We start from the raw sequence: 144,179 nt of genomic DNA, 5'->3' as shown, positions 1-144,179 counted from the left end.
GTGGAAGCTGCTTGGCCACACAGATTGAATTTATTACAATTGGGACTTTCCAATAACGTATCTTCATTGTCCTTTTAAGAATTAGGGAAACTGGCAAGTGTATACTGATTAAACGCGTAAAAAAAAAACAAAAGAACTGCTGATGCCGCAAATCAGAAACAGAACCAGAAGTTGTTGGAAAAGCTCAGCAAGTCTGGGAGCATCTATGAAGAGAAGTCAGAGTTAACGTTTCAGGCCCAGTGACCCTTCCTCAGAACGATTCTCTTGAGGCCTGCTGAGCTTTTCCAGCAATTTCCGGTTTTGTTTTGTGAATCAAACTTGTAAACTGTTCTGTATAAAAATTATTTTTAAAGTAATTTTCATTCATTTGACTCAGATTGCTCACCCACAGTGTATTAGACACACATTAACATTTTATATTTTTGTGACAAACTCATCAATAGCTGTATTACTAAAACCTTACCAAATTACAACACTTAAAAACATCAAGGGGTATTTTTATAGTAGACATTGTTACAATTTACATTGAATTTTATGAGTCATATATTTTAGAATCACGGTTTTCAATTTCGGAATTTAATTATTTTGAAAGAAGAAGGAATGAAAACATCAGGTTGAAGACACTGGCTGACAAACCTCGGGTAATTGTAAATTGGAAAGTGTCCCTTGATTACTTAACAAGGACATAATGTGAAGGTTTGAGGCTTCAACAACGGGTAATCTTTCTGAGTTGCTTCATGGAGATAAATATCTGCAGTTATCTCAATAAGGTGATCAAATTGTCCATATTATCTCTTAGAATAGAAGGAGGTGATGAAACAAAACAGAAATTGCTGGAAAAGCTCAGCAGGCCTGGCAGCATCAGTGAAGGATAAAACTGAGTTAACGTTTCGGGTCCCAGTGACTCTTCCTCAGAACTGGGGGAGATTTTGAAAGTTGAAGATAATTAGTTAAACTTCTGTCTAGAACTTGCCAGATGTGAAAAATAGAGGACAGGAGCAGGATTAGGCTACTCGACCCATCGAGCCTGTTTTGCCATTCAATGTGATCATTGCAGTTTATCGAGCTTAATACTCTCATACTGCACTCCTCTCATACCCCTTGATACCCATAAGATTTATTTCTACCTCCTTCCAGAAAAATAATGTTTTGGCCTCAACCACTTTATGTGGCTCTGAATTCCACAAGCTCAACACTTTCTGGGTGGAGAAATTTCTCTTCAGTTCAAAACAGTTTCCCTGTTATCCTTAAAATATGACCCCTGGTTCTGGACTCCCCCGCCATCTTTCCTGATTCTAACCTTACAGTCCTGTTAGAGCTTTACATGTTTCTGTGAGATCCATTATCATTCCTTCAATCTCCAGTGAATACACTCTTATCCGACTCAATCACTCCTCAAACATCAGTTCTGATATCCTAGGAATTAGTTTGATAAACCTTTGCTGCACTCCCTCAATCGGAATAACATCCTTCCTCAGGTAAGGAGATGAAAACTACACACAATACTCCAAGTTTGGTTTTGTCTATGTCCTATTTAATTGCAAGAAGGCAGACTTATTCCTGTGCACAAATCTTCTGGCTATGAAGGCCAATATACTGTTTACTTCCTTGAATGCCTGCTACATTTACTTTCAGTGACTGATGCATCAGGACACCCAGGTCTCATTAAACATTTCTCACATTAAACATTTACAGCAGTTCAAGTAATAATCTGTCTTCCTGTTTTGGCTGCCAAAACTGGATAACTTCAAATTTAGCTACATTATACTGCATCTGCCATGCAATTGTCCACTCACTCAGTCTGTCCTAATTATACTGTAGCATTTCCATATTCTCTTCACAGTTCACCCTTCCACTCACCTTGTGTTAACTGTAAATTTTGAGACACTGCATTTAGTTCCCTCATCTAAATTGTTAAAAAAAAATTGTGAATAGTCAGAGTCATAGAATTGATCCCCAGGGTACTCAACTAATCACTGACTACCAATCAAAAGGCAGATTGCAATTGAATAAGCCAAGTATGAGGTACCTTTTTGATTTAGGTCAAAGCCATTGGTGTTTGGAAGCACCTATGGTCAGATGATTGAAAGCAGTTGATGCTTTAAGGCACCTGGAATCAGCAGAAGTGGGATAGCAGAAGCCAAGGATATTTTCCAAGATGAAGAATACAATGAGGTCCATGCTTGGCCTGGGTGGTCCACAATAATGAGGTATTGAAGGAGACTTGGAAGATCCACCTGGACAGATTCTAATGGAGGGATCCCAAGAAATCATATGTCTCTGAGTGCTGCTGGAAGCCTAAGAAAAGTGAATTCCAGAAAACTGTGGCAAGTTTGTCTTAGGAGAAACTAATAAACACTCAGGAACCTGTAAATATAAAGGGTTTCTTGCTGGAAATAAAAGTGGAATGGAAGTGTTCAGTTGAAAATTTTGACTTAAACTATAAAGCAATTACTAAATTTAGTGTTGTTAGAAGTATTTGATTTATTTAACTTTTTTACAGTACAAATTTATGCTTAAAATTTGGAAAATCATGGCCTGTTTCTTTCAGTTAGTAAATGGAAGTTCAAACTCATTTTAGAAAGATATTGTTCTCTACCGTAATTTTAACACCTGTTCTAAAGTCTATGCAAAAGTGCTGAGTCATAGAATTATCTTCTTAAATTTTGTGATGATGAACATGACTGGTGGCAGAAGCCTGAAAGCACATTTGTACTTCAGCATGTTGCACAATTCTGGGAAAACTTTTCATTATTGCCATTTATTTTTAAAGTAAAAAAAAATCCTGTTGTACTCAATGTGTAAAAAGGTGATGATTTCAAGCATTAAATCCCATGATATCAGTAAGACAAAAAAACCCAGCAAAGACAAAAGAACAATACAGCACAGAAAACAGGCCCTTCAGCCCTCCGAGCCTGTGCTGACACATTTTTCCCTTTCATACAAGAACTGTCGTCACTTCTAGGCTCTGTATCCCGCTATTCCTTTCCCATTCAGGTATTCGCCCAGGTGTTTCTTAAATGCTGCTATTGCGTCTGCTTCAACCACCTCTTGTTATCAGCATATGCCAGACCCTCACCCTCCTTCATGTGAAAAACTTGCCTCTCACATCTCTTTTAAACATTTCCCCGTGCACCATGAACCCATGTCACCTCATAATTGACCCCTCCACCTGGGAAAAAATGCATACTTTCCACTCTACCATGCCATTCACAATCTTATAAACTTCTATCAGGTCACCCCTCAACCTCCTGTGTTCTAATGAAAACAAACCCAGTCTATCCAAACTTTCTTTGTAGCTAAAATCCCCCACACCAGACAGCATCCTGGTAAATGTTTCATGTACCCTCTGCAAAGCATCCACATTCTGGTAGTGTGGTGACCAGAGCTGTATGCAATATTGCAAGTGTGGCCTAAGCAAAGTCCTATCAAGCTGCAGCATAACTTGTCTATCCTTGTATTCAAAATTCTTCCAATGTTGGTAAGCATGCCATAGGCCTTTTTCACTATCTTGTCTAACAGCGGTGCCACCTTCAGTGATCTATAGATTTTCACACCCAGATCCCTCTGTATATCAATACTCCTCAGGGGGTTGCCATTCATTGTAGAATTTCCGACCATAATTGATCTTCCAAAATGCATCACCTCACATTTGTCCGGATAAAACTCCATATGCCAGTTTTCTGTCCAGGCCTTCAGTTGGCCTATATCCTGCTGTATAATGTGACAATCCTCCTCATTATCTGCAACTTACAAATTAGTCAAGGTACATTGTCATCCAAATCATTTATGTAGACCAGAGGGAATTAAAGGAAAGTTACATTGAATGGAAAACTCTTTCTTGAATCAGTAATGAATTATACAACCCTAGAGGATTGAAAAAAAACACACTTTCGTGGTCCTTAATTGACCTTTTAAGGGCTTCAATTGGCCTAAGGATGGACAGAAATTCCCACCTTCTCCATTGCTGGTACATAGTAAGATAGTAACTAGTACAAGCTTCCATGCCTTGTGATTACATTATTTCCCCCCCACAGTCCTCAACATAATCCTTCAGGCCCCATAAAATACCAGACTGAATGTCTATCATCAATGCAAGTCTTTGAAGAGGTATCATGGACAAAAATAATACATTGTTGGCAGCACTAATTTGTTCTTGAGTGTATTATTAGTTACTTTGAAAGACTGCTAGCTCAGTTGGCTAAGCAGCTAGCAAACAATTCAAAATGATGTGAACAACACCAGTTTTGAGCCCTGTTCCAGCTGAAGTAGACATGGAAACTGAGTCCTGACCTTGCCCAGAGTGAAAACTAGGGAATTTCTGTGATTTGATGGTCACTGAATGATTAAGATGATGCCAGAAGCAAAAGCCATAAAAATATAACAAAAATCTTGTACCATGGGGAGACACTGAAGAGGATAACACTATTTTCTTTGGAGCTTCAGAGGCTGACGGGTGACCTTAGAAAACTTTATAAAATCATGAGGGCCATGGATAGGGTGAATAGCCAAGGTCTTTCCTCCAGTACATTGGTGGCTGATTTTCTCTAGGCTATCTCTCAATATCCTGTGGGAGAATTGATAGGAGGATCACCACGGATGTGAATATGGCATCAAGTCGCCAAATAAGAAATAAGCAGTGCTTCTGTGTTAATGGTATTTCAACAGTGTTTGTAAAACCTTCTGGGCTTTTTCCTCACATCCAGATTCCATGCATGTATCCTACTGATTTAGGCCAAAACAAAATTACATCCTTATCTCTATCCACCATCCCGTCCTCCACAACCTTAGGAATATGACAATTGCCAATATCCTCAAGAAGAGTTTCCATGCTGAATGATTCGAAGAATGGTTAGTCATGCTGTGGAAACTTTTGAGGAATTTCCGTCTTGTCCATAACAGGGAAAATCCTGGCCTGTATTCTCCTCAATAAGCTATTTTGTGTGGCTAAGAAAGTTCTCCCCAAGTACAATACTGATTTCGACCTTCTGTAGAAACTCTGGCATGGGTTTTGTTCTTGGAAAAATCCAAGAAAAATGTGGAGAACAACATGAGGCACTCTTTGTTTCATTCGTTGATCTGGCCAAAACATTTGGCTCAGTAAATTCTGAGGCTCAATGGATTGTGCTACAACAATTTTGATGTCCAAGAAACTTCCGCACGATCATGTGACTGCGGCATGATGATATGACTGCAAATGTCTTGAGTAGGAGATAGGAAACAGATGTAATTAAAATCCACACTGGTGACAAGCATTGTTGTGTAATAGCTCTTGTATTATATACAATCCACCTGACAAGAAGCAGTTTACCTCATTGAAGATTAACAGGCCTCTGGTGTCAATATCAAATAGCATTTAGATGGAAAGGTCTAGCCTCAGTCTATTCCATGCCAAAAGTAAACACACAATAATGGATCTGCATTATCTGTAGTTTGCAGATGAACACATTGTTGTGGCCTGCTCTGTCCCAGATTTCCAAGACATTCTTAATCTCTTTAATTTTGCAAACAGGAAATTTGGCCTATCCTTTAATGTCGTCAAACCAAACCCATGTATTAACCCACACCTAGCTGTCCAAGCTGTATAATCCTCCTGTCAAATGTGATCAAGGAGACTCTGTGGAAAATGTTGATCATTTCTTTTAACTTGGTAACCACCTCTGACACAAAGCAAACACTGATGAGTGAGAGATAATGGGAACTGCAGATGCTGGAGATTCCAAGATAATAAAATGTGAGGCTGGATGAACACAGCAGGCCAAGCAGCATCTCAGGAGCACAAAAGCTGACGTTTCGGGCCTAGACCCTTCATCAGAGAGGGGGATGGGGGGAGGGAACTGGAATAAATAGGGAGAGAGGGGGAGGCGGACCGAAGATGGAGAGTAAAGAAGATAGGTGGAGAAGGTGTGGGTGGGGAGGTAGGGAGGGGATAGGTCAGTCCAGGGAAGACGGACAGGTCAAGCAGGTGGGATGAGGTTAGTAGGTAGCTGGGGGTGCGGCTTGGGGTGGGAGGAAGGGATGGGTGAGAGGAAGAACCGGTTAGGGAGGCAGAGACAGGTTGGACTGGTTTTGGGATGCAGTGGGTGGGGGGGAAGAGCTGGGCTGGTTGTGTGGTGCAGTGGGGGGAGGGGATGAACTGGGCTGGTTTAGGGATGCAGTGGGGGAAGATCTCCCCTTCCCCCACTGCATCCCTAAACCAGCCCAGTTCATCCCCTCCCCCCACTGCACCACACAACCAGCCCAGCTCTTCCCCCCCACCCACTGCATCCCAAAACCAGTCCAACCTGTCTCTGCCTCCCTAACCGGTTCTTCCTCTCACCCATCCCTTCCTCCCACCCCAAGCCGCACCCCCAGCTACCTACTAACCTCATCCCACCTGCTTGACCTGTCCGTCTTCCCTGGACTGACCTATCCCCTCCCTACCTCCCCACCCACACCTTCTCCACCTATCTTCTTTACTCTCCATCTTCGGTCCGCCTCCCCCTCTCTCCCTATTTATTCCAGTTCCCTCCCCCCATCCCCCTCTCTGATGAAGGGTCTAGGCCCGAAACGTCAGCTTTTGTGCTCCTGAGATGCTGCTTGGCCTGCTGTGTTCATCCAGCCTCACATTTTATTATCACTGATGAGTGAGAACTGAGTTTGTATTAGTGTATTCCAATCTTTCAGAAGCAAAAATTCAGCCTAATTCTTAACAAACAGTGAAAGACAGCAGTGACATCGAGTTATGAGATCTCAATAATAAAAATAATGAAAATTGAAAAAGGTTCAAGTGAAATAAGTGATGCAACTATTGCCTTCCTGCTCCTCTGATGCTGCTTGGCCTGCTGTGTTCATCCAGCTCGACACCTTGTTTTCTTACATTCTGTTTATTTGGATTTGAACCAAACTCCATGATCTGTAAGGAAATACAAACAATGATTTGAAATTAGGTTGCACATAGGAAACAAAGCTGACATTTTTACGGTGGTGACATTTGACCATGAGAACAGACTCTTCCCAGAGAGGAATATATTTAAGGAAAACAAGGAGAAAATCTTTGACTTGGTACAACTAATGTCCAACATCTGAAGTGATTGTATTTTCAACTCACATACTGTATTGTAACACAGGGAGGCAATGGGATGAATGTCTTCTTCAGCAGGAGCACAAAATATATAATTCTTAATAGCCAGTTCATTTCATACTGTAGTTTGATTTTTAGTTCTATTCAAATCAATGTATTATGGTGTAAAATGGGCTGTGGGCCAGCATTATGAATTTTGTGCTTCTGGCACGGTGGCTGAATGGTTAGCACTGCTGTCTCCCATCCCCAGGGACTACAGTTTGATTCCACCCTTGGGGTACTGTCTGAGTGGTGCCTGTAAATTCTCCCCGTGTCTATCTGGGTTTCTTCTGAAGGCTCTTGTTTCCTCCCACAGTCCAAAGATGTGCAGTTTTGATAGAATGGCCATGCTAAATTGCCCGTAATGTGTAGGATAGCGGATTCGCCATGGGAAATGTGCGATTATGTAGATAGGGTTGGGAGGTGGGTCTGGGTGAGCTTTTCTTTGGAGGGTCGGTGCTGGCATGGTGGGCTGAACGGCCTTTCTCCACACGGGAGGGATTCAAAGACATAAACAAATTTCACCTTGACTGTTTTCAGAATATTTCAATATTAGAGGGAGTCAAATGCAAATGGGGTTTATTTAACTTTTTTTCTTTTTGTCTGAAACAGAACAACTGCTGCTATCATTATATTTCTGCATTTTTAGCTTTTCTTTCTTAATGTGTCATTAATCTTTGCTTCAGCTTTGCAAAGAAGATACATTATGCACTGTTATTTAAATCTACTCTGGAATAGTCATGTTTTGAGCTCTTGTTGGACATGTTCTGAAAAGTTTTATCATATACTGCTGCCTTCAACTGCTCTTTGCCAATATTGCCTGTCATATGATGGTTCACCATCTTTCTGCACCAAATTAAGCAGGAACAGACTTTTCATTAGATAAAACTCTTCCCCGCTTGGATAATCTCTGACTGTCACTCAGTCTTTTTGTTCAAATCTCTTTTAATGTTCATAAATAATAAACAAAAGTGCTCAATAGAATAGAAAAAAAGTCTTAATTTTTAAAGTAATTTTGTTCCTTGGTTGCTTGGAGGATATCCTGGAGGTTAATCTTTAATCCCTGGAAGATTGGCGCACTGACTTCTGTGCTGTGTGTAAATTGAGCAAACAAAAACAGAGATGGGGTGCAAATATGAAAATTAACTCTCATTTACTCCTCACAAAGAATTCCATCAAGGGTCATTAACTGGCAAGCAAAGTCATTACACCATCTCGATAGTGATCAATCAAAAATGCCCCTGATCAACAAAAAAACAACCAGCTCTATAGGTACAGGGCACTGTACATTCATTACAAATGCTTTCATGTTGGAGACAACATAGTTTGGAGGTAGAGGAACACAGCAGGCCAGGCAGCATCAGAGGAGCAGGAAAGGTAACTTTTCATGTTGGGACACTTTTCTGAAGAAGGATCCCGACCCAAAATATGACCTTTCCTGCTCCTCTGACGCTGCCTGGTCTGCTGTGTTCCTCCAGCTCCACACTGTGTTATCTCTGACTCCAGCAGCAGCAGTTCTTACTATCTCTTTCATGTCAGAAATGTCTTGAGAACTACATGTCTCCCACTGATTGCCAACGGGTTATTAGGAAATCATGCTTTAGCAAAACATTTTTCTTGGATTTATTTAACCAGAGAGAACGTTTATAATGAATTAAATTGAATTGAACTGAATTAGCTTTATTGTCACGTACTCAGATGAGTGCAGTGAAAAGTTTAAAAGTCATCACTTAAAGCAACATCTTGGGTACAAAGTTACCTAGGTACAGTTTATTCAGTTACAGTGTAACAATGTCATCAACACATGACAGCATCTTAGGTAGAAACCTTCATTACAGAATAGAGAAATGAAGAAAATAAAGTTACATTACAGCTACTTGTAAAACTTACTTGAGCTCTGTTCATGAGATGATAGAAACTGCCACTGCTGGAGAATCTGAGATAACAAGGTGTAGAGCTGGTTGAACACAGCAGGCCAAGCAGCATCAGAGGAACAGGAAGGCTGCCGTTTCAGGCCTAGACCCTTCTTCAGAAATGGTGGAGGGAAAGGAGGTTCTGAAATAAATAGGGAGAGAGGGGGAGGCGGATAGAAGATGGATAGAGGAGAAGGTAGGTGGAGAGGAGACAGACAGGTCAAAGAGGCAGGGATGGAGCCAATAAAGGTGAACGTAGGTGGGGAGTTAGGGAGGTCCTTGAAAAATGAGGGCTGCAATTTCCCCTCCACGGTGGTCAAAAATCCCCTCGACCGTGTCTCTCGCATTTCCTGCAACTCATCCCTCACACCTCCTACCTGCAATAACAACCAAAACAGAATCTCCCTCATCCTCACATACCACCCTACCAACCTCCAATTCCAATGCATCATCCTCCAACATTTCCGCCATCTGCAATCCGACCCCACTACCAAAGACATTTTTCCCTCCCCACCCTTATGTGCTTTCTGGAGGGACCACTCTCTCCATGACTCCCTTGTCCGCTCCACATTCCCCTCTAGCCCCACCACCCCTGGCACTTTTCCCTGCAACTGGAGCAAGTGCTCCAACTGCCCCTACACCTCCCCCCTTACCCCCATCCCAGGCCCTAAGAAGACCTTCCACATCAAACAGATGTTCACCTGCACATCTGCTAATGTGGTATACTGTATCTACTGTTCCCACTGTGGCCTCCTCTACATCGGGGAAACCAAGTGAAGGCTTGGGGATCACTTTGCGGAACACCTATGCTTGGTTCACAACAAACAATAACACCTCCCATTTGCGAACCATTTCATTTCCCCCTCCCACTGCTCGGACAGCGTGTCCATCCTGGGCCTCCTGCATTGCCACAATGATGCCACCCAAAAGCTGCAGGAACAGCATCTCGTGTTTCGCTTGGGAACCCTGCAGCCCAAGAGTATCAATGTAGACTTCACCAGCTTCAAAATCTCCCCTCCCCGAACCGCATCCCAAAACCAGCCAGCTCGTCCCCGCCTCCCTAACATTCCTCCCACCTCAAGCCCGACCCCCCTCTCCTACCCACTAACCTCATCCAGCCTCCTTGACCTGTTTGTCCTCCCTGGACTTACCTATCCCCTCCCTACCTCCTCACCTACACTCACCGTCACTAGCTCTAACCCCGCCTCTTTGACAGGTCTGTCTCTTCCCCACCTATCTTCTCCTCTATCCACCTTCTATCCGCCTCCCCCTCTCTCCCTATTTATTTCAGAATTTCCTTCCCCTCCCCCATTTTTGACAAAGGGCCTTGACCCAAAACATCAGCTGTCCTGCTCCTCTGATGCTGCTTGGCCTGCTGTGTTCATCCAGCTCTACACCTTGTTACCTGAGCTCTGTTCATGACGAGTTTAACAAGCATTTTGATTGACATTGCACAAGGTAGAGAACAGACAAACATTGAATTCCAGTTGTGTTTGAGTGAGGCTGACTGTTAAATTGACTGTTATTGGTCAAATTTTCAGTTATCTACAAAGGTCAACTACTGAGCGCGTCTGTGTTGATGTATACAAGGCATCAGCTTCTTTTCAATACATGACATGCTGCCGTGCTGATAATATATCAATATGATCATCTCAACTCCTGCTCATCTTCTCTTCATGAGGCCTATTAAAAAATGCCAGCTTCACAGCAACTCCTGAGCATCCTGTGCCTGTCCTTCATTGTAATCTTATAACATAAAGTGGAGGAGATTAGCAGACATGTTATTATTAGTGTCAATTTTCTGAATTGTAGATCGATACATAAAATTGAGTCTGGAATAGTAGATATGTATCCAGATGAAAATGATCGTAGAATATAGTAACACTTGTCAATAATTCTCACAACTTTCTGGAAACACACCTCAAAATGCATCCCACTCAAAGTTCCAATAGATGAAATGGCTCTGGGGAAATTGAAAGTAACAACTGTTTCTGAACCATTTTATAAAATACATCTATTGTTGCTTTAAACTAAAAACAATGCTATAGTGGATGGTGGCGGCTGCAACAGAAACACGAGAAAGGGCATTTTCTTCAACCAGATATCCCAAATAGTGTGATCTTCACCCCACTTTGTAATTGTAATCCTTTAAACTAGTGTGTGAACAGATGTAACAAAAGCAGACATAAAACTGTGCAGATCTAAACTGCCAATAATGAAATTGCTGATTTTTTTCAGGAAGTGTTACTTTGAGATAGTATAAAATTTCTTCACTCTCATCTTTCTTTATAGCCATATAAAAATTGATCCTTTTGGTGGTAAGTTTAAGTAAAGAAGTTACTAACTGCTGATTCAGAGATCGTGGCGAGAAGACATCTAATTGGCCCTTGTGGACCAAAGATAAATCAGGTTATGTCAAACCTTATGTAATTCCAACAAAATGGGTTTCTCAAGTGTAGCCTTAAGTTTTACCTCCTTTACTGAGGGTGATGAATTCTGCTGAAAACTTGGACTTAAAGCAAAATTTCTGGTAGTGCCCTGTTTTACACTTTGACCCATGACATTAAGGCCTAAGTATTCTAATGTGCAAATAGTTATTTCTACAATGCAGACTGGAGCTGCATGTTGGAACCATGCAGAGATCTCACTCTGGCCCTCTGTGAGAAATTGCTTAGAAAATTGCATATTCCCTTAAAATATAAGAAAAAATTTGGAGGATTTCATCTCTCAAACTTAATAGTTACTCAGGAAAGGTTAGACAGCTAAAATTTTGCTCTGATTCTTGGGTAATTATTAAATCGAAGCCCCAACTCATCTCTGGCCCAGACTCCAAAACTACTTTCGAACCCAAATTTTGGCATTCCCAATCCCAGCTGCCCCATGCCCATGCAAACCAACACGACCATCCCACCCAAACCACTGCGCCATCCTCTGGATCTAACATCATGCCACAGCCAGACTAGTTGCCAGCTTCATTGTACAATCTGACTGTGCTCTCAACCAACCGGACCTCTTCTGTCCAATGCCCCACCCCATCAGAACAAACCGGGGCCCCACCAGATCAAGATTCGATCTGGCAGCCGCCTGCACTGAACTAAGACACTCTTCAGCTGACCTAAACCAACTCGACGTAACCCCTTCCCTTCCAGACCCAACAGATTCCCAACTCACCCTTCACAAACCCAGTCTATTCACTGCTGGCACAGGTTCCCTGGCTACAGTTGTGAATATCTTGCAGTCAATCAATCAGGGCCTCACTGCTCACATAGCAACCAAACCACTGAAGGTTGTTGCCAAGCAATGATAAAGATGAAGGCACATGTGCATCTACACGGTTCTAAAGCATAGCTTTCTTACAAATTTCATATTTGAAACACTCTCCAGAGACAGATATTTACTTCTATCAGTGGCATAATAAAAGGTTGTAACAGCTAGCCTTGAAACGTCAGTTTCTCTGTGGTGCCGAGGAAGTCAACGCAAGTCAGTGTTTGGGTAAAATGGAGTTCAGTGCACTTCCTTAATTAATGCAATGCTTTTGTAATCATCACCTCAACTACAAGGGCTTTTATTTGCCAGATTGATTTATTTTTGGACTGAAATCCCAACTAATCACATGGCACAATCCTCTGTGGGTGAAAACCTGAAAGTCAGGGACGCCAATTCCCTTTTGGCTTCTTTCCTGGAGATTGTATGTTTGCTTCTCCTGCGAAGACAAGGAGATTGTCATACGTGGTGCAGTCCTGTTTGGCCAATGTCATCGGCTCCAATGAGTGACCAGCTGGATGTTTCGGCAGTGACAGAACTTCAGTAGCACCTTTGTCTCTGAGCTATTCTGTGAGGGCATTCCTTGCCCTGGACACACACACACTCCCCTTATCGAGGGCAGCGTACAACCTGAGTCACTTCAACTGTTATGCTGCTGGAGGCTGAATACTCAGAACAAGGTTGTTGTTCCTTTTCCAACAGTAAATTCAGGATCTCTGTCTTACCCTACAGCTGCTTGCAACTACATTCCTGGGTGCAGGAGAATGTGTATCTGGCTATCGGTGAAGGAGCAGTCAGAGTGGCAGTGGAGCTGCGGGATTCCTGGTTGTGGGGAGAGTGTGGGCTCAGCATGGGACCCAACATCCGCAGCCCATCAGTAGGGTGAGCCCAAATGAAGAGCTGCACTTGAAGAGTGATGACTCCAGTGTTGGTGGGTCCAACTCAAGCAGTGGAAAGTTGATAGTGCAGGTGTCATTCGTCAGCTGGCTCAGGACTCCTGGTGGAGGCAGCAGAGTGAAGATTCTTTCAGTTTTCCCTTTATTTTTGTAGCCTTCAACTGGTGCAGGATTGTGGCAATGTTTGGAGATTTTCACAGTATTGCTCATTATGGAGTGCAAGGAGCAATAAATTTACTATCTCTGTAGCAATAAATCATCAGTCATTTAGCTGTGCTCCTTCTGCCACGTTGCACAAAAGTTCCAGCTTCCACCTCCATGACTCAATGGCTCTGCTCCATGCAACCCCTACCACACCCAATGTACCCTCAGGTTTTGCACCAGAGATAGCAGAAGCAACCCTGCCTGATGTTCCTGCCTTACCCTGGATTTCAGCCCCGTAGCAAATCACAGGGGTCCTCTTTAATCTCATCTCTACTCTCGCGCCTGTGACACATAATTGAATGTAAAAAAATTCCAAATCATTGAAGATGTCAAGAACTTTACAAAGTATTACCGGCATTTTATGTTGACTTACGAAAGGGAAAAGAAAGAACTTGGTTGTAAAATGATTGCAAAAATCTAGGGCTGCACGGTGGCTCAGTGGTTAGCACTGCAGCCTCACAGCACCAGGGAGCCAGGGCCGATTCCAGCCTCGGGCAACTGTCTGTGCAGAGTTTGCACATTCTCCCCATGTCTGCGTGGGTTTCTTCCAGGTACTCCGGTTTCCTCCCTCAGTCCAAAGATGTGCAGGTTAGGTGGATTAGCCATGCTAAATTGCCTGTCGTGTTCAGGGGTGTGCGGGTTATAGGGGGATGGGTTTGGGTCTGGGTGGGATGCTCCAAGGGGTGGTGTGGACTTGTTGGGCCAAAGGACCTGTTTCCACACTGTAGGGAATCCAATCTAAAAATGTGCTCATTTCACATTTTGTCTTCCATAGGATTTCAGTCAACAACTTGTAAACAAGGCAATGTTCAACCAATGTTCAATCAATCCAGATTAAGACTGCATTGTCAGTTCTGGTAATTAAAATTACCCTCACGATCACCATTCTGATTGATTTGGACTTTGAAAATATGGATTCCATAATTGTTCTTGCAGGGTCATAAAACCAATGCAATAGATGATAAAAGAACAAGGCATTAAAGAATTTAGATCATTTGCTTCCTCAAGATGGCTAAATCACACAAGGCACGCCTTCCCATTCCTTTGGAAATGGAACACAAATACATGACATGTGTAAACTTGGCTCAGTGATAGTTCCTCTTAACTGAGCTGGGAAAATCAAAGATGCATGTAAAGATTTGTGCACATAATGCAGGCTGTCACTTTAGAGGAGCACTGAATTCAGGATTAAAATCAATTCACCCACTAACATCCAGAAACCTGCAATGCATGATGTAATGGAAAAATAGAGCTGTATTGTACAGCAGGGACCAATAAGATATGATGTTTTTTCAAAGTAATGTGCATTAACTCTAACTTCAAAAGAGCACCATCTATTGTATGGCTGTGATCTTTCCCCATTTATCTTTCAATGAGATTGCTCAATTAATATTGCATTTTGGACTGTTGCATGTCAGAAACCAAATTCAGACAGTTCAAAGGTGGAGTTTTTTTTGAGTCATTTAAAAGAGGATAAAATGATTGCCTGGCCTTCAAATCTAGATCTCTAAGGGGAAAGGGTAATGGATTGATCCATCAAACCATCCAACTCTTGTCACACAAATAAGGAGAGATCAAAGATGGTTTGACATTGGTCAAACAGATTTACAAATGTAGAAAATGCAGAAAATCATGCTTAGATTTTAATTTGTTCCTTCCTTTGTGAATAAAATTATTAATTCATTCAATTTGGTGGTACCTTAAAAGCACCTGTATCTTTGACACTTGTTAATGTGTTTTACAATACTTCTCTGAGTTGCTGTCAATCAGGCTGCCTCATTCACACAGTCTGTCTCGAGAAAATAATCACATTATATGAAGATAACAACCACAGCTTGCAGGAAACCTGTACTTCTGTCTTTGCTGATCAGACATCTGGTCCTCCAACCAGTTTACCAAGCTGTAAACTACTTTCATACCACTCCTGCCTTGTGAATATTAGGCAGCCAATTTATTATGACAGTAACTAGGTTAAACGTGGAAAACTTCATGCACCTAGGGATACGCGAGGTAGGCAAAGTGCATACGTATTCCTGTTTTCTGTAGCATGTTATTTTTCTTTCCCTGGAATAGGCCACAAGCATGAAGCCAGAGACTGTTGCTTGGGAGGTACATTCCGTAGTAAACATAACTGATTAGGGGTTTCTCCCATGCTTACCACCAGCAAAGACATGTTGGAAAGAATTTCAGATAAATTAAGCTGTTTAGTTGCATCATGACTGCACCTTCTCTGACCATCACCTCCCTGTAGGGGGTCTCAAACGTACAGCTTCTGGGTCAGAGAGGGGGACTGTACCCACTGTATAACTAGACTTCTTTTCAGCAGCTAATGACCATGGCAATAAAATGGTGAAATAAATTGCTGTAAAACTGGCATATTGAAGAATGCATGAGTGGGCAGGCCTTGTTCAGTTCCCTAACTAGAAGACACACTCTCATTGATTTGGAAATCACTCACATATACATACTTACTTACTTTCTAATCTCTTCCTCCCTCTCTCCCCAACAAAGCTACAATTAGAAATAAATATGGATTCTGGTAAATAAAGAGACTTATAAACCAAAATTAGCAGGATCAGTCCAGATCTGATTATTACCTTGAACCATAGCTTGGCATTGTACAGATACACTCACAGAAGTGAAGCAGTCGGCTAACACCACCTCCTGAACACCACCCCCAGGCCTCCTACCTTCCCTCGACCTCTTCATCTCTAACTGCCGTCGAGACATCAACTGCCTCAACCTCTCCATCCCTCTCACCCACTCCAACCTCTCCCCCGCAGGATGGGCAGCCCTCCGCTCCCTCCGCTCCAACCCCAACCTCACCATCAAACCCGCAGACAAAGGTGGCGCAGTGGTAGTATGGCGCACTGACCTCTACATCGCCGAGGCCAAACACCAACTCTCCGACACCACCTCCTACCGCCCCCTCGATCATGACCCCACACCCGAGCACCAAATCATCATCTCCAACACCATTCATGACCTCATCACCTCAGGGGACCTCCCACCCACAGTCTCCAACCTCATCGTTCCCCAACCCCGCACGGCCTGTTTCTATCTCCTTCCCAAAATCCACAAACCTGCCTGCCCTGGTCGACCCATTGTCTCAGCCTGTTCCTGCCCCACCGAACTCATCTCCACCTACCTGGACTCCATTTTCTCCTCTTTGGTCCAGGAACTCCCTACCTACGTCCGTGACACCACCCATGCCCTCCACCTCCTCCAGGACTTCCAATTCCCTGGCCCCCAACACCTCATCTTCACCATGGACGTCCAGTCCCTATACACCTGCATTCCGCATGCAGATGGCCTCAAGGCCCTCCGCTTCTTCCTGTCCCGCAGGCCCGACCAGTCCCCCTCCACCGGCACCCTCATCCGCCTAGCCGAACTCGTCCTCACCCTCAGCAACTTCTCTTTCGATTCCTCCCACTTCCTACAGACTAAGGGGGTGGCCATGGGCACCCGCATGGGCCCCAGCTATGCCTGCCTCTTTGTAGGTTACGTGGAACAGTCCCTCTTCCGCACCCACACAGGCCAAAAACCCCACCTCTTCCTCCAGTACATTGATGACTGTATCGGCGCCGCCTCCTGCTCCCCAGAGGAGCTCGAACAGTTCATCCACTTCACCAACACCTTCCACCCCAACCTTCAGTTCACCTGGGCCATCTCCAGCACATCCCTCACCTTCCTGGATCTCTCAGTCTCCATCTCAGGCAACCAGCTTGTAACTGATGTCCACTTCAAGCCCACCGACTCCCAACGCTACGTAGAATACACCTCCTCCCACCCACCCTCCTGCAAAAATTCCATCCCCTATTCCCAATTCCTCCGTCTCCGCCGCATCTGCTCCCACGATGAGGCATTCCACTCCCGCACATCCCAGATGTCCAAGTTCTTCAAGGACCGCAACTTCCCCCCACAGTGGTCGAGAACGCCCTTGACCGCGTCTCCTGCATTTCCCGCAACGCATCCCTCGCACCCTGCCCCCGCCACAACCGCCCAAAGAGGATCCCCCTCGTTCTCACACACCACACCACCCCACCAACCTCCGGATACAACGCATCATCCTCCGACACTTCTGCCATCTACAATCCGACCCCACCACCCAAGACATTTTTCCATCCCCACCCTTGTCTGCTTTCCGGAGAGGCCACTCTCTCCGTGACTCCCTTGTTCGCTCCACACTGCCCTCCAACCCCACCACACCCGGCACCTTCCCCTGCAACCGCAGGAAGTGCTACACTTGCCCCCACACGTCCTCCCTCACCCCTATCCCAGGCCCCAAGATGACTTTCCATATCAAGCAGAGGTTCACCTGCACATCTGCCAATGTGGTATACTGCATCCACTGTACCCAGTGTGGCTTCCTCTACATTGGGGAAACCAAGCAGAGTCTTGGGGACCGCTTTGCAGAACACCTCCGCTCGGTTTGCAATAAACAACTGCACCTCCCAGTTGCAAACCATTTCCACTCCCCCCTCCCATTCTTTAGATGACATGTCCATCATGGGCCTCCTGCAGTGCCACAATGATGCCACCCGAAGGTTGCAGGAACAGCAACTCATATTCCGCTTGGGAGCCCTGCAGCCCAATGGTATCAATGTGGACTTCACCAGCTTCAAAATCTCCCCTTCCCCCACTGCATCCCAAAACCAGCCCAGTTCGTCCCCTCCACCCACTGTATCCCAAAACCAGTCCAACGTGTCTCTGCCTCCCTAACCTGTTCTTCCTCTCACCCATCCCTTCTTCCCACCCCAAGCCGCACCTCCATCTCCTACCTACTAACCTCATCCCACCTCCTTGATCTGTCCGTCTTCCCTGGACTGACCTATCCCCTCACTACCTCCCCACCTATACTCTCCTCTCTACCTATCTTCTTTTCTCTCCATCTTTGGTCCGCCTCCCCCTCTCTCCCTATTTATTCCAGAACCCTCACCCCATCCCCCTTTCTGATGAAGGGACTAGGCCCGAAACGTCAGCTTTTGTGCTCCTGAGATGCTGCTGGGCCTGCTGTGTTCATCCAGCCTCGCATTTCGTTAGCTAACACCATTCACTTGCCCTTTCCCCACAGTCCAGCACTTATCTTATATTCTTCACATATTCTATCCCCTTTTCAAAGCAATGTTTGAATCTGCCCCTGTACCACGCTTGGCAATTTAATAGGACAAAAATAAGTTCACTTCATTATCAGGTCATTATTTTGAACACCTTTATCAAATCTCTTTTTAATTTTTTTTTCCTTAAGATAAACAGATGCAGCTTCTCAAATCCATGCAACCAATTCACGTAAACACTTACCACATCCATAAGACCAGAAAGAATAGGATCAGGTGTAGGCTGTTTGGCCCCTCAAGCCTGCTCCTCCATTCAGTCGGATCATGGGTGATCGGATTGTCCTGCTTCTACTTCCCTGCCTTTCCTCTATTACCCTTGATTCCCCAACTGATCAGGAGTCTAGCTCAGCATCAAGCATACAAAAGGACGCTGCACCCACACCTGTCTGTGGCAAGGACTTCCAAAGACCCATGGCCCACTGAGAGAAGAAATTCCTCCTCATCACAGTCTTAAATTAGTGCCCCTTTATTCTGAGACTATGCTCTCTGGTCCTAAGTCCTCCATGAGGGGAAAAATCCTCTCAGCATTTAATCTGTCAAAGACTCTTAAGAATCTTGTGTGTTACAACGAGATCACGTCTCATTCTTCTAAACTCCAGCGAGTAGAGTCCCAGCCTGCTTAGTCTTTGCTCATAAGGCAAATTCTCCATCGCAGGGATCATCCTAGTGAACCTTCTTGAAACTGCCTCCAGTGAAAATCTATATTTTGTTAAAGTAGGAGATTAGAACTGTTCAAATATTCCAAATGTGGTCCCACCAGCACCTTGTACAGTAGCAGTAAGACTCCCCTACTCTTATACTCCAATCTGCTGCATTTGTGTACGAGCTTTCTGTGTTTCATGCTCCTTTGTGTGCCTTTCTGCAGCTTTTCTTCATTTAAATAATATTATGTTCTTTTGTTCTCCCTTCCAAAAGGAACAGTTTCACATTTTCCCACATTATACTCCATTTGCCAATTTATTTTGCCAATTTACTTACTCTTTAGATATCTTGACCTAAACTATCTTGTATCCCTTTCACAACTTGCCTTTCACTTACTTTAGTGCCATTTGCAAATTGAGCCACAGCACATTCACATTTTTACTCGGAGCCTTTAATATATATTTTAAACAGGAGCAGTGCCAGCACTGATCCCTGTGGAAGGTTACAGGTTGTCAACCTGAAAAATAACTCATTATCCCCACTTGCTGTTTCATGCCCATTAACGAATTCTCTATCCACACCAATTTACTACCTCCAACATCATTCCTAATTTTCCAGTTGAGACTAAACCAGCATTAAAAAGGCTAATTTTAACTATTTATTTTTCAACTCTATGCTTCTACTTACAAAGTTCAGGATCCTAAATGCCTTTTTGATCTCTATATGAACTTGCCCTGTCACCTTCATCACTTTGAGCAGTATATATCCAGATATGTCTGTTGTACACCATTCAGAACGCCATCATCACAATGTACCAAACAGGTTTTGCGTTACTCAAGAATAGTTGCATGGTCACCATTAGGTTGGATATAAATTTCTGATTTTCTTTTAAGTGAACTAAAATTTCATCACTGCCGTGGTAGATTCAAACCCGTGTCCTCAGATCATTAGGCTGGGGTTCTGGAGTATTAGCCCAGTGATATTACTGCGATGACACTGCCTCCCCTGCCTTGCCAACTTTCTTATTGCTGAGATTAAATGGATATGTTTGCTATCTCTGGGTTCATATTTGCACCTTTTTGAGTTCTAACATTTGTGTCTGTCATCTGAGGCTCATCACCTCATATCGAAGAGGGATTGAAGATTATGGCCAATGCATTTGCAATATCCCCTTTACTTCCCTTTCTGTGCTTGGATTCAGTGCAGCCAATATAAGTTCCTTGACTTGAGAACAATTTCAAGTCTTAAAATAACAACACTAGCAACATTTTATATTTGTACAATATTCCCCTAATATCGTGAAATACCTCTAAATATTGCAAAGGACTTGCACAAAACAGTTAAGGGAGAAAATAAAGGATTTAGAGGAGTAAATAAAGGATTGGGAGAAATAAAAACATAAGTGACAACAGAAGGATGTTAGAGTACACATTTTGGAATGAGATTCATACACCAGAGGCACAATGAACAAATGAGGAGCCATCAATATTGGAGCACACAGAGTAAGGAAAGACAAGAGAAGAAGTATCAAACAAACAAAACCGGCGCTTAAGGCTGTGCAGCTGAAAAGTAGAATAATATTTAAAGATCACCTTCTGAACAATTATATACTCTTGAACAATTTCACATATCTTGCTAGATTCGATCATGTTGTGCTGTGATTGTTAATGCTGTATAATCTCATTAGGGTAAGGATTTATCAGCACAAGCAGTATTGCAGGGCTCTCGACCCACTCTGGTCAATAGGTCAATAACCATCAAGGCTCTATGTGCCTATATCGGGAGGATTTGTTGTTCTTCAGGGATTCCATCTCTTTGAGAATAAAACTGTCAGCCACAGATGGGTCCATAACATTCAGACGGGAAATGGTACTTTGTTGTTTGGGGTATAAATTATTCAAGATTGTCCATTACAAGAAATGTCTTTCACAGAAGCAGTCAGAGCTTATAGTGTAAGTAATGATTGTCTTCTGGGGAATAGGCCTTCAACTGAAGAAAACAGCATCATTTGGAACCTCTTTCATGTTTGAAAGAAATGCATGGCTTGAATTAGTTTGTCATGTAGAGCTTAGGTTGTTTATCATGAAAGCTGACAATGTTAGCTCTGATTTGGCTTATCTGTTTTGATGAACAGGCGCAGAAGTTAGTCTGAGCCTTTTCTTGAGTCAAGATTTGATGATGCAAATATCCAAAATTTGAGAACCAAGGATTGATCAAAGTTGGTCTTCAGGCTTCATTAGTATACTCAGTATATGCCTTCATAGGCAGTTAACTGAAGCAAAGGCTACAATATCCGCAGGCTATCTTTGTACATTTATGTTACAAATTTGACTATGTTGGTTAGAACACACACATCCTAGCAGAGGTAGGACACCAAGATCAGGTCATGTACCATGGTACCCATCAAACCAGAGATCTAGCAAGTATTGGATTTGCTGTTAGTTGAAATTTGTACATCTGCTATGGCTGTCTCTGCTGCTGCTTCCTCTTTCCAGAGACATCAGACATATTCATCCTCACTAAACTAGATCAAACTTGTAATTATGATCTTTAATTAATGCAATACACGTCATGCCAATTTTATAAATAATCTTGTTGACCAGCTAAATAATCCCTCGGCAAGCATAGTCTTCTGCCAGATCAAGCCAATCAATAAGTAGCTACATCACTTTAGATATCTCCGATCCTGGATGATGATGGCAATGGTGCATCACAAAATGGTACAGCACAGACGTTTTGTTAGACAACGGGATGAGAAACCTATCAATGTTTAGTTGGAATCAGCTATGGTTGGAGGACTATACATGAGTTTCAAAGCACTGAAACAGTCACTATTGGAAACATGAAATTTGCCATTTTATGACCCTTGTCTTCTTGAGAAGACAACTACCCTGTAGTTAGTGCCTCGTAAAAAAAATCATGGAGCATGCAATCTAGAAAAGAAAAGGTAAACAAATTGCATTTGCTTCAAAAATCATCTCTGCAATGCTATCCAACTCCTTCAACATTGAATGAGAAATATTCGCTTTCATGTTTGGGAGTCATGTGTTTTAATACATATTTAATTGATCACAGATTTGTGGTAGAGACTGACTGCAAACTACTGGCTAATTTGGTGAAAACCATTGACTAATACGGTCATGATTGCAGAGTTTCTTGATAAAGTTCCACAGTTAGTCAGTGTGGCCTGTGAAATATTCTATGCAGATATCTTGGCCAGTTTGTCACCCATGAAACACACTTGCCCAGGTATTCTTACTGCATGAGACAGGCAAAGGGCTGCAGTTCCAGCTTAGTTTTGCCACCATTGAGCAATTGAGCAGGTTGCTGGATCCAATTCACTGAGCTCCGCTGACAGGGCACTTCTGGGTCTTCTTTGTACAAAGTTGCATGGAGCCTTTGCCGGTAGAGAGAATGGACACAAAGTATCCCTTTGCATCTCTCCTTTCTGAGCACTTCGGGAATGTTCTCTGACTTCACACAACGGGGGTCACAGCACCTAGTGACATTAGGCCAGGCCATCCAAGGTGTACTCATTCCGTTTTCAAGACCTGATTGCTCAACAGTGTCAAGAAGTCTGACCAATGCTGGGGAATACACAAACATAATGTGTCTACCTATCGTTCTGGCTGAGTATGCCACTTAATGAGTTTCAGGTCATAGTGACTGTCCCATTGTTAAGGTCAACCACCTCTGTTCAATAAGCAATAAAAGTCCAGGCTGAGCCTTGTTTGCTTTTGACCTGTGGTAACCTTGGCCTCTTTATACTCAATCAATCCTTCCTTGCAGAAATCATTTAGGCATTTTTATGTTGGTTATGTCATTGGCCACTTAGCCGCACAAGTGAGATGAGGCACAAGTCAGGAAACGCAATGGTTGAATATACTTTAGCAGTTCACCCAATGTAGCGAGGAAAGAAGACATATACTTAAATCTGCAAATTGACTTCATTGGCATAGAGTTTGAAGATGTTCTCTAAATTGACCCAATACGTTTCATACAAGATAAATGTAGAGTTATGAGTCAAAACAGTAAAAGGTATCATGCCACATAAACGATGGAAAAATATTGATAAAGAGTGGCCTGATTCAATTCAGCTGGTCCTCAAACATGTGAGACTATGTTGAGCTTTAAGGGATGAGCTTGGTGTCTTCCAAGGATTCATTTTGAAAGAAAAGCAGACCAGAAGACGATAATCTTTACAACCTAATATTCTTCAACAATTTCATCTCTCATATACAGACATAGGTCAGATAGAAGCCTGAAAAGAGAGTCAGCATGTTGACAGGAAACCAGCACTAACCTTAAAACTCTTGTTAAGAGCTAGATGCACCTCAAGTGCACATGTCAAATCAACAAAATTAATTATCGATCCCATATAATGTCCTTGTGCAACCTTGATCCAAAACCACATACATTTTTTTATCTATGCCTTTGGAAATCACTGCATTGTCATCATTGACCATTTGCCAAATATCCTATCATTCATAAATTGTAATGCATACTCAAAACTCCATTTTTAGTTTCTTTCGGTTCCTCAGAGAGATCATAGGGACAATGGTCCACAAGTTCCAGGACATATGAGAAATGGCTATTAATCATACTGCACTTTTTCCACATTATTTCACATCAATAGTCTAGGTTTATACATGAAACAAAAAGTCAAAACTATAATCTTCAAATGTAGCAAACCAAACAAGTTTACATTTGAGCACAACAGCTCTGAGGGCAAGCATTTGATCATATGGCAGAGGCATGCTTAGCAGATCAATGAGTACCAGTTTACCCTTGTGCCCATGGTTCCCTTTTTGAAACTTGATAGCAGCTTGTAGAAGAACAAGGAACAGTACAGCACAGGAACAGGCCCTTCGGTCTACTGAGCCTGCTCTGACACATGACATCTTTCTAAACTGCAAGAGAAGGTGACCAATCTAACAAAACGAAGAACAGCAGATCCTGAAAATCTGCAAAAAAAAAACAGAAATCATTGGAGAAATTCAGCAGATCCGGCAGCATCTTTGGAGAGAAAGTACATTAAAGTTTTGAGTCCAGCAATCCTTCTTAAGAACTGGCAGTTCCAAAGAACTGGCTAAGTTTCTCCAGAGATTGTGACCAAGATGCAAGATTAAAAATATGGGTTAGTACCACCAAAATTACAAATGAAACAACAAGTTTGTGAGTAAGATGCCACAACAGGTAAATGGGTAATCAGCTCTTGTGACAACAATGTGCACAGAACCAAGACCCTATGAGGTCCTTACACAGAAAGGGTTGCAAAACTGGATACACAAAGCATAAAAACTGTAAGAATTGCAGATGCTGTAAACCAGGAACAAAAACAAAGTTGCTGGGAAAGCTCAGCAGGTCTGGCAGCGTCTGTGAAGGAAAATACAGAGTTAACGTTTCGAGTCTGGTGACCCTTCCTCAGTAAATGGTGTTCTGAATGGTGATTCCTCTTAAAGACAAGGTACACATACATTCCTCCTGTTTTCAAAAAACAATGGTTAAAGACTGCAGTAAGAAATGAGAACTTGAGTGTTTATAATGTACAAATAATTTGCTGATACATCCAGATTTCATGCTGGTGAATTTTTCTGCAGATACCATTGACTTCCCACAGCCATCAGTGATGCTAATTGTCATTCTTGTCTGTACTTGAGGCTTTGTATGTGCAACAACAGGACACAGGGGTGTTGAAAATATGTCTCGGTTCTGCCTTGTCATTGACTTCCAGTCTAAGGCTCATTTTGACAAATTTAGACAGATTCCTACTTTCAGTTTCCTGTCCAAAATCCATTCTAGTATTTACCACTAATCCCATGAGCATTGATTTTGCTCACAAACTAATTCAGGACTTTATCAAAAGCTTTCGGAACATCAAAATATACCACTTCTAATAGATCACCCTCACCTATTCTATTAGTGATTTGCTCAGTAGGTTTGTCAAATGTCATTTCCTTTCATAAATACGTGATGATTTTGAAAATGTCAATGGGATGACACAAAATGTCCTGTAATCTCATCACATTACTTCAAATTCATTCTAGCATTTACCCGACTGCTGATTTTTTCTTTCACTTGTGGGACTTGGGTGTCACTGGCTCATCAGTATTTATTTTTTATCCTTAGTTACCATTGAAAACGTGGTAGTGATCTGACATCTTTAAGCTCTACAATCCATGGGCTGTTGGTAAACCCACAATATTCTTAGGGGGTGAATGCCAGGATTCTGGGCCAGCTGCAGTGAAGGAACAGTGATGTATTTCCAGTTCAAGAGGATGAATAGCTTGGAGGCCAACTTGTAGGAAGTGGTGTGCCTAAGAGGTGGCACAGTGGCTCAGTGGTTAGCACTGCTGCATCACGGCACTGGGGAGCCAGATTCAATTCCAGCCTCGAGCAACTATCTGTGAGGAGTTTGCACATTCTCCCCATGTCTGCGTGGATTTCCTCTGGATGCTCTGGTTTCCTACCAGAGTCTAAAGATGTGCAGGTTAAGTGTACTGGCCATGCTGAATTGCCCATAGTGTTCAGCGATGTGCAGGCTAGGTGGATTAACCAGAGAAATGCAGGGTTACAGGGATAGGTATTGGGCCCAGGCTGCTGTTTGGGTGGGGGGGGGGGGGGGGGGTCAGTGTAAACTCAGTGGGCTAAATAGCCTGTTTCCACACTGTAGGCATTCTATGTATCTGTTAGACTGACCAGGCTTTACTTTTCACTGCCATGAGCTCTGGATGAATCAGGATTGGATATATAATCTGTATTTATATTGAGACTCAACTTCTTTCTCAAGTTTTCTCCCTCCCTCCCACCTTCAATTGTAAACAGTATGGATAAATTTGTCACCATCCCATCTGCTGGGATTGTTTCAGAAAACTGCACGATGTCAACTCATACAGGCATTATTTCAAGGCAACTTCCTTTAGTACCTTGTGTGTTGAAGATCAGACCCTAGGGATACACCAGCTTTAAGAACCACTAATTTCTTCAGCCTATTTGTTTACTGAGATTAATTTCTCTCAAATCCTCCTTCCCAATAAGTTTTTGCTTACTAAGCATTTCTGAGAAGTTATTTACGTCTTCGTCTATGCAGACTAAAATAATGATTTAATTGTACCGACTCTGACTCATTCTCCACTAACAATTCCTACTTCAGACTGCAAGAGGCTTATATTTATCTGCACATTTTTTCCCCTTTTTTATGTAAATTATGTATACTTAATAAATTGTGAAGTGTTTCATTGCTTTAAATTAACTAACTCACAGAAATAATCTCTAATGATTGATTGATTACTGAACTATAATCATTGGCAGGACATTTTCTATGTAATCTATAACAGCAGACTAAAATTTGCTGTACTTTTCAGTTTCTAATTGTGTGTTCATGAAGCACCTATTGCCTTGTGAAATTGAAGCTCGGTACATCGCAGCTTCTATAAGAACATGAGAACCAGGAGCAGGTACAGGACAGCTGGCCCTTCAATCCTGTTCCGGCATTCAATGAGATCATGGCTGATGTCTTCATGGCCTCAGCTCCACTTACCCACCCTCTCACCATAACCCTTAATTCCTTTACTTTTCAAAACATTATCTATCTTAGCTTTAAAAGCATTCAGTAAGAAGCTTCAATTACTTCACTGGTCAGGGAATTTCACAGATTCACAACCCATTGGGATTTGGAATTTGGGGAGTTGGGAGATGAATTACTGTCATCAGGATGCCTGGCCTCTGACTTGCTCTTGTAACTACATTAGTTACATGGCTGATGCAGTTCTGATCAATGGTAACTCCCAGGATCTTGAGAGTCGGAATCAGCAATAGGAATGCCATTGAATGTCAAAGTACATTGATGACATTCTCTTCGGTTGGAGATGATAGTTTTCACAAACTATTTTGGGCAAATGTTGCTTCCCATTTTTAAGTCCAACCTGGATGTTGTCTTGTTCTTGCTGCATTTACTCATAGGCTGCTTCAACATCTGAGGCATAGTGAATCGTGGTGACCATTGTGCAATCATCAGTGAACATCCCCACTTCTGATCTTATGGTGATGGGAAATTACTGATGAAGTAGCCAAAGATGGTTGGGCCGAGGACACTACTCTTTGGAACACCTGTGGAGATGTCCTGGATGTGAAACAACTGATCTCCAACACTCACAATCATCTTCCTACATGCCAGGAATGACTCCAACCAGTGGAGAGCTTTCCCCTAATTCTCATTGATTCGAGTTTTACTTGGGCTCCTTGATGCCACATTCGGTTGAATGTGGCCTTATCGTCAAGGGTTGTCATTCTCGCATCACACCTCTGAATTCAGCCCTTTTATTCTTGTTTGGACTAAAGCAGTAATGAGGCCAATAGCTGAGTGGCCCTAGCAGAATCCAAACTGGGTGTCGCTGAGCAGGTTTTTGTTGAGGAAATGTTGATGATATTCACCAATATTGTTGCTGATCGAGGGTAGGCAGATGGGGCAGCAGTGGGAAGCTTGGATTTGTCTTGTTCTTTTTTGTTTACAGGGCATACCTATGCAATTTTCCTTTTTATCAGGTAGGTGCGAATATTATAACTGTACTGAAACATCTTGGCTGGACATACAGTAAGTTCTGAAGTATGCAACCTCTCAGAATAAGTGCTGGGATATTGTTCAGGCTCAAAGCCTTTGCCGTATCTATTGTTTTCAGCCAATTCTTGATATCATGCAGAGTGAATCAAATTGGCTAAAGACATGTGTCTTTAATGTTGTGGACTTCAGGAAGAGGCTTAGATGGAACATTTACTCAATATTCTGGCTGAACCTGACTGCAAATGTTTCAGCCTTATCTTTTCTGCTGTTCTGCCGGGCTCCCACATCACTGGTGATGGGGATATTTATGGAACCTCCTCCTTCAGTAAGTTAATTATCCAACACCATTCACGACCATATGTGGCAGGACTGCAGAGATCAGATCTGATCTGTTGAATGTGGAATCACTTAGCTCTGTCCATCACTTGCTGCCTGTGCTGTTTTCCATGCACGTAGTTCTATTTTGTTGTTTCACCAGATTGATACCTCATTTTCAGGAATGGCTGGTGCTGCTCCTGGCATTGAACCAAGTTTGATTTCCTGGATTTTACATGATATGCCAAGATATAAGGTGGCACGTTTGTGTTTAAATGCAGTTGTGCTCTTGCTGATGGCTCACAGTGCCACAGGGATGCCCAGTGGTGGTATCCTAGATCCTTTTGAAGTCTATCCTATTCAGCATGGGAAGTGGTGCCAAACTAGACTTGGGGATGGATATCGAAGAACCATCCATATATTCTGAGCTCTTTCCACCCCACTGTGCCTCCCCAAGTTGTGTTCCCTTTGGAGAAGTACTGATTCATCAGCCAAGATTCAGTGGAGTTTCTTTATCCTTTTTGAGCTGAAGCCATGTGACTTCATTGCATCTAGAGTCAATGTTACAGATCCCTGGGGCAACTCTGTCCCCACTGAACATGACTGAGTGGGACAAGACATACCGAGGGATTGTTTAGTGTGGAATATTGTTTGGAAGATAGGATTCAGTGCTTATGTGTATGTCAGGTTGTTGCAGTGTGAGTATGTGCTAATTTTAGCACTAACTCCTAGATGTTAGGAAGGAAGACTTTGTAGGGTCATCCTTGCTGTATTTGCTGCTGTTGCTTCTGGCGGCAAGGTCAATGCCATGTGGTTTGTTTCATTCCCTGAGAATTTTCTGCCAGACTCAGTGTCACCATTTACTTTCCAAAATAGTTCCTTCCGTGTTTCTGTCATTTGCTGAGATGGATCTCTGAATCATAGAATCCCGACAGTATGGAAGCAGTCTATCAGCCCATCAAGTCCACACTCAGTCCATCGAGACCTTCCCATCCAAACTCACAACCCCCACTATACCCCTGCAACCCTGTATTTCCCATGGCTAATCACACAAGGCTGCACATTCCCAGACACCATGGGCAACTTAGCATGGCCAATCCACGTAACCTGCACATCTTTAGACTGTGGGAGGGAAATGGAGCACCCAGAGGAAACCCACGCAGGCACAGGGAGAATGTGCAAACACCACACAGTCAGTCACTTGAGGTAGGAATCAAACCCAGGTTCTTTGAAATATCCCATCAGATTTTACAATCTGCATTGTCGTTGACACCATATGCTCAGTCTTTTCCTTCATACATGTGACTTAGGTATCCATTAATAATATTGGGTCAGACACCTCTCCTTCAAAGAAGCTTACTAACACCCACAACGTCAAATACTGACATGGAGTAGCTTTCACTTACTCATTGCTTAATCATTGTAATTGTCCCAAATTATCACATTGCACACTGCCTCAACAGAGAATGCATTGTCATTCTGCCTCACCCTCAGGAAGGCCTACTTACATCTTTATTACCAACATTGCTATTAACTGAAATCAATCACCCATCAATATTTCGAGGCATACCTACACTGATTGGGTCATAGCGAGTTGCCACATTATGTTGCTGTCCAATCATCTTCCAATCTTCAAGTGGCTATCCAGAGTGGTTGACATTATCAAGCATGAGTGTCAATCCAGAGATAATGGGAACTGCAGATGCTGGAGAATTCCAAGATAATAAAATGTGAGGCTGGATGAACACAGCAGGCCAAGCAGCATCTCAGGAGCACAAAAGCTGACGTTTCGGGCCTAGGCCCTTCATCAGAGAGGCTCTCTGATGAAGGGTCTAGGCCCGAAACGTCAGCTTTTGTGCTCCTGAGATGCTGCTTGGCCTGCTGTGTTCATCCAGCCTCAAATTTTATTACCATGAGTGTCAATCCATTTTAGTTTTACAAGCATGTTTCACTTTGCACTATCAAGGAATGCTATAACATCAAAGGATTGTCTCCTCGGGTTGTGCACTGGGTTTTATTTTCTAAATGGTACCCAAGCTCTTATATGGAATCATCCTGTCCCTGGGTTTTTCACACAGTGAGGAAACAGTTGATTCATGAACATTGCTTTGAGAATGAGCACAGCAAATTAAAACTCCAAACAAAAACCCAAAGGCACATAACAAAATGGAACCAGTATGCAGGTGGGCTTATGTACTACTAAACATGTGGAGGCTCTCAGCCTTTGGCTGTATCTATCACTACTGAATGTAACTCACTTTTGTTTCCAAAGTCTTTCTGCAAGGGAACTACAAACAAAGAGAGAGAGCACAGTTCACCAATGTGCAGATTCCTCTGTCCAACAACAGGCTTTGTTTTAAGACTTAACACTAAGTTGATCCAGTCAATTATCTCGATGATGGAAGTCCAAGATCTTCATAGGAGTGCAACCATTAGTCAACTTAGTTGACGATGATCTGCTCTCTCCTTATCCCAATCATAATCTTGTCACACGCTCAAAAAAGACATTAGACAATTATATGTTATTGCCCTCTGGTGGCTGGGAGACCCGTTGCAAATGCACATGGCAATATTTTTATTCTTGAGTGTACTGCTTATTTTTGAATTGGATTAAAACTCAACATTCACCTGAACACCATTGATATTGTGATGCAGTTTATGGAGGTAAGTAGACACTGTTGTTATATATATCTGTGTGGAATTGTAATTGAATACAATTAACTCAGAGGTGAGTGTGCGTTTACTGAGAGACAGCTTATTTACCTCAAATAACATATATTTATCCTGCATTAGCATGCAACTGTAAACTATGAGCTAATTCCTTAGCAGTGTAGCAGCTCCGATACCTTGTTAGAAGCCCTACAATGTGGAAGTAGGACATTCGGCCCATCTAGTCCATACCGATCCTCTGAAGAGTATCCCTTCCAAAGCCACTCCATCCCTGTAACCCTGCATTTCCTATGGCTATTCCACCTCGCCTGCACATCCCTGGACACTCTGGGAAATTTAGCATGGCACACCCATTTAACCTGCACAACTTTGGACTGTAGGAGGAGCACCCGGAGGAAACCGACGCAGGCACGGGGAGAATGTGTAAACTTCACACAGGCAGTTACCTGAGGATGAAATGGAAAGTAGTCCTGGGCCCTGTGAAGCAGCAGTGCTAACCACCGAGCCTATTTGCTGCCCTACCTGCTGTACTTTAGTGAAATGACACCAACTGTGTATGTGATGTACATTTTATTTTAAAGGGCAGTCTGATGTTTACACATATACTTCATTGTTAACCCAGTGCAAAACATTGTTATTCTACCTTCACTGATAACTTACAAGAACACTTGAAAATAAATGATCACTACTTCGTCAGTTTTTTTTATTTTATAAAGGTAAGTTGGGTTTCATATTCAGAAGCACTGCCTGATTCCTCTCAGCTAAGTGAAAATCAAAGCCATCTTGTGTTGGCGATTTACCGAGTTTGTCTGAAAGATATTCAGGTATTGATGCCTGAATGAGTGATAGCTTCTCCAGTGTGTGCTACGCAGCCAGCCATGAAGGCAACTAAATACAATCACTGCCCCGAGGGAAGTCCAGAGGCACCCCTGTGCAGAGGCAGTGAGCAGCAGATGGGACCCTGATGGCTGATTTAATTAAAATATTTTAATAGATCTAAAAATATAGGGGGTGAATTGCTGAACAACAAGGCTATTCTGAGGCCGTCAGAAGTCTGTTAAGTGTTACAGGACACTGGGGACTTCTGGTAATGAAACAAAGGAGAAAAAAGTAATATGACTTTGAGAGAAAAAAATAGTGGCACTTCTTTGTAATAAGTCTTTTTTGTTTCGAAAGACATAGGATAGATAGGAGCACATTCCAACTTGGCTTAATTAGGTTGCTTTAGGTATTACGGTAGACCTTACAATTGCAATTGTAATTTAAGTTAATGTGTATGATTCTCAATAGTATACAGATGAGATCTAGAAGTTGAAAGAGTAAAATTCACCTGAATAACTCATCATTTGCTTGCAATGGTTTGTGTTGTTAAGAGAGCATAATGGCAATGTATTTATATATTTTTAAAAGCACTGCTTAACTTCACTCCCTAGGGTATGGATTCCTTTATGCATTTTGCTAGCTAATCTTTTGCTATAATTCTTTGATTTCATTTTTCTTCTTAAAAATAAGCATTTTAAGCAAATTCAGCAAATTGAACACATTAAGAGATTCTGAGCACGCAAGTTCAAAAATCACGAAAAATCTTTGAGAGCAAGTTGGGCTCTGTAATTATTGTACAACTAGATATTACTCTTAATAATAGAATAGGAAGTAATGGCACAGACACCAATTCTCTGATAACTCAAATCTCCAGTACCTACTTTTACTCCATCTGTTTTACCTCTTCTCCAGCTGAATGTATCAGAATTCCTCTGGGCTTAGTGCTGTGTGTAAGAGACATATACAATGTCAATGTGACATTGGGATCATTCAGGTATTGCAACCGGGATGATCTTGCTGCATAAATTGCATTAATTTTAAGAACATTTTTGAAATACAAGTATCGTAATTTACTGTTTTCATAATAAATAATTACAATTTGCACATTGGCAGAATCCATAAAATATTAATTTCAAATTGGCCAGGTTCAGAAATGATCCATTAATTAAACAACTGAATGCCTTTCACAACTTTCCAAGCATAAGGCATCTTCTATGACACAAGAATAGTGCAATAGGGTTTGACATGAAAGATGAAATAGCTCACGGAGGAAAATACTGTTATTTATAGAACATGTGCTGTTTACTGTGAATTATTTTTGAAATATAACCTTGCTTATTTTAATTTATGCAAAGCCCCTCAGGTTGTTAGGCAGGGTTTTCATATTTGTAATTTAACACAAGTAAGAATGCAGCAAACAAGATATTTTTGATGTTATCTCACTTTCCATAAACCTAGTTCATTCAAATTAACTTTATTACTTATAGATTGCTATATTTTGTATAAAGGGAGTTTGTTTTTTCTGTTATTTCAAAGCAAATTTCGAAGGGACCAATGAATCTTACTAAGGAGATGACTTCTTTTTCTAAATTAGATTTTGTGAGTCTTAGTGTTATAAAATGAACCAAGGACAGAACCAGGTAATAAAAATATCAGAGGTCTTCATTCTGTAGTGATTGGAACAAGGACCATAGGGATCTCATTGAATATGAGATCCCTGATTGGAGTTGTTAACCTGGGCCAATCAGGAAGCCTTGGCTGCCAGATATAAACTGGGGTCTCAGACAATCTCTTTATTCTGGGATCAGGCTCTGAGCTAGTAGCTAGAGAATCCACATCTGGTACATGTGTACATTAAGGGCCATTTGATGATTGAATACCAGCCTCTGCAGAGTTATTTCACATACCTTCAGTGATTCTAGAAACTTAGGCACAAAACAATAGTTTACAAATATGGTTTAATGGCTATGCCATACAGGGTTAATGCTGCTGATCAGAGAACCCACAGATTCGGTCTCCAGCTTGTATTGGATAGCTGATTTCAATCAGGAAATGCAGTGGGTCTCAGAACATTGGGTCTGGTAGGTGGAAATGATCCAGCATTTCATTCCTCACTATTGTCCATGTGACCATATACCAACACATACAGTATTCTCATGGTACAGTGATAATGTGCCCAATAGTTGACCAGGAGGTTTTTAGTTCTGTTTCAGATGTGCAAGATAACATTTCTGTACAGGCTGATCATAAAATATCTACAAACACACACACATGCACCCAGAGATGACATTACAAACTTTTCGCTGCGCTCATTCGAGTGCTAATCTGTTCTATTCTATGAGGTAGCAAGAACTGTCGACGCTGGAGCCAGAGATAACACACTGTGGAGCTGGAGCAACATAGCAGGCCCGGCAGCATCAGACGAGCAGGAAAGCTGACATTTTGGGTCAGGACCCTTCTTCAGAAATTCAGAAATTTCTGAAGAAGGGTCCTGACCTGAAACATCAGCATTCCTGCTCCTCTAATGCTGCCTAGCCTGCTGTGTTCCTCCAGCTCCACACATTGTTATCTGTATTCTATTCCAGTCCAGTCAAGGTTTTTAAGAGAAGAAGAGTCTATAATACAGAATGGCAATAAAAGAACAATATTTAAAAATCTTGGCCAGCATGGTAAACTAATATAGACCCTAGAACACTACAGCACAGGAGCAGAAACTTCAGTCCACAATTTCTGTACCAATCATGGCGCCATTAAAAAGCCATCCTATCTGCCTACTGAAGGATCATTTCTCTCCTTTCTCTGTCTGATTGTGTGCAAGTCAGAACACTTCTTAAATGGTGCATCGTATCTAATTCTACCACCCTCTCTAGCAGCATGTTCCAGATTCCTACCACTCCTTTTGTAAAGAAGAAACTTGTCTGACACACAACCTTTAAACTTTCCTCCTCTCACTTAAAACCTATGCCCTTAGTACTTGACATTTTAACCCTGGGAACAAGACTCTGACTATTCGACTTATGTGTGCCCCTTATAATTTTATTTAGCTCTATCAGGTAGAAGGAATCTATCTCCTCTAAATTATGAATTGAAACTTTCATTGCTCACAATATGCATTAAAGCCCACTGCTATTCAAAAATTCCCACCCTTGTCCCCAGAGCACTAATATTTTGCTTGCCCCCAAATGACTAGAGCTGTCATATCATGTCCAGCCCACCTGTAACAAACTTTCTTCTCAAAAGGGGGCAGCTCACGCCTCAGTAACGTGAAAGCACAATGCACTAGACCCAGCCTATTCCCAGACAGAGAAAACGCTCGAAATTCCTGGGTTTGCATTATAATAACATTTGTGTCTCTGCTGTGGGCAAAGGTCATCACATATTAATTTGTCAAATTCTATAGCTTCATAATTTGAGTAAGATTGGTAGGCTTGCTCTTTACAAAGACAGCTTGTAGTAACTGCCAAACGTATGATGCACAAGCCAAGAACTAGTCTTTATAAAGTGCTTTAAATTCCCGAATATTGGACTTCAAAACATAAAATAGCATTGTCGCCTGTGTAATACACTAATGCGACTTAAAAGATTACAGCATAATTCTATACTTCTTTACATAACTCGAGAATGATGCATCTGTTTCTTTCAATTTATCCCTAGAAGATGAATCTCTGCAATTATCAAACAGCACAAATAAAGTGGCCTGGACGTGTAACCCTCTGCAAAAATAATTTCATGCCACATTGTCAAATGCTTGATCTCCCTTCCACAAGAACAACCGCAGTTCTGTCGCTGCAGCAGCTATGCCCTGTGGCTCTGCTGTTTTAATTGCTTTTAATTAAAGCCTGGAATGGGATGCAGCTATTAATCAGTATGTGAAACCGCTCATGGGGAAGATAGAACAAATACCGACATTAGACAGATAGCACTGACATCACTGGTACCATATTTGCATTGCTGACAAGAGAACCACTCAAGTGAGGTAATTAGATCACAGTCTTGAGGCCACCAAGGTACTGTGAACAACGAAAACACTTTATGAACTAACTTTACAATGGCATAATCAACCCGACAGTGAGGAAGCTGGCTGCATCCAGCGCTGAATACACGATATGATGTACGTTACAAGGATGAAGAAGGGTTATCCACCAATGTTTTTCATGTAACACACTCAGTAAGATTCAGATAGGTGGTGTTCACATTATATAAATTGAGCTTGCAGTTATTAAAGTAAAGTTTAGCCTTATTTTTGGCTGGAAGAAAACAGTCAGTAGAGCTGCAAAATGGACTTTCTACTGTATTCCCAATGAAGTAAAGCCAGAATAATTGAAATAGCAAGGAATTTCCTAATCTTTGTTGCAAAACCAGTTTTGCAAAGACTATAAACAAGAGTTTGAATTTATCAAATAAAAACCGGAAGAACTGTGGATGCTATGAATCAGGAATAAAAACAAAGTTGCTGGAAAAGCTCAGCAGGTCTGTCAGCATTTGTGAAGAAAAAACAGAGTTAATGTTCTGGGTCCAGTGACCCTTCCTCAGACCTGACGGTGGCTGGGAAAACATCAGTTTATATGCAGATAAAAAGTGGCGCTGGGGGCATGGGGTAAACAATAGGATAGAATCTAAAGAGAGAGGAATCAACTCTTGGTCTATCCAAATGCTCTTCTCTCTCTTCAGCGTCTTCAGATAGCTCAAACCCTCCAACCCTGGCAACATCCTTGTAAATCTTCTCTGAACCCTTTCAAGTTTTGCAACATCCTCCATGTAGGAGGGAGAACAAAATTGCACACAGCATTCCAAAAGTGGCCTAATTAATGTCCAGCACAATTGCAACATGACGTCCCAATTCCTATACTCAACGCGGTGACCAATAAAGGCAAACACACCAAATGCCTTCTTCACTGTCCTGAATGCTTGTGTCTCCACATTCGAATAACTATGAACCTGCACTCCAAGGTCTCTTCGTTCAGCAACACACCCGAGGACCTTACCATTAAGTGTATCAGTCCTGTCCTGATTCACCCTACTAAAATGCAGCACCTCACATTTATCTAGATTAAACCCCATCTGCCACTCCCTGGCCCACCGGCTCATCTGATCAAGGTCCCATTAGACACTGAGATAACCTTTTTCGCTGTCCACAATGCCACCAGTTTTGGTGTCAGCTGCATACCTGCCATATTCACATTCATATCATTTATATAAACAACAACAAGCAGTGGACCCAGCACTGATCCCTGTGCCACACTGCGAGCCATGGTCCTCCAGCCTGAATAGCAATACTCCTCCACCTTCCTCTGTCTCCTACCTTTGGACAAATTTTGTATCCAGATGGCTAGTTTTCCCTGTATTCCATGTGATCTAACTTTGTTCACCAATCCATCACACGGAACCTTGTCGAATTCCCAAATGAAGACAACGCAGACAACATCTTCCGCTCTGCCTTCATCAATCTTCTTCAGCGAAGAGGCTGACTAACATTCAAGCCTGCTGTGCTATGTCTCACAGTCAGTATGCCAACATTCCTTTCAGAGATGGAGCATTCCTTTAACAGGCATGCTGATGATATAATCACTGCCGCATAGCATGAGATGCAAAGGTATAAATGTCTCAGGCTCCATCTTAACTGGGGTCATTTGAACAAAGACCAGCTAATGGCAGCATACAACTGTTTGCAACTAAATAGCTGAATGTTAGCCTAGTCCAACACTGGCGCCTCCACATCATAGAATAACCTAACTATTGGAAAACTTAACCAAATAATAAATACAGTAGCTATTACTAATTAACTGTTTGAATATAGTAAAATTACATAAACACATCCCCTTGCAACTGGAAAATTCATACACAGATTCACACATGCAGTTCTCCATTTCAAGAGGAAAAAGCATCAAGAGAAGATTCAGAGAGTGTAGCAACCAGGAGTCATTCATTGAAGCTTCAAACTCTTTTGAGACCCCAGTAGTTTCTGATGATGCTGAAAAATAAGCAAAGCCAAGAAATCTGCATCTATGAGAACTGGCCACACCCACTCAGGCTGTTAAAAAAAAATCCCAAGGCCTCACAAGGTTTTGTACCTCTGTCTTACAAACTCTCTTAAAAATAAATGCCAAAATCACCTTTTAATGTGACGGCATCATCACATAAGAAAGAAGTTGGTGACGTTATTGTTTCTCTTCCTTCCCTTATTTAATGTCATTAATATACTACATTGAAGTTGTAAAACCTAATTTCTTGTGGAGCTACGAAGACAGGTTTACCAGAAGTAAAATGTGGATTTTGTACAATATCCAAATATAGGTTGAATGTTATTCAGAGACACTTACTGCAAACTATTTTCCTCTAAAGAATTAAACTTTGAATGCATCAAAATGCAGAAAATCAAATCTCAATTGGATTTGCTTTGGTTGAAATTAGTAATGTAAACCAGAAAACCAGCCATTCATTTGTTAACATTCCAAAATGAATATTTTTCATTTTAATTATACCATTGAGCTAATTTTTTTTAATCTAAAGAAAGCATTGAGACCCGTCATCGTGACACATTGAGAACAAATGTCTTCAGATATCACATCAACCTACTTCTTGTTTTATGATTTCAAAAAAGCCAAAATACTGTCTGTCATGTAATTTAAACACATTAAGGTAATTATTCAAATTCAGGTGCTTCCTTTGAGCCGGAAATCATGTATCTAGGTTGCAATTCAATCATTTGCTTATTCTAGGATGATCAATACTCCTATGGAATACTGAGCAAGTGCTGAAATGTTGGCTGAAATAACTTTACAGAGGCCAGTATCCCATCACTGAGTCACCCTTTGTTTATATATGCATAGTATGTGACCCTAAACCAGCCAGCTCAGAGCTGGGTAGAGAGACAGAACCCATGACACTCCTGTTTAATCTGTCAGCCAGGTTAGCGGCCCCAATCAGGGAACTCATATTCAATGAGGTCTACTCTTGGCTGACCTTGTTCTAATTATTACATTGGTGGTAAATCTTTTTGTTTGAATTTATATATAACGCCTCCATTTGCTAGCTCTGATGGTTGCTAAAAGTCCCATGATGCCATTTGGAGATAAAGCAGGAGACTCATTTTCAGACTCCTGGCCAAAATTTATCCCTTAACCAACATATCTAAACTAGAAAATCTAGTTATTTGTTTCAATGTTATTTGAAGGACATTATCATGCGCAGATTGGGTGCCATGTTTTCTGAATTACAACAAGTATGCTTCAAAAGTCATACTTTGGTTGTCAAGGCCTGTAGGACAACTTGACTGCATTAAAATTGCTGTACAAGTACAATCCATAGTTTTTTCGTGTAATAAACACTGAGGTAATATTTCATTCGTAAAGAGGAAGGCTCTTAATGATGTTCAAACTGCCCTCAATCCTACCTGGAAAACAAAAACTTCCTAATTCTGTGTAAACCATGACATGAAATGAGTTTTGAAACAAAAACAAATCTGTATCTAATCTAAAGTACACAAACAGCTAAAACATGTCTAAATTAAACTGCCATCAAAATATTAGTTATGCTTGTACTATGCCGAGCAATGCATTTTCTTGCCAAATACCTCCTTTTCATATCTTGTTATATTTGATACAGATTATAGTTTTCTCCACCATTGCCAAAAGATTTGTAAATGCAAACTGGAAGAAACATTCTGCCTGGTAGTGTTATAGGTCATTTTGTGTCACAGTGAAAGATCGATTTAATCCTTGGGGCAATATCCTTCTTTGTAAAACGGTATGTGGCCAATGACAGACTACTGTTTTAACCTGTAATAATTAGTGGCGCTTGAAATTGTCTGAGAGCTAAAGCCACATCATGTGTATACCATTCAGTTTGAATTTTGAGACCCGAAGGCTTGAAGACAGAAGTTTAAACAACAGCCTCAGTTTTAACATTCGTAACTTTCTTTCGGTTGAAGGAAGCTGGATGGGGCAGGGGTGGAGAAATTAAAAAGGGGGAGATATTGCACCTCTTCTGACCTCGCCAAGGAGAGGTGAGTTTGTAATTTTTGTATAGATTTCCTCGTTTACAAAGCCTGCAAGATTACTCCCCCATGCATCACAAAATAATAGCACTCCTCCCTTACTTTGTGTATCCCTCTGCCTCTTCGAATAATGTTCAGGCAATCTGCTATCCACACCTTCTACTTACCCACCCTCCCCAGCTTGCCTCCGTGTCCTCTACAGTATCTTTCGGTTGCCAGGAGTTTGAAACAATCACCCTTTTACACACAAATTGGTGGAACTACTCTTTGAATGTGTTTTGCATGTTATACTGTATGTAACAGAGGACTGATACAATCAACACAAGCGTGGGATGCTGAGGGGTCATCTTATAAAAGTTTATTAAATCATGAGGGGCATGGCTAGGGTGCACAGCCAAGATCTTTTCCCTGGGGTAGGCAAGTCTAAAACCAGTGGGCATAGGTTTAAGATGAAAGGGGAAAGATTTACAAAGGACCTGGGGGCAACTTTTCCATGCAGAGGGTGGTGTGAAGTAGTGGAGGCTGTTACAATTATAATATTTAAAAAGGTGATTGTAATGAGGTGGAACTTGATGACTATGAGATCCTTGGGTTGGGGTTGTTAACCTGAGCCAACCAGGAAAGCCTTAACTGACCAATATAATCGGGTTATACCTTACAAGCGAGGTGGGCACTACCGGGTGTGGAGTGCTTTACCTTCCCCTCCAGTTCTGTTTTGATGCGATCCCTACCCTCCCTCTCAATTTTTCTTTCATGCAAGCTTTGCCCCGAGGCGCTCTGTTCGATACTGATTCTTTGGTCAGCCGGGTGTTTTTCCTGGTGGTGATATGTTAATCAAGTTATCTGCACACTTGGTGTTTTTTTACTGCGTCTCACATCCGCACACACATTCAACAAGGGTGTCGGGGAAAATGAACACTACTGATGGATGACGGTAGTATAGGTGTTTTTAAAAATGTAAAAATAAAAAAAGAAGGAATAAGAGAATTTAAAAAATCTAAAAATATTAACAGGGGATTTAGGATCTCCTCAGTTCAGGGGACTGACTCCGAGCTGGCTGGTCAGAGTCAGCATACTGCGCACAAGTAAATAAAGAGTGAGTTGATGATAGGATGCCAGCCTCTGTGCAGTTATTTCACAAAGGCTTTGACATGTGTTAATGAATGAAAGAGTTTAGAGGGATATGGACCAAATGCTGGCAAATGGGACTAGATTAATTTAGGATATCTGATCAGCAAGGATGAGTTGGATTGAAGGGCCTGTTTCCATGTTGCACATCTCTACGACTCTATAACTTACCTGTTGTGTAGTCGTGGGTGACATAGACTGCTGGATATACATACATGGAATGGCATAATTTAAATACTTGACAGATAATCGATGAATGTAACACCTTTCCAACTTTCAGCTCACCGCTGGGAACCTGTGACTTGCCATCTGTAAAATACTGTTCCTACAGGCCAGCCGGATAGAGCATCCAGACAATGTCTGGGGGAGACAACGGTCCAGTGGTATCATCGCGAGGCTCTTAACTCAGAAACTCAGCCAATCTTCCGAGGACCCAGGATCAACTCCTCCAAACCAGGGGGTGGAACTTGGATTCAGCAAAGAGTCTGAAATTAAGCATCCAATGATGACCTTGAAACCATTTCCAATTGTTGGAAAAACCCATCTGGTTCACGAATGCCCTTTAAGGAAGGAAACTGCCATCCTTATCTGAGATAACAAAGTGTGGAGCTGGATGAACACAGCAGGCCAAGCAGCATCTCAGGAGCACAAAGGCTGACGTTTTGAGCCTAGACCCTTCATCAGAGAGGGTCTAGGCCCGAAACGTAAGCTTTTGTGCTCCTGAGATGCTGCTTGGCCTGCTGTGTCCATCCAGCTCCACACTTTGTTATCTTGGATTCTCCAGCATCTGCAGTTCCCATTATCACTGCCATCCTTATCTGGTCTGGACTACGTGTGAATCCAGACCCACAGCGAAGTGGTTGACTCTGAACTGCCCTTTGGGTGATAAATGCTGGCTTTAGCCAGACACACCCATATCCCATGACTGAATAAAAACAAAATTAAATTATGATAACGAAGCCGATAATTTGGCTATTTTATCATTCCTGAATAAACGCTATCTCTGAGCCCTGCTCTGCCTGATCAATTATATTTTAGAACATAGAACATAGAACAGTACAGCACAGAACAGGCCCTTCAGCCCACAATGTTGTGCCGACCATTGATCCTCATGTATGCACCCTCAAATTTCTGTGACCATATACATGTCCAGCAGTCTCTTAAATGACCCCAATGACCTTGCTTCCACAACTGCTGCTGGCAACGTATTCCATGCTCTCACAATTCTCTGCGTAAAGAACCTGCCTCTGACATCCCCTCTATACTTTCCACCAACCAGCTTAAAAACTATGACCCCTTGTGTTAGCCATTTCTGCCCTGGGAAATAGTCTCTGGCTATCAACTCTATCTATGCCTCTCATTATCTTGTATACCTCAATTAGGTCCCCTCTCCTCCTCCTTTTCTCCAATGAAAAGAGACCGAGCTCAGTCAACCTCTCTTCATAAGATAAGCCCTCCAGTCCAGGCAGCATCCTGGTAAACCTCCTCTGAACCCTCTCCAAAGCATCCACATCTTTCCTATAATAGGGTGCCCAGAACTGGACGCAGTATTCCAAGTGCGGTCTAACCAAAGTTTTACAGAGCTGCAACAAGATCTCACGACTCTTAAACTCAATCCCCCTGTTAATGAAAGCCAAAACACCATATGCTTTCTTAACAACCCTGTCCACTTGGGTGGCCATTTTAAGGGATCTATGTATCTGCACACCAAGATCCCTCTGTTCCTCCACGCTGCCAAGAATCCTATCCTTAATCCTGTACTCAGCTTTGAAATACCTTTTGTGTGGGGTTGGGTATCCTTGAGCATGAAGTCTTATTTATTGAGCCCAGTGACAGAGACAAGACCCCTCTCTGTCAAACTAGGTGAGTATGCTACTTATTTTTGTTTATTTTGACTACGGAGAAAGAATTTGACTTCCAAGAATGACAAAACACTGTTCCAGTAAAACCTTCTCCTGTAATGTTCTATTTCTGGCAATCACCAAACCATAAATAATTCACCCTTGGTGATATAGAAAATATTAAAATTAGAATCGAGTGCAAAAAAATCCCCTCAATGACATTCTTTTTGAGCAAGGAAAGTCACTTTGCAGATTCAGGCATCAATATTGAGCACACCTTCAAATAATTTCAGTTGCCAGTAGAATAAGTGTTACCTATAAAGGATTTTACTGTGTGTTCAATTTTAACATTAAATTTGTGTTGATTTGTTTGATAATATAAATCATTGCGCGTTTGCCCGATCATGGGTACATTTGTTTCACTACATTAGTGTGGGTTTCCTCTGGGTGCTCTGGTTTCCTCCCACCGGCCAAAGATGTGCAGGTTAGGTGGATTGGCCATGTTGAATTGTGCAGGGGTTTGCAGGCTAGGTGAACAAGCAGTGGGAAATGCAGAGTTACAGGGATAGTGGTGGGTCTGGCTGGGATGCTCTTGGCAAGGTCGGTTTGGGATCAAGGGGCTGAATGGCCTGCTTCCACATGGTAAGGATGCTATGATTAGTAATCATATCAACAATCTTGTTACACTTTTAATTTCTGCTATTTTTGTGTGTATAGGTGCCTAGATTGAAACATATTTACAGTTGACGTACTTCAAACGATATTAAAACAAAAATGAATGATTAGTCAGATATCTCCTTTTCATCTGCAAATACTCAATGCCCTTGGAAAGTTAAATTTCAGGTGAATGAGGGACTGAAAAAGTATTGCAACTTTGACTGCAAAAAAGAAATGCTGAACTGAACAGCATTTGAACCTTAAGGAGCTAATCTTTTTCCTCTGCAGCTTTGAAGGCTCCTTGGAATATTAAAAGATTGGTCTCCCATTTTCAAAGCCTTCTGAAAAGAAAAATGAAAGACTTGCATTGATGTAGCAAATTTTATGACCTCAGGGAGTCTCAAAGCACTTTATAACCACTTAAGTAGTTTAGGAGAGTATAGTCACTGTTTTACTGTATAGATATATGGTCCAAAAACAGCACTGGGATAATGAAATTGGGTTTGATCAGGAGCAGTTATTTCTATCTGGCCATATGGTCCTTCTAGTACTTCCTAACAGTTTCAGAAATGTTTTTGATTCCAATCTCAGTGGAAAAGACACAGCCCTGTCCATTGTAGACACAGGTGCATGTAACGTTAGCTGTTGCACACAGAGCAGAAAGCTGGTTACAGGTATTGATTCAAATTCAGTGCTGCCAGTTCGAAACATGAAGTACCTGGAGAAACCCTTGCTCAGCTGAATTCCATATGGTATAAAGAATGCAAATCTCACCCTTAACAAGAGCTACTCAAAAGGATAGTGAACCAGCTAGATTAGTTGTGGATCAACTCAGCAGGTCTGGCAGCAGTTGAGGAGAGTCAATGTTTCAGGCCCAGTGACCCCTCTTAGCTTCTGAAATACTGGCCTCTGTTTTCTTTCTACAGAGGCTCTCAGACCTGCTGAGTGTTTTTCCTCTAAGAGCTTCTGCATTTGTTTTGAATTTCCAACATCTGCTATTCCTTGTTTTTTGTTTTTTTTTACTTAGTGGATCAATTCATCTGGTTAATGATGCGTTTTGGAGCTTTAATAGATTTGTTTCAAGTTTCAGTGTCTGTAAAGATGCTGGAGTCATTTTCTTTTTGGTGATTTAAAGAGTTGCGCTTGGTTGTCCTGGTCAGCCTTCCTCATGATATTTTGCATGTTCAGCTGAATGAAGGGGAATAATAAAACTTAGAGCAGGAAAATCTGTTGGACAGGAGGATGAATGGGAAAGGTGATGTTAGCAGTTTACCATATCTACCAAACGTCATCAGGACCTAACTTTCTTAACTCAGTTTCATTAATACTTAACATTTGACATGTCTTTCCTTTGGTGGCAACTAGCCCATGTTCAACTTCAACAAGACTCGAACAATTTCCAGACTTGGGCTGACAAGTGGCAAGTAATATTCACACTGCACAAATAGCAGAGATGATCAACTCCAATAAGAAACAATCTAACCACAGCTCCTTGGCATTCAATAGTGTTACCACCACTGAATCCCTCGCTATCAACACCATTGGGATTGCCATTGACCAGAAACTCAGCTGGAATCATCATTGAAACACATTTAGCTTCAAGGGTAGGTCAGAGTCTAGGAATACTGTGGCGAGTAACTCACCTCCTGACTGCCAAAGCCTGTCCATCATCGACAAGCCTGAAATCAGGAGTGTGATGGTGTACCCATTACTAGCCTGGATGGTGTGCTTCCATCGACACTCAAGAAGCTTGACACCATCCAAAATAAAGCAGCCTGATTGATTAACATCATATCCACAAACATCCATTCCCTCTACCACAACGCTCAGTAGCAACAGTGCATACTACCTACAAGATGCACTGCAGAAATTCACCAAAGATCCTCAGACAGCACCTTCCAAACCCACGATCTCTTCCAAGATAATCAAAGGTGAGGCTGGATGAACACAGCAGGCCAAGCAGCATCTCAGGAGCACAAAAGCTGACGTTTTGGGCCTAGACCCTTCATCAGAGAGCCTCTCTGATGAAGGGTCTAGGCCTGAAACGTCAGCTTTTGTGCTCCTGAGATGCTGCTTGGCCTGCTGTGTTCATCCAGCCTCACATTTGATTATCTTGGAATTCTCCAGCATCTGCAGTTCCCATTATCTCCCCACGATCTCTTCCGTTTTGAAGGACAAGGGCAGTTGATCCATGGGAGCACCACCACCCGCAAGTTCCCCTCCAATCTAGCTACTTGTGATCTGAACTTGGAATAGATCATGATTCCTTCAGTGTTGCTGGTTCAAACTCTTGGAATCCCTAAGGGCAATATGGGTCAATCCATAGCACATGAATGCAGTGGTTCAAGAAGGCAGCTCACTACCACTGTCTCAATGGCGATTAGGAACAAGTGATCAGAGATAGCAAGAACTGCAGATGCTGGAGTCAGAGACAATATAGTGTGGAGCTGGAGGGATACAGCAGGCCAGGCAGCATCAGAGGGGCAGGAGAGTCAATGTTTTGGGCCTGGAACCTTCACCAGGATTGATGAAGCGTCTAGGCCCTAAACGTCAACTGTCCTGCTCCTCTGATGCTGCCTGACCTGCTTTTTCCCTCCAGCTCCATACTGAATTGACTAGAATTGAGCAATAAATGCTGGCCAGCCGGTGATGTCCATATGCCACAAATGAACAAAAGAAAGAAAGATGTTGTGACTGAAATCTTTTAATTTTACAGTCATAAAACCTCCAAATAGGGTAAGATCTCAATTTTCTGTTGCTGCCAAGAATACCCTAGGGTTATCCTCTTGAGCCCAAATAGGCTCCTGCTGTGATATTTCAAAGAGAACTTGAGTTAAAATATTTCTGAGGAAGAGTCACTGAACCTGAAACATTATCTCTGATTTTTTCTTCACAGATACTTCCACACCTGTTGAGCTTTTCCAGCAACTTCTGCTTTTGTTTCGAAAATATTTCTATATTCAAATAAAACAATGGAAGCTAGAGTTCTGAAACAAACAGAAAGTACTGGAGAAGCCCATCAGGTCTGACAGAGTATGTGTAGAGGAAAACAGAGTTAACGTTTTGAGTCCAGTGACCTTTCACCAGAACTGAAAACAGGTGTGGCAATTTTTATTTATACTGATGAGGAGGTGTGGGGGGTGGAAGGGAAATAGATGGAGCTGGTGCTCGGAGGAGGAGAGAATAAAAGGGAGAAGTAGGTAAAAAGATTGATGATAAGCCAGGAGAGAAACGAATGCTGAATGAGAACTAACAGGAAGTATATATAGTTGAAAGTGGGCTGGCTGAGCACTAGGGAGCAATCCATAGAGAAGAGGATCAGGAGATGTGGGTGTGGGTATTCTCTGCTTATAGTGCTTTGTCTTCTACACTGAGGAGATAAACGCAGACTGGGTGACCGCTTTTTGGAGCACCTTGGCTCAGCTCATAAAAGTTATCCGACATTTCAACTTGCCGACTGTTTTGACACACTATCATGTCCCCAGGCCAGCATTTTTTTGTATTCATTCACAGGATGAGGGCATCGCTGGCTCAGCAGCATTTATTGCCCACCCCTAATTTCCCAGAGGGCAGTTAAGAGTTGACCACATTGCGTGGGGCTGGAGTCGCATGTAGACCGGACCAGGTAAGGATGGCAGTTTCTTTCCCTAAAGGACATCAGTGAACCAGATGGTTTTTTCCTGACAATTGACAGTATATTCACAGTCATTGTTAGGTTCTTAATTTCATATATTTATTGAATTCAAATTCCACCACCTGCCATGGTGGGATTTGAACCTATGTCCTCAGAACTTTGTCAGGGTCTCTGAATTAACAGCAATAAAACCATGAGGCCATGGTGTCCCCATCTCCGCCTCAGGCCTGCTCCAGTGCTCAACATGAGCTGGAGGAACAACATCTCATCTTTATTTAGATATCTCTCAGCCCTCAGGACTTAACATTGAATTTAAAGATTTCTGAGCAGGAACACCTCCCACAATTTTCATTAACCACCCCCACACCTCCAGATCCTGTTCTGCACAGTTTCCAGCACAACCAACCCATTTTTCATGATTCATATTTCTTCTTAACATCAACTCAGTATTGAGATTCACAGTCATAGAGCTGTGCAGCATGGAAACAGGCCTTTTGGACTAACACTTCCATGCTGACTAGATATGCTAAATTAATCTAGCCCCATTTGACAACATTTGACCCATATCCGTCTAAACTCTTCCTATTCATACTCACAATCAGATGCCTCTTAAATGTTTTAATTGTACCAGTTTACACTACTTCTATTGGGAGCTTATTCCACACACACACACACCAGTCACTGCATGAAAAGGTTGCCCTTTTGGTCCCTTTTAAATCTTTCTGCTCTCATCTTCAACCAACGCCCTCTAAGTTTTGCACTCACCTACCCTAGGGAAAAGATCTTGACTATTCAATAGACTTCTATAAGGTTAACCGTTAATCTCTGATGCTGTAGGAAAATAGCTCCAGTCTTTTCAACATCTCCAGATAGCTCAAACACTCCAACGCTGGTAACATGCTTGTAAACCTTTTCTGAGTCCCTTCAAGTTTAACAGCACCGTTCCTACAGCAGGGAGACCAGAATTGAATTCAGTATTCCAAAAGTGGCCTGATCAATGACCTGTACAGCCATAACATGACCTCCCTACTCTTGTACTCAGTGCACTGACTAGTAAAGGCAAGCATACCAAATGCCTTCTTCACTCTCTTTTGTCTCTCTCCAAGTTTATCATTAGCAAATGCTTTGGTCTATATCTCCTTTTTCTCACTCTGCCTTTCTCTTTGGGCACTGTCTCCATCCATTAGATTCACTCCTGCCACCCAACTCTGACTCCACCTCAATCTTTAGCCCAAATGCCACCACTTCCCAACTGCTTTTAGCTCTGAGGAAGGCTCGCTGGATTTGAAATGTTAGCCTTGTTTTTCCCTCCATAGATGCTGCTGCACATAATGAGTTTATCCAGAAGTTTCTGTTTTTGTTACATTTCTACATTTATTTAGCTATGGAGATAATGATTAGTAATATGTATTTTGTAACCTGACCATCATGCTATAGTAGTGTACATGTAAGTGACATTAGCAAGCCCAGCACTTGTGGCCTTCCAATGCTTTGACCCAATGACAATAAAAGGAGGGATGATATCGTTCCAAGTGAAAATTGCAAATGGAACCTGCAGGTGGTGGTGTAACTTCCAAAGGTTTTAATGTTTAATGAAAGAACTGAGACAATGTCCCGAAGAATTCAGGCTGACCCTTTTAATAAAAAATAATCATACTGGCACAAAGTAGCCTCTGATGGCCACCCACAGCCCCATCTTGGTGAAGTAGGCCGTACCACATCCTTGCACCTTCAAAGCCTGGAATAAAGATTCCACCGTTCAGTGAGTTTCTGCTAAGGCAGGCACACTATGCCAGGACATGTCCAGACTCCCATTACCTAACTTGGGAGGGTAAATCAGGATCCATGCCTCCATCATGGTCATTAGACCAAACCCAATAACCTCTAACTGTGCTCATCATGTAATGAATTTGTTCTGGATGCTTCATCCTTTCACATCCGTTTTGCCACAGAAACTTCAGATAACAAATATTAGTTGCCCCAATAACCAGAAAGAAGCAAGCTCAGCTGGAAATGACCAACATAGAAGTTTGCTGCATGTGTCACTTTTTTTCCCCCCTTTCCTCTGGTATTTACAAGCTCAAATCTTGTCCAATACTTTTGACTATCCATGTTCTGCAGGCAGACAGACTTTTAAAGAAATCAATCTGGCAGCTGTTCTCCACAGAAGACTAGATAAATTGTTTCCCTATGTCCTTAAACTACCTGAATGCCAAAATCAGGAGGACCGTAAATCCTAACTTCAATGCACTCAAATCATCAACCTGTGAGAATCGTAGCACTTTAATTTTATTTTGGACTTTAAAACGATAGCTTAACCAACCTTTCCACATTGTCATCGGTTTTTTATATGTGTAACTTTAGTGTAGGTGCAAACATTTGAACATTTTTATCATTTTACTTCATCTGGATTGAGAACATTAAATGCAATCCACTTTAAAAAATGTTGAAGGAAAGCTATCAGTAAGTGTCTTTTTCAGTCACAACACGGAGACAGTTATCCTTCTAAGTGTATCCACTTAAGAAAAGAAAACTGTTCTGATCAAAATTGGAGTGGTAAAAGAGGGAAGCAATTCCACCTCTCTTCACAGAATCATAAAAGAGTGCTCAAATCAAGTGAAATATACTCCTACTGTTCTGTGTGCAGAATGTAATTGTATTAACATGTACTGGAATCGTGTGGTTCACGTTAAGACATTTAGGAATGAAGTTAAGTGGCCTAAATGCGTGAAAGAGTGCTCATGCTAAGCCATACAGGACTGAAACATGTTAGCAACAGCACAGATATGAATAAATTGGATTAGAGTCAGCAGGCAGCAGGACTAAGTAGGTTTGCACAAGTACATGCACAAGGTTGAAATAAAATCAGCCAGAAGAATAGTCAGATTGCAACAAAACATTCTGACTCTCTCTCCACAGATGCTGCCAGTCCTGCTAAGTTTCTCCAGTACAGTCATGGAGTCACAGAAATGCACAACATGAAAACAGATCCATTGGCTCAACTTGTCCATGTCGACCAGATATCCCAAATTAATGTGGCCCCGTTTGTCAGCATTTAGCCCGTGGTTTCTGCTTTTATTCCAGATCTCGAGCACCCACATACTTTGCTTTGATTTCATACAAGTGTGAAGTGGGTTAACATTCGTGCACACAGGAATAAACCGTAATGGTGCAAATGCATAGGAAAATGAAATGTTTTATTGCTGACATACACAGGAATGAGGGGTGGTAGTGCTGCTACATAGAGATGCAAGGGGGGAAGGTCTTGGTACTATTATTTCAACAATCATGTACAGATTTGTTCGCATTTCTACATTTATAATGAGGAGTTTTTGTGCAAGTGGATGTAAAATGATATAATTACTGTTAACACATGGGGCTAATTGTACATTAATACTACTGTCGTTTTGTTTGCTTAATTCATGAAATGTGAGAATCACTGGCAATTATAGTCCCTTCCTGTGATAATGGGAACTGCAGATGCTGGAGAAGTTTTTTTTTTAAGATCTGTTTTACGATTACCTGGAGGGGTAACTTTACCAGCAGTCATGAAAATATTTATGTCCTTACTGTCTAAAGTCCTGGTCCAAGCATCCTCTCTGATGAAGGGTCTAGGCCTGAAACGTCAGCTTTTGTGCTCCTGAGATGCTGCTGGGCCTGCTGTGTTCATCCAGCCTCACATTTTGTTATCATAGTCCCTTCCTGATTGGTTTTGAAAAGATGCTAGGTGGACAACCTTCTTTCAATGATGCAGTCTGTGAATTTTAAGTGCAATCCCCAGCTATTCAAGATGGCAGCCTTGGCACAGTTGGCCTGCCTGCTCAAGGCCGGCCACATTCTTCTTTTCTCTCTCTCTTTCTCTCTCCTTTTTTGTTTCTTTTTTTTATTCATCATCCTTACATCGTGGTGCCAGCAGTGACTGGAGTGACGACTCTCGGCTTCATGGGCCCAATGTGTGGACTCCTGGAACTTGCAGTGAGGCATCGGCTACAGCAATGGCTGACCAGGGACTCCTGGCTGTGGTAGGCCTGTGTGGGAACATTGCAACAGAGACCTTGCACAAGCCATGTTTGGTACCCTGACAGATGAGGATGAACTCTATTTAAGTGCTTTCTTTTTTGCCTTCAGTACTTCAAAATGGCACTGGATTGTGATGACACAACACTTTTTACCATATCTCTCTGGATATATGTTACAATAAATCATTCATTCATTCTTACATTCATTCATTCATTTATTCATTGCTGCTAGAGAGGAAGTTCCAAAAACAAATTCTATTAGTAATATCCTTTGGGAAAATGTTGAATATCACTACAAGTATATAAAAAAAATGTTTTAGCATGTGTAGGAACAAACAAATATGTATTGATATATTCAAGAATCAGATGAAAGAATGAAATATATTAATCTTGCTACTTAAAATTCATTTGATTGTTTCAATAATTGTACAATAAATTACTGAGTGATCGGAAAACAGTACTTTTCGAAAAACTTAGAGTTTATAATTCTTAACTATAATAAATGCTGAGGTGTAAAGTTTTTTTTAGATCTGTTTTACGATTACCTGGAGGGGTAACGTTACCAGCAGTCATGAAAATATTTATGTCCTTACTGTCTGAAGTCCTGGTCCAAGCATTAGGTTTCTGGCAAACTAGTTATTATTTAGCAGCACATAATTGGAAGCAAAAATCTTGCAGAAATGTACATTGAAGTGTTTTTCACTGTGAAATTTCCAGACTAATTAACCAAAAGACAGTAAAGTGCCCTGAGCATTGCTTGAAGCTGGTTAATGAATATAAGTTGTATCATATATACAAGGTGTTGATGAAGTTGGAAATAGACTTCAGCGTCACTTACTGACCAGAATATGTGACAAAATGTTAACAATGGCAATTTGAAATGTTAAGTGTTTGAAACAGTACAAAAGCTACATATTAGGAAGATCATAGAACTTATCCATCCGTCCAGATGTAGTTAGCACTCTGGTTATGTGACTGGATGAGAAATGGAGTGGTTTATGATGGTTTGTTGAATAATCTGAACACAATATATTTTAAGAAAAGGTTCTGGAAATGACAAAGTGGTACCAATACAATAAATAAGCTATCGCTGGCACTCAAGGCTGTATAGCAGGCCATCCCTAAGGAAGGACAGACTGAACTGGCAGTGTGCAGGGTAGGTCCAAAGGCTAAAACAGTACCAAACATAATAGTGAAAAGAAGTTTTAAACAGCTATTTGAGTTGTGAAATGTTCCTCTCACCAAGCCGCTTTTACAACCTATAAGTCTAATGTTTTTTCATGCGAGGAAATAATGATGGGTGACACATTACTTAATATCAGTCATTGTAGAGTGAACACTTCCTTGTGATTGAAGATAATAACAATGGAAATGAATGATACGCCTTATAATTTGTTTTGGTTGTTGCATTGAAATATTGTTGCTGGCAAAAAGGACATTTTTTCATCGAACTTCAATTGCTTGTAATTGACAGGCAGGGAAAAGGAAGCAATCAGCAAACCTATGATTTATTCTTTCAATTGACTGCCCAGAATTTGAAATTATATTAAGTTTAGCCTTAAGATATATTTTTGTCCAAGACTTTTCAGTGTATGTTCTGGGAGTAAGGGGTGTGGGAAAGCAATAAGATTAATCTTGAAATTCACCCATAAATAAAGGCATGATTTGCAGGAATATTAGGACTGACACCAGAATATTGAAACAGCTGAGATGCATTTCAGTGACAACAGCCAGACTGCACAAACAAAGAATAAATTTGACTGATAGCATTTGTTGGTTTACATTGCTTCCCATTCAAGTTAGCTGTAGAATTAAGCCACATTACGTCAGTCATTGACATTGTCCAAAAAAAAATTCTATGCCCATGCATAAGATAAAGAAATAATAAGTTATGCAAGGCAAAATAAGGAAGGACACCAGGATGAAGTATCAAAAAGGTACTGAGAGGATTGGGACAGTCAAACAACAACAGAAAGAAAAAAAATCACTTCAGAAATGGAAAGGATCAGAAGTTGTGAGGCAGATTAATGTGGGTCTAGCTTCCATGTGTGTAAATGCAGGGATGTGTTAAATAAGAGAATGACCTGTAGTCACAACATGAGATATTAATGCTGTTACAATGATGCAGGGCTAACTCAAATAATAGGAGAAATATGGATTCAATATTACTAACCTCTTTGGGGAGGATTAAAAGGGAAAAAAAGTAAGAAGCGAGTGCCAGTATTGATCACAGAAATTCTACATTGAGTTGGTAAGTTTGACTGGTATTTTATTTACCAGAATTTAAAGTTAAAGAGTACTAACAAAAAAGGATGCTGGACTGTGGGACGGTTGCATCACATTTGTAAAGGTAAGCTCAGCCCTATCAAAGAATGGAATAAAGATTTTTGAAATGGCAGATTTGAGGTAAACAGATTGTGGAACTATTTTCTATTTAAAATAAATACTTATTCTCAACTTTGCACTAGAATAAACATCTTTGGGTTGAGAAAGTGGATATTTTCAGCCTAAAACCTGAGAAACCTTAAATAATACCTATGTCCACCAACCACATTTAAGTCAACCTTCCAAATGGACCACAAAAGTCAGGAACCTCACCAGATTTTACACAACACTACCAAGGAAAGTATAGATTATTGTTAAAAAAAAACTATTTTCCAAAGTTTTGGTTAATTAGGACAGGTTTGGTTGTTTGCACGGTTGCTTGCATGTAAATAAATAAATTCATTCACAACATGTTGACTATAGGAGACAACTTGTCAGGAATTTTAACCCTCAATGATTGGTGGGTCAGGAACATACATTTTCTTTTCAATGTCATACCTGACTCCAACCTGCCTCCAGGTCACCTGTTTTTAATTTTAATTAAAGTGGGTCAGGTGATGAGGGAGTTACAGATCTGTTGTACTATTGTACAGATTTCAGAAAGACACTATTTCTTTAAGGCAGCTAGATTTCGTCACAACTTCTGATACTCAAGTATAAAACGTCAGCAATTTATTATAGATAGGGTGGGGGCAGTGAGGTTGTTTCCGCTATCAGGTGCAACTCGGCCTAGGGGCGTAGCCTCAAAATAAGGACAAACAGATGTAAGACTGAGGTCAGGAAGAACTTCTTCACCCAAAGGGCTGTGAATCTGAGGAATTCCCTGCCCAGTGAAGCAGTTGAAGCTACCTCGCTGAATGTTTTTAAGGCAAGGCGAGATAAATTTTTGAACAATAAAAGAATTAAGGGTTACGGTGAGTGGGTGGGTAAGTGGAGCTGAGTCTCAAAAAGATCAACCATGATCTTATTAAATAGCGGGGCAGGCTCAAGGGGCCAGATGGCCGACACCTGCTCCAAGTTCTTATGTTCTTACGTTATGCTCTGTACAGCTGGTGAGCTAACAAGTAGAGAGTCAACTGGTTTGTCAGTCTGTACATGTCAACTATGTATATGATATACGAATAACCTAAGTGAACATATAACACAGAAGGTGCACATAAGTCTGAAAGATCATGTTAATATACATAGTTAGTTGTTAATAAACTTCAAGATAGTTGATTTAGTTAAGAGCCTGGCTCTTTTAGGTATATGTAATATGGATGAAAGTATGGAAATGTACAAATGCACAGGATGAGACCAGTCACTGAAATGACTCACCCCACCGTGACTGTTTAATCTTATTTGCCCCCAATCTTCAAAGCTGACATCTCACCCATGCTTTCTTCTCACAACCCACTCCATGTTGTCAATTTGATTGATTGTCAATGAAACTTGTTTGAAATCATTCTGAAGGATGCCTGTGAAACTCATACCTTTAAATAAATTTTGAGTCTCATGAAATGAAATACAATCGGATGGCCCCAAGACAGATTTACAAGGAAGTCAATAGATTTCATATTATGTGGGCAGCATGAGCAACAGATAGGTCTTCCCAAGCATGGTCTGTCGCTGAGATCTTCAATTACCACTGTCTAAAATTCAGCTAAGATGAAGAAAAATCGAGCAAGGACAATTTGGACAAAATCAACACAATGTATGAAATCAATAACAGCAAGGGATGAAAACTGATCCTTGTAAGTGCAAGAAACTACAGTCAAAGAATTGAAAACACCTTGAAACCACTGAAGACATTTTTCATGAAACAAGAAAATATAGAGAGAATATCAGGAAACAGAGACTAGAATAAAAACAAAGCAGGAGGGAAAGCTTTTGAAATGTATACCAATTCACACGAGAATTTAATTGCATTGCAACATTGTAAGGAATGGACACCATTTATACCAATCCTGGGAAAGGTTATGGTTGAGTTCACTTTAACTACCTATTCATTCCACGTAACAGCAAGCTACTTAACACAATGACTTGATTTTGTTTGACAAGCCAAATCCTGAATTACAGAAGAACATAAGAACTAGGAGCAGGAGGAGGCCATCCCGCCCCTCAAGCCTGCCCCGCCATTTAATAAGATCATGGCTGATCTTTTTGAGACTTAATTCCACCTACCCACCCAGTCACCATAACCCTTATTTCCTTTACTGTTCAAAAATTTATCTAGCCTTGCCTTAAACACATTCAGTGACGTAGCTTCAACAGCTTCATGGGGCAGGGAATTACACAGATTCACCACCCTTTGGGTGAAGAAGTTCTTCCTGACCTCAGTCCGACATCTGCTTCACTTTATTTTGAGGTGATGCCCTCGAGTCCTAGTTTCACCTGCTAGCGGAAACAACCTCCCTGCCTCCACCCTATCTATTCCCTTCATAATCTTATATGTTTCTGTAAGATCTCCCCTCATTCTTCTGAATTCCAATGAGTATAAGCCCAGTCTACTCAGTCTCTCCTCACAATCCAACCCTTTCAACTCTGGAATCAACTGAGTGAATCTCCTCTGCACCCCCTCCAGTGCTAGTATATCTCTTCTCAAGTAAGGAGACCAAAACTGCACACAGTACTCCAGGTGTGGCCTTACCAGGACCCTATACAGCTGCCGCACAACCTCTCTGTTTTTAAACTCCATCCCTCTAGCATTGGCAGATAAAATTCCATTTACCATTTTAATTGCCTGCTGCACCTGCAATCCTGCTTTTAGTGATTCATGCACAAGGACACCCAAGTCCCTCTATACAGCAGTGTGCTGCAATTTTTTTTACCATTTAAAACATAGTCCATTTTGCTGTTATTTCTACCAAAATGGATGACCTCACACTTATCAACAGTGTACTCCATCTGTCAGACCTTTGCCCACTCACTTAGGACTATCTATATCCCTCTGCGGACTTTCAGTGTCTTCTGCACACTCTGCTCTACCACTCACCTTAATGTCATCTGCAAATTTTGACACACCACACTTAGTCCCCAACTCCAAATCATCTATGTAAATGGTAAACAATTGTGGTCCAAACACTGATCCCCGAGGCACACCACTAGCCACTGGTCGCCAACTAGTAAAACACCCATTTACCCCTACTCTTTGCTTTCTACTGGTCAACCAATCCTCTATCCATGCCAATACATTACCTGTAATACTGAGCAACTTTATCTTATCTTACCTTTGGTGTGGCACCTTGTCAAATGCCTTCTGGAAATCCAGATACACCACATCCACAGGTTCCCCATCGCCCGCCATGTAAATAATATCCTCAAAGAATTCCAGCAAATTAGTTAAACACGACCTACCCTTCATGAACCCATGCTGGGTGATCCCAGTGGGGCAATTTACATCCAGATATCCTGCTATTTCTTCCTTAATGATAGATTCAAGCATTTTACCCACTACTGAAGTTAAGCTAACTGGCCTATAGTTAGTGATAATGGGAACTGCAGATGCTGGAGAATCCAAGATAACAAAGTGTGGAGCTGGATGAACACAGCAGGCCAAGCAGCATCTCAGGAGCACAATAGCATATGGCCTATAGTTAGGGATAATGGGAACTGCAGATGCTGGAGATTCCAAGATAATAAAATGTGAGGCTGGATGAACACAGCAGGCCAAGCAGCATCTCAGGAGCACAAAAGCTGACGTTTCGGGCCTAGACCCTTCATCAGAGAGGGGGATGGGGGGAGGGAACTGGAATAAATAGGGAGAGAGGGGGAGGCGGACCGAAGATGGAGAGTAAAGAAGATAGGTGGAGAGGGTGTAGGTGGGGAGGTAGGGAGGGGATAGGTCAGTCCAGGGAAGACGGACAGGTCAAGGAGGTGGGATGAGGTTAGTAGGTAGCTGGGGGTGCGGCTTGGGGTGGGAGGAAGGGATGGGTGAGAGGAAGAACCGGTTAGGGAGGCAGAGACAGGTTGGACTGGTTTTGGGATGCAGTGGGTAGAGGGGAAGAGCTGGGCTGGTTGTGTGGTGCAGTGGGGGGAGGGGATGAACTGGGCTGGTTGAGGGATGCAGTGGGGGAAGGGGAGATTTTGAAACTGGTGAAGTCCACATTGATACCATATGGCTGCAGGGTTCCCAGGCGGAATATGAGTTGCTGTTCCTGCAACCTTCGGGTGGCATCATTGTGGCAGTGCAGGAGGCCCATGATGGACATGTCATCAAGAGAATGGGAGGGGGAGTGGAAATGGTTTGCGACTGGGAGGTGCAGTTGTTTGTTGCGAACTGAGCGGAGGTGTTCTGCAAAGCGGTCCCCAAGCCTCCGCTTGGTTTCCCCAATGTAGAGAAAGCCGCACCGGGTACAGTGGATGCAGTATACCACATTGGCAGATGTGCAGGTGAACCTCTGCTTAATGTGGAATGTCATCTTGGGGCCTGGGATGGGGGTGAGGGAGGAGGTGTGGGGACAAGTGTAGCATTTCCTGCGGTTGCAGGGGAAGGTGCCGGGTGTGGTGGGGTTGGAGGGCAGTGTGGAGCGAACAAGGGAGTCACGGAGAGAGTGGTCTCTCCGGAAAGCAGACAGGGGTGGGGATGGAAAAATGTCTTGGGTGGTGGGGTCGGATTGTAAATGGCGGAAGTGTCGGAGGATAATGCGTTGTATCCGGAGGTTGGTAGGGTGGTGTGTGAGAACGAGAGGCCTATAGTTACCCGCTTTTTGTCTACTTCCTTTTTTAAACTGTGGTGTCGCATTGGCCATTTTCCAATCTGCGGGAACTACCCCAGAGTCCAGTGAATTTTGGGGAATAATTACTAGTGCATTTGCTATTTCCCCCAACACCTCTTTTAGTACCTTCCTCAGCACCCGCCTATGGAACCAGATCATCCCCAATGGACTACAGTCTACATTCAAGCCTTCCCAATTTGGCCCCAACCGTGACCACCTCCCAAAACCAGTCCAACCTGTCTCTGCCTCCCTAACCTGTTCTTCCTCTCACCCATCCCTTCCTTCCACCTCAAGCCGCACCTCCATTTCCTACCTAATTACCTCATCCCACCTCCTTTACCTGTCTGTCTTCCTTGGACTGACCTATCCCCTCCCTACCTCCCCACCTATACTCTCCTCTCCACCTATCTTCTTTTCTCGCCATCTTCGGTCCGCCTCCCCCTCTCTCCCTATTTCTTCCAGAACGCTCACCGCATCCCCCTCCCTGATGAAGGGTCTAGGCCCAAAACATCAGCTTTTGTGCTCCTGAGATGCTGTTGGACCTGCTGTGTTCATCCAGCTTCACACTTTATTACCTCTTTTAGTACCCTGGGATGCATTTCATCAGGGCCTGGGTCTACCTTTAGCCCCATTAGCTTGCCTAGCCCTGCCTCCTTAGCGATAATGATAGTTTCTAGGTGCTCACCTGCTAGTCAAAATGTGTTAAACTGATATATTTTCTTCTCTGTGTTCTTTTGTGGTTAGCTTTGACTCATTGGTAACATTCTGGTTGTCGGTTGAAAGCAGCTCAACAAAATCTCTGGGAGTAATGCATTGTAAGGAGATAAAAGTGGATTTGCCAATGCCCACTATCAAGATTAGCATACATGACACATACGTGCAAGTCCAATGCAAAGGGTGCTTAGTACTATTGCAACAAATGTTTGACTGCTTGCACACTTGACATGTTGTTGTAATATGCAGAACAGGCAAACCATTGCATCAACCAGTAATCTGCAGTACTGATTAGAGCCAGTTCGACATACAGAGGCACTTTTCTTCTCATACTCATTGATTTAAATGCCCTTTTCTACCAATAGTATTGAAAGGAATTGCAACTACTGACAAGTTAGTTACTTTTTTTAAAAAAGTCTGCCTGTTGCTTCAATTCTGCACGTTTTGGGTTATTTCCCATACTTATTTAATCTTCCAGTGGTCCACAGGGACTGCTTTGGCTGGTGCAACAATTTTTTTTTGGTGGCTTTAAGACTTGTACCCGTATCAGTTGCTTCCAGACATGGCTAGAATGAATTCCTCTTGGCATTGAGCATGAGCAATGAACAGAGGTCATTTAGATCACATTAAGCAACCAGAAGAGAAAGAGCAACGTGAAGCTATCCTGCACTGAGTTTTCAGGGAGCAGAACTGCAAGAGAATAGATTGCAGGAGTGTTTCAATGTTGAATACTACCTTTACATATTGGCACCCGTAAACTTGATAGCAATCTTATGCCTACCCGAAGCTATAACTGAAGCTAAGTCATCACTCATCAATTGCTGCACAAATATGTGGCAGAACTTAGGTTTCCATTCTGTGTTTAAAACAATAGTCTCCACTTTCAGCACAAAGCCCTGAACATCAATGTTGCTGGGTGCCCTCTGGTTCCCTGTCATTGGAAGCATGCTTTACAAATGCATCTGGCTTTCGGGTATGTATTGTCCCAGCTTTCTCCTGCAACCTGGCTCATCAAATACCCCCATCTGTGTGCTCTGTAGCAGACTTATTGATGCTAATGATGTGGGGGCCCCTCCAACAGAATCAGAAGTGATTGGCATTGTTGTCTGGTGTGGCAAAACACAGCCAAACATTATTATGAAGTAGTCAGACAGTTAACAAAAGAGCGGGACCTAGAGTGATGCAGCATAACAGTTGGGGCAGGGTAGGAAGATACCTACTCCCACACAGATGTGGGGACAGGTGCTGAAACTCTTTTATAAATGGTGACAAGACAAAATAAGGAGTGAATGAAATTCCTGGATCACTTTGGGAGCCATAATCCATCCAAGTTCATGGCTTTTGAAGAAACTTTACCATCTCTTTCCAATCCTCAAAGAGTTTTGTTCATATCTGTTGTCCCTGATGACCATTTGAGCACTATCCCATGCCAGAAGAATCATCAAGCCCATTCTATGAGCAACATACCAACATCAGGAGGTTGAGGGGTGATCTTCCAACTGTAGGGCAGCACAGTGGTTCAATGGTTAGCGCTGCTGCCTCACAGCGCCGGGGGCCCCGGGCTCTGTTCCTCCCTCGGGTGACTGTCTGTATGAAGTTTGCACATTCTCCCTGTGTTTGCATGGGTTTTCTCTGGGTGCACTGGTTTCCTCCCATAGTCAAAAGATGTGTAGGTTAGGTAGATTGGCCAAGCTAAATAGCCCAGGGATGTGCATACTAGTTGGATTAGCCATGGGAAATGCAGGGTTACAGGGATAAGTTAAAGGGGAGGGCCTAGCTGAGATGCTGTTTGGAGGGTCAGTGTGGATTCTGCACTGTAGGGATTCCATGATTGCGGATGGAAATAAAATCATGAGGAGCTTTGATGAGGTGAATAGCAAAGATCTTTTCCCGAGGGTATGGGAGCTCAAAACTAGACACCACATTTTTAAGGTGGGAAGAGAAACATTTATAAGAGATCTGAGGGGCATCTGCTTCACACAGAGGGTTGATCATGTGTGGAATGAATGGAAGAAGTGGTAGGTGCAGGTATAGTTCCAAAATTTGAAAGGCATTTGGACAGGTACATGAATAAGAAAGGTTTAGAGGAATATGGGCCAAATGCAGGCAAAGGTGGAGAGGATTAGTCTGGGAACTCGGTTGACATGGGTTAATTGGGCCAAAGGGTCTGCTTCTGTGCTGTATGACTCTATGTCTCTATCAAATGGTTACAGGTGAACAGAAGAAGGAGCTACCACATGACAGAATAAGCTTGGCTCCACACTTCAGTGATACTTTTCTCTCGGTTTACTTCAGGCTGCATCAACTTTCACAAAGTGCTGTTCCCTACAGATGTCATGGAAGGAAACAGTTATCTCAACAATGAAGCAGCAGAGGTTCTCGGTGTGAGGCTGGAAAACCACAGCAGGTCAGACAGAATCATCGGAGCAGGAAATCAATGTTGCAGGCCAAAACCCTTTGCGAAGCACCTGTGCTCTGCATGCATCAGCCAACCCAACTTCCCGCTTGTTATCCATTTCAACTCCCCCTTCCACTACCCTGGTGACATGTCCATCCTCAACCTCCTCCACTGTCAGAGTGAGGCCAAACATAAACTGAAGGAACAACACCTGATATTTCATCTTAGAAGCTTACAGCCCAATGACCTTAAAATTGACTTCACCGGCTTCAAAATCCCTCTGGCTCCAGCCTCATCCTATATCCAACCCTCCCCCCTCCTGGCCTGCCCTGCCCTAACCTGTCCATTTTCCTACTCACCTATCCGCTCCATGCTTCCAACAGACCAATCACAATAATGCCCTACCTGTATTTCCCTATCACCATCTCTCCTATCCTTCCCCCCAGCCCCATCCCCCGTTCTATTTATTTCTGAGCTCCTCTCACCCTCCCCAGACCTGACAGAGAGTTTAGGCCTAAAACGTTGACTTTCCTGCTCCTTGGATGCTGACTGACCTACTGTGCTTTTCTAACTTCATACCTATGGACTCTGGCTTCCAGCATCTGCAGCCCTTAATGTCTCCTAGCCACAGAGGCTAACAGGAGCTCAACAGCAGAAATGGGCGCAGTTTAACAAGATGGTCACTGATCTCTTCCACATCATCAAATAAATGTAACTGAATGCTGTGAAAACTCTGTCTCTCATTTGGCCACATACAACATGTAGAGGGATTGGTCAGATGGGTGAATGCCTCTGACAGTGGGTGCCTCATGATGAATGGCTGTAAGTGAGCGACAGCCATCTTGCCTTTCATTGCCAATATCCTCCATAACCCTTGCAGATGTGACATTCAGAGGTCCCCACCGTACACCTAACCACCTCACCAATAACTCAGTCATTCCCTCATTTATTCACCCATTTACACAGTCATCCATTCATCTCCTTGTCCACCTCACTTACTACTCATCCTATTATCCTTGACAATCTTTATCCACCATTTGCACACTCGCAAGCCCTTCGATAAAAATTGATCAGATCTTTACCTGAATATGACAGATGCTCTTGTAAATGCAGTGTATCCAGTTTTTATTCCTCTACCTGCACTCGACTGTTTTCTCCATGGGACGGTCTTCCCTGTGGGCCCCTGTTTTGAACTGTCATTGCTGCTGAAGTGATTGGATGTTCTGGCTATAAAATCAGAACAGGGTCGTGTCACAGAAACCTGTGCACAGATTTGGCACTGATTGGAAGATCTGCAGACCATGAATATGCATGGGAGCTCATTACATTTCTCACTGCATTCAAGCCCTTGGCATTTATTCCCACACAGAGCTCTGCAGCTATCTGGTTACATTGCCTTTTCATTATGTTTCTGGAGGGCCATCATGAAATTGGCACACTGCCTGCATTCCACTTAACAGGCACCAGTTAATCAGACAATGCAATCCCCAATCCCATTTTCAGGGGCTAACTAATTTAATCCTCACCATTTTTCAATTGAGATGTTAACTGAGCCCCTTTCTGCACCTGAATGTTAATATCTTATCACATTGTTTGAATAAAATTTCTTCTGAGATCAATTCCACTGAAAGAAATTAGTTGGCTACTTTGCTGTTTTTCATAAATAGCATCTTAAAATGGCTGCTACGTCTGCTTACAACACAGTGACGCTACTTGACTAATTGCAAAGAAAGCTTTCACATACTAGTGAAATCCAATCCAAGTTTGGGATCATAGAGCTTAAGAGCAGGGAGGTCATTGTGGAACTCTATAAAATGCTGGTTAGGCCATGGCCAGAGTATTGTGTGTAGTTCTGAAATCCACATTGTAAAAGGGATGTGATAGCACTGGAGAAGGTGCAGAGATTTACCAGGATGTTGCCTGAGTTGGGGAGTTTCATTTATGAAGAGAAATTGGACAGACTGGTTGTTTTCCTTCAAGCAGGGGAGATTGAGACAGGACATGATTGAGATGTAAAGAATTGTGAGGGGCAGAGACAGGATAGACAGGAAGAAGATTTTCCTCTTGGTGGAGGGATCAATGATCATGGGGCATGGATTTTAGGTGACGATCAGGAGGTTTAGAGGGGACATGAGAGAAAAGAAATCCTTTCCACCCAGAAGGTGGTAGGAATCTGGAACTGACTGCCTGTAAGGATGGTAGAGGCAGAAATCCTCATAACATTTAAGAAGAATTTAAGTGTACACTTGTAATACCAAAGCAAATAAGGCAATGGGCCAAGTGTGGGCAAATGGAATAGTATAGTTAAGTGACTGATTTCAACTAGTGCAGATGCGATGAGCCAGAAGTATTTTTCTCTGGCAAAGATCCATGTGACTCAATGATACTATAGTTCGATCCACTTGTAAAGTTGAAAAAGGAAACAGCTAAAAGAATAATATTCACTTAATATCTGCTAAGATAGAACGTGACAGAGCTAGAAGATGAAAGAGGTTTTCACTCTGGTGGCATGTATAAACAAATAGAACTCTATGAGCTGATAAGACACATACTAGTCTATAGTGCAATTAGAGTACAACTCAAATACTGCCTGCCACCCAGCAACAGTTCATCAATTAGCTGAGATATAAACGGTGATCTGTCTGTACACATTGTTATATATGGCTACAGTTTTACTTTAAACAGTTCATTCCATTCACAGCTTTAATTGTGAGCTTTACTCATTTGCCTCAATGTTGATGTTTTATTTTCACTGACAAATTTTAATTGACTGAGCTCATTGTTAAAAATATTGGCCCAGATATACTGATGGCCAGACATAAATTATTCCAGCACTGATGGGGAACTGAAGAACTCCCATTGAAGCATACTCCAAGGAAATTTTCCACTGCAGAGTTCCCCTATTCCTGGAATCCTTTAAAAGTCTCGATTTAAATCAGAGACTCCAGATGATTCCAATGAAATTAGGTAAAGTAGTTACTCAGGAAAAGTTAGACTATTAATTACATTGTCTAATTCCTGATAAGCTATTCAATTGACCACATGCCAAATGCAGACAGCCAAAGCTGCACCTTCCCAGGCAAGTTAGACCTGATAAAGCCATACCCAACACCGTCCCTTTTAACCAGCTGATTATAACTCCAAGATAACAAAGTGTGGAGCTGGATGAACATAGCAGGCCAAGCAGCATCTTAGGAGCACAAAAGCTGACGTTTCGGGCCTAGACCCTTCATCAGAAAAGGGCGAATGGGGAGAGGTTCTGAAATAAATAGGGAGAGAATGGGAGGCGGACCGAAGATGGACAGAGGAGAAGATAGGTGGAGAGGAGAGTATGGGTGGGGAGGTAGGGAGGGGATAGGTCACAGGGACAGGTTAGGGAGGCGGGAACGAGCTGGGCGTTTTGGGATGCAGTGAGGGAAGGGGAGATTTTGAAGCTTGTGAAGTCCACATTGATACCATTGGGCTGCAGGGCTCCCAAGCGGAATATGAGTTGCTGTTCCTGCAACCTTCGGGTGGCATCACTGTGGCACTGCAGGAGGCCCATGATGGACATGTCATCTAAAGAATGGGAGGGGGAGTTAAAATGGTTCGCGACTGGAAGGTGCAGTTGTTTACTGCGAACCGAGTGGAATGTGATTCCATCCCCATTTCCCATACTCCATCTGGAGTCAACACGGCCACCCATCCTCCCTCCTCCACATTGCCACTCTCCTGACCTAACAAATCCATTACTTTACCCATCCAGAATGGATGTGCCACCTCGCCCATACTGTTGCATTTAAGCCAACCCCTCCCCACTGTCACCACTGCCAGGCACAAACCTGCAACAAATCCATGTACCCTCCCCTCACCCCTCCCCACCCACACACCCTGCTGGACTCACTTTCTTACACTAATTACAGCATCATTAACTTTGCCACTCTTCCCGCACACTCTACTCCATTCCTGCTTGGCAATTAAACACCTGGCACCCTAACCCCTATCTACATGGCAATCTACATACCTGGTGCCCTGCGCCTATCCATCTGGTCACCTACCCTGGCATCCTAATCCTCCCTAGTTAGCTATTTACTCACCTGGCACCCTGATGCCATCCATAGGAACCCTACCCTCCCCACCTACAGACAGCTTATCCAACTGGAACCTTACTTTTCTGGCATTGTTGGCATCCTACTGGACACCTTACTGACCTGGAACTCCAGCCCCGCTCAGCTGGCATTCTATCCTCGTACTCGGACCCTTAAATTTCAAAATACAGTAGCTGATTGCTGTGTAAAATGGAATGTAATTTTCATTCCTCTGGCATTTCTGCAGTATGAATGAACTGTCAGAATGGATTTACAGCTCTGCATTTCTGAAGAAGCTTTGCTTGAATTTCCTCACATTGCTGTGGGAGCTCCCTTCTTTCTTAACAAGAAGGACCAGTGCGGCGATCTGGCATGAGGTTGCAACTCTTTGGAATATCCAGCCCATTATGATCCAGAAATGTTGTTAGAAGGGAATGCAGGTTCTCGAGAAGCTCAGGATAATCACAATAGCCGTTCCCCATGTTGCCATTCTATGGAATGGAGAATATAGAAGCTTAAGACTAGGAAGATTTTCTTAAAATTGCCCAGCTTTTTAAAAAAACATGAAAGTGTGCCCACTGAAAACCTGTTGTGAAAATGAATACAGACACAACATTTATTAGAAGAAAATTGATTCGACTATACTCATTGTTCCACTGAATATTCGTCACTTTGTCTTCTGAAGTTTCAGTTAGCAATGCCAGGTTCTCTTCCTCATAACAACCTCGCTGTTGATATCAGGATTTATTTGAATATCTTCCAACCAACTCGTTCTCTCTCATGACTCTCAATCATTCCTTCAGTCTACAATCTGAATCCTTTGAAATCCCAGCTTGGTGTCCGTAGATCACTTATCTTTGATTTATCTCGGGTTGTCTTTTAATCTTCCAATGTTGATGGTGTCATACACTGAAACTTAACTCACATGGTATAAAGAAACATCACTGGGAAACAGACACCTGGAACCGCGGCAACTGGACACCATTACTCTAATTAGCTTTCAGATGATTAAAGCACATACAGATTACCTAAGTGTTGTTTCAGCTGCAAAGTTGGTTTTCTTCAGGACAAACAATAATAACTTTCCTAATGGCTGTGTGGAAAGAAATAAGACATTGAATGAAAAGTATTATCTCCATTTTTTCATTTCTTCAGACGATCATCTTTGCTGAAATATTGAATTCTTTAGCATGTTGTCAGGAAAGGTGACGTGAATAGACAATAAATGCTTGTGTAGCATTCAACCATATAGCACATCAAATTCATTAGTAATTCTGTTCTCATGCTGTACATTTGTACACGAGTGAGAGATGTGGAAGAGATGTCAAGCAAAGCATCTGAATGATCCTTTTAGCTCCCCTCTCTCTTGGTAACAATAAAATCAGTTGATCCTCATTGTGGTGCCAGAGATGTACACTTCATCCCTGCCCAGAAGATGTAAGTTGAAACTTTTTGAGTTTGTTTAGCCCGGTATCGCATTATAAGGCACAGTTAGGCACTAAATTATTGTGGAGCAATTAAATATTCTTTTTATTTTTCGGTTATCTTGCGAGTAAGTTTTATGTAATTTGTTGTGCATTTTCTCTGGTGGCCTCCTGAAGAACCCAGTACAGTAAGAGTCTGATGGCTGTGTGTTTTTAGAATAATTTTAAATAAATCATTTTTGATTATTCATGGGTGGCCTCTTCACATTGTCTCTGCCAGCTGCTGTACTGCAAATAAAAGCAAAAATTACCTTCTTTTGTAAGTCATGAAAATTGAATTTATTCTCTTCCACATTCTCCAGCATTCCTAGCTGTCCTATATAAATTTGTGATGCTTTCTGAAGTAACATGGGAGCAACACTGGGGGAGTGGGGGATTCTGATGGTTCAGTGGTTAGCACTATTGCCTCACAATGTCAAGGACCCAGGCTTGATTCCAGCCTCAGGCAAATGTTTGTGTGAAGTTTGGACATTCACGCCATGTCTGTGTGGGTGTCCACTGCGTATTCTGCTTTCCATATTAAATTGCATTTCATGTCCAGGGAAGGGCATGTGAAATGCAGGATTACAGGGGTAGGGTTGGGGGTAAGTTCTGGGAAGATGCTGTTTGAAGATGAGATGAGTCCTTCTAGATTGGTGGCAGGATCAGATTAAAGGTTCTCCCTGGCCTGTTTCAATATTTACAGCATTTTGTGTCACTTGTCATGCTTTTGACAAATGGTGCAGCAGATTTCTCACCAGGTAGCAATTCTTTATTCACATAAAGCTCACTTCCTCTGAGGTACTTGGATGCTCATAACATCTTTGGCTTCTGTTACCTTCCCACCTTCACACTTCCTCAGCCGTGCCTTAGTCAAAAAACAGTTCTAATTCCATGCAGTTTAGCATTGACCTATGGGCAGGAAACTTGCCATCATTGTCCGCAGGCCTCAGTCAGGTCAAGGGAGATAGCCTTCAGTTAGGGTGTCATGGCACAGCAGGTCAAGGGCAGCCTCTGTCACCAACTCAGGGACTTGGAACAGTCAGTCAGTCACTCACAGCTGTTAGGGTCAGGATGCCTTCCACAAAATGATGAAGAAAGTGTCTGTCAGTCACCACTTATCCTGAGTCTTTCTGACCCACTGGGAGCTCTCTGCCATTTCTCCTGGGATGACAGAGAGCTAAAAGTTGGTGGCACCGCTGTTAGTTTCAGGTGCAGCTGGAGAGATGCCCTGAGAAAATGAGTAGGTATCACAGAGGACATGACAGTCTCCAACAATAGCTGCACCCAAATCCCCAGGACCCAAACCACCACCACCCTCCAGCTATTGGACTCAATCTCTCCCAGACTCCCCATAAATACCTAACACCACCCCCTTACATCCTACATTTCCTGACTCAACACCTCAGATCATCACCCCACCCCACACCCGCCCTCTGTTCAGATCCTGCCAAACCCAACAATCCACATTTTAAAATATAGTCAAGTATTTCTGTTGTCTTGCAAATAAATCAATTTTTACAATATTTTTAACATGATTCCTCAAAGACAGATTGATATGAAGCATCTTCATTACTTAATGACTATTTTAAGGATTATAAACTTGGAAGGTTCTCAACTGTCTTGGCCATATTGAGTTTTTAAAAAAATGTCCAAAGTGGAGACATCTTTGCATTCCTGAGTTGGATAAGTAAAGTTAGCCAGAATCACAATTCGTAATCAGAATCTAGTGACTCTTGTGATTTGGACTTACCTTGCCATGTGACCGTTTAGATGCAGCAATGAACTGAAGCCAGAGAATGGTGACTGGTACAAAAAGAATGACAGAATGAGATAGGGAGGTACAGGGTTGATTGCTGGATAGAGAAGGAAAAGTCATGGTGAAGGTAAGGGTCAAAAGGAGAATTTTTGGGGAGGTGAAAGGGGACAAATTAATGAAAAAAATTTTGAAAAGTCACTTGATAATACCGAACTGGAGTATTGCTGAACTTTTTTTTCTTGAACACATCAGAGCAATTCACAATACTAATTCAGAGGGAAACCAGCATTCATATAGTAAAAAAAGGAGAGAGCTGCTTGATTGGTAAATAACGTCTGATTGGTAGATGCTTTGCCTTGAGGAAAGCAACAGTTAATGATGAGTGCCAGTTAACTGCCAGACTTTGTTTAGATTCCAAAATTGGAAGATTGACTCCAAACTGTCAGAGCAGCCCCGAAGGGATGAACTTGCAAATGACTGCCACCTATTTTGCTGAGTTGCAGATTTTCTTTTGGCTTGATGATAACATTCTGTTAGTGTAGCAATCTCCATTCACATTGTTACTGCACAGCAGCAGCTTGGAGCAGCTAGCTTCACCTGTTACTCAAATGTTTGAGATAGTGGGAACTGCAGATGCTGGAGAATCCAAGATAATAAAATGTGAGGCTGGATGAACACAGCAGGCCAAACAGCATCTCAGATGCTGCTTGGCCAGCTGTGTTCATCCAGCCTCACATTTTATTAACTCAAATGTTTGAGATGTGTTTCCCTTCCAGGTTAATTTAAGGTACACTGAACACTTTCAGGCCCAAGAATGACCACCTGGGAGCTTTTTGTGAGTTTGCACAGCATACAGTGAGAAATGATCTGATCAGAGAGCCATTATCCTGCAGATGACTTTGATCCAACAGTGCATAAGGTGGTAAAGAATGAATATAGCATGCTTACCTTCATCAGTCAGGGCATTGAGTATAAAATTTGACAAGTCATGTTGCATGTTGTATAAGTCATGCTGTATAAGATTTTGGACAGGCCACAATTGGAGTATTGTGTACAGTTTTGGTTGCCTCTCAGTAGGAAGGATGTGATGGCTTTGGAGAGGGTGCAGAACAGGTTTACCAGGATGTTACCTGGATTGGAGTGTATGAGGTAGAAGGAGAGGTTGGGTAAATTAGATTGTTTTCTCCAGAGCCTCGAAGACTGAGGGGCGACCGGACGGAAGCATGTAAAATTATGTGAGACATGGACAGGGTTGATTGTCAGGATCTTTTAGCCAGGCTAAAAATGTCAAATATTCAGGGACATAGGTTTAAGGTGAAAGGGAGAAGTTCAAAGGAGATATGTGAGGGGGAACTGTTTTACACGGAATGGGTACCGAGAACGCATTGTCAGGGGAGGTGGTAAAGCACATACATTCGCAAAATTTTAGATGCATTTAGACAGAGACATGAACAGGCAGAGAATAAAGGGACATAGACCATGTGCAGACATTTGAGATTTGATCAGAATAGCATCATGGCCAGCACAGACATAATGGGCTGAAAGGTCTCTTCTAATGTTCTATTGTTCAATGTTCAATTTCAGCATCAAGCTTGCATGGTAAACAATTGACCACGATACTTTCTTTGATAAGGCCAATCTTATAGTGTATAGAACTGTAATAATCCCCATATGACTACCAACCAGTGAGAATAGGTAAAACTTTTCCAGCTATTCATTATCCCTACCTTATCATTTTGTGAACATTACAGAAAGGAAACATAACTTCAGTGGCAGGGTGCACCTTTTGAGCTCAATCCTTTCAGAAAAGTAATGGCAGTGTATCTGCCAGGCCTCTAACACACCTGATGGCTGCTTTTTCAGTCTTTTAATTCCATGGCCATCCAGAAATCAGAAGTTAATTTTGGAATATCTGTTCACTAGTGTTACATGAGACATCATAGTCTTACATAGATATGCCTGAACCAACTTTTAAGTCTGTAGATGTGCCTATTTAATCAAAAACTTCTTTTTTTTCCTTTAAAGAGCAAGAATTTTAGCTGACAAAGACTTCAAAAAAGTCTTTTAGGAATTCCACCCTGGGTGGGTGCACTGTTAATGAAGCATCACTTGAGATGAACATGTTTGATCAGTTCAGACTCCCTAAATGGTTTTATCTAATTTTTTTGCCGAAGGCTTAGAATACTACAATCTTCACACAATGGGCTAGTCAAAACAAAATGGTTAGAAAGGAGACTTACTTCCTTGGCATTTAATATTCTCTGGAAATTTAAACCCTATCACAGCAAACAATAGAAGAAATAATAGCAGGTATCTGAGATGTAGACATCAATTTCTGTGCATTTTATCTTTCATTCTGATTCAAAACTCCCTCTGGGATTTTTGCCTGGGTTGCATCTCAAATCATTTTAGATGAATCATGGATCCCTTCTGAATGTTACTCATTTGCAGTTCAAAGATGATGAGCTGCACATCAATCGTGGCCGAGGATGTTAATTCTTGCAATCTAGTATCGCTGTCTTTGCATACCTTACTGCCACACAAAATTCATTCAGGATATGAGTAGCTATAGTCACAGCCTTGTTCTAAATCAAATATGTCGCAAGGAAGAAAGTAAAGTAATATGGGTGGTTACAAGAAAAAGATACATAATAGCAGCTATTCATGATAATAAGCAGTCTTTGGAAAACAATACCAACAGGCAATACTAAAAAGGACTTTGAATAGCTTTGAGAATGATATTGAAATATTGGTCAGTGCAAGTAAACTATTTGATTAATAATTTGATTGTAAGTAGAAACAAATACAAAATCTACATAAAATATGTTAACGTTCTTATTAAACAATATATGCAAAATAATAAATTGTGTAACGGGCTCTAGTTTGAAACGATTGTAATATGTCAGTGGCACATGTTGTTATAATTTTGTGGCTTTGTAATTTGGTGGAGAATGGACTTGTTCTCCACTTTGTACTCAATTCTACTCCTTTAGCATGACGTGGAAAAGAGGCCAGTTATGACAAGAGGTCAAGAAACAGTCCAACAAACTTTGCAATGCTCCTGCAAAGGTCAATGTCAGGAGCCAAGTCCTGAGAAGCTGAATACAGTTCCTCAAAAATGCAATGATATTTGCACATAGTCTAGTTCAACAAACGTAGCTTCAAATACAATATCCCTCCAGTGACACCACTAGCTTACAGCAATCTCTATCAAGATTGGCTATAATAGCCCAGGTTGGGGGTGTACACAGTATCTTTTCTAGATCACTCCAACACTGGTCTCAAGAAATTTTAACTTAAACCGTTTGGTGATATGGCCAATTATAAAAGTTTCAGAATGTGTCAAGTTCAGATCAATCAGCCAGGTTTCTTTTAAAAGCAAAAACGAACAACTGGTTCATGCCCAAAAACAAACTTATTCAAACAAAGATGCAGAGATTACTGACAAGCAATTTGGACTATGTATCTGATATATAACGCACATCTGAGGAAAAACAAAACAATGAAATGAAACTCTCTGCAGAGGTTTAACTGTGAAGTATAGTTGCTAAATAATAGTTAAACTCATGGAAAAGGATGTCACCGATTATCCCTAATAGTGTACTGATTCATAAGTTATTCTGAGATGCTGGCACTGTGGTGTTCTTCATACTCAGTAATACTGAAGGATGTAATTGTAAAAAAAAATTACTCTCTTCAACACATATCAAGTTGCAGTGAATATAACAAGAGGAGGATGTACCAGGCAAGGAGTAACTATCACATATTTTAAAAAGTGTAACTGACTTGAAGAACCAACAAGAATAAACTTACTTATTTTCTTGTGTGATTATAAATCAGACCTACATATAAACATGAGCAATAAAACATAATATGCCAAACAAAACTCTTGCTTTATAACCATTAGGCTAGCACAATTTTGCCAACTGCAAAACGTTTGTGAGCCATTGTGATGTCAGTCAATCCAATAATTAATCCAAACCTTTTAAAGGTTTTGTAAAAGAGGAGGCTGAGATAATTAAAACAGAGGAATGATTGTCCCACATTGAAACAACATAAAATGTTTTACTTCCTTATTGCTAGACACCTCAACTTCGGTGATAACTCCAACAGACATGGAAAATGTGTTGTTCAGAGAGCCTCAAATCAGTCTTTATGCATTATACTGGAATGGGGCACAATGCATGATAATTTAACGTAATTTACGTTGAGAGGCAACTACATCCTCAGGAATTGGTAAAGAGCAGTACTCTCTCAATGAAATGAGATCCATGAGATTACTTACATTAGAAGTTAACAAGGAGTCCTAAAACACAACATTACTATTCATAGTGTGGAGCTGGAGGAACACAGCAAGCCAGGCAGCATCAGAGGAGCAGGAAAGTTGAGGTTTCGAGTCTGGACCCTTCTATTTTCTGAGGAAGGGTCCCAACTTGAAACGTCAGCTTTCCTGCTCCTCTGATGCTGCCTGGCCTGCTGTGTTCCTCCAGCTCCATGCTGTGCTGTCTCTAACTCCAGCATTGGCAGCTCTTACTATCTTGTAATTACGCACAGATTTATCAGAGGAAGGCCTGGAAACATCGAAATAGGCTAATGAACTCTCAGGTGACAAAAAACAAAACAAAAACACATTTGTATTACGAATTTCTTCTGCAATTTTCCCCGAATCCAACATTGCAATAATTTTTTTTTCCCAATTTCCAACTAATAAAGATGAAGGATGTTAGTGCTGCGGGAACGTTCTCATCACTTTGCAAGCACTCAGTTTCAGCACAAAGCACTCCTTGACATAAAGAGACCAGTTTTCTCTCAAAATAATGATTACTTTTGTTGCTTGGTATAATTAATGCTCAATTGGAACAGCAGATTCTGCTCTGGAGTAGTTGCATGTTTAAATGTTAATGTCTAGAAGTTGCTGTCCAGTTTGCACCCTTGTATGATTATCTTTGTAAAAATGGTACCCTACTATCTGCTTTATCATTCAAATTCATTGAATGCTATGAAGTTGCTTCACTTGTGAATAGAATTCATTAGAAAAAGTTCAGTGCTTGTTGTTTACTGTCGGGAGGGGCACACGTTAAGGTGAGGTTCATGAAATAAAAAAATGAAAAAGTTACAACCATATCCGTGTGTGTCAGCTTCAGACGTCTTGGCGTTCTGTGCAGAGCTTACATCACTATCAGCCTTCACAAAAAAAAACAATCCCATGAGAGTGTGCATCTGCTGCATTTACAGTTAGTCAGAAACCACAGAAAATACAAAAATGTGATGGGTAACCTGTAACTTGGAATCCTTGTCTTCATTCGTGGCACAGGATTTCGGCTTGTGTGATAAGTGTTACCAGATTTGACTGTGGGATAACAGTTTTTGTTCAGCTGACAGCTGGTAAATAGGTATTCCAACTGTGACATGGGAATGGTATAACCAATGCTTAGAAAGTAATGTAGCATGGTACATTGACAAGTCCTGCCACGGTGTGCTAAATTGCTATTTACTCTTGTTAGTCTCTTGTTAATCACACAAGATCTATTCTTCAGGAAGCATGAGATGTAAATTAACATTCACGTGGAGAACACAAATGAAAAATTGCCCCAGTCACTGGTTGCAAAATGTCCCAAAACCATTTTCAATCAATTACTTTGGATTGAGTGACTATATTAGGCGAATGTATCATTATTTTTTACATTGCAAGATCCCATGGACACCAACTGAATGAATGATTGGACGCTTTGCAAAAGAACATTGATGAGCACCTTGATGTAATATTGTATAGATAGTCTTTTACTTCAGTGATTATCAATATTTTGTTGTCGTTTGCACATGCGGCAGTTATGGGAGTTATACCTGGAGTTCTGCCTAATATACATCTCTCAATTAACAGCACAAAAATAGTTTCCCTGCTCGTTATTACATTGTTTTTGTGGAAATTTGCTGTGGACAGATTAGCAACCTCAATATCTGCATTAAAACAATGGCTGCACTTGAAAATTATTGCTTTGTCTTTAAAATACTCTGGAACATCCTGTGGTCATGAAAAGTGCTCTATAGACACATCAGTGATAGGCAAGTTGTTGGAGTGGATCCTGAGGGACAGGGTTTACATGGATTTAGAAAGGCAAGGGCTGATTGGGGATAGTCAACATGGCTTTGTGCATGGGAAATAGTGTCTCACTAACTTGATTGAAATTTTTGAAGAAGTTATGAAGGGGATTGTTGAAAGCAGAACCACGGACATGGCCTCTGTGGTTTTCAGTCAGGAGTTTGACGAGGTTCCACGTGGTAGACTGGTTAGCAAGGTTAGATCACATGGAGTGTAAGCATGATGTGGAGGTGCTGGTGTTGGACAGGGTTGGACAAGGTCAAAAATCACACAGCACCAGGTTATAGTCCAACAGGTGTATTTGAACACACTAGCTTTCAAAGTGTTTCTCCTTCCTTAGGTGTAGGAGTATAAGGAAAACTGGCCATTTGGATACAGAACTGGTTTGAATGTAGGAAAGAGAGGGTGATGGTGGAAGGTTGCTTTTCAGACTGAAGACCTGCACCCCTGTAGTGTGCCACAGGATTGGTGTTGGGTCCCATTGCTTTTTGTCATTTATATAAATGCTTTGGATGCGAATGTAGGATGTATGGTTAGTAAGTTTGCAGATGACACCAAAATTGATGGTGTAGTTAACCAATAAGTAGGTTGCCTCAGAGTACAATGAGACCTCGATCTGATGGGCCAATGGGCCAGGGAGTGGCAGATGAAGGTTAATTTAAATAAATGTGAGTTGCTACACTTTGGAAAGGTAAATCAGGGCAAGACTTATACACTTAATGATAAGGTTTGTTAATGTTGTTGAACAAACAGACCTTGGAGTGCAAGTTCATAGTTCCTCAAAAGTAGAGTTGCAGGTAGACAGGATAGTGAAGAAAGTATTTAGTATGTTTGTCTTTATCGGTCATTGCATTGAGTAGAGGAGTTAAGAAGTCATGTTGGGGCTTTGAGGGACATTGGTTAGGACACCTTTGGAATACTACATTCATTTCTGGTCTCCCTGCTAGAGGAAGGGTGTTCTGAATCTTGAAACAATTCAGAAATGATTGACAAGGATTTTGCCAGGGTTGGAGAGTTTGAGCTATAGGCAGAGGCTGAATAGGCTGGGTCTATGTTCCCTGGAGTATTGGAGGCTGAGATTGACCTTTTGGAAGTTTATAAAATCATGTGAGTCATGAATAGCCAAGGTCTTTTCCACAGGGTGGTCGGGTCCAAAACTAGAGGGCATAGGTTTCAGGTAAGAGGGGAGGTATTTAAAAGGACCTAAGGGGCAACTTTTTTCACACAGAGTGTGTTGTGTACATGGAATGAGCTGCCAGAGGAAGTGGTGGAGGCTGGTACAATTACAGCATTCAAAAGGCATCTGGATGGTTATATGAGTAGGAATGGTGTAGAGGGATATGGGCCAAATGCTGGCAAATGGGTTTAGATTATTTAGGATATCTGGTCGGCATGGACGAGTTGGACCGAAGGACTTGTTTCCATGCTGGACAACTTTATGACTCTCAGTGTATTTCCTTTCATCATGAGCATTTAAGGAGTGAATTTCTCTGGATTTCAGTGTACTGAATAGTTCACAGGTAGTGCTGCAGGGGGAATATGCACAGTCAGTGGCTTCTTAAATTATAAAAATGTTCGTGATATCAATGAAGCCTCATGTTTGGTTCAATTACTTCTCCCTAGGAGGAAAGAGTGAAAGGTAGTCAGATCTCATGGTTTGACATGGTCATTTAGTTAAAGCACATGCAATTTGTTTGGGCACATAACATTAATGTAGCATAGTGCTGCACAGCAACATATACACCCCTTTGACTGATGACTGCTGACAACTGTGACAATAAGCAAAACACAATGGTTATGATCCTGAATGGTGCTGTAAAGAGTATAAAAGGCATGGCAGAGATACTGTGAGAATCTAAGTAGACAGAAAGTGAGTGACTGCTAAGAGAGCAAGCGAGGAGCCCTAATATGCAAGCTGGCCCAATCCAGTGAGTGATTGTCCATGTTCGCAAAGTGTCCTAGTGACATGGATACAATGAGAGGTGATGTTGCATCCCTGTGCACAATATTGAAGTAGACAGCTGCATCCTAATAGTCAGGGATGTGCCATGATGACCAGGTGAGGTTGTGTCCTCCACAGAGTTAGAGCACAAGATATATGTGGAGTTGTTGTTCTTTTCAGGCCAGAGACTGAGCAGTTGCTACTAGTGTCTGCAGAATACAAGAGAGAGAATGATTTGTCAGATAAAAGTGGAAGTTTGGGCATGTTAGGAATACCTTCAAAGCAATGATAATGCAAGAGCAGCACAGAGCTCAGCAATGAACCTTACAGGGTTGCTGGGCACAGCATCAACACATGAGTGATCTATTCCCACTAAGGCAAAGATCTGCTCCCGTTAAAGAGGGAAGAAATTGATGTTGGTGTCTGTATCACTTGTCTTGACTCTCTGTGCCCTTTTTGTAGAACCATTTCACCTGGAATGAAGTAGTTTTATGTAAAGGCAGTTTATAAGCATTGTGTTGAGGCTAATGCATTAATATCCATTAGATGCTATGTCCGAATCAAGAATCTTTAATGCAGCTTCTGGTCTCCATGTGTGAAAAGTTGCTTGAGTTTGGTTTATTCCACTTGTTTTGTTCTTTGTAGGTCTGTAGTCATTTGTAGGCTAAATAAGATGAGGATGGCCGATTTCATTCCCTAAAGGACATTAATCAATCAGGTGGGCTTTTACTTACTGCATTTGGCAGTGATGTTCAGACCACCTTTCAGCTTACTTTTCAAAATTATTTCAGATTTTTAAAATTGAATTCACATTTCACTATTTGGGCACTATGGTGGCTTAGTGCTTAGCACTGCTGTCTCACCGCGCCAGGAACACAGTTTTGAAGATAATCGTGGGTAACTGTCTGTGTGGAATTTGCACGTATTCCCCCCATCTGCGCTGGTTTCCTCCGGGTACTCCGTTTTCCTCCCACAGCCCAAAGATGTGCAACTTACGTAGACTGATCATGTGAAATTCCCCAATAATGTCTCAGGGATGTGCAGGATAGATGAGTTAGCCATGGTAATGTAGGTTTACAGAGAAGGAGGATGAGCTGGTTCTGGGTGGGAAGCTCTTCAGAGGATCAACGCTGATTTGACAGGCTGATCGGCCTCTTTCCACACTACAGGGAATCTTTGATCTTCCCTGGTGGGGTTTGAAACCCATTTCCCCCGAACATTAGCCTGGCATTTAGGATCACTAGGCAAGTGACTGTTAGTAGGAACTGTATTTGGTAACAAAAAATGCATTTTGTCAGTAACACAATGAATACATTCCAGGCTTTCATTTCCTTTAAACAAATTGTACAAAGGAAGAATTAGGATCCTCAAATTAAATTAAAATAGGAAAGTATTCAGAGATAACAAGATGCAGAGCTGGATGAACACAGCAGGCCAAGCAGCATCAGAGGGGCAGGAAGGCTGACGTTTCAGGCCACGACCCTTCTTCAGAAATGGGGGATGGGAAGGAGGTTCTGAAATAAATAGGGAGAGAAGGGGGAGGCGGATAGAAGATGGATATAGGAGAAGATAGGTGGAGAGGAGATAACAAGGTGTAGAGCTGGATGAACATAGCAGGCCAAACAGCATCAGAGGAGCAGGAAGGCTGACATTTTGGGCCTGGGCCCTTCTTCAGGAAATCTGGAGAGAAGACAGACAGGTCAAAGAAGCGGGGATGGAGCCAGTAAGGGTGAGTGTAGGTGGTGAGTTAGGTAGGAGATAGGTCAGTCCAGGGAGGATTGACAGGACAAGGAGGCGGGATGAGGTTGGTAGGTTAGAGATGGGAGGTGCGGTTGTTTAATGTGAACCGAGAGTAGGTGTTCTGCAAAGCGGTCCCCAAGCCTCCACGCCCAGTCACGAATCATTTCAACTCCCACTCCCATTCCACAGGCGACATGTCCATCCTGATCCTCCTGCAGTGCCACAATGATGCCACCCAAAGGTTGCAGGAACAGCAACTCATATTCTGCTTGGGAACCCTGCAGCCCAATGATATCAATACGGATTTCACAAGCTTCAAAATCTCCCCTCCCCCTACTGAATCCCAAAATAAGCCCAGCTCGCCCCCGCCTCACTAACCTGTCCCTCCTCCCACGTATCCCCTCCTCCCACCTCAAGACCTACCCCCATCTCCTACCTGCTAACCTCATCCCATCCCCTTGACCTGTCTGTACCCCCTGGACTGACCTATGTCCTGCCTAACTCCCCACCTACACTCACCTTTATTGGCTCCTTCCCTGCGTCCTTGACCTCTTTGTCTCCTCTCCACCTATCTTCTCCTCTATACATCTTCGGTCCGCCTCCCCCTCTCTCCCTATTTATTTCAGAACCGTCTCCCCATCCCCTTCTCTGATGAAGGTCTCGGCCCGAAACGTCAGCTTTTGTGCTCCTAAGATGTTGCTTGGCCTGCTGTGTTCATCCAGCCCCACAATTTGTTATCTCGAAAAGCTTGATAGATTTGTGCACAGATGCTGTCTGACTTGCTAAGCATTCCCGACATCCCTTTGATTTTTGTGAAGTCTTCGAACAGTTGCAATGTTTTTCTTATAACTTTTGATATCCAACCTTGTTAAGTCCATTTGATAGATGTTTTAGGCTTAAATTAGAATGTGTTTATCATGTTGAGATAAATAATTATAATTCCTTCAGATAAGTGTTTGGAAATATGATTAGAAGTTAGCTTTTTTTTAGAGAGCGTAAGTCTCTGAAAAGGTGCAATCAATATGATCTGTGTTGCCATTTTCATTTCAAATATAGCTGGGAAAGCTGAGAATGGAATGAAGGAATAGTATTTAAAATGCTTGTAGTGAGGGAGAGATATCTCATTTTCCCTTTGTCTTTGACATACGGATGGCCACGTCAGGCGTAATCGGTGTCAGGATCTTTTGGAATACTGTATCCAGGCTAGGTCACCCTGTTTTAGGAAGGATATTATTAAGCCAGACAGGGTTCAGAAGAGATTTACCAGTAATGCTACCTGATATGGAAGGTTTCGGTTAGAAAGAAAGTCTGCATAGGCTAGGACTTTTTTCACTGGAGCTTTGGAGCTGGAGAGGTGACTTCATAGAGGTATATAAAATCATCGTGGATATTGACAAGGTTAATGTTAGGTGTCTTACACATGTATGGGGGATTTCAAGATTAGGGGGCATATTTTTCAATGAAATGAGAGGGATTTTAAAAAAAAGACATGGGGGAAAATTCTTAAAAACTGGGTAAGTTGTGTGTGGAACGGACTTCCAGAGGAAGTGGTGGGTGCAAGCATAGTTACATTTAAAAGTCACTGACAAGTACATGAATAGGAAAGGTTTGAAGAGATTTGGGTCAGGAGCAGGCAGGTGGGATGAGTTTATTTCAGAATTATTGTTTGACCTGCACTGATTGGACCAAAGGGTATGTTTCTGTGCTGTATGACTCCATGATTCCATGACTCTATGACTGTTTTACTTGCCACACCCTCCATAAGGATGAAGATCTTTCGTTGATTCTAGCAGATCAAATGGCATAGGAACAGACAATTGTTGCGGGACTAAACATCTTTGTTTGTACAAAAGTATAACCATAATCTGGACAATTTTATACACAGGTCAAGGCTCTGGCAGACTGTGCCTTCCAGACCTGTAGATAGGAAGCAAATCACAACTTTGGCAGGTTCATATGATAGGATCCCTACAGTGTGGAAACAGCCCCTTTAGTGCAACGAGGCCATGCCAACTCTCAGAGCATCCCACCCAGACCCATCCGACTACCCTTTCTCTGTAATCCACCTTATTTACACATCCCTGAACACTGTGGATGATTTAGCATGGCAAATTCACCTAGCCTGCACATCTTTGGGCTGCGGAAACCAGAGCATCCAGCAGAAACCTACACAGATACGGGGAGATTGTGCAAATTCCACACAGAGAGTTACCCAAGGCTGGAATCAAACCCAGGTCCCTAGTGCTGTGATACAGCAGTGCTGACCACCGAACCACCATGCTAGTTTAACAAGTGTTCCGATCTTCCTTGGCTTGTTGAGCACTTCCACTCTATTATTTTGCTGCTCATGTCAATTTGCTTATGCTTCGCAATGTTGACATCAACTTTTCGACCTTTAACCCCATTGATTAGCATCAAGGCCAGTGATGATGGAGAGTAAATTAAAAGCAGCAGCAGAGTAAATAATGTAGCATCTAGATTGGTTTTATAAGATTTGTATCAGTGCCTGACATGTATTGTCTTTACACTCTTGCTTAAACAAATGCATCTGGCAATGAAATAAAGACAGCCCATGCTACAGTTATCTCTGAACTTATTTCATAATCACATTTAACCTCATCAAAGTTCCATCCTGAACTGACCCCTTTTTTTAAGTCAAAAACATCAGTGTCTAACCAATCAGCTTTCTCCACCACGACATTGGAGTAAATGTCAAATAGAAGGGAAGTCCTGATGCAATGTTTGGATGCACACTGGGAACACAAATGCATGCCCAGATTAGTAATAAGCACCAAGGTAGCAAAATGAATCTTTGCAGCCCTGCTGAAATAACACACCACAATTGAATTTCTTGTCAAGTTGGCATTAATAATAGACTGTGATGAGTCAATCTAAAGAAGCAGTAATTGAATCACAATGCTACCATCACATCCATGACATCCTTTAGTCTTTTATTTTCTGTAGAATTTTGAAACAAATGAGTGAATTGCTACATCATTTCAAAATGTGGTCATGAATTAACCATATTGTATTGACCTGGAGTCACATACAGGCTAGACCAGGTGAAAGTGACAGATTTTCTTTACTAAAAAGACATTGGTGGACCAGAAGGATTTATGTTGGTCAATTTCAGGTTAGTGCTGATTAAAATGAGTACTCTACCAATGAACTGAAACTGATATCTTTGCGCGATCTTTGGAGGTTGTTTTGATTGTCATGTCTAAAAAATTCAAAATGAATCGAAATCCTGTGCCATTTTAACTCAAACCTCCTGAATTAGTAAACAAACTGCAGTATGCCTAGATTGAGATGAAGTTTTTATAAACTGTATTGAACACAGTGGTAATGTGAAGTTTATGTTATAGCAAGAGTTTGCAAAAACGAAGGAAAATTAAAGGAGCGCGTTACAATAGTGGCCTAACATGAATAGCTCTTTTGAAAATGCTCAAAAGTTATGAAAATAATTTTGTTTTTATGATGTATCATATCTCTGTGATGTTTAAGTTATTAATAAATAGAAAATGGAGCAATAAAGTGTTGTTGGCAGGTGTTTAGTACAAGAAAAAGCTTGGCATGCTTTAATTGGGGTGCGTCAGAACTGCCATCATGCATAATACCTCCTCAGATCTTCAGACGTAACATCATCATTGCGCGAGGTGCCAGAACCTACCTTGAGAATTGGAATCATTACAGTCCCAAATGATGAGCCAAATAAGGTGGGGCCAGCTCTGTCTGCAGCCATCGACAAGTGCTAGCAGGTGAGCAAAGACCTCCTCCTGTACTGCACTACCTGTGTCTTGTCTTTGCAGAGTTCCCCTCTTGTTTCCAGCTTGTCAAACCAGGATTTCTTTTGAAGCCTCCATAATACAGTAAAAATAAAAGAAAAAGTGATATGATCGAAAAATAGTAAATTACTTTAAGACTCAGGCTGGTGAGTTCACAATTAAGTACACAGTGTCATTCCTGTGTACCGTCAAAATTATTTGTCATGTGGCTGCTTTAAGCAATAATAACTGACTTTAGTGATGGTGTAAAGAAGTTTTAAAAAATAATGTTTATGATGAAAACAACATTTATACAAAATTTCAATGATAAAATCAAATTCCCATCTGCTAAAAACAAAAGATTCCATAACGTCTATAAATGTATAGGCAACACAGACTGATAATTGTATCAGAGATAACGGGAACTGCAGATGCTGGAGAATCCGAGACAGCATAGTACGGATCTGGATGAACACAGCAGGCCAAGCAGCATCTTAGGAGCACGAAAGCTGATGTTTTGTCAGCTTTTGTGTTCCTAAGATGCTGCTTGGCCTGCTGTGTTCATCCAGCTCCACACTTTATTATCAGAGACTGATAATTACCTGGGCTGCTCTATAATTTTTTTTCTTCATCCAGGCTATGGCTGTCACTGGGTAGGCCAGCATTTATCATCCATCCCTAACTGCTCAGAGACCAACAAAGAGTCAATCACATTGCTGTTGGTCTGGAGTCACATGTAGGCCAGATCAGGGAGGGGTGGCAGTTTCCTTCCCTAAAGGACATTAGTGAATTCATAGCCAATGATCAACAATGGATTCATGATCATCATTAGGCCTGTAATTCTTGATTTTTATTGAAACCACAATCCACTATCTGCTATGACAGGATTTGAACCCAGGCCCCCGGAGCATTACCTGGTCTCTGGATCACCTCCCCTTTCAGCAGGCCCACTTTGGAACAGCTTGGAGGCAATTCCAGGTGGCAGCTACGTCCACTTACCCCTTGCTCAGCTGAATATCCCACATCATGTTAAATAGCAATGTGTTCCAGATGAGAAAAATCAGAAAATGCCCTTGTCACATGGACAAATTATTTGAGAAAATTAGAAAAATGATTTAACAATCGCCATTTTTAAACAAGGAAGCGTTTCCTCAAATTCAGTAGTTGTGTATTTTATAATTTAGCTGAAATTTTAACTGTCGCTGCGCATGAACAATAATTAAGACAGGATTTTTAATCTCCAAGGGTCCGTGGGTTCTGGATAAAAATGAAGTTGAATATTTTTACATAATTAGATTCAAACCAACCTGCCCATTTTAATGGGAACTGATCAGGAGGCATGCGACCAACCAGCCTCATGAAGCGAATAGATGCCCAAGATCTTTTAAGGAGCGTGAACTATTTTATACATTTCATTTGAAGATTTTTAAAAATTCTTTCTTTATTATTTTCAATGTCAAAAAATATTTTTAAAAGGTTAATCATTTAAAGGAAGTTTCATTTCTCTGCCTATCTTAGTTCTATTTGTTTTTGATGTGAGTCTTTGATCTTGATATCTAACAGTATTCACTCAAATATTTCAGGCTTTATTGTTCAGTTTTCTGTCATAAATCAGTTAACACTTTCAAATTTAAGTGAAAGAACTGCAGACTCTGTAAATCAGAAACAAAAGCAAAACAGACATTGCTGGAAAATCTTAGCCGGTCTCGCAGCATCAGTGAAGAGAAATCAGAGTTAACATTTCAGGCCCAGTGACCCTTCCTCAGAAGTGCGATGGAGCCGCATCTCTTTTGAGGTCTTCTTTTGTGTGATCAATAATGTTGGGCATGAATGGAGTGAATAGACCAAATCTTTTTCACGGGGGGGTTAGGGGAGATAAAAATGAGTGGACATAGGTCTAAAGCGAGAAGGGAAAAATCTAAAAGGGACGTAAGGGGTAACTTTTTCACACAGAAGGTAACATGTAAATAGATGAGCTGCCTAAAGGGGGCTTGTGGAAGTGGATACAATTTCAACATTTCAATGGCATCGGGATAGGTCTATGAATACAAAAGGTTCAGAGGGACAAAGGCTGAATGTTAGCAAATGGGACTAGATCAGTTTGGGACATCTGATTGGTGTGTACAGATTGGACTGAAGTTTCTGTTTTCCTGCTGTACAACTCTAGAAGAACATAACAACATAAGAACTAGGAGCAGGAGTAGGCCATCCGGCCCCTTGAGCCTGCCCCACCATTTTATAAGATCATGGCTGATCTTTTTGAGGCGTAGCTCCACTTGCCCGCCCACTTACCATAACACTTAATTCCTTTACTGTTCAAAAATTTATCCAGCCTGCCTTAAAAACATTGTGTGGTAGCTTCAACTGCTTCACTGGGCAGGGAATTCACAACCCTTTGGGTGAAGAAGTTCCTCCTGACCTCAGTCTGCTTCCCTTTAGTCCTAGTTTCACCTGCTAGCACAAACAACCTCCCTGCCTCCACTTTATTTATTCCCTTCATAATCTTATATGTTTCTATAAGACTTCCCCTCATTCTTCTGAATTCCAGTGAGTATAATCCCAGTCTTCTCAGTCTCTTCCCATAATCCAACCCTCTCTAAACTGGAATCATCCAAGTGAATCTCCTCTGCACCCCCTCCAGTGCTAGTATATCTCTTCTCAAGTAAGGAGACCAAAACTACACACAGTACTCCAGGTGTGGCCTCACCAGGACCCTATACAGCTGCAGCACAGCCTCTCTGTTTTTAAACTCCATCCCTCTAGCAATGACAGACAAAATTCCATTGACCATTTTAATTGCCTGCTGCACCTGCAATCCTGCTTTTAGTGATTCATGCACAAGGACACCCAAGTCCCTCTGCACAGCAGTGTGCTGCAATTTTTTACCATTTAAAACATAGTCCATTTTGTCCCTACACCTTCCAAAATGGATGACCTCACGCTTATCAACATTGCACTCCATCTACCAAACCTTTGCCCACTCACTTAGGACTATCTATATCCCTCTGCGGACTTTCAGTGTCTTCTGCACACTCTGCTCTACCACTCACCTTAATGTCATCTGCGAATTTTGACACACCACACTTAGTCCCCAACTCCAAATCATCTATGTCTGTATCGTTTATGCTTTTTGCTGTTGTCTGTGCTCAGTACTAGTTTAACAAACAAATTAATAGTATATGTATGCCCTATGTAATCAGTTGTAATTATTTCTCAATTAAACCTATATTGCTAATTAGGCAGTGTTATAAAATGCCTCATTTGAACTCAATCCTTATTTTTAGATGTTGTCTTAAACAGTCCTGCGCTCAGAAAGCCTGGCAAAAAAAATTGCTATGTAATACATTGCTTGTGAATCACGAGTAGAATTGTTTCCTTCAAGAAGAGTATTCTTGGGTTTCAATGTGTCCAGGCAGCTTCTCACAATTAGCCAGTGAGGTATAATTCTTCCCACTGACTGTGATGACCACATCCCTGCCTATCCATATCCAGTTCAACCGTGCATGATATCTGATCCCATCAGTAATGCCTGCTGTATCATCAATACCGCAGTGCAATTTTCACCCACACACCAGTGGTACCCAATCCAACCTCTACAAAACAGGTGAGTCCCCCCTACCCTACATAATATTAGATGTTTTGCTGCGATGTCAACATCACCTGGCATCAGTCCTGGCTGCTCTCTATTGGTCAGCTCACGGCATTTAGTTGGGAAGCTTGTTTTAAGGAAAAAAAAATACGTATTTGCTTTAAAGTCCGCCTGATGTGTGGGAAATCCAAAATCATCCATGTCCAGTCAGAAAATTTTCTCAGTCCCATCCCCAAACCACAACTCACCCTCCAAAGCCCTAGCAAATATTTTGCTCTTTATCTTAGCCACAGTCCCTCTTTAGTCCATTCTTCATCAGTTAGTGATTTTATTTAAAAAAATAATATCACATTGTTCTTGTTGTAAGTGCATTAGGTGATGTTTTCTAAAGAAAAACTCTCCTGATTTTAATTCACTGATGCAGACAATTGTAAACAACACTTAAGGTGCTTAATGTAAACTTCTATTATGTAAACTTCTGAGATTTCAAATTTCCTTTGCAATCACAAATTTGATTCAAATAGTAGAGAATTACTGCTTTCCTGTTTCTATTTTTTTAATATAAATAAAACGTTCCAGGTATTTCACAGATGGAAGCAGGCAAACGTGACAAGGCCAGATGAGGAGCAGTGACAGGAAACTTGATTAGAAAGGTAGAAATGTTTTTTAAAAGTTTTGAGATGGATAAATAAACTATTCGTCTTGCTGTTAGTGCTTAAAGTTATGTTGGCAAAGTAAAAGTAAATCTAAGGAAATCCTGAGTCATTTTCATCTGAACTATTTCCTGGTCTTAAGGGAATATATTTTTATATGAATCCATAAAAATGCATAAAACAGAACTTACGTGAGCAGATTGAGTGAAGCGTTTTGTAGATTGACGTTTATGTTTATGAATGTCGCATTAATTTGGCAAATACATTAATCATATAATAATGCTGAAAGCAGTAACATTAAATTAAGACTGAACTGACAATGGAGGAAAATTGAAAGGAGGGAAGAGGGTGAAGTCAAATCAACATGTGGGACTATGCATAGATCAAAGAAAAATATATAACAAATTGAAGCCGTATTGAGAGTGATGCATAATCATTTGAAAGTGTCTCAAGACAGTTTTGGTGCCACCTTTTTTTGTTCTAGGTATGATCCAAACCAATGGAGAATTTACACACTGACGCTCACTGATGAGAGTTTTGCAAGGGCTCCTTGATGCCATCCTTGGTCAAAGCTTGCGATCATTGTCACCTCGTCTCTGGAATTCAGCTCTTTTGCCCATAGTCAGATGAAGTCTGTAATAACGTTGAGCAGAGTGGCCCCAGTGGAACCCAAACTGTGAGTTAGTAAGTGGGTTATTGCTAAGGCAAGAGCTGCTTGACAATTCTGTCAATGATCCCTTCCACCACTTTGCTGGTGATCAAATGGGGACTAAAGGGGCAACAGTTGGTTGAGTTGAATTTGGCCTGTTTTCTGTTTGCGGGACGTACCTGAGCAGTTTTGCACAGTGTTAGTTAAATGCCAGTGTTGAGCACTACTGGAACAGCTTGGCTAGGGACGCATCTAGTTCTGGAGTACAAGTTTTGAGTCCTTTTATTTAAATATTGCTTGTGACTAGAGCCTTCACAGTATCCAATGCCTTCAGCCGTTCCTTGATGTTTCATGGAGTGAATCAAATTGGCTGAAAACTGGCATCTGTGATGCTGGCGACCTCAGGAGGAGGATTCAGCTGTTCTAATCAAATTCAGTAAATTGCCTTTTTCAAACACGTGGAGGGAATTTCTTAAAGCAGAAAAAAAATCACTTCCTCACTATGCTGTTTTCTGCAGATTTCAACGTAGCAACATGCAAAGTGAGCAGTATCAAAAGGAAATAAAATATTTGTTAAAACCATGCAATTATCAACAATTGCAACGAAAACTGGGAGCCTACCAAATGTCAGGAAGTCAAAATTAACCCCTAGAAAGTGAAATTTCTGAGTCATGTTTGAAAGGTTTGAAGGATCTGCTCATATTCATGCGTTTAAAATCATACCATGAAAGCATACTGATTTAAATGTCAGCTGTATGTTAAAATGCAAGCAGCACAATCTCAAAATTAAGGGTCAATACTTCAAGACAGCAACGAGGTGGGATTGGTTTTCTCAGAGTATTGTGCATCTTGAGAATTCTGCCTTCAAAGGCGACAGAAACAGAGCCATTAAATATTATTACAAACAGAGGTGGATAAATTCTTGTTAGCTGGGGGAAATCACATGTTGTTGTCAGTAGATGGGAAGGTGGAATTTAAAAGACAAACAGACCAATCATGATCTGTACAAATGGTGGGGCAATGTCAAGGGGTGGTTTATCTTTATCTCTGTGGCCCCCTTACCCTCATGTCCCTTCATACCCAGGCTCCCTCATAATTACGTTCATATTCCATGCCACCTCCATTCCCCACCCCACCCCCAGCCATGCCCACTAACCATGTACCTGGGCAGAACTTATGAGGACTTAATATCTTAAAATTCAAACAAATCTTTGAATTGTTCATGAAATTGATAGGAGTGAGAAGTGAGTGCTAAATATCTGAATAAGCTAAACTGGACCAGTGAACTGATGTGGATATTATCTTTATCTAACCAGGTCCTTTCATGCCTCAGGCATGTTTTGAGAGTTAGTACTCCCCACTCCAGTCTGCCCCTGTGAGCCTGTGACAAAATAAGAGTGGTCAGAAACTGTCAGGCAGGAGGCAAGATTGCAGCATCTGAAATGACTCAGCCCATGATTCCCACAATTTGTGGCTCTGCTTGTGGGTTTCCTTCATTTTAGTTCACTCAGACAATGAAGGTCGTCAATTTAACTGGGACGATGTGACCATCCTAGCTCAAGCCAACCATAGATACGCACAAGAATTCCTAGAGGCCTGGTTCTCCACCCATAACGCAATCAATAAACATGTGGAATTAGACCCCCTATCCAAATCCTTGCAAAAAAGAACTGAAAATGACACAAAACACCCAACAGACTGGATCATATAAATACATAGCAGATTAGAACAACATCGCTTCATTAGAGGTAGCACTGATGACGTTACCTACCAAGGTGACAAAACGTCTCAACTATAACCAGCCAGCCCAGCAAGCAAGTCAACAATCTAATCAGCACAGTAATTGTTTAAGTTGATTTTGCTGATGGTGCAATCAAAGCTATCATGTTTGTGTCACTAAAAATCTAGACAATTAGTAATTGCTTCCATCATTCAGTTCATTTCAAGCAGATCAGGAAACACTGTGAAACCAAGCACAGTTATGCCTTGAGAATAAAGTGTAATAAGCAGACTAAATCAGTCGGTTCTCATCAAACTTTCAGGCCAATTCCCTCCAATAGTGTCATAAGCACAATCACAATTATATCTGTGGACTTTACACAAACCAGTGCAGTTGTGCTGGAAAAGTTAGTGAAAATATCCGTAAATATAGCTTTAAAAAGAGCTGTTAATTGATACAGTGGTGCATTCCATTATTTTTTAAAAAGTTGATCTTCCCTATTATTTCCTGCAAGATCTGATTTTTAAGGTGTTTGTATCAATTTGCTAGATATTTCATTAGATTTCTGTGAGCCAGTGAGCAAACATCTGTTTTCAGAAAGCTTCTGCAACAGCAAGGTGCCTTGGACGCAGTCTGATGTTTGCATTAGTGTCCAGACGCCTTTTGCACTTACTGCTGAAGGCTTATGAGATGAGGCTACAGCATGAAATTTATGCTCGAAAAGAGGCCGAGAGATGAGTGGCTATGAATTTGGAGGACTGGAGTTGTATCACCACATTTGTAATAATTTTAATGTGTGACAGTTTCTCATCAGATTTGACTTGAACAGAAATAAATTTTCATGAGAAATGATCACATATCCTTTGGACTGCCCACAGAATGACTTTATGTTTCAGTAACATAATTATCAATGTCAGTTGTCACACTCTCAGCTCCAGTTCCTTGAGCACAGAAGTTAAGATGCAATTTTGAAGGAGTGCTGCATGTCGAGTGTTGTCAAAAATTTTATTAAAAAAGTTCCATTGCACTATTTTGAACAAGAGGGTGAGATCCTCCCAGTACTCTGGCCAATATTTATCTCTTTACTATAATTACTAAGACAAATTACGTGGTCATTATTACAGTGATGTTTGTGAGGTCTTACTGTGAAAATTGGATGCTGTGTATTCATCATTAGAAGAGTGACTCCATTTCAAACATACTTCATTGGCTTTTGAGGACTTTGAAGGCATACTGAGCTGATGAAAAGTTCTCTACAAGTGGGCCCCCTTCCTGCCTTCCTCCATCCTTCAATTCCTCTATCCTTTCTTTATTTTCTCACTCCCATAACTCCTTTTCTGATGAACAGGATTCGTACCAGTTATTGCCAATCATTTAAAATGCCAATGAAATGGAGAGATGTAAAGCCAGTAGCCTAATCTCTGAAATTCAGAACACAAATGTTAAATCTCATTCTTACCTCATGTCTTCTGACATATACAAACCCTTTCATCAGATTGCTACTTGTTTGGAACTGATTGCATTGGTGCCTAATCAGTAGTTCACACTCTATCAGATTGCCTATTGAGGATTCTATTAAATGATTAATTAGGTTAACTCAGAGTGCAATCAACCAAATAAATATCTTCAGAAAGGAATTCAAATAAATCCCTTTGTAAACATGAACAAACAGGAATTATCTCACCAAATATATAATTCCACACAACTTGAAATTAACCATCAGGGCTTTTGTTGTACAATGCTAATGCCCCTGTTTCTGGGCCAGATGATCCAGGTTCAAGTCAATACACTGGAGCTCTGTCGTAACATATCTGTACAGGTTTGTTAAGAATGATGATAACAGTCTAAGAAATGGTAATGAGTTGACGTAAAATAGCAAAAAGTACTTAAATCCACTCAATTTCAGAAAATAAATCGAGGCATTGACTTTCAATACTTGTGTTTACGTATCTTTTGTGCAAACAATTCCAGGCATCCTCCTTTCATTTCTCAAAGGTCATGCGGTATCTATAGAGAGAAACAGGGGTAATATTTCAGTCTGGTGACCTGTCACCAGAGCAGTGGCCTGTTACCTCACATGGTGATTGCTTGCAGCATTTTTTTTTTGCTTTTCATTCACATTTCCAGCATCTGCAACATTTTGCTTTTGTACCCACCTTTCTACAGGTGATGAACTTCGTTTACGTCACAAAACTACATCTGTTAGTATGAATCCTACAAGCAAGACGGTTTCATTGATTCTACATTTTGTTGCGTTCCAATCTTCCCTATTGCAGGACTTGTTTGAAATTCACTGCAATTACAACAGCAATTATATCCTTGATAACAAAGTGTGGAGCTGGATGAACACAGCAGGCCCAACAGCATCTCAGGAGCACAAAAGCTGACGTTTCAGGCCTAGACCCTTCATCAGAGAGGGGAATGGGGAGAGGGAACTGGAATAAATAGGGAGAGAGGGGGAGGCAGACCGAAGATGGAGAGAAAAGAAGATAGGTGGAGAGGAGAGTATAGGTGAGGAGGTAGGGATGGGACAAGAGAGTTGCAGCGGGAGAAAGATTCCCTGAGGTTGGTCCGGAGGGAGGAGGATAACTTCTTCAGGTTTTTAACCTCACTGCGAAGCCTCTTCCAGGGATGCCTAATCTCAAGAAGTTACCCTCCTTCCTCCGAACCAGCCTCAGGGAATCTCTGTCCCACTGCAACTCTCTTGTCCCATCCCTACCTCCCCACCTATACTCTCCTCTCCACCTATCTTCTTTTCTCTCCATCTTCGGTCCACCTCCCCCTCTCTCCCTATTTATTCCAGAACCATGACCCCATCCCCCTCTCTGATGAAGGGTCTAGGCCTGAAACGTCAGCTTTTATGCTCCTGAGATGCTGCTTGGCCTGCTGTGTTCATCCAGCTCCACACTTTGTTATCTTGGATTCTCCAGCATCTGCAGTTCACATTATCACTAGCAATTATATCCTTCTCTTGATTAACTCCATCAAATTTGTATTGTACGCATGACACTGATCAAATACCAGTACCCTGTATTATAGTAGTCAGGTACAATGTTGGTTCATAGATCATGATAACAATGTGTAATGTGAAGGTTCTAGGGCTTTATTTAATTGATATCTATTGGCGTTGACATCTAAGGAGCACTTACTAATCAGCAATTGTTATCTAGTGCATGGTTAATCATGTTTTGAGTGATAAGGTGAGGAAGATGTCAGCGTTACAACAATAAGCACATTAATTGCATCAAATAATTTGGGACACAATTCTTGTCATCAATTTTGCTGGCCACTTAGTACCAATTGCAAAATCACATCTTAGATTGAAGTGTATTTTTAGCTGTGTCATCCCTGCTCACATTTTCCAATGAAAATAAACAATGCAATGTTAAATGATCAACATGTACAAAGAAAATTAACCCAGGTCAATTGTTACAAGGCTATCATTTCAAAATTAGTTATTCTGCCTTATTCAGATTTTTGTCTTGACTGGTGGTCTAAATTACATTTCCAATATACATTCCCATCCTTAACTTGGGCCCTAGCTTTACAGGTTGGAGGGTCAGTGTAACAAGGACACAACAAGAACAGTAAAGGACTCAGCAGTCATGTCAGTCTTCATAATGGGGCTTTATTTAAATAAAACATTCCAGAGTCCTTTCAGACATCTGACCAAGTTCATAACTGTGTACAGTGGAAAGGCATCCAGGTTGCTGATTTAGAGCAGTTAATGCTGGGGAATCTTTCATGGCCACAAATTGGGTATTGCCACAGGAGAGGGAGACCTAAAGGTTCCTTGAAGGGTTTGGGGCAGTATGTGGAGGGGAGTGGGGGTGGAGGCTGGAAGGGTAGTCCTTTTTCCTGGTCCCCAATAATTTTAAGACAAAAACAATCTGACCAGTTGCCTCTTCTTCTTATCGTTCTGCCGCCCGGACTAGGAATGCAGGTAACTTCAGTCATAAATTATATAGTTAATTCTCAATCTCCTCAGGACAGCCAGGAATTGATGGCGTTGTGCATATCCTGAATAAAAGAGTTTCTCGAATCATTCTTCACAGGTGTACACTTGATGAAAGTCCATTACTCTCTCTACTCTGCCTAGCCTCTTTCCGTTGAAGAGATAATGGGAACTGCAGATGCTGGAGAATTCCAAGATAATAAAATGTGAGGCTGGATGAACACAGCAGGCCAAGCAGCATCTCAGGAGCACAAAAGCTGACGTTTCAGGCCTAGACGCTTCATCAGAGAGGGGGATGGGGAGAGGGAACTGGAAAAAATAGGGAGAGAGGGGGAGGCGGACCGAAGATGGAGAGTAAAGAAGATAGGTGGAGAGAGTATAGGTGGGGAGGTAGGGAGGGGATAGGTCAGTCCAGGGAAGACGGACAGGTCAAGGAGGTGGGATGAGGTTAGTAGGTAGATGGGGGTGCGGCTTGGGATGGGAGGAAGGGATGGGTGAGAGGAAGAACCATTTAGGGAGGCAGAGACAGGTTGGACTGGTTTTGGGATGCAGTGGGTGGGGGGGAAGAGCTGGGCTGGTTGTGTGGTGCAGTGGGGGGAGGGGACGAACTGGGCTGGTTTCGGGATGCAGTTGGGGAAGGGGAGATTTTGAAACTGGTGAAGTCCACATTGATACCATTAGGCTGCAGGGTTCCCAGGCGGAATATGAGTTGCTGTTCCTGCAACCTTCGGGTGGCATCATTGTGGCACTGCAGGAGGCCCATGACGGACATGTCATCTAAAGAATGGGAGGGGGAGTGGAAATGGTTTGCGAGTGGGAGGTGCAGTTTTTTGTTGCGAACTGAGCGGAGGTGTTCTGCAAAGCTCGTTGAAGCTCAGTGACCAAAACTAAACACCTTTAATATAGTTGGGTATAATCAGTGGACTATGAAAGTTTAAGACAATTTCTGTGAACTTTCAAGTGTCAACAATACTTTTGTTCGTTTGCCACTCACCTATAATGTCCGGAAAGAACTCTACCTTGAGGATCAGGGTCTACTCCAAAGATGTGAGCATGCTGACAACTCAGGCCTAAGCTGACTGAGTATTGTAATGTTGAAGATGTGACCGTTTTGATGAGTTGTTAAACAAAGGCCTCAATTGCTCTATTAGCTGAATGTTAAAGGCCCCACTGTTTTAAGATGACCAGTATAGTTATTCATGGAGTTCTGGCCCATACTTATCCCACTATATATAACACAGAGAACATCACATTGCCTTTGTCAGAGTCTGCTATTTGCATGTTGGTTGCAATCTTTCCAGCATTACTAGAGTGCCAGAGTTTCAAAGATATTTGAATGGCTACAAAACACTTTTGAGATCATGAGATCTTAATGGATGTTGTATGAATGCTAGACTTTAATTTTGACTGATTCAATGAAAATTTTAAGGTAGCTTCTACAAACTCATAAAAAATATTCTGTCATGGAGCATGATTTATATCTTAATGAGCCACTCAGAAGGTAGTAGCTTTTAGAAAATCGCTGGACAGAAAGTCATGGAAAACATAACAAATGACATGATCATCCAGTCAACAGAGACAACAAGGAGTGGAGCTGGATGAGCACAGCAGGCCAAGCAGCATCAGAGGATCAGGAAAGCTGATGTCTCAGACCTAGGCCCTTCTTCAGCAATGGGGGAGGGGAAGGAGGTTCTGAAATAAATAGGGAGGGGGGGAGGCGGATAGAAGGTGGTTAGAGGAGAAGATAGGTGGAGAGAAGACAGGCCGGTCAAAGAGGCGGGGATGGAGCCAGTAAAGGTGAGTGTAGGTGGGGAGTTAAGGAGGAGTTCGGTCAGTCCAGGGAGGATAGACAGGTCAAGGGAACAGGATGAGATTAGTAAGTAGGAGGTATGGGTGGGGCTTGACTTGGGAAGAGGAGACAGGTTAGGGAGGCGGGGACGAGCTGGGCTGGTTTTGGGATGCGGTAGGAGGAGGGGAGATCTCCTACTTACTAACCTCATCCCGCCCTCTTGACCTATTCATCCTCCCTGGACTGACCTATCTCCTCCCTAATTCCCCACCTACACTCACCTTTACTGGCTCCATCCCCGCGTCTTTGACCAGTCTGTCTTCTCTCTACCTATCTTCTCCTCTATCCATCTTCAATCCACGTCCCCCCGCTTCCTATTTATTTCAAAACCCCCGTCCCCCCGCCATTTCTGAAGAAGGGTCTAGGCCCAAAACTTCTGCTCTTCTGATGCTGCTTGGCCTGCTGTGTTCATCCAGCTCTACACCTTGTTATCCCAGATTCCCCAGCATCTGTAGTTCCTACTATCTCTGTGACAATTCTCTGAATTTGAGTTATATCATCCAATCTTGTGTTTTCATGCAGTTAGGATAGTATTGGACAAACCAAATCTATGTCATGTACAGTCTTGATAGGCTTTAATCTTTTAAAGAATGGAACATATTGAAAAATGAAGGGAACAAAATAAATAGTAAGGTTCCAGTGTTGAAGTGACTTACCAAAAAAACAAAGTGCTGTGGTAGAACATCCTACAGCTTGTACTTTACAAGACCAAGAAAAGTCCCAGCCAGATATTAGTACAGCTTTGGGTTCACCAAATCTCATTAAAGCCCTTTCTCCTTTGCAAGGGGTTCCAATTTTTCACTTCATTTCTTCACACAATTTTTCACATTCCTAGATGAACCAGGGAACCTTTTTAAACTCCATCCATCTCAATGATAACATAGCCTACTCTTGGCTTTTTAACCTGAACTCTAGCATTTTCTGAATGCTTTTACACTATTTTCGCTCTCACACTCCCTAAGCCCTATCCCCACCCCTCACTGCCGAGACTGCAAGATTTCTAGATCTCGTGTCTCTAATTTAGTCAGCTATCTGCTGTTTTACATCTCTATCTCCATTCAACAAACATAGGTCACTTTCTGAATGATTACTTGTTTTTGGTATTCTGGCAATCACTAAAGCAAAGCATTTTAATTATCTCATCTTCCTGGCTGTCTATCCCTTAAAGCAATATGACCCAGCCTTTTAAGTACGCTAGACTTAAGTTGTGTTTATTCCATTTTATAATTTTAAACTGAAATTACTACAATTCAAACAAATGAACTGTGAACTGCGAATTGATCATACCTCACTGAAGCAAAAGTTGACAAGGCAGACACTCCAGGGTGAATTAAGACAGTATGGTCGCACGGTTATTCAAGTGGCCAGTCCAACAGGGAATCCTATTACTACAGAAATGTTTCAAGGGCAGTTTACAGGATTTACTCCCTCTTGTTTGTGGAAGGTGCCACTGACTGTAAGGCTGTAAGAAAAGGTTATCTTTAATGAGAAACAGGTAGTGTTGGAGGCATATCGAGTGAAATCCTATACCTTCAGAAAACAGTGCAGAAAGATGGAATGTTAATGTATACAATAAAGTCTGCACCACCCCACACCCCTTCATTGTTCCCAACTCCCCACATCACCATGCACCCCCACCCCTCCAAAATGGGCATCTTTTTCTCATTGCTGAGAATCTCATCTTTTTATTGTCACCACGTTCTACCACGTTACTCACCATTGCTCATGTGCTGATGTGAGGAAAATCCCATCAGAAGCTCATGACTTCAAATGGGACCTGATCAATGACCTTCTCTTGTATTCGAGCCCTCTTGAAATAAATATCAACATTTCATTCAGCCTTTTGAAAGTTCTTGTTTCCCTTTGTTACGTTTTAATGATTTGTGTGCTTCGGCTACCAATCTCGATCACTCTGCAGTTTTATTTTCTGCCGTCTCAAAGAACAAAAAAAAGTACAGCACAGGGATAATGGGAACTGTAGATGCTTGAGGATCCAAGATAACAAAGTGTGGAGCTGGATGAACACAGCAGGCCAAGCAGCATCTTAGGAGCACAAAAGCTGACGTTTCGGGCCTAGACCCTCTCAGATGAAGGGTCTAGGCCCGAAACATCAGCTTTTGTGCTGCTGAGATGCTGCTTGGCCTGCTGTGTTCATCCAGCTTCACACTTAGTACAGCACAGGTACAGGCCATTTGGCCCACCTAGACTGCGCCAACACACGATGCCCTTTAAACTAAAAAATTTTTACCTCTGCAAAGCCTGTATCCTTCTATTCCCTGCCTATTCATATACATCAAGATGCCTTGTAAATGTTGCTGTTGTTTTTGCTTTTACCATTTCCTCTGGCAGTGTATTCCAGCACTTATCATCCTCTGTGAAAAAAAAAACCACCCTCTCACATCTCTTTTAAACTTAGTTCCTTTTTATCTTAAACTTATGCCCTCTACTAATTGCTATTGCTACCCTGGGAAGGCAAAAAAACACTCCAACTATCCCTTCCAACCATGCCTCATTAATAGTATCAGAGATGATGGGAACTGCAGATGCTGGAGATTCCAAGATAATAAAATGTGAGGCTAGATGAACACAGCAGGCCAAGCAGCATCTCAGGAGCACAAAAGCTGACGTTTCGGGCCTAGACCCTTCATCAGAGAGGGGGATGGGGGGAGGGAACTCATCCCACCTCCTTGACCTGTCCGTCTTCCCTGGACTGACCTATCCCCTCCCTACCTCCCCACCAACACTCTCTCCACCTATCTTCTTTACTCTCCATCTTCGGTCCGCCTCCCCCTCTCTCCCTATTTATTCCAGTTCCCTCCCCCCATCCCCCTCTCTGATGAAGGGTCTAGGCCCGAAACGTCAGCTTTTGTGCTCCTGAGATGCTGCTTGGCCTGCTGTGTTCGTCCAGCCTCACATTTTATTACCATGCCTCATTAATGCTGTAAACGTCTATCGAGTTGTCTTTCAGCCTCTGCCATTCAAGTGAAAACAAACCAAGTTTGTCAAATCTCTCCTCATAGCTAATACCCTCCAAGCCAGACAACACCTTGGTCCAACCTTTTCTGCACTAGCTCCAAAGCTGCCAAATCCATCTGGTAATATGGTGGCCAGAACTCTGCACAATATGTTGAGGTTGGTTGGCTTAACAACCTCAGTGTACACAGTATTCCGAATTTGAACTAACTAAAGCTATATACAGCTGACTTGCCAATTTTTATTCTCCATCCCCTGATTGATGAAGGCAAGCATGTCATATATCTCCTTGAACACTTTATTCACTTGTGTTGCCATTTTCAGGGAACTGTTGTCCTATATACCTAGATGTCTCTGTATGTTAATACTTCTAAGGGTTCTGCCATTTTCTATACATTCCTGCATTAAATCTCCCAAAATGTATCACCTTGCATCTGGCCAGAATAAATTCCATCTGCCCTTTTTCTGCCCAAATCTCCAGCCTATCTATATCCTGCTGTAATCTCTGGTAATCCTCCACACTCTCCGCATCTCCCCAAAGCTTTCTGTTGTCTGGAAACTTGCTAATCAGGCCACCGACATTCTCTACTTCCGCAGGGGTCCCTGCAAAAGACCACTGGTCACAAACGTCCAGTCAGGGAAACCTTTCACCTCTAAACTGTCTTCTTTAACTAAGCCAGATCTGTATCCATCTTACCAGCTCACCATGCATCCCATGTGACTTCAAACTCTGTCTCAGCCTGCCATGAGGGACCTTCTCATGGCCTTGCTAAGGTCCATATGGCCCTCACCAATCATTATAGTCACTTTCTTAAAGCATTCAATCAAGGTTGAAAGATATGATCTCTTCTACACAAAGCCGTGCTACCCATCATTAACAAGTGCATCGTTTTCCAAAAGTGGTTAAATCCTGCCCCTAAGAATCTTCTTCAATAATTTCCCTTCCACTAACATAAGGCTTACTCCCTTATAATTTCCTTGATTATACCTGTTGTTGTTCTGAAACAAAGGAACCACAGTGGCTTCCTCCAGTCCTCTGGGACCTTTCCTGTGACTACAGAGGACAGAAAGATTTTACACAAGGTCCCAGCACTTTCCTCTCTCACCTTCTTCAGTACTCTGGGACCCATTCCGTCAAGTCCTGTGGAGTTGTCTACCTTAATGCTTATCGAAACACCCAAAACTACATCCTTTTTTATATCGACATACTTCTCACTACCATGTCCTTCTCCGATGTGAATACTGTTGCAAAATAGCAATAGTGGACCTTACCCACTTCGCCTGGCTCCACAAATAACTTCCCTCCTTTGTCCTTGAAAGGTCCCACTCTTTCCTGCCTATATATATAAAATGCCTTGGGATTTTTCTCACTCCTGTCTGTCAAGGGCATTTCAAGCTGCCTTTTACATCCCTTAACTCCTTGTTCAAGTTCTTACCTCTTTTGTTATATTCTTCATGGGCTCTGTCTGGTTGTTAGCTTCCTAAACTTTATGTGTGGCTCCTTTTTATTTTTGACTAAGATCATAATTTCCAGATCAACAAAAGTTCCTGTAAGCTGGCCATCTTCATTTTTCAATTTCTGGAATTTTAGAATCCCTATAGTTTGGAAACGGGGAATTTGACCCATCGAGTCCACATCAACCCTCCAAAGAGCATCCTACCCAAACATACCCTCCTTCCCTGTAATCCTGAATTTCCCATTGCTACTCCACCTTGTCTGGACCTGCATCCCCAGGAACAATGGGTAATTTAGCATGGCCAATCCACCCTAACCTGTACATCTTTGGGCTGTGGGAGGAAACCTGAGCACCCGGGCGATACCCATGCAGACACCGGCAAAATATGCAAACTCCCCACAGACAGCTGCTCGAGGGTGGGATCGAATCTAGGTGCCTGGCACTGTAAGGCAGCAGTGCTAACCACTGAGCCACCAGACAGGAACATGTTGATCTTAAACTCCAGTCAATTAGCCCTTAAAAGATGTGGATTGACCCTCAAACAGCCATCCCAATTTACATTCCCCAGTTCCTGCCGAATATAATGGTAGTTAGCCTTTTGCCTGAGGACTAGTCTTATCCTCATCCTTAAGTAACTTAAATCTTATGGAATTATGGTCACTACTTCCCCACTGATACTTCAATCACCTGGCTGGACTCGTTACCCAAAAGCAGGTCTAGTGTAGCCCCTTCCTTCATTGAACTGTTTACATATTGCTGCAAGAAACCCTCCTGCATGTACCTAACATTCCCCAATCCAATCCCCTGGCGCTAACGGACTCCCAGTCAATATCAGTGGTGACATGAGTGGTCCAGCTGTAGCATCCTTGTCTGCCATGCTAGAGGCATGAGCTCGATGCCTGGCCAATGTATGGCACTCCTTTCCTTCCCTTATAAGTTAAGGGGCTGCGTGCTCTTCAACAGAAATCAGAAGAATTCTGAAGAAGGGTCTACACCCGAAACATCAGCTTTCCTGCTCCTCTGATGCTGTTTGGTCTGTTGTGAGCATCCAGCTCTACACCTTGTTGTCTTGTATAAGAAATTAACGTGCATTTTAGTCATAACAATATCACTTAAATGAGATGATTTATTTACTAATTTTGCAACTTTTTAAATGAGCAATACCCATTCAGTGTATAAGTTTATAACTGTGGTACAATGATTGAAGATGTAATGATAAAGATCTTGTGTTCAAATTTGAGAATGATTTAGTTGATCACAATGCAAGATCTAAAATCTGATAAAGAAAACTTTAGATATGAAAAGGGAGTTGACTGAGAAACTGGATTCAAAGCTATGGTAAAAGCAGAAATTGCTGGGAAAGCTCCTCAGGCCTGGAAACACTTGTGTAGTGAAATCAGAGTTAACATTTCAAGTCACGTGATCTTGCCTAGCTCACACCCTGTACAATGTAACCTGTATGCCTCTGTCTGAGTCTTTTTGATTAGTACATCCTTTGCTTATTATGATCTGCCTGTACTGCTTGTATTTTGGTGCCCATGACAATAAATCAATCAATCAATCAATAACTAATTAAGTCACAATTTGCAACCCATACGTATTCCCTTAAGAATAAATGCCCTGTGGAAGAGTAGTCCAGTTTTGGTTAACATTCAAAGTTAAAACAGTACAGGATAGAAGGAAGATGTTTATGAACTTGTAGTTTGAGAATTGGGAGAACTAAGAATTCAGCAATGAAAAACAAAGGAATCAATAAAGCAATCAAAAATAAAATATAGCCTTAAATGAGCAAGAAATTTAAGATCAGATTATGCCAGTTTCCATATGGAAGGGAAATTATAGTAGGGAATAAATAAATGGAAAAGGCTTTAACAAGTATAGAACAATTAGCTGCAGGAATTGTCAATTCAGTTCCTTGCTCTGCCATTCAATCCAATCACAACTGATCTCATCTCGGCTGTGACTCCACTTACCTGCCCACTCTCCAAAGCTCTTCCACCAGACCCTAATTAAATTCCATCCGTCTACTCCTTAAAATTACTCAATGTCCAAGCAGGCAACATAACAAATTATACAGATTCATGAACCTTTGAGAGAAGTATTTTCTCCTCATCTCTGTTTCAAATCTGCCATCCCTTGTCCTAAAGCTATGATTTCTGATTCTAGATTGCCCCACAAGAGGAAACATCTGTTCTACACTTACTTTGGCAATCCCTTTTAGCATGCCCTTCAACCCACTCACCCTCGTGACTTGGAAATATGTCACTGTTCCTTTGCTATCACTGGGTCAAAATCCTAGAATTCCCTCTCTCAGGGCATCGTGGCTCAACCTACAACACATGGACTGCAGTGGTTCAAGAAGGCAACTCACTGACGTCTTCCGAAGGGCAACGAAGGATGGGCAATCAAAATTGATCAACCTGTGATGCCCATGCCCCACAAGTGAATTTAAAAAAATCTTCAATGCCTCAATTAGATCTTCTCTCATTTGCCTAAACTCCAGAGGGTATTGGCCTAAAATGGTCAATCTTTTTCTTAAGACAAACCCGTCACCTCAAGAATCAACTATTGAATCTCCTCTGAACTGCTTCCAATGCAATTAATCCCTCCACAAGTAAAGGACCAAAACTGGACACAATACTCCACATACAGTCTCATTCTTGCCTTGTACAGTTGCTGCAACACTTGCCTACATTGATACTCTATTCCTTTAGCAACAAATTTTTCTCAGTTTCCTTTGCTTTTCTTATTGCCTGCTATACCTGAACATTAATTTTATGTGATTCATGCACAAGGAGACACAGATCCCTCTGTACTGACGCATTCTGAAATTTCTTACCATTTAGATCATAAGTTGCCATTCAATTCTTCTGGCCATAATGGTTTACCTCAGGCTTATTGATATTAACCTCAATCTTGTCAAATTTTGGCCGATTCACTTAACCTATCTGTATCCATTTGTTAACTTTTTATTTCTTTATTTCAATTTTCTTCCCACCTATTTTAGTGTTCATCTGCTATTGTGACTATAGTACTCTCTGCCTCTCCATTCAAATCATTAATATAGATTCTAAGTAGTTGGAACTCGAGGATTGAACTCTGCCGCATCCCACTACTTACGACTTGCCAACCCGAAAAAGACCCATTTATGCTGACTCTCTGCTTTCTGTGGCCAATCCTCTAAACTAACTAATAATTCATCCCCAATCTCACCTGATCTTTCCGTGTGTATAAACCTCTCGTTTGGTGCTTGGAATTGTCAGGTTCAGGGCCCGATGACTGGGCTTCAGTCAGTCCTGCAACTCTGGTGCATCCAGTTGAGGGAGTCACAGGAGGTCAGTCAAAGAGCTGCACTCAGATGAGTCAGTTGCCAGCCAGCTCTGTCTGTCTATCTGAATCTATCTGAATCAGTTGAGGAGGATGAACCATAATCTGTGCTGGAGGTCAGATCACTGAAAGTCATTGGGGTGTTATCATGGGCCACTGCTGTCATTGGGAGTCGATAAAGCCTGTGTGGGCATTGGAAGGAACGTGCTGGGATGCACAGCAGATCATAATTGTGAAGAGGTGAGTGGGGAGAAATCAGCATATAAGGTAAGGGTTGGGAGATGATAACGATTTGGAATACATTGGTTACTGCAAGAGGTGGGGAAGGGGAAGGCCATGGATGGTCACACCCACGCTGACCTTGATGTGGGACCGTACAGCACAATGGATGTCAGTATGAAACTGTGGGTTACACTGAGCATTAGGAAAGTGAAGCGCTCCCTTAGATAGGGTTCTACGTTAGGATGCTACAAAGTATCGGTAACATAGAAAATAGGTGCAGGAGTAGGTCATTTGGTTCTTCGAACCTGCACCAGCATTCAATCTGATCATGGCTGATCATGCAATCTCAGTATCTCATTCCAGCCCTCTCCACAGGCCCTTTGATCCCTTTCACTGGAAGTGCCACATTCAGCTCCATCCTGAATATATCTAATGAACTGGCCCCAACAGCTTCCTGTGTGAGAGAGAAAATTCCACAGGTTCCCAACTCTCTGAGTGAAGAAATTCTTCATCATCTCATTCCTGAATGGTTCACCTCTTATTCCTAGACTGTGACCCTTAGTTCTGGACTTTCCCAACATCGGGAACATTCTTCCCATGTCTAGCCTGTGCAGTCCCAAAAGGATTTTATATGTTTCCAAGAGACCCCCCTTCACTCTTCTAAATTCCAATGAGTGCAAGCCTAGTTGATCCAGCCTTTCCTCATATGTCAGTCCTGCCGTCTCAGGAATCAGTCTGATGAACCTTTGCTGGACTCCCTACACAGCAAGAATGCCCTTCCTCAGACTAGGAGACCAAAACTGCACATAATACTCAAGGACTGGCCTTACCAAGGCCCTGTGTAACTGTAGCAAGGCATCCTTACTCCAAAACTCAAAACCTCTCACCACTAGCATTCCTCACTGCCTGTTGCACCTGCATGCCAACCACCAGCAACTGTTCCACCATGACACCCAAGTCTCGTTGCACCTCACCTTTTCTTAAACTGCGATCAATCAGATAACAATCTGCCTTAATATTTTTGTGATCAAAGTGGATAACCTCACATTTATCCACATTATATTGCATTTGCCAAGTATTTACCCCCTTAACCAATCTGTACAAGTCAACCTGCAGTCTCTTGCCATCCATCTCATGTCAATTACTGCCAACTATTTTAGTGTCATCTGCATATTTGAAGATATTGCATTCAATTCCTTCATCCAAATCATTAATGCATACCAGGGTACCCACTCATCACTACCTGCCTCTCTGAAAAGTATTTGCTTATTCCAACTCTCTACTTCCTGTCTGCCAACCAGTTCTCTATCCATACCAATAAATTACCTTCGATACCATGAGCTTTAATTTTGTGTATTCATCTCTTGTGTGGAATCTTGTCGTAAGCCTTTTGAAAGCCCAGATACTCAGCATTTTACTGATTCACCCTTGTCCACTCTACTGATCACATTCTCAAGAAATTCCGGAAGATTGGTCAAACATGATTTTCCTTTGATGAATCCATGCTGACTAGGGCCAGTTCTGTCACCACTTTCCAAATGCTGAATTGTTACATCCTTAATGATTAACTCCAGCACTTTTTTCCACCATTGGTCAGTATAACCAGCTTATAATTTCCTATTTCTCTCTTTCTCTCTCTTCTTTTTTAAAGAGTGGAGTCACATTAGCTACACTCCAGTTCATTGGAACTCTTCCAGAGTCTACAGAATGCTGGAAAATAATCATCAATGCATCTGCTATTTCTAGGGTTACTTCCTTAAATACTCTGGGATACAGAGCATCAGGACCTGGGGATTTATTGCGTTTTAACCCCATCAATTTCCCCAATACCATTTCCTGACTAATAAGGATTTCCTTTAGTTCCTTCTTCATGCTTGACCCTCTGTCCCTTAGCATTTCCAGAAGGTTACTTGTGTCCTGCTTAGTGAGGATAGATCCAAAGTATTTGTTCAACCGGTCTCCCATCCCTTAGTTGTCCATTATGAATTCAACTTATTTGAACTGCAAGGGACCTACATTTGTTTTCACCAGACTTTTTTTTTCCCTTTACATATCCGGGGAAGCTTTTGCAGTCAGTTTTTATGTTTTCTGCAAGCTTACTTTTATAATTTTTGCTCCTTTCTGATTTGAACCTTTTGTCCTCCTCTACTTGAATTTCAAATTTTCCCTAGTGTTCAGGTTTGCTGCTTTTTCTGACCAGTTTACATGCCTCCTCTTCGGCTTTAATTCTATCCTTGATTTCCATTGTTAGGTAAAACCCCTGTAGCTTGATTCTTAACATGTGATACATTTATTAGTGTGTCCTTTTATTTGCAATTGAGGGTTGGCTGTGCCATCTATACTCCCTGGGAAGAGATTGTTTTTGGTTCTTATTGCACTATGAGCATAGCAAAGGGCAACTCTTGTCTGATAGCACTTGACTACCTGCTCAGCTGGACTTTAAAAATGGCGCTGCTGCTGGGAATGCTGGGGACTCCCAGCAATGGTGAACATTTGCGCCTCTGACAAGAATTGAAGGGAGCGTGAAAAGGCCATCGTAGACATGTGGTGGATAGGCAATGAGACAAGTTTTGAAGAAGAGTATGAGAAATATTGCTGGGGCTCTTGGAAGAAAACCCTCCACAAAACTCACCAAAATTGACACTGATGCAATTTGTGGTAAAAATCAGCTCAGTATTTCAGTTCAAGACTCTATGACAGCCATCTCAGCTGCTCTGTAGTGCCTGAAACAAACACTGAGAATCAGCCCCTGTGTGCCTAACTCACAACTGGTCTCAAATAATTCACTATGACTTTAAAAAAGCCTATAGAATGGAATTCCTCGTTTATTTGAAGTACACAGGTCAGTTTTTAAGAAAATTAAATATTTTTAATATTCAAAGTTTCTAAGTATTCCAAGTCTACTTCTAAAAGAGACTTAATTTTAAGAGCTTCCATGACATGGAGATGCCAGTGTTAGACTGGGGAGGATAAAGTCCAAAGTCACACGTGATGAAGGACCAGTGCTCCAAAAGCTTGTGCTTTCAAATAAACCTATTGGACTATAACCTGATTTCATGTGACTTCTGAGAGTAAGAGCTGTAAGAGCTTCATAAAGGGCTGAAAGAGGGTGAAATTAATGGGAACCTGCTTTCTTAATTGTTACGATCCAGGGCTTGATAAGATTTCAAGACAGCAATGGTTTCCAGCATTATATTTTCAAAATCAATACATAAAATTGCAAAAACTCAATTTGTACTGAGCTAGGAATTCCTACATTAGTCGGTCAGCTTTGTTTGCTCGGCAGTTTTTGTTTTTTCTGGGGGGGCAGTACCGTTGTATCCAGCTATATAATTTTGCAGGAAATTAACCACATCAATGTAGCTTGATACTCTTCACTTTTTAATATGTGTCATAATGAGAAAGTCCTTTCTTGTATCAAATATCACCGCAACATATAACATATTATCAATAGCCACTGAACTGAACATACAGCTGTACTTACCTTGACACAAAGATGTTTTGATAGTCAATCTCACTTTAAATAATGAAAGCATAATTTAATTGATTTTAAATCCATCCAAGCTGACATAATGCAAACTGTTACCTGATAGGCTCGTCCCATCATGTAATTTCAAAGCATGTATTGGGATTGAGTTGGATGTAATTAAATGAAGGGTATGGGGTGAGGCTAAAGCATTTACTGTGGTATTTCAGTGTGAAGGTGTCTAAATTTAGAGGTAGGCAGTTCAGAGATGATATCAGAAGTACTTCTTCACAAAATAAATAAGAACAACTGTGGAATTGAAGGACTCTCATTCCACCCAAACCCCCACTCCCCCCACCCCACAAAATCTGCAGACATTATATCAAGTGAAAATTTCAAAGTGAGATTGAGAAATTTTTGTCCTCTAAGATTATGAATTGATTTAGCTTTATTGTCACATGTACTCATGTGAAAAATTTTCAAGTCCCGACTTACAGCGCCATCTCAGGTAAAAAGTTGCCTAGTTACAGATTCTTGAGTACAGGTTTGTAGGAGAAAAAAAGAAATAAAATATCCAACATTACAGACCTTCAACCGTACAAAATCACAGTAATAAATTTTAAAAAGTAAATACAAAGTTCTGAATAACAGCCCTTTCCTGACAGTGTAAGGCAAAAAAATTAATTTTAATAGAATGAGCATTAGGTACACTTCCCGGCCCTGGGCTTAAGGTCTCAAACCTGTCCCACTGGAAGCCCAGGCCAAACAGCACAATGCCAAAGAAAAGCTGCATGGAGTTACAGACCGACACTGAAACAAGCACAAAGAGATCCAAACCAATGACAATGAAAACCACCACCGATTGCACCAAAAGGAGTCGCAGGCCTAGTAGTGGAATCCTGAGCCCAGACCCATGGAAATATAATTGAACCAAGGCACGCAAATAATCTTCAGATAAGGTCAGAATATAGACATGTTCGGAGAATTATAATTATTGTCCATCTCTGTGGGTGACACAGTGGCTCAGTGGTTGGCACTGCTGCCTCACAGCGCCAGGGACCTGGGTTCAATTCCACCCTTGGTTGACTGTCTGTGTGGAGTGTGCTGATTTACTCCGGGTGCTCTGGTTTCCTCCCCCACTCCAAAGATGTGTACGGTAGGCGGATTTGACCATGCTAAATTGCCCCTAGTGTTCAGGGATGAGTAGATTAGGAGAATGGGCTCTGGGTGGTATCTGCTTAGGGTCAGTGTGGACTTGATGGGCTGGAGGACCCTTTTCCACCCTGTAGGAATTCTACGGTCTAACTGAGCTGAATGATGGATCAGACCTGAGGGGCCAGATGGCTTCCTCTCCTGCTGTTTTTGAACTCATTTTCTGTGTGGAGGAGAGGCATACGTTGCTAATGTGAGGGGTGAGACTGTGTACTTGGGGCTGGTAGGGTCACACAGTTTGTGTACTCGATCATGACAGAAGAGCAGGCAGTCATGTCTCATGCTGCTTTCTTTTCTTTTAAGCTGTTGAACAATATGATTGACAAATGCACAAGTCAGAGTTATCTGCTACATAGTTGCTCCAATTGGCTGTCTTCTTGTGTCAAGAGCTCTTCTGGAGTTTCAGATGAATGATAGAGCTTTTGTTCAAGCAGTACACACAGATGAATGTTTTCAATTGAGTAGATATGAGAGCTGAAACGCTCTGTTTCTTTGTTGCACAGAAGCAGTGCAGTCAAAATGACATAGCCTGATTACCCCCGTTGCTCAATGACTCTATGGACTTACCAGCAGCTGTCACACGGGCACCGTTGAACACATTTTCTTTGTCTATTGTAAATAGATAATATTTTCAAAAAAAGATCTTCTTATCGGCACTGAATCAATTGAGTTTAGCTTGGTGTTTTATTTTCTGGTGGAGATGGCACGCAGATCTAGTTAACAAAGATAATCAAACTATACTTCTAGAAGGTGTCTTATAAAAAGTGAGAGGTGGTAAGTGTTCTGAATGCTTGTAATACCTGCTGCTTCTAACATGAATGTTTTATAGCAGTGTGAAGTCTGAAAGCTTAATTACCATGTCCCATAAAGCTAAAGGAATTTCTGACATAAAACACACAAAAAGCTCAATACAATTTCCACCTTCACTGCATCACAACCTGACTGATTCAGATTCTAGCGTTGTGAACGATGAATAGAAAATAGTATATGTTTCAACACAGCTTGTTGATAAGGACTAAATGCATATCTTTAATCAGTATTTCCTGGGCAGTATTGTTTGCGAAAATTGGCACTTAGGTGCAGAGTTTTTCTCATTAAAACAAACTTTTAAAACAAAGGCAAGGGTAAACTTGTGATCAGAGATAATGGGAACTGCAAATGCAGGAGAATCCAAGATAACAAAGTGTGGAGCTGGATGAACACAGCAGACCAAGCAGCATCTCGGGAGGACGAAAGCTGACGTTTCAGGCCTAGACCCCTCATTGAAAAAGGCTTTTCTGATAACACTTAGTTATCAAGGGTAAACATATCCTTCATTACACTTTCCTTGACCTCAGGAAATCCCAATCACTCACAGTGAATTAAAGGCATTTTTAAAATGCAGTAATGGGTGTCGTGTAGGAAACATGGTTTCTGTAGAGCAAGGTCTGATAAACAAGAGTGCGATAGCAATCAGATAATTTGATTGTAGTTATAGTACTTTAGGATGAATATTGGTGAAAATATCAGATGGAAATCATTTGTTCTGCTTCAAAATAGTACCAACGATTCTTTTTCATCTACCTGAAAGGGTGAATGAGACCTTGCCTTAATATGCCATCAAATAGATGGTACTATGGATAGTGCAACTACTGGAATATCATACCAAGTGTTGTGTTCAAGTCTCTGGAGCATGTTGTATTTATGATTTCGAAGTTAGTAAAAATACTGAGAGCATTCCATGATCATACTGGGCAATTCCACAAAAGCCATGTGAAAACCATCTCACAATGTAACAAACCACATTCAAGCAACATTTCTTTTAACTGACAACATGGCTCTGTTGAAAGTATCGAAAATGTATCAAAGAAGCAGCATGTAACAAAGAAGAGATGTCTTATTGGTGATGACATCCATTATGATATAAACTTATCAATGAGAAACATATGGTCAAAGTTAGACAGGCATCATCTGTGGTGGAAATTTTGGTTCTTGGTCTACAGTGGGACAGAATATATTCCGCCGGTGCACTTCAGGAAATTGTTGATATGTAATCCTTTTGCAGGATTTTGCCTATAGGTGACCCATGCGTCAGTTTGATTTCTGCTCAGTGTGATGATTAATGAATGTGGCTCTGTGTGTGTGTGTGTGTGTGTGTGTGTGTGTGTGTGTGTGTGTGTGTGTGTGTGTGTGTGTGTAGAATTCTGCTCAAACCGAATATAGGTTATGAGATGTCCTCTGAAGAGCAGAAAAAAAAGCTCGCAATTCAGCTGCAAGGAGCTGTGTAATCTAGGACTTTACAGGATTGTTATTTAAATATTGGAATCCTCAGATGCAAGAAAGGACATCTCAACCCTGTTGAACCATGAAGCAAATACAGAAATGTTAATCAAAAATCAAATATAATAAAAATAAGATAACTGGAAACAAGAGTCACAGTGAGATGAATGTGAAATAATGCTGACATTTCCAGTTTGTTGTTGAAGAAATGAAACATCATGTTATAGTAGCTCTTTCTGTTTGACAAATTTCGTCTTAAACAGTAAAATTAAATTGAGTTATTTGTGTCTGTGTGTGCGTGTGTGTGTATGTGTGTGTGAGTGAGAGAGAAAGATATTATAGCTTCCAATCAGTTATTAAGATTGTGCCTGGAGCAGCATGTAATTGTTGGTGGATACTGAGCAACATTATTAATCTACCAGACTGCTGGCCTCCCAGTCCAGTGAGCCAGGCATTATTAAATGATGCTGAAGCCTCCTGGTAACCTAACACTGAGTGGTTTATAAACATCTCTTGTGTCCTGTCTGGTAAACCACTTCTTTCTATCACAGTTAAGTTTGCACTAGAATACCTGTGCAGCCACAGAAAGCTGATCATTTTAATTTTGTTTGCTTTGATTTTCCACTTTTCATTTCACAATTCAGCATCGAATATAGCTGGCAATCTTAAAGATCAGTCTCATGTCAATGAAATACAAGGGTCAAAAGTAGTCTTGAGATCCAGCTTGATGTACTTCGTTTAATAGCGTTTATTTTATTCTTCTTGTCTCACAGTTTAAGTGTGCAATGATATCACCCATTTTGTCTCACAGTTTAAGTGCCAGCGAAAGTTATTGTTTGTTTCTTAATAATTTCTGTTACGTACACGTGTGAGGAATCTTAATTTTGGGCAATGGCGTAAAGTGGGTAAAATAGTCACCTAATACACACACCACCAATCAACCAGGGTGTGCATTAGGAAGCCAGTCAACATTATGCAGTGCTAAAAATATCCCCAGCCTTTCACCAAAAATATTAAGATAGCTGACCTGGTCTTCTATTTGCAATTTGACAATTCACCGCTAGATGGTGCATATGAGATGGTCCCACTCTTCTCCCTTCCCTTCTGCCTGACTTCATTTACTTAGCATGATTCCTCAGGGAGTGCTTGAGATCAGGGCCAAGCTTTCTGGAAGCCCAGGGGTGTTTACCTTAATAAGCAGAATATACAGAGAAAGGAACATCGTCTCCCCACCGAAACAACAACTAGAATTAAAACTGATGAAGGGATGAAGGGTCTAGGCCCGAAACGTCAGCTTTTGTGCTCCTGAGATGCTGCTTGGCCTGCTGTGTTCATCCAGCCTCACATTTTATTATCTTGGAATTCTCCAGCATCTGCAGTTCCCATTATCTCTGATACTAGAATTAAAACTGTTGAGTTTACACAGTGAGGTAATTTGTTGCTTCTCTCTTGCATGTGAGTTGTAATTGCTGAGCCGAAGTGATAAAGTAAGTAAGCTGAAGGAAAGGTGGCGCAACAATGAAGTAGAACAGAATGTTCTAAGTACAAAGATGAAAGTTAATGCAATGGCATCTGTCACATATCAATCCGTGGTGGCTCAGTGGTTAACACTGCTGCTTCACATTGTCAGGGCCCCAGGTTTGATTCCATTCTCGGGAGTGTGGAGTTTGCATGTTCTCCCTGTGTCTGCATGGGTTTCCTCCAGGTGCTTCAGTTTCCTCCCACAATCCATAGATGTGCAGGGTAGGTGGATTTGATGTGCTAAATTACCCGTAGCGTGCGGGCTAGGTGGCTTAACCATGGAAAATGTGGGGCTGCAGGGATAGGATGCTCTTCAGGGGTTTGGGATTGACGGTCTTGACCAAACGGCCTCTTTCTGCATCGTAGGGACTCTATGATTCTGTCTCTGTCTGTACTCAGAGGGAAATTTATGAAGCTAAAGAATTGAATGGAAAATTTGACATCTGGCATTCGGTAATTCTCCACTTAGCTACTTCTGTGCAACATTTCTATATTGTTAGTAATAACAATGGCTTCAGTATATTTGGTACAACATTTATTGGAGTTAAGATTTTAAAAAAATGCACCTTGGAATTACTCTGTTTTCTTAATGTTCTCAAAGTGTTAAACATAGAACATAGAACATAGAACAGTACAGCACAGAACAGGCCCTTCAGCCCACAATGTTGTGCCGACCATTGATCCTCATGTATGCACCCTCAAATTTCTGTGACCATATACATGTTGTTTACTAAACTTTGAACAAGTTAACATGAGTTTTGTATTGACCATAAAAGATAAGGTTTGATTTTAACTGCGGCTTAACAATGGACCGGAAGGTGGGGTAAAATGATGGGCTAGGCAAAACCCACTAGGCTTTCCACTTGTTCATACCTGCACCCATTTTATAGTTATGGATTTTGGCAGCTTCAAAGCCAGTCACCATCTGTGGCAAGGGGCACATTGATTTTGATATGTCAGCATCTGATGATGTCATTCAACCTCAATCAGATTGCAACATCTAAATGCAGAAGAAGCATTAATTGTTTGTGGCTACCAGCGATACCTGGTAGGCAGAATTAAGACGAGAAGAGATGTAAATATGATGAACTAATTTGAATATTTCCTGTGGCACAGGAGGAGCTGGATGCTCCTGTTGGTATGTTAGGTGACAGTCTGACCCTTTTCATTGTCAGAGAGTGGACTCTTTTTCAGGAAATCTGCCTCATGCCTCACATTGCACCACGACTGATGTGTCCAAGGATATTTTCAGTGGTTTATGGAATGTTTTATTTAAGATTGTTATGGGGATATACAAATCTTGATGGACCCTTTCTGAATTTCAGTGGAGGACAGTTCACCAAAAAAGAATGCTTTTCAAACAACAGACGCCCTTTACTCAGGAAGGGATTTAATGTAGACGCTCAGTTACAGACGGATTTAACCCCTCAGAGTTGATCATCCTGATCTGATGCATAGCTAATCTGTTGACCAGGAACAGAAGTGCCCTGTGGTGTACAGAAATAGCACAGCTCACGTCACTGGCAGCAAAAGTATGGATCATTTTTAATTTTGTGATGAGGCGTAACTGTTTCCGAAAGAAAACAGGGGATAAAGTACCTGTGAGATAAGCATCTGATTGGCTTATTTATTGCTGAAAACTGGGTAAATATCAGACTGGCAGGGATGCAATAAGAGCAAGAAGAGTGTAGCATTTTATTTTAAAAGCTGGAGTAGGGCATGACCAAGTCCAGTTGAACCAGATATCTGACTTTCACACAGATTTTGAGCTAACAGCTTGCTACAAACATGCCTTTGTACAATATAGCCTAAACATGCATAGCTGGCCCAATGCATTCAATGCACAAGGCATTGTCTGGTTACAATTAAACAAATTAAACCTAATAAATAACTTATTGCTATTTAAGAAAAACAAAGCAGAAAAGGGGGCATTCTGAGAACGGAAACAATCCCTTTATTCAATGAAGACAATGGAATTTCATCGGAAGTTTAGACAACATTAGATATTGTCCTTTATATTCAGTCATTTTCCTCTTCAGAAAGTTTGCTATTAAGAATCACAAAATCAGCAAACAGCGTGTTATGTCTTTAGAGGTAGTAAGTGATGGAGCTGTAACACTCACAATGCGCTGAACACAGAATAAAACTTGCAGGGCCACCAACCGGAAAAGGACAGACCCAAAATCCTTTGTTTTTTTTTATTTGCCCATTCATTTTAAGTGTTAGGAAATCAACAAATGTCAGAACATGAGTTCCCATTCAACATTATTATGCGTACATTGTTGGAGGTTCAAGAATCAGGAATTGCACCTCAGTGCTTTATGTTAGTTGCAATTAATGGAAGATCTTCAAACAGAGAAGGAGAAATTGTGCCTGATTAAATATTTTAAACAACTTATTTGGAAGGGTTGAAGAAAGTTGCGAAGTGTTCTTGCAATGCATTTGATTGTTAACACAGGACATCAAAAACCTATTAAAATCATCAAGGCAAATGAAATGGAATGTGAAAGATTGGCTTCATGTTTCAAATAAATTTTCTTTCAATTGCCATGAATTAATTTTGTTTTTTTTTCCTGGCAGGCAGATGATTAGTTAGCTTCTGGAGAGAAAATATACTGAAGAGAAACCTATTACAAGAAACGTATTCAAGACGAATATGAGGATTAAATATAGCTGACATTGTGTGCAGCGGTGCTGGTCAGGTTTAGTGCATGGGTGGATGTGTGTACCGCTACATATATGAGTGCAGGAGTTTGTTTAGCTTAGTTGGCTAGATGGTTGTTTTGCAAAGCAGTGTGATGCTGTTGGTGTAAGTTCAATCCCCACACTGGCTGACATTACCATGAAGCACTCACCTTCTCAATCTCTGCCCATGCCTGAGGTGTAGCGGCCCTCAGGTTAAAGCACTCCCAGCCAGCTCTCTCTAATTAGAAAGCAGCCAGATGGACTTTTAACATTATGATGACTTGACCTGACAGATGTGGGCAGAAAGGCCCTTGGTGATGGGAGGGTTCAGGAAGGTGCCAGTTGGAAATCATCCCATAGTCAGAAAAGAATGAGAAGTGCCGTTAGAGCATACATGTCTCACCAACATACCCACAATGTACTCATACACAATGTTTCTCTTTAAACAAGATTATTTTAAGTGAATGGACATTGCAAACATTTTTTGAAATTATGTATCTCAGGTTGTGCAACGTATATGCGGATAGAAGTTCTAAATTGAGATTCAATGGAGAATATGAATGTAGACATCTGAAATGCAATGTTTATCATTCTGATCATTTTAACACTCATAAAATCACAGACATGTCCAACACGAAATGGATCTTTGGGTCCGATTGGCCCATGCCAACCATAACTCCTACTGAACCTGTGAATGTTTGGTACATATCCCTCCAAAAATTTCTTTCTCATGTACTTACTCCCAGGTGTGTTTTAAATGCTGAAAATGTACCAGCACCCACCACTTGTGCTGGAACCTCATTCCTCGTATGAACCCACTCTTTGTGTGAAAAAGTTGTCCCTCATGTCTTTTTTGAATATTTCTGCTCTCACCTTAAAAATATGCCATTCACCTTATCTATACGCATCATGATTTTATAAACCTTTATAAACTCAGCATTTGATATTAGAAATGTCTCTGAGATGATAATATTATAGACTAGGTCTACATATCATTTGCATCTCACTCGAACACTCTGCAGAGAAGGGTAAATTAAACAAATTGCATTGTCTGGGCAGTACCGTCTTGAATGAGCCTATGAAATTCATCAAGTTTCTTTTTTATCTGTGATGAACGTGACCAAGTAAACTGGCTTACCTCTGTTGGAAATTCCTGGTGGAAATTCCATTTTAAAAATGTGATTCTTTTGACTTACTCCCTCTTCTTGCAATGATGACAAAGTAAACTTACATTTCAAAAGCAGCTGATAGAGAACTAACTCCATGAAAGTGAAATGGACCTGGGAAAGCTTAAAGCTTGTCACTGTCAAGTACAGAGAGAGGGGAAAAAAAAAGTTTCAACCATAGAACTGTCATCCCTGATGAGTACAAAATTGAAATGAACAAAATGATATCCCAAGGGAGAGAAGCGAGCACTCAAAGCTACTTTACGAGCATAAGATCACTGTGGTGACTAATGGATAGGGACAGACACTGAGTCTGGGAAGCAAATGAAAAATTCCAGGAAATCCATACATTTCAATGTTTCAAAAATGTAGCTCTTTCTCTACCAGAGTAACTGTCATAACTGAAGTGCTATTTGATTCCAATGGAGAGAAAAGAAAGATGTATTACCATGCTATTTTCAGAAATTCCGACAAAGATACTCGAGGTCCTTTTCCTTCATTTTCACCTATTTTAACTAATTGATATACCATGATATTTCTTACAGTGATATTGAAAAAGGAGCTTATTATCTTGTACAAGCTCTCTGCTTGGCTTCTGTTCTCCAATTTTACAGTCTTCTCCTCAATGTGTTTTCTTGTTTGTCTCTTGCTGCATGTCGGAGGTATGCAAACCTGTACCCATGTTTCTTGAGGCCTGTATGGGAGGAATTACTTTGGTCATTATGCTGAATGACATAATAATTGAAATCCTGGAAACTGCCAGCTTAAATTACGAGTAACTTCATTAATGTGTTAAAATAAACAGGGATGATTGTAGCAATGTAAATGAAACTACTTGTTACTTTCTGCGTAACTTAATGGATGCTGAAGATCAGTAGGGCTTAAAGATGTCATAGAACCATTAGCTCAGATACCCTCTGGAATACTATGTGCAACAATGATACATTTCTTCAATAAGTGAGTGTGAAGATTGAATTGATGAGAAGATTATTAACCAGTCAGAGGTGTTCCAATCTGATATCTGCAGAAACCCAATGCACACTGAGTTTGATTTTTTTCCTTACCAATCCATTTAGTGAACTGACTATCTAGTCATTAATTTCCTCCATTATAGAACATGCCCAATTCGGTTACATTAATTTTAAATAGAAGATTAGAAATTGATAGCATAAAAATCATATTTATTGTGTAGTCTTTTTTGTTATTTGGTTTTAAAACTTATCAATTTATTTCCATGATAACAATCTACAATATTTAGCTGACTACCCAACACGTGAAGAAAATAAAATATTTGTGTGCACTTCAGAAATTTAATTGGCCACGTATTTCATGGCTTGGCTGTGTAAGATCACAGAGACCAAAGCCTTACAAACTGCACAGTCTGATCTTAGCCACCGGTACTGAAGCTTGGAGGATAAGTGGAGAATATGAGAGTGTTAGAGCAGTGGCAAACAGCAGAATGACATGTACTTCCAATCAGCTGCCATGGTAGAACTTGGCTTATCCCCTGAGAATTTCCATTTAATGCATTCTGAGACAACAGTGCTAATACAGAAGTCAATAAAGCTGTAAAGAAGGGAAAATGTGATGCTAGATTCTCTTAGTGTGCTTATCACGTCGAATCAGAAAGTATAACTTATCTCACTACTTAACTAACTTGACATAAATATTTCTTGTGACTGAGTATTTTAGCCCAGATTTGGGTAGTTGGTTTGTGCAGTGCAGATGGAAGCTCTCCAACATTCTCCCCTACCCCGTGGTACATAATGCGCTCCCTCTTGTTTGCAAACCTGGTGTCAGTTCTCTTCCCAATGAGCATGATATGTTTCTCTCACCCCAATCTACCCTAAACCCTCTATCATTATCCTAGCCACCTTTGGACATTGAAACTCATAAGGTGTTCACTCAATTAGGAAAATATTGACATTGTTTTCAACTTAACACCAGGGATGTGGATTTTCCTGATGTTTTCAGTGAAATGTTGAGATTGGCCTCAGTGGACTTCTCGCATGTTTAAAGCAGAGATCTCACCAAAGCCCATGTTGTTCAAGCCCCTTTAATATTCTGCTCTCTGTGCCCATGGTAACACAGAATATCCATGTCTTAATAGATTCAGGTTGTCATATCAGGTGGCTGTACAAATTCCCAGCCACCTTGACAATAAAAGATCTGCCGCATGTTGCTCATTTGCTTGATGCATTATCAATGATTTTGAAAGGCCTATCTACCTCGGTGCTTTGTTTCTATTTCTTCCCAGGGATCCATTGCTATCATGTGGTAGGACTAATTGGCAAATTTATCAATTTTATCACTGCATTACCAGTCAGAGCGAGTTGCCCGTTAGCTTTGTGGCGCTGATTACTAGTTTTAGTCAACCTGTCTGAACATGAGATGACATATCTCTGGTCAAGTTGACCTATGCTAACATTGTTAGCTCTCTATAGGAGAAGACAGTCTTTGACTCCGCTCACACGTCATTCCAGGAACATGCACATCACCAAGAACAAAAACAAAATCTTTATCCAGGGTAAGATTCCTCTCAAATTTTTGATTTTTGCAAACCATCCTTCCTGATCACTTCAAATATTGAAACTGGGAAGAGACAAAAATACTATCTAAACTTAGCTAATTATACCCATCAGAAACTCAAACAGGAATCCACAAAAGAACCAGAATGAATACCACATGTATGAACAATATACAAAAGATGAGCTCTGGTGCCTGGCTGGACCTGGAGATATCCAGGGTTTCCAGATGGTCATGTTCATCCCTACTAGGTGCAAATTTGTAGAGCAACATATATTGGACCTACAGGTGTAACAATACAAAAGTTCAGATCCTCTTCAGACGATTTTGAGCAGGAAGAAGAGTCATAAAGACAATAAACCCAGGCAGTTGTTCATATTGCTGCCTGAGATTTCATAAATACCCTTATCAATGCAAGATTCTCTTGATGTGCACCAGTCAACCATGTCACCAGAAATACAATGACCACTTTTCGTTTCCAAGGTAATTTGCAACCAATCAGTTTTTCCTCCTTCAATGTCCTCCCAATGATGCCAATCAAATTATTTCTCAACATTCATTGTCAGATATATTAGCAGGAACTGACCAACTAAGACCCAAGAATGGAATAGAGAAGGAGGTGAGAAATAATGTTTACAAGTGAAAGAAATAAAAGTCACCATTGTGCCACAGGACCATAGGTTGCTTCCTCATTAGAGAAAGCTCATGACTTTAATCTGAGAGCTACCAAATTTTAAGTGAAGGTTGAGGCTGAGAAGGCAGGGCCTTCATCATGACCTTGGTGAGTGTAAGAACTGAACCCATGCTGTTGGTATCACTAAGGAATGCAATCCAGTCATCTAGCCAACTGTAATGAATAAGAATGTATAACAGTATCATTATCACAAAACTCCATGCATCTCCTGGAAATACAAAGCCTTACTCATCCTTTTTCCTGGTGCTCATGCCAGATATTGCCCCTATGGCTTTAGAAGGGATAGAGGGAATTTGCTCAGATCACTACTCTGATACTGAATTGCTCTTGGTTGATTGGTACTCTAGGTTTTATGGCCTTAAAGAACCCCATCAATGACTACTCCATTCCATTCGATGCAGTTTGGCCAATAGGAAATGTGGCAGATTCTGGGCTACTGGCTGAGAGGTGGGACATGGGTTAAGAATGAAAATACCCACCACTTCAATGACAAAAATGCTGCTACCACCCCTATTTTGTCAAACTGCATAAAAGCCACGACATTGCAGAAAATGTTGGTGTGGAACACTGCAGCTTCATGAAGTCACAGCTACGGTATCCATTTTAATTAATTTATTATGTTTGGATATCACTGGCAAAGGCTTTTTGTTATTTTCTATTCCTAATTGAGAAGGAATGTTATTCCCCTGTTCCCGGTACAACTATTGCCCGTATAAATTAGAAGCAGGAGTATGCCATTCAGCCATTTAAAACAATCATGACTGATCAGATTGCAATCTCACCTTTATCATTCAAAAATAGAAATTGCTAATGGAACTCAGCAGGTCTGGCAGCATCTGTGAGAAAAAGCGGAGTGAATGTTTCAGGTTCTGTGACCCGACATCAGAACATTTCCATTTGCATTCAGAGATAGTGGAAACTGCTGATGCTGGAGAACCTGAGATAATAAGGTATAGAGCTGGATGAACACAGCACGCCAAGCAGCATTGGAGGAGCAGGAAAGCTGACATTTTGGGTCTCGACCATTCTTCAAAAATTGTCTGAAGAAGGGCTCAGACTCGAAATGCCAGCTTTGGTGCTCCTCTGATGCTGCTTGGCTTGCTGTGTTCATCCAGCTCTATACCTTGTTATCTCAAGTTCTTTTCCTGCCTAACCCTGACAATTTTTCACTTTCTTTCATACTAAGAACTGGCCTACCTCTGCATTAAACTCTTCTCCACTTACATCACTTATTTGCAACATGAATTTCCAAAGGCTCTCAACACCTTAAACCAATAGTTCATCTCGTCTTTATTTTAACCATACGATCCATTACTTCTATTCTCATTTCTCCAATAAAAAGAGACATCTTGTCTGTACCTATCCTGGAAGACCCCTTCTCTGCTTCAAGCAAGACACTCCCAAAGCTTCCAAATTCCAACAAACACAAGTCTAAACTGTTCACACTTTCCTCATGAGGCAACTGCTTCTTTCCAGGTATTGGTCTGTTAATTTTCTTTTTCTGTACAGCTTCCAATGCATTTCCATTCTTCCTTAATAAGCACATCAGTACTGGACAAAGTCTTCTAGGTATGGTCTCAACTGTGCTCTGTATAAGTGAAGCAATATCCTCCCACCTTAAAATTCAATTCCACTCTCAGTAAGTGATAACATTCTGTTAGCTTTCCTACTTATTTACTGTACCTTAATGCAAATTTTTTGCAATTCATGTGCAAAGACCTTCTGTCTTTTAGAGCTCAGTCATCCCTCATCATTGATTATGCTGAGATTGAAATTTTTAAGATTTTGGCTCAGTAATAGTGATCAGCTGATTTGATGTTCTGGTCAAAGTATATGTACCTGCGGTGGTGCCTAGTCTTCTCTAAAAATTCATCCTCAGAAAGACTGAGCTCATCAGAATCTAATATCAGTGACCTCAACTGACCTAGGCTGTATGCAACCAGCTGTTATGGGAAATTACAGATGCAAATCAGTCCTGTCAACATAATGAATATGCTACAATTTATCACTAAGAATCTTAGCATACTTCACATTATGCTGAAGTCATCTCGAACAGATCAAATGTCTTCTCAACATATGGGCGCTGTGTGACTAGGTAGATGACAAAGTCATAGAGACATAGAGTTGTCCAGCATGAAAACAGATCCCACAGTCCAACTCGCCTATGCTGACTAAATATTCTAAATGAATCTAGTTCCATTTGCCAGCATTGGCCCACCTCCCTCTAAACCGTCCCTATTCACCTACCCATCAAAAGATACCTTTTAAATGTTGTAATTGCACCAGCCTCCATCACTTCCTCTGGCAGCTCTATCCATATACACACCACCCTCTGTGTGAGGAAGTTAACCCTTAGGTCCATTTTGAATCTTTCCCATGTCACCTTAAACTTATGCTCTCTAGCTTTGGGCTTCACTGCCCTGGGGAAATTACCTTGGCTATTCAACTTATCCGTGCCTCTTTTGATTTTAAAAACTTCTGTAAGGTCAACCCTCAGCCTTCAACATTCCAGGGAAAATAACGCAAACCTATTCAGCCTTTCCTTCCAGATCAAGCCCTCCAAGCCTAGTATCACTCTTGTAAATCTTTGCTGAACTCTTTCAAGTTTCATAAAACCCTTCCTATAGTAGGGAGACCAGAACTGAATGCAGTGTTCCAAATGTGGCGAACCAAGTTCCTGGACAGCTACAACATGACCTCCCAACTCCTGTACTCAATGTACTGACAAATACAGGCAAGCATACCAAATGCCTTCTTGACTATCCTGTCTAGCTGTGACATTACTTTTCAATGACTGTGAATCTTCACTGCAAGGCCTCTTTGTTAAACAACACTTGCCAGGACATTACAATTAAGTGCGTAAGTCCTGCCCTGATTTGCTTTTCCAAAATGCAGCACCTTACATTTATCTAAATTAAACTCCATCTGTCATTCCTCGGTCCATTGACCCATTTGATCAAGGTCCTGTTGCACAGGAACAGGCCGTTCGGCCCTCCAAGCCTGCACCAATCCAGACCCCCTATTAAACCTGTCATCTATTTTCCAAGGATCTGTATTCCTCTGCTCCCTGCCCATTCATCTAGATACATCTTAAATGACACTATCGTGCCCGCCTCTACCACTTCTGTTGGCAATGCATTCCAGGCACCCAACATCCTCTGTGTAAAGAACTTTCCAAGCATATCTCCCTTAAACATTTCCCTTCTCACCTTGAAATCATGACCCCTAGTAATTGAGTCCCCCACTCTGGGGAAAAATCTTCTTACTATCCACTTTGTCTGTACCTCTCATGGTTTTGTAGACCTCAATCAGGCCCCCCCTCAACCTCCGTCTTTCTAATGTAGATAATCCTAATCTACTCAACCTGTTTTCATAGCTAGCACCCTCCATACCAGGCAACATCCTGGTGAACCTCCTCTGCACCCTCTCCAAAGCATCCACATCCTTTTGGTAATGTGGTGACCAGGTGTACGCACTATTCCAAATGTGGTTGAACCAAAGTCCTATACAACTGTAACATGACCTGCCAACTCTTGTGCTCAATGTCCCATCTGATGAATGAAAGCGTGTCGTATGCCTTCTTGACCACTTTATCGACCTGCATTGCCACCTTGGACCTGAACACCCAGATCTCTCTGTGCATCGATTTTCCCCAGGGCTTTTTCATTTACCACATAGTTCACTCTTGAATTGGATCTTCCAAAATGCATCACCTCATATTTACCTGGATTGAACTCCAGTTGCCATTTCTGTGTCCAACATTCCAATCTATATATATTCTGCTGCATTTGCCGACAGCCCCCTTTACTATCTGCTACTCCGTCAATCTTAGTGTCATCTGTAAACATGTTAATCAGACCATCTATAGCTTCTTCCAGATTATTTATGTATATCACAAACAACAGTGGCCCCAACACGGATCCCTGTGGAACACCACTGGTCACAGCTCTCCATTTTGAGAAACTCCCTTCTACTACAACTCTCTGTCTCCTTTTGCCCAGCCAGTTCCCTATCCATCTAGCTGGTACACCCTGGACCCCATGCAACTTCACTTTCTCTATCAGCGTGCCATGGGGAACCTGATTGAACATCTTACTGAAGTCATGTACATGACATACTCAGCCGTTCCCTCATCCTTCAACTTTGTCACTTCCTCAAAGAATTCTATCAAGTTGGGAAGACATGACCTTCCCTGCACAAAACCATGTTACCTATCACTAATAAGCCCATTTTCGTCCAAATGTGAATAGATCCTATCCCTCAGTATCTTCTCCAGTAGCTTCCCCATGACTGACGTCAGGCTGACCGCTCTATAATTACCTGGATTACCCCTGCTACCCTTCTTAAACAAGGAGACAACATTAACAATTCTCCAGTCCTCCAGGACCTCACCCATGCTCAACGATGCTGCAAAGATATCTGTTAAGGCCCCAGTTATTTCCTCTTTCGCTTCCCTCAGAAGCCTGGGATAGGTCCCATCCAGACCTGAAGACCTGTCCACCCTAATGCCTTTTAGAATACCCAACACTTCCCCCCTCCTTATGCCGACTTGTCCAAGATTAATCAAACATCTATCCCTAACCTCGACATCCGTCACGTCCCTCTCAGTGAATACCGACGCAAAGCACTCATTAAGAATCTCACTCATTTTCTCTGGCACCTTGCATAACTTCCCTCCTTTGTCCTTGAGTTGGCCAACCCTTTCTCTTATTACCCTCTTGTTCGTTATGTATGAATAAAAGGTTTTGGGATTTTCCTTACCTTAACCTTCTTCACTATCCATTACACTGCCAATTTTGGTGCCATCTGCAAACTCACTTACTATACGTCCTATGTTCACATCTAAATCATTTATATAAATGACAAAAAGCAGAGAAGCCAGCAGTGATCCCTGTGGTACACTGCTGGTCACAGGCCTCCAGGCCAAAATGCAACCCTTCAACACCACCCACTGTCTTCTACCTTTGAGCCTGTTCTGTATCTAAATGGCTAGTTCTCCCTGCATTCCATGTGCTCTAACCTTGCCCTTCACCCTAACAGGAATGTACTGTCTCTGTACTCTCATCATTTCATTTTTGAAGGCTTCTCATTTCCCAGCACCCCTTTACCCACGAATATCCATCCCTAATCCACTGTTGTTAGTTCTTGCCTAATACTGACAGTATTAGCCTTCCTCCAAGTTTAGAACTTTAACATTTAGATCCCGTCTATCCTTTTCCACAGTTTTCTATCTTCGGGGTCACTGAAACTCCACTCATCTCGAGTCCTTCCTCATCTGTGCTTAGAAGTTATAATATGTTTGGAGGGTTCCTTTCAGGGTGCTCCCTGAAGTTCTGAAATCATATTTCCTGCAAAGAGCGAAGAGGCATAAGGATCATTACAATGGTACGTATTGATTCTGAAGGATGGGAACGCTTTTGGAGAATCTGGCTATGAAGGTAAGGCATGACATTGTATGAGGATAAAATTGAGTGCTGCTAGTGAATCAATAGATACACACATGAGGAACCCATATGAAAAGACAAATGGGTGTTTTTGTACGGAGAGAGAAACATTGGATTAGGTTTGACAAGCCAGAATGGGTAATTGCTACAGCAGGATATAGATTAATCTGCCGTAGTATTCAATTTTACTGATTTACTTGGGTCATTAAACCTAATTCTGCATTAATTCCAGGAGAGTGACACCTCCAATCACATTGTCTTGACTACTTTTACAGACCAATTCCTACAATTTAGAGGAAGTAATAATTTCCATGGTTTGTCACTGCTCCAAACAGCAAATTGTTGATAACATTTGAGCATTTCACCAGTTGAATTTCGCTTTTTCATTTGCTTCCGCTTTCTTCTGAACTCTAACTCATTCACTTTTCATGGTTGGAATTTTCCCTGAGGTGCGGAACTGGAGATTGTATTATACAAATCCACATTATACCTGTTGTTCTCAACTGGATGGGAAACCTGAGGTAAAATTTTGGCAAGGTGGCTGAGTTAAAAAGTGACTGACCTATGTGATTCTTCAGTCCCAATGTGACACAAAATTAAACCTGCAGTCAGAATTCCTCAAATATAATCCTGTCAGCCTTCCAGTAGAAATCAACTGATTTTGAATCTTTCTGGGGAAGGATTATTGGCAATTTGTATTTTTTTTTGGCTTGCAATTTAAATATGGCAATGCACTGTAATGTGTTAGAAAATTCAAGACATTTTTTTGCTCCACCTAATTGCTTGCAACAAACAAGTCAATTAAATTAGTAGGTGTAACAGTTGGGAGCAAATTGAAACTGATAATGGGATGCTCAATATTTGGTTATTAAATTTACATGTAAGTTTATGCATAAAAGTCTGTTCTCATAAATAGTTTGGATTGTGAATCTGGTTTTGGCATTTATTATCAAACTTGTCAGCAAAAGAGCTGGCGAGAGACAGGGAGCATAGGACTTAGGAGTAGATCTGCCCTTTAGAACATCCTCCATCATTTAACATGATCATTACTGATCTTATCCTGGTCTATACAGCTTGTTTGCAAGCTGAACCACAAGGTAGACAGTGAGGAGGCCATTGACTGACCTTCCGCTGGAAACAAATCCCAAGGGTCCAGAAACCAGCAGCTGTTGTGCTGAGATAACAAAGCGTGGAGCTGGATGAACACAGCAGGCCAAGCAGCATCTTAGGAGCACAAAAGCTGATGCTTTGGGCCTATACCTTAGCAGTGTAACAGGGAAAGTGTTGACTACAGTAGGAAAGTGACTGTTGGAGTCCCAGGAAGACAGGTCCACAGTTATAGAGACTTGAAAGAGGTTTAAGGTTGGAGATAGGGAGGGCGCTGATGCAGCTATGCGAATTTACAAGATCCGGGCTCAGAGAAATGGGTAGCCAGGACAAGGAGTGGCTTTCAGCAGGCATCGCGTTCGCAATGTACAATGCCTCAATGAGTCACTGAGTGGCTTAGAGCGAGACACCAAACATCCACCTGTTTGATGATGGCAACAGTCTGGCTGTGCTGTTTCAGCTGCACTGCAGCGAGATTCAGACCAGCGGAGTTAGGATAAGATCCTTAAGTGGCCTTCATTCGGACCTTCCCAATCAGAATGTAATTCCGGTGGAGACACTGTCAGATTTGCTAACATTCTGCCAAATTAATTACCCTTACCACTGACTAAAGCAGAAGATTTCACTCAATATTTTGCTTTTTACATTTTCACTGTACACCCTGTCCAGCAAGTCTCTGGAATGATGGGCTATGTCTAATTCTTGTTAGCTGTGCTAGGTAGATTACTGCCCCTATTGTAATTTATACATGAAAATCAATGAACTGCTTGATCCCCACTTTCATTCCATTCATTGACTTTGAAATAATATTGTAGCTTGTACCTTTATAGCTCCTTGTGTATTATTGCTTAAGAATATGCACCAGCAGGGTACATCTAGATACTAGCATGGGTTGGCAGTACCAGGCTGAATATTACAGCCTGGCATTATAAGCAACTCACAGTATGCCTCTTTTCACACTGAAAGTAAGGAAGGAGTATTTATAGATTGGCACTGTCTATGCATGACTGGCATGGAATTTTAATAAAGAGAGTAAGTGAAAATCACAAGCATTCACTGAACTAACAGGATCCTGCAGTTAGAAGGACTGTCATGTCTCTTTGCTACATCTCTTGAGCCTAAGCATCTAATTTTGATGAAGGTAACATGAACACAGCTTTATGATTTTTTTTTTCCCACTGGAGCCATTACTTCACAAAGCAGAGTTACGTTATGGAATGAAAAGTATCTATTTTAGTCTTAATTGAAATGTTTAAATTATGCACATCAGTACACATTTTTCATGTATTAAATGTAGACTAATTATAACAAACTGGTTACACAAATTAAAGCTATTGTATGTTAATATTTGTTTTTTTAACATTGTATCAAATAATTAACTTTGCTTGAATGCTTGTTTCGTTTTTTAGCACAGGACTTGCATACAAAAGAAAATATACTGCTGTCTGAAATGTCTGACGGTTCATTGCTATGGGACACTTGGACCAGCAAAATTTCAATTCTGTTTGAGGGCTTTGTGTGCTTAACACTCCAAAATGGAAAGATGAATGAGTTAGACACAGCTGTTCTACTGTTCTGATTTCAATAATATTAGCTGTTACCCTATGGTATTGCTCAGGGTAACTCAGAATATACGTAATGTTATGAACAGGTGAAGTGGGGAATCAGCTCCTTCTCTTTTTAACACTTCCTCACAATTGTTTGCAACATACATTTTTATTATTCATTTTAGCAGACAACTATCACGTTTCAATTAAAATATAGTTGACTAGAAAATGACAGGCTCAATTACGCAGATTTTCTAGCATGAAAGAGATGAATGTTATTACTTACTATCCTGTGAAGAAAATAATAAAAATGCAATATCAAAAATGCACTCAAGTATAGGCCATAAATTTAACAGGGATAACATATTGTACAGACTGGTGAGAAATAAGGCCATACACTTTAGAAGTCTTTTGAAGTTTTGATCTTAGCTGTGAGACCACATTTGTTAAATATATCTCGAGCAGTAGAAAGCATCTGGAAATATCTTGAGCTCTCAGTGAATGGCTGCATTCCCCAGTTGCTTATTCACGAAACACAGTTCACACTAAGACAGTAAGAGAACTACATGGTGGGTGACAGTGGATTTCTGTGTACTGCTTTTAAAAATCCATATTTCCCTCTCTATTTTGTGGTTTAAGGGCAGCTGCAAAATATAGCTGTTTGTTTTCCAGTGTCTAGCTCCATTGCTGTTCCAAGATAGCTAACTGGTAGATTGCATTTCATCTTACAATATGTGAAGTTACCATAGTTGTATGAGTTAAGCAAAATGTAGTTTTGTTTTGCTGATTCATTTGCTTAATTTCCAGCATTCAAATCAAAGATGCAATTTCATTGTAGATTGTGTTGCTCATTCCACGTGGGTCTCAAAATATTTGGCTCAATCTGTAGTCAGGTGATCACAGGCACTACGCTCAAATTAGATTCATATTTATCCAGCTTCTTAGCCCATGGAAGGTCTCAGGTATGGCAATCTTGAGTCTTGTTTTTAAATTATGCACGTCAGTACGCATTTTTCATGTATTAAATATAGAGTCTTGCCCAATGAGTATTGAAGAATGATGCCACCCATCAAAGATGCAATCTGTTGTGCACTTATGGTCATCTCTGCTCTTTATTTCATTTCTTTCTCTCCTCAAATGGGGCCAGGTTTTCACGGCCCCAATCATGAACAAAGGGAGAAGGTCTGGTGAAGAAAGTGGCTGCCAGGCTCTGCCTTTGATCCTGCTTTCAGCCATTTTCATATGAGTTGTGTGGGAGATGACGCTAGAATTCATGCTGTCCTTTGATTTTTTCTAGTGACAAGAGTCATAAGCTCACTCTTGTGGCACTATGGTAGTATCCCTGCCTCTGAACTAGGAGGCCCAGGTTCAAGCCCTAGAGGTGTATAATAATATCTACCTTCACGCTGCTATTCTGTCAAGTAATTAAGAGATGGGAGAGGGGACTCCATCCTGTGAAGAATTCTGCCATGACACCAAAGAAGGCATTGAGCAGTTGGAACTGAGAGAAGCTCTGGGAGTTAGAAGGCGCAGTGAGGTGTTGTGGTTAGTACTTAAGAAAAAGGCTGTGATCTGTAGCGACTTGGAAAAGACAATGATCCAGCAATAGTTTAGCATAGGAGCTGAGAGTGTAGGTAAAGGAGGATCACATGTATGATTTGCTTGATGTAGCTGAGAAAGGCTAGAGTTTAGAAAATAAAAACAGCATTTTCTATTTTACTTTGGCTTCCCAGCACACACGTTATTGCATCACCAAGTAAACTGCCCTTGGTCTTCAACTTATCTAACATTGGTGTATTTCCATCTGGTAAGGCAGATAACACCATGATTTTGTCAACAGATGCAAAAAATGCTGTTAAAAAGTACAGCAGGTCAGGCAGCATCTGTGGAGAGAAAGCAGAGTGAACATTTTGTGCTCAGCGACCGTTCTTCAGAACTTCTTCATGACGTTATGCTTCATCTGAAAAATGGCATCTTTGGTAGCGCAGCACTCTGTCACTATTGCCTTGTAAGAGTCCGGCTTGATTTTGTGACGAAGCACCTGGAATGGCAATTGAATATTTGTATTGCTGACTCAAAAGTACAGGAGCTACCACTGAACTTTAGAAAGCTGATGCAATCTCCATGGCTGACCTTATAATATTACCATTATTCTCTGAATGATCCTGCAGTGATATCGATCCACCCGTTCTACAGAACAAGATCCTGCCTACTTCTGAATTGAACAAAAGGCACAACAATCAAGAACATTTTCACTGGAGATCTCTTCAAAAACTCTTTCCACCTTCGGCTTTAAAGTATTACTTTTCCAGTTCATATTAGGAAGATTATGATCCCCAGAAACAATACTTTACAGATTTTGCACTTGTCTTTTAATTTCCTGAAATATGTGTCCTGCATCTTTTCACTGAGATGATGTCATATATACTAATAAACACTAATGTGATGGCACCTCTGTCATTGTTTTTTCAACAATACCCAAATGATTTCTGTCCTGGTTAACAAATGATGTGAGCTGGAGTGTTGAGATTGAAAATAGAAAGGTATCAGTCAAGTCAACATTAAATATTGAGCAGTGTTACAGCCTATCTACTCTATTGTGCCTACATTATTGATATTCCTAAAATTACATCAACATAGCCAACATTATAAGTGTCTGAAAAGTGTAGGCACTGCTTTACACATTAAATGGACCCTACACCTCCAAAATGCTCTTACCTGTTCTAAGGTTGCTGCCAGCAATACTTATGATTAGAATATGAGTTGAATGCAAACAAGTGGAGATCAAAACAAGACAAGATTTCTGGAATTTTCAGTCATGGAATGCTTCAGATTAAAATACATGATGTTCTGTAGAGTTTAAGATCACTTGCTAGAATTGTCTCTAAGATTAATTAAGCTACAAGTGGTTTTTATATAGCATTTTTGTGTGATTTATTTGTCTCAACATTCTTCACAGGAATAGTGGGCTGAAGTGATTTTAACAAGGTCAGCCAGATAGACGCCATAGAATATGAGTTCCCTGATTGGGGCTGTTAATCTGGTCCAATCAGAGATCCTTGGCTGACAGATAAGAACAGGAGTGTCAGACATCCTGTTCACTCTGAGAGCTGGGTCTGTAGGAGCTGGATCAGTGTCAAGGACTCTCCATGTATAAATAAAAGATAACTTGACAAGGGGAAATCACCCTATGTGGAATTATTTCATGGGGTGCCTTAGTTTAAGGCTGAGATCAGGAGGAATTTCCTCTCTCAGGAGGTTGTGAGTCTTTGAAACTCCTTGCCACAAGATGTTGCTGGGGTAGAGTCCTTGTGTGCTTTTAAGGCTGAAATAGATTCTTGATTAGTAGTGGAATTACGTGTTATGGGGAAGGTCAGAAAAGTGGGTGTGAAGAATATCAAATTAGGCATGATTCTATTAAATGGCACAAAGTGCTCTTCTTCCTATTTCTTACAGCCTTATGGTCCTATATTCAGACAATAAGTGATAACAAGTAAAAGGAGACATTACGACAAGTGACAAAATACTTGGACAATGACATAAAACATATTGATGAAGTAGAGTTTGGCAGAGAGGCACAGTAGAGGTCTGATAAGAATATTCCATAAATTAAGATGCAGACAACTGAAAGCATGGCTGTCAGTTCTGAAACAAAGGATGCAAGGGATAACATGGAGAAACACAGAGGTCTCAGACAAATGTTGCGCTGTACAAGTTTACAGCAAAAAATAGAAGCTTCCAAGGTTTGAACGTATAATATTTTATGAAGAGACATGTTTTGAGGGTACAAAATAAGAACAATTGTTTCCACTTGTTGGAAAATCAATAACATAACTTTATAACAAACTGGCAAGGTAAAATAACATTGTTTATCATTGACAGTGTTTAGAAGATGGGGGTTGGGGGCAAAAAGTTATCTGCTTAGCAATTTTTCAAGTACTGTCAAATTGGCATATATCAATTCCCCTGGGGTCAGCTAGAACCACAAACCACTACCAGCTCAGACTCTTGTTGATGTTACTGAAGAAAGTTGTAAAGGCAATGGTTCAAGTCTTTCTCTGGGGAATTGATGTGTTTGTTAGGAATCACACTCGTGTGAGCATATTTTTTCCTGAAAAAACATTTTGAACATGATTTTGGTAAGTCAACATAACATGATTCATCAAGGTTTTGATCACTATTTAAAATGGATAAATCTAAAACAAATTGTGTAACAGGCAAGGAAACAAAGTAGCAATTCCTCTTGAAGAGTAATTGTGACCACAGCCTGGATAACTGAATAGCTTCCATATGCTATCGCTTCATGATGTTTTGAAACTTGCCTTTGGCACCAATGGGGAAATCATAGCCTGTGTGTAAGTGGAGCTTTGAAGTTGGTGTCCCAAAGGAAATGTTTATCCTAAGAAATTTCTATCTCCTGTTTATGGTCCATTTTTAAAGGATCCATTTGCATCCATAATTATTCTAAAAGGCATTAAAAATTTCTGCATCTTTGGTCAGGTTTTTTTAAGAAACTGATAATAATTTAACACATCAGCTCAAACTGATGGCGACAACTGATTTTTTTTTTTGTTTTTTTACTTTATATGGTCCAAAGTGAACACTGTACTAGGTCGCTTTAACACTAACAAGGGAAAGTGTAGCTGGTAATAGGAAAATTGTTTTTGTAGAATATATATCAGACATGATGATAGGCAAAAGTAATCAAAAGGGAAACAAAAAATTCTGCACTTAGTTTTTCTGTCTCTTGCTTTCAGAATCTCATCTACTCTTTTTAGATTTTGTTGGTGACATCTGAGGTTGTCTATTGCCATTTATTCTCCATCTAGAATTTGTCAAAAACTATTCCACTCTCATTTGACTGGGATCAGGTCTTTCTCCTTCTGTTAATATACCCTTCAAAGGAGATGAACATGTATTTATTACAGAATACAGTTCTGAAGATAATGTTTGAACAGAAGGTAACCAGTATCAAGGGCTTAAAATTAAACCAGGCTTAAAATTAAACCATTGTCAATGTTATGTGTCAAGTTTGGCCTGATTGTAACAAGTTAGTCTCCAAGTCACAAAGTCTGAAACTCAATTACTGCTGTATATTTGCATAGATAATCCATGGTGAGACTTCAGTGCAATTCTGAACAAATGGTATCCTTTGGATGTAAGGTTTAATCAGAACCCTATCTCAAATGGTTTTTAATGTCTTGTTTCACAATTTGAAGAATATTAAGGGAGTTCTGACCAGTTTCCCCCTTAACCAATGTCTCTAAGTATTATCTGAGCGTTCTCTCTTTCCTACTAGTTGGAAATTGCTCTATACAAATGGCTTATGCTTCTTAAATTATATCTTGACCACAATGCAACAGTGCATCACTGGCTGGAAGAGAACTTCGGGATGTTGTGAAGTTATAAAGTTATTTAAATAAAAGTAATTCTGTTATGTTTAATAGTAGCCCAGTATAGTTCATGTACATATTTATGTGATAATGCAAGATATATTTCAGTGAGTTTTCCTTTAAATAATTGCTGAAAACTTAGTGGAAATCTTGCAGAAACTGAATAAGATGGGTTAACCCTTCTGAAATTTAGAGCAAAAGATGAAAAAGTGATAGTTGTTGTGTAAGGTATCAGACTCTAAAAGATTTAACACTGAGAAGTGCTTTAGGCATCACACAATAAAATGAAGTCATATCGATTTGGTGGGAAGAACAGCTCTGGATCTCAAAGGTGATAGACAGGCCATCTAAGCCATCTTCATAGTCTTAGTAATTATATTTTGGTATCAATGTAACTTTAAAACTGATTGCTATCATGCCATGAACTACATCTTGCTTCAGTTATGAACTTTTTCTCAGTAGAGGACAGTGATTTTCCTCTCCTAACCAAGTGGGCCCTAGAGCCACTACTGAAAGGGATGGTGGCAGCAAATCTGTGTCATGGCGAGCAAGAGTCCAGCTAGTTCAAGAAACACAATGAGCAGTGGGAAAAATTCACCATACAACAATATTAGCATCAAACTTACCACTTTAGCCAGTTAGTGAATGAGCATTTTCTTTATTCATTAATGGGATGAGGGCATCATTGGCTAGGCCAGCATTTATTGCCCATCCCTAGAGGGCAGTTTAGAGTCAGCCACACTATTATGGGTCTGGAGTCACATGTAAGTCAGACCAGGTAAGGATGGCAGTTTCCTTCCCTAACGGACATTAGTGAACCCGATGGATTTTTCTAACAATCAACAATGGATTCACAATCATCGTTAGATTCTTAATTCCAGACATTTATGGAATTCAAATTCCACCATCTGCCATGGCGAGATTCGAACCCGGGTCCCCGGACCGTTACCTGGGTCTCTGGATTAACAGTACAGTGATATTACCACGAGGCAATCAAAATTTATTTGTTATTTACATTAAATAACTACCAGTTAAATTCAACAATTAATCACACCTAAACTTATTGCTTACATCTTCAGCCAAATTGTTATCAAAAAAGAATGATACTTTATGCAGCTGTCAAATGAACATTTTAATTATTGGGTATTCTCACTATACTGAATCATATGTCTCTAACAAGTTATTTTTATTATATTTAGGACTTATTTATTTGATTTATAAGTATTTTGTTTCTTCTTAGATAGTTTTTTTCTGATATTTTATTTGATCTCAGCATTCAAACCAACCTTTTATCACTCGCATTGACAAAGACCTGCACAGCACTGTCATTACTATCTGTATCCTGTAACATTTTCTTTGATAGATCAGATAAGATAATGGGATTTCAATTCGGCAAAATACAAATAGATTCTCAAAGCTATTTTGAGAATATAATAGAAATATTGATGGCTTGTGAAAGGAGGCATTCAAGCACTACTGTGTATCTGTCTGCCAGATTTGGTCAACGATTGATATATGTAAAGTAAATGATGAATAGCATGTTATTTTTTTCATAAATGACGGTTTCACAGTCAGTCCTTTTGTAGTACACAATGGATGCAATGTGTCATTGGTGATAATTGTGAGTGATGATATTGATGCAGGCCCCATACAATTTTATGTTGTCATAATATTTCAGAAAAGCTTCAGCGGAAATTTCATTACCTTCCTCTCCTGATAGAAGAAACTAGCTTTCACCGAGCTTTCAATTTCCCTTTTCTCTGGCATTAGTGGGAGGTGAAATAGATGTGCAAAAGGAATGCAATGATCTTGAAGTGATGAAAACACTGTCTGTAGATTGAAATAGGACTCAAAAATAAGTCGAAAATAAAAATGACCCAAAAGAGAAAATACACCTTTTTTATGTATAAGAACATGGGAGTAGTACAATTCCAAATTATTTTGTTTTTATGCAATATCTTTCTTTTATAAACAGGATGTAAGGTGCATGGTCTAGCGATGTGGTTGCATGGTGCCAAACAGTTGATTAGTATGGAGCATTTGATAAGATGCCAGTCCTGTGTGAGCAGAATACATCAGGAACATTTAAAAGGGAAATAGAGTTTACCCTTATTTCAGGACTTCAAAGGCTCAATGTTCCATTCACCAACTGTAGAACTGACACAGTGGAAAGTTGTGCAAACTGGCAGAAGGGGCCTCATACTTAACTGAATGCAGAGTATGAGAATGTGTGCTCTCTGAGACGACCTTAAAAGAAAACAGTGTATTGCACCTTGAATAAATATAATCCTGGAAGATGATCGAGAAGAGGCGTGCTCTTAGTTCTTAGTTGGGCATGTAAATATAGGAAGCACCTTTGTATCTAAGTCAGAAGACTGTAAATTCAAGTCACACACCAGGAGGATGTGCTGCCAATGAAATGTAAAAATAAAACCATGACCCTGTCTGTTCGCTCAGCTGAACAGGAATGATATGCTGGTGATAATCTGAAGAGAGGCAAGGGATTTATCCCTGGTATCCAGGTCAATATCTATCAGTCCAGCAACTTCGTGATAAAAATTATCTGCTCATTATCACATTGCTATTCAGAGGAGCTTGCTGGTTGAAAATTGGCTATCAAGTGCCCTACTTTGCAATCGTGACAGTACTTGAAAAGATGCCCTCAGTCTTGAACAATTCAAATGACCCAGCACTTTAATGGACAGATTAAATTTCTATGATCTTTTGAGCAAAAAAAATGCTTTCAGGTTTTATTTATAAAAAGTCTAATTTTCATTTTCAGGTTATTAGATTAGATTAGATTCCCTACAGAGTGGCCCAAAAAGTCCACACCGCCTCTTGAAGCATCCCACCCAGACCCCTATAACCCACACACCCCTGAACACTACGGGCAATTTAGCATTGCCAATCCACCTAGCCTGCACATTTTTGGACTGTGGGAGGAAACTGGAGCACCTGGAGGAAACCCACACAGACACGGGGAGAATGTGCAAACTCCACATAGACAGTTGCCCGAGGCTGGAATCAAACCCAGGTCCCTGGCACTGTGAGACTGCAGTGCTAACCACTGAGCCACTGTGCCACCCATAAAAGTTATGCCAATGTATTCCTGACTGATCAGTCAGATGACATTTTTTCTCTGACTATACCCCCTCAAAACTTTTTCATTTGTTTTAAATTACCATTTTGCTGAGACAGACTACTTTGCGTGGAAGGACAGGCACCCAGTTCAGGCATCAGAGCAGGATGCACCTTGGGGTTCCTCATTCAGTTGGCATCTAATTGGAATCTCACAAGCTTGTCTTTTTTCACTTTCCACCTTTTTGAGAACTTATAGGCTCGTGGTATTCTCTCTTGCCTTGTCTTTCAGTTCAGGTACAAAACCAGGCTCAGATAACAAAGTGTGAAGCTGGATGAACACAGCAGGTCAAGCAGCATCTCAGGAGCACAAAAAGCTTTTGTGCTCCTGAGATGCTGCTTGGCCTGCTGTGTTCATCCAGCTTCACACTTTGTTATCTTGGATTCTCCAGCATCTGCAGTTCCCATGATCACAAAACCAGGCTCAATAGGTTTGCCAATAATGATCAGTCAGGGTGATTGACATGTCACTGTATAGCACTGGTCACACCTACAGTAAGTATGCTAGCTTACGGAACAAACGCACTGGAAGTGCTTCAAATAAGAGCCATACTTCAAAACCTAGGGGGAATAGTGGTCAGTAAAGGGGATCATTATCAGTTCGGAAAGCCCCTCACATTCAGCGAGTGTAACCCTCCATGAAATTCCCTGAAATTGACACGATTGTTGATAGAGTTCAGCCCAATATTCCTTTCACCCCAATCTCTGTAGCCTCCCTATCCATGACCCACATGTGCAAGAAGATTATCTTCAATTATATACTCTCTTTTTGTGGTGATAATCTGTACAGCAGGATATAACCAAACTTCTTCTGGCAATTTGCTTGGGCAAACTCCAGAAACTCCTGAGTCCACCATGCTGCAGGCCTCCGCAAAAGATTGAACCAATTTAGACAAACATGATATAACATTCTCAGATCCAAAAAAACAGCTTTTCTTTGATTAGGCCCAGGCTCTAAGTCACTCTGACAAAAAGTAAGGATGCCAGTGATATCCCCACCAACTGACAATGAACTGACACATTTGTAATTATCAGTTTCTCTCCCTTTCTTCTTAATTACAACAGGCCCAGGTTTTTTCAATGGCTACATATCTTGTTTCTGAAATACTGATTGGTATTGTGTACTGAAACTGTAGGAACTACCTCATTTAGCACATGCTGAAGGAATTGCTCAGGAAATTGAAAGATCTACCAGGTATACTCTGACACCTGGAATCCTCCAAAAATATTAATTTAAATTGGAGCATTCAGAGGGTTTCACTGAAGTTAAGTAAATACAAAAGGGTTAGGTTATTAAAAGTAACCCCTCCGGTTTTGCTCTCAGCCAGCCCTGGTATCCCCTACTCAAACCAATCAGCCATCGCTTACCTTCTCCCTTTGCCTCCTTGAGCCTTGGATCACTACTTATTGGCTCTTTGGGAATTCAGGAGTGGAAGGGATTGAGACTACCAAGGGGAGGAATGAAGTCACTTATGTCAGACAGCACCCAACACATTGAGGTATGTATGCACAGGGTTAAGGCCAAAAGTTTTGGAGAGAATCTGCGAACATCTAAGTTGCTCATCTATCTGATCCTCCAAGCACTGCCTACTGTGGCAGAGTTTGTCGGTGTCACATTGGATTTGGCGGCCATCTCAAAACCTCTGAAAACCAGGCTATCCTCATTACTGAGGAAGCAATTTAGAAGAAAAACATTAAGTAATCATTGCATCAAAGAGTTGGCAACAAGTGGCGAGGTGCTGCATATTTTGTTGATCCTTAGTTATTACATTTATTTATCCAAAACCTGCTTCAAGCAGAGAGTCTTACTGGTGATAAATCCCGACAGTGTGGAAACAGGCCCTGCAGCCCAACAAGTCAACATCAACCCTCAGAGCATCACTCTGAGACCTATCCTCCTATAACCTACTTCATCTACACATCCCTGAACATTATGGGCAATTTAGTATGGCCAATCCACAGAGCCTGCACATCTTTGGACTGTGAAAGAAAACTGGAGTCCCTAGAGGAAACCCACACAAACACAGGGAGAACGTGCGAACTCCACACAGACAGTCACCCAAGGGTGGAATTCCACCCAGGTCCCTGGAGCTGTGGGGCAGCAGTGCTAACCACTGAGCCACCGTGTCACATGTATCTAAAAAGGTACGGTGAAAAGTGTTAATTGTCGCCACGCTCTGGTGCCATTTTGAATTCTTAAATATATTAAAAGATATTACTAAAATAGGGTTCACCTTTCTCTCCATTCTGGCTCCTCCTCTGCTACTCTGCTTGATACCCGACTGGGCTCTCCGTAACGGTCTCTGGGTATCGGTTATATGCCTCTGCCACTGCCGCTCCCATGACCACCACGTCCATGCTGGGGCCATGGGCTAAGCTCATACATCCGCACCCCCAATGACAGTCATCCAGGCGATGCTGTTGGTCCTCAGTCACAGTTGTCCTCTGCCAATGCTGTCACTTTTGAGGCACCTGGGCGTAGCTGCGGACATGGAGCCTTGGCTCATCCTGCGAGTATGGGCCGGAAGATTCAACCTGGGTCTGCTCCTCACTCGACTGGGAGACCCCGGACTGGGGTGAAGCTGCTGCTGGAAGCCTCCTCCTTTCTCATTGGCTTGGCCTCAGCTGCTGCCGTTCTCTGGGCCTGTGCCCCCATCTTAGTCCACCATCTTGCCAGAACATGTGTTTCTAAAGCAGCCTTTTAGCAAATGAGGCTTAGCGGAATAATTTAACAAAGTAACAGTCTTTCTGAAGCGTACACGCAAAATAGCATGTACATCTGGAATCTCGACGTACGTAAGAACATGAGTCGGCCATTGAGCTTTCTCTGGCATTTGAAGCAATTTTTGTTGGTCAAACGCTTCAAAGGCTTTTACTGCCATTACTCCATTGGCATTCAAAAAATTATCACCCTCCATTTCAACACTCCTCAAATAAAAACTTCCACCGCCCTCTGGGGCAGACAATTCCGAAGATTCACTGCCTCCTGAGTAAAGACAAGCTCTTCATCTTGAATCTCAATGGCATCTTTAATTTGTGCCCCTTCGTTCTACACTACTCACTCTGGGGAAACAACTTACCCTCTTCGTAAAGTTTGAAGATCAAATGCTCAATCTATGCAAAAGTTCAGTATTCATGTATTAAAAGGAATAAAAGCATGAGCTTAGCTTGAGGTCAGTAACTAAGCCAGAAAGAAACTCAGCCCAAACATTTTGAAAATTTTTGTAAACTTTGGATGGCAATTGCAGATTAACGGCTAATAAATGGTATCAAGGCCCTCGATGTGTATAGTGAACAGCGCTGGAGCAGATTAATTTTCCCAAACACAATAGGCTGCACTAAGTAGTTTTTGTTATCAGGCAATATGTCTGCTCTTTTGTAGGGCTGATCTCTAATCGTTTTTCAAAACGTGTAAGCACTATAAGAAAATCACGATTTGTAACCAGTATAGCATAAAATCTGCCGGTTCTTGCTTTTTGATTATCATTGATTAATACACAGCACATTGTGCTGTTTATGCTTAGAAAATCAAAAGTTATCCAACAAGTTTTATTTTACTTTCATTTCTGACAATGTTTTCATCGACCAAATCAAAGAGATAATGGCTTTGCAATTCATTCAAAGTTAGGCAAAGAGGAGATTAGTTCCAGTAGTCAACAGGCTTTCCTTGCTGTCACTGAGGGAGAGAAATCCTTGATAGCTTAAGATGACCTTTATGTATCTCCCTGACTACATGTATTTACTGGGCAATATCAGTCTTTAACAGGCAACTGGCCAGGGATTAACCCAACAGTAATTGAGGTTATGAAAAGATTCTAACACTCTCAAGTCTCTGTGTGGTGTATCCCCTCTTTGGAAACATTAGGGCATCTCATCACAACTACCTGATGAATCCAAACGCCCTGTCTTCCTTGTAGGCTAAGAGAGGGTCATTGAAGGTTCAGGCCTGGTCTATCGGACACAAGTGTTCCAGCAAAGTGTGGGTGGCAAGGTTATTTACATAATACTTTCAAAAAATAGATGTCAGTCTCAACTCAGTGTTAGCTGATCCTGAGATTTATGGATTCAAGTCACATAGGTATGGCGTATAAGTCTCCACATTTACGCCATGCCCAGCAAAACCCCGAATGTTTTCATCTGATTATAAACTTACTGCGATTGTTTGAGTGCCCTAGATTTTATGATAAATGGCTAAGTGGCTTGGGGCGTATTCTGGTGCTGAACTTCAGCACGAGTGATTTGTCACAGCCATCATGACAAATTGTGTTCCTCCCTCTTTTTTGTTGAAGTGAATTACAGAAGACTCAAAAATATACTGTTAAAGTTGTTGGAGAAATTAGCTTGTATATATTGCTGCTATACAGGCTTGCCTTGATTTCTCCATGATCAAGGGACCATTACCTACATAGTCTGCATGGTATTCTTCAATAATATCATGATTATTGTTGTCAGAAATGGTGCTAAGTCAGTGAATTTTTCCTCACTGGAAGTGAGGTTTCAAATTAAAGTTATTCACATTTCATCTTTGAGGTTGCACAATGAGTCAGCTCCATTGTTCTATGCATTTGACACGAGGTTCTCCTGCACGGACTAAGAAATGGCACATAATATTTCTCTTGAGCCATCTTTTGTTCGTAATGGCACGTGGGCAGGATTTATATATTATCTGCTCCCCATGGCCAAATATGTTTGTTCAACACTTACCCCATTGTAAACTCCTTAGGCTCAAATATATACCATCCTAATATTTGATTTTTATGCAAGGTTAACAAATGCCTGCTTAGAATTACATGGCTTTTAGCACAGTTGGAACTGTCAACTTCAGGAAAATCTTTCTAAAACGCAGCCATGTGCTGATAGTCATTCTCTGTGTCAGCCTGTGCCATGAATTACTTTATTCAACAATTTAGAGAGAAGAAACAAGATTACAACTTGTGAGATGTGAAATGGTGAGGATCCATCTTCGTTGTTCATTAAGTACATTAACACATTTTAAACGTAGAATTGTGGGTAATATTTGCGTCAATAGGCGTCAGTCTCAACTCACTATCATCCAATTCTGAAGTTTATAGGTTCGAGTCACACATCAGAGTCCTGAGTAAATAATCTGGGATGATGAATTAATGTGATGATGAGGGAGTGCTGCCTTGTTGGATGTGCCATCTTTCAGACACAGCATTAAACAAAGGTACCATTTGTTCTTACAGAAGTTAAAATTCCCATGGCGTTAATAAAAGAGGATCTATTAAATAGAGCTAGGTGGGTGGAGGATGGTGGTATTAATGCCTGAAGAAATGATAATGTGTTCAGAACTGACACATCCCTGCTTTCTTCTATACACAGCAGAGACACATTTGGAAGTGAGGGGGTACCCCTTTGAATGAGCTGGAACAGGTATTTAAAAATGTCAAGTAGCATGTTAGTTTTTCATCTTTTTGAATATTGCAAAATAGGGGTGCAGTAATAAGAGAGCAAGACATATGAAAAACTGTTCTAATTTATTATCCATTGTGTGAGAGAGTGCTTTCTCACTCTGCACCTGCCTGGATGCTCACGATTATCTGTAATTGCATTACCTTCTTGAGCTTTGCCCCCAGGGCTCCACACCAGGTCCACATTACTTCTGTCTAAACATGTCATTCAACATAGGCACATAGGAAGCTTGCCATTGTTGTCAATAATGCTCAGTTTGGTCAATGGAGATAACCTTCTCTTGTGGCATCCTGGCACAGTAAGCCAAGGGCAGCATCTCTGGTCCAAGTCTCACATAGGGCAGCAAGAGTCAGGATCATGTGCTCATAAGGAATGCAAAGCCAAATAATGGGAAGCCCCAAGAGGATCCCCCTCCTTCTCACATACCACCCCACCAACCTGGGGACACAATGCATCATCCTCCGACACTTCCGCCATCTGCAATCTGACCCCACCACCCAAGCCATATTTCCATCTCCACCTTTATCTGCCTTCCAGAGAGATCACTCTCTCCGTGACTCCCTTGTACACTCCAAACTCGCCTCCAACCCCACCACACCCGGCACTTTCCCCTGCAACCGCAGGAAATGCTACACTTGCCCCCACACCTCCTCCCTCACCCCTATTCCAGGCCCCAAGATGACTTTCCATATTAAGCAGATGTTCACCTGCACATCCGCCAATGTGATATATTGTATCCATTGTACCCGGTGTGGCTTCCTCTACATTGGGGAAACCAAGCAGTGGCTTGGGGACCGCTTTGCAGAACACCTCCGCTCAGTTCGCAATAAACAACTGCACCTCCCAGTCGCAAACCATTTTAACTCCCCCTCCCATTTCTCAGAAGACATGTCCATCATGGGCCTCCTGCAGTGCCACAATGATGCCACCCGAAGGTTGCAGGAACAGCAACTCATATTCCGCTTGGGAACCCTGCAGCCCAATGGTATCAATGTGGACTTCACAAGCTTCAAAATCTCCCCTTCCCCCACTGCATCCCTAAATCAGCCCAGTTCTTCCCCTCCCCCCACTGCATCACAAAACCAGCCCAGCTCGTCCCCTCCCCCCACTGCATCACAAAACCAGCCCAGCCCATCTCCGCTTCCCTAACCTGTTCTTCCTCTCAGCCATCCCCTCCTCCCACCTCAAGCCCCACCTCCATTTCCTACCTACTAACCTCAACCTGCCTCCTTGACCTGTCCACCTTCCCTGGACTGACCTATCCCCTCCCTACCTCCCCACCTATACTCTCCTCTCCACCTATCTTCTTTTCTCTCCATCTTCGGTCCGCCTCCCCCTCTCCCTATTTATTCCAGAACCGTCTCCTGATCCCACTCTCTGATGAAGGGTCTAGGCCCAAAATGTCAATGTTTGTGCTCCTGAGATGCTGCTTGGCCTGCCGTGTTCATCCAGCTTCATACTTTGTTATAATGGGAAGCACATGAGTTGTCTTGACTCTTTCTGTCCTTTTGGGGGCTGTTTCATGACTGGAATGAGAGAGAAAACTTGGACATTGTAAATTGAGCCACAGCCAGAGAAGTTGGGCCTGAGAGAAAATTGGCCAAACTAAATTATATAGCAACTATCAGCTAGAGAACAGTGGAAATCATGGTCACAAATATTCAGGGGGAACTAGTTACAACCAGCCTGAGGGTTGTATAGTGGAGAAGCTTCAATCAGGCTTCTTGAAACTTTGATTTCCAGCAGGTGCTTTCACTTTACATCTCCTCAGAATGGCAACTGCAGAGGGTATTGGCGTAACCCCATTGGATGCTTCAAGCCCAGCTCATGAGCCCACGTACCAAAAACCACAGAACATTCTGGACGGTCTGGGGCAGAGCCTATAAGAACATAAATCTGGAAGCCAGCTCTTTAGTCAAAACTCAAGGTGGTCCAGTGACAGAGCTCCAACCACCTGGACAGAGACCGAGACCGAGACCGAGACCGAGACCCTCCCTTGTCTGAAAAAGCCAGCCCTTGGTTGGAGAAAAAGGAGATTCCAACTGTCCCATTTAAACACATGGATTGTTGTGGGCAATATCTGATCTCAGGCAGATAGTTAGATTAAAAAAAGTCAAAATTGCGGGAATTTGGGGAAAATATTCACATGGCACTTGAAAAAACAGGTATGTTCTGTTAATAAAATCAAGCTGAACCGCAAACCAAATTTTGTGTCTCTTTGACCACTTCCCTGACAAGGCCACTTGGGTCATATGTTTTTAACACATAAACTGGTCAAACTGTCCAAAGTATGGGCAACATTGGCAGTACCCCAGACAGTAGAGACTGCTCTAATCTGAGTGGTACATTCAGACCAGGCTGGCACACTTTGGTTTTGTGGCCTCCACAGCTGGTCCTGGGCAAAGTGGAATTCTTCCCTGAGCAACAGCCCATCCTGTGGGACCATGCCCGAAAAATGGGGCTGTAATCTTCCCCTGCCCCCTGGAAACCATGTGAGACAGAGTGTAAATACCTTTTCTGAACACTGTTCCTCAGTGAGCAGTGGGTTACTCCAAGAATGGCACATTGTAAGATGGAGAGGAAATCTGAATATGGTGTTCTCCATAACGGGATGCCAATAAATGTGATGAAGTTGGTAAGATAGGTGGTGAAAATCACTCCAGTAAAATTGACACAGCTCACTCTTGGTCAAAAACAGCTAAGATTCAACATCCTGACTCGAAGCCACTTGCTGAAAAAGTTGGCAGATACCACAGTGTGCCAGTCATAACAATCAGAATAATGTTGCACACAGAGGCTTGTGGAAAATCTGAAGTCGATGAGAGCAGAAGAGACTGTGAGCAGGGCCAGCAAATAATATAAAAAGGCTACTGGAGATTAGAGCTATTAAGAGTTTGAAACACAATTGAGGAAAGTAATAAAGCTTAATTAAAGGGGAAAATCGTTGATTTTAAAGTAGAAAATCATCAAAACCAGAGACATAAATCAATAAACTTAAAACAGGAAACCAGGGAGAGATGGAGAAGGAGATAAAAGTTACTCTGGTTGAAATTTTACCTGCTGTTGCGGGCAGGTTGGTGGTGGATGGGAGCCATAATATTATGCCACACATTGATGGTCCATCATTTTCCTGCCTGAACCCAGATTACAAGTGATTGGGCAGGTATAATGCAAGTTGCAAGTCCGTGGACCAATTGGGGCTTTTAAGTGGCAACCCGTGATTGCGAAGGTCACCTTCCCACTGGGATTTGACCTGTGATGCGGAAGGTTGCTACCAAGGATTCAGGGTAGCAGATTGTGGATGACTGAGAGGATTGACTCCTTGTCAGATAGCTTGTGCACGTCAGAAGCCTCCTGGGAATATTTATCATCCACCCCCGACCACACCTGAAGCCATACCTCAAACCACTTTTGGCAACCATTAGATGCTGGCAAGGTGAGGCAGGCATGGGAAGGCCAGCTTAGCTATGACTTTTATTCCAGAGTGCAGACACCCCAACAAAATTCAGCTCCAAGTTATACATGCTCAAACTTTTAGGGCTCCAACAATCTGTCAAATGCCTTCCCCGCTTAAATGCTGAATTGATTGTACTCTGGTATCCTCCTTCCAATTAGTCTGTCACTCAGAGCAGTTACTGAGTCCATCTCTGTCACAATCTGCAATCACATTCCTAAAACTGCTCAGCCTCTTCACCTCTCTACCTTTAAAAACCATAGAGAATACCATTCATTGAGGAAGACCCCAGGGCGACAACTTGGCAGACGGCATTGTGCAGAGCATCCCCACTCTGATCAAACTGCCTGTCATATCACATGCCTATGGGCACCATGCTGCACACCTCCCCCCCCGCCATATATGGCGCAGTTTTGTGCCAAAATGTCACCTATACCTTAGACAACCTTGGATAGATTTAACAATGTTTCCCTATTTTGTACTCCATTTACTTTGAAATCAATGCCAACATTTTATTTGCTTTCCCTATTATTGTTGAACTTGGATGTTAACTCTTGGGCTCATGCTTGAAAAGTCTAAATTCCCAATGTGCTGCAGCATTCAACAATCAGACATAGAACATTACAGCACAATACAGGCCCTTCAGCCCTTGATGTTGTGCCGACCTGTCATACCGATCTCAAGCCCATCTAACCTACACTATTCCATGTACGTCCATATGCTTGTCCAATGACGACTTAAATGTACCTAAAGTTGGAGAATCTATTACCGTTGCAGGCAAAGCGTTCCATTCCCTTACTACTCTCTGAGTAAAGAAACTACCTCTGACATCTGCCCTATATCTTTCACCCCTCAATTTAAAGCTATGGCCCCTCGTGCTCGCCATCACCATCCTAGGGAAAAGGCTCTCCCTATCCACCCTATCTAACCCTCTGATTATTTTATATGTTTCAATTAAGTCACCTCTCAACCTTCTTCTCTCTAATGAAAA

This window comes from Stegostoma tigrinum, chromosome 6 (genome assembly GCF_030684315.1).
Source record: "Stegostoma tigrinum isolate sSteTig4 chromosome 6, sSteTig4.hap1, whole genome shotgun sequence".
In the NCBI taxonomy this organism is placed as follows: domain Eukaryota; kingdom Metazoa; phylum Chordata; class Chondrichthyes; order Orectolobiformes; family Stegostomatidae; genus Stegostoma; species Stegostoma tigrinum.
Note: the sequence above shows the minus strand (reverse complement) of the source record.